Below are 144,179 nucleotides of genomic sequence, written 5' to 3' on the forward strand. Positions count from 1 at the left end.
ACTAGCAAATGTTTGACTTTTTTTTGCTGTAAAGAAGACTGCTAACACCTTATCCATTAACAAAATTGATCGAGAGGGTTTCTACAGTGGTATTTATGATTGTGTGCCATGTCTGGCAAAGTGGGTCCATGGACCAGGGCACAGGGCACCCACATAGGGATGATCCTAAATATGTGTTATTATACGATTTTTTTCAGACAATAAGTACATTTATCTTTTAATACAAACAAATCTCTCTTTTAAGACTGTCAAAACAATTAGAATACAGTTAACAGTTCCGTAGAAACCACAAAAATCCCCTGTGTCGCCGCACGTCTGGTGTTCCTTGCGGGGGGGGGGGGAATCGTGTTGTCACATGAGATGAGGCTGGTGTTGTGTCACGTGAGCTGTCGCTTCTAAAACATGGCTCCAACTCTCTCAGAACAAAACACCATCGGCTGACTGACTGTCGTCTGTTCACTGACACGCATAAGTAAACCCAGGAAATGGAGCAGGTACATTTAAACTTACCGAATGTCCTCGATTTATAAAGTTAATATTGTACAAACTCATCCTGCGTGAAACCGGTTTTGCGTCGTTAGCTCACCGCTAGCTAGCCAGCTGTCAACTGCTACAAGTGGTGAGAGGCTAGCTAAAAAGCGTTGCTGTAAGTGGCGATTGGTCCGTAATCACATACGAAATATAGTTAAATTGAATGGATTTATCACCAATTTGTATAGTTTAAGTTAATATCTTATAGAGCTGCTGTGCCAGCTTTCGCGAAGTATCCTAACATTAGCCATTTTAGCTAACTCTTAAGGTTAAATCTCATCGCTGTTTGATTTGCTGGAAAAGACAAAACAACAAAAAGCAAACCTGCTCTCGGCTCATATGGGATCATTATGGTTATTAAGTTTACTATATTTAGTCTGTCTACTGTTACATTTTTAGGTTTGAAATAGGGGTAGTTTAGCTGTAGGCTAGACTTTCCTGTTTCTTACACCAAGCTAGCGTACAACTGCTATCCCTTGTTTCTGCAGCATAGTGGGTTGGTAAAGGAACACTTTATCACAATTAGTAAACTTTTCCAATATAAATTTAACATTCTTTCTGTCAATACTTTTGGTGTATGATTGGTGCAAAGGCTGGCTGCATTGATATTTATGCAATATTCTAATGCTGTGAACGGTGAAAGTGATTTAAACTTGATGGGACAGAGGCAGTTTTGATCATGTGAGCTCAACATTCAAGGTCCTGGAAAGGAGCAAGTAGTCATGTGCTGACTAACGTCCTGTCACAGTTTCAAGGCTGGCAGGATGTTTTTTTTCCCCAAAAGGAAATGATCACCCTCTCATAGTTTAGTCATTGTTAAAGTGTAACAAGAGACTTTTGCTTATATAGTTGATTTTAACTGTTTTTCTCTTATTTTTTTCAAGGTTACATGTGGGAAAATCTGCCCTTGTGGTTTAGCATTTGCTCACTCATGACTGTGTGAAAGTTCACCTCAGTGGAGACTAAGGTGGATGCAGCTGGACAGTGAGCATCTCTGAACACACATTGGGGGACTCATCATGGATTGGCTTATGCGTGCTGTAGAGAGAGACCTAGGGGTTGACCGTCGACAGCAAGGCTCAGGACCACGCCCCCAGGAGATTGTAGCCCTCGTTCCTACACGCTGGGTGATGGGGCTCAGGGAGAGAAGGATCATTCGCTGTGCCCGTTTTGACAGCGTCAGTGAGGCAGAAATTCGCACATACCTTCAATGTTCCCAGGCAAAGTTACCCCCTGGCTGGACACGAGTGTGCATACAAGGTCTGAGGAAAAGCAAACTGAGCTACAGACTGGCCAGAGACCCGTGTCATCTACAAATGGATTCATCCTTAAAGGATTCATTTATCAAAACCATGCAGAGTGTGTCACAGCATAACGTCAGGTATTGTACTGCTAGTTATCAAGTGTTTGCTCAACAGCATTTTAAAAGTCCTTGTTATATCCTAACACCATGCAAAGTGATGTAACAGAGAAGTAAAGCAATTGTGTCTACACTGCTCTCAACTGCTGTGTGTGCTGATTTGGTTTGTGGCTAAAATTACAGTGATTTATTATACCATTTCTATATTGACATTTACTGCATGTTTTCAAAAAAATAAAATACTGGGACATATCCTGATATGTTTTTCACTTGCTTCTAAAACCAGGATGTTTTATTTTTTTTTAGTCAGAGTCAGCATTATTGGATTGCATCACTTCCTATAGAGTGGTTACTTGTCACTATCAGTGGGGACCTACTCAACAGTAGGTCTGCCTTGTTAGAAACTTTACATTTACTGCCAAAAAAATGGTTTAGTAAAAGTTTTATTTATGTTAAATTAACATGTAATGACATACTTGGATAAAGAGAATATCTATGGTTGTATTGTAAAGCTTGCACCAGATTTTGCTACATTGTCTTTTTGTTTTGTTCTTTCAGGAATCTGTGGCGTGAAGCTCATTCCAAACTTGTGCAGCCATACGCAGGAGCCAGTGAGCAGATGCATGTTGCCGCTGTGGATGCGGTACGTCTTGCGCTACAGAAGCTCTTCAATTCCACGTTCATCTCAGCTGACAGAGTGTCACCATCCCTCTCTCCAGCCAGAGAGAAGGAGAGAGAAAGCTTCTTGCCATCCAGTTCATCCAGCTTTTCCAAGTCCCAGTCAGATCATTTGTGTCCTAATGTTCTCTCTTCCGAGTGTCTTCTGGAGACAGCAGAGATGCTCTATCTGGTTCTACCTTATAGTCAGTATTCACTCTATGATATTGTCTCCTTCAGCCCAGCCAAGCTTGCTAACAGCCATGCCAAAGTGTTGTTCATTCTTTACCAGTTGCTAAAAGCGCTGCAGGCATGTCATACGGCAGGTCTGTCTTGTGGGGAGCTCTCTCTGCTGGATATTGCAGTAGATGAGCAGCTCTGCAGTCGTCTCAAGCTCAACCTTGCCCATTATGAGGAACTTGGGACGGAAGGGAATGCAAACAGTGACTTTACTGGATGTCAGGTGCCCAAATGTGCCCTGCCAAGGGTCAATGCATGTGTTAGCCAAGAGAACAAAATACTTTGCCAGGACTGCTTTGATGAGCTCAAGAGGTTGGTTCTAGACTGGGTTCATGGACGAATCAGTAACTTTCGCTACTTGATGGAACTGAACAAGTTGGCAGGACGGCGAGAAGGAGACCCTAATTATCACCCAGTGCTTCCGTGGGTGGTTGATTTCACTGTGCCATTTGGAAAATTCCGGGACCTCAGGAGGTCAAAGTTCAGACTGAACAAGGGGGATAAGCAGTTAGACTTCACATATGAGATGACCAAAGAAGCTTTGGCAGCGGCAGTGAGTAATGGGTTGGGGGTAGGGGGTGTAGGGGGAGACCTAAGTGGCTCTGTAGGTGCTGGCGGTGCTGGACAGTCGGACCATCTTCATGTACCTCATCACATATCTGATGTGCTCTCAGACATTACATACTATGTCTACAAAGCCCGACAAACACCCAAGTCAGTGCTGTGCAGTCATGTGAGATCCCAGTGGGAGCCTAATGAATACCCAGCCAGTATGGAACGCATGCAGAGCTGGACTCCCGATGAGTGCATTCCAGAGTTCTACACAGATCCCTCTATTTTCCGCTCAATACATCCTGACATGCCAGATCTGGATGTGCCTTCCTGGTGCAAGTCATGTGAAGAGTTTGTAGAAGTTCACCGACGCCTTCTAGAGAGTAGAGAGGTGTCCCAGCATTTGCATCATTGGATAGATCTCACATTTGGCTATAAGCTGTCAGGCAAAGAAGCTGTGAAAGCTAAGAATGTGTGCCTGCATTTAGTGGACAACCACACCAATCTGACTACTTACGGTGTGGTCCAGCTGTTTGACCAGCCACATCCACCCCGCTTATCTCCTTCCCAATATGCCCCAGCAGAACCCCCTGTCCTTGGCCTTGCTGCTCTTAATGTGCCTTCTCTACATATCCCACAAATCGACACAATGGCTGATGCTGTAGATGGAATGGTGCCAGAGTCCACAGGGTGTGAGTCCAGTGGCTGGACCATGGTAGACAGAGACGAAGAGCTTGAACAAGGTACAGAAGCTCTGGACTCATTAGCCTCCACTGGCTCATCCAGTTCTGCAGCTTCTTCTGTGCCACTGCCAAGCATCAGTGCGGCGGGGGGGAAGATCGGAGGAGACCATACAACTCTTATTATCTCCCAGTCTCCAAGTTCATTCCCTGGTGACTTCACAAGCAATGTAGGCCCTGGTCTACGTGGTTCCATGTTACAAAGAGGCGGGTCAATGAACAAAAAGCATGCGGAGGGAAGTGTTACCACTGCCAATGCAGAAGACATAAAGATCATTCTCCCTGAGGGCTTCAACCCATTACAGCCTTTGGAGGAGCTGGAGAAGTTGAACAACTTTCTGGTGAAGAGTCTCCACGCAGAAGTATGCGATCCCCCGGGATCCAGTGAATGCACAAGAGAGCATGTGATAATAGAGTCTCTGCCCTCTCTAGCAAATCTCTACCAAAGAGACATGCAAGCTCTTGGTGTTCTTATTGCTGAGATATTCTACTCCTCTAAAGTGAGGGGGTTGAAACCAGGTGCCCCCCTCAGACAGCGCTTCCAAGCTGTCATGAAGCTTTGCTCTGCCAGTCTCCGAGATGTTCCACTGTCTTTGCATCGTGCTCTAGAGAAACTGCTGCTAATCGAGAGGCACTCTGGTACAGCACATAGAGAAGTACCAAGATGCCCACTCCCACTTCTTTTTATGTATGACCCCATATATGATGGCCTCCCTCCTCCAAACCCCTGCCAATTATTGAACTCCGTCATTACCCCCTTCCCTTTCCCCACCTATTTTGCGGCACTTCATCAGTTCATCTTTTCATACCACGCTAAGATGGAGGTGTGTAGCCTTCAGGGGAGAGATGTGGTCTTTCACCTTTGGCAGCAGTTGGAGACACTTCTGCGTGGTAACATCACAGCTGAGGGACTTGAGATTCTCTTGCCCTTCATTCTCGCTCTCATGCTGGAGGAATCCACTGCTGTCTATGCTGCTTGGTACCTATTCGAGCCCATTTCCAGAGTACTGGGTCCCAGAAATGCCAGCAAGTACCTTTTGAAGCCACTGATCAATGTGTATGAAAACCCTCATTGCCTGCGTGGACGTTTCTATCTCTACACTGACTGTTTCATTCTGCAGCTGATTGTGAGGCTCGGCCTGCAGGCCTTTCTCTCCAGCCTACTCCCCCATGTGCTGCAGGTCCTCACTGGTTTTGAAAGCTGCAACTCAGGCTCTGGGGGGGAGGCTTGTAAAGGGCTGGGGAGTGGAACATGTAATCTTGGAGAAGAAGAGGAAGAAGGTTTTCAGTGTGGTGAGGTGGGATCATCATCTGGATCTGTTAGTGGGACAATGGGAGGTGGCAGTGGAGCAAGTGGAGGTGTGGTGGGAGACACTGGGCTGGTTGACTACTCTTCTGGTATCAGTCTCAGTGATCAGGTGTTTCTGTCCGAGGCAGAGGACTTCCAGAATGGATTCTATGTCAACAGCGGAACAGGAGTTGAGGCTGGGAAACAGCAGAGGCAGAACTCTACAGCCAAGGATCCAGACCAGGAGTCTCTGAGTGTGGGTAAGCTAAGTGACAAAAGCAGCACAAGTGAACTCTCACTAGGTGACGGGGACTCGATGCGGGATCGAATCAGTCTCAAATCAGCTGACAGCAGCCAAGATTTGAAACAAGCCAGCGAGGGAGAGGAGGGAGGAGAATTGGAGGAAGAAGAGGTGACTGAAACAAAAGGGGGAACAGATGACCCTTCGGTTCACAACCTGGAGCTCTCTTTGTCTGGTTGCACAGAAGCTTCAGCAGCCACTGTTGCCACTCTGGAGAATGAGTTTGTGAATGGAATGGCTCTGGAAGAGACTGAGAAAGGTATAGGTGGGGAGCAGGAGGAAGATGATGACCATGACCCATTAGAAGACTCTGAGGAGAAAGAACACAAGATCCTCCTAGGTAAGTGAGCAGATGAGAGCATTTTTTTTTTACAATGTTCATTTGTCTTACCTGATAGTCTTAGTTGTTTTTAACCTCATCTCTGTACAACAGATACAGTCTGCAAAACAGTTCGATGGCTGTCAGCAAAGCTCGGACCTACAGTGACGTCCCGATTTGTGGCCAGGAATTTGCTGCGAATGCTTACAAACTGCTACATTGGTGTGTTATCTATCATAGAAATTTTAGTATTCCCATCATACATTAACATAGCATTCCAACACCTTAGATATACAATACTGTTTATGTAATCACTCTCTTACATCTCTTCCCTCCTCTTTCTCAACCTGAAGGACCTGAGAACCACCAGTTTTTGGCCCCACCATCTGAAGAGAGCAGTCTAGAGAGTGTGGGAATGGGAAGTGTGTATGAGAAGAGGCCAGTGGTGGGTGACCAGACAGCTGGACCAGTACTGGACTGTCTAATCTACATTGCTCAACTATATGGCGAACCTGTTCTCACCTACCAGTACCTGCCTTATATAGGATATCTGGTAAGCTAAATCCATCTAATTTCTGCCCAGTGTACCAAATTACTCAGTTATTCATCACTGTTAAGAGTTGTTTTTTATGTTGTGTGTTTCCAGGTCTCTCCACCTTCTTCACAGCGTCTGAACACACGCAAGGAGGCCAGTCTGCTGGGAGCCGTTGCACTTACACAGAAGATCATCGTCTTTCTCTCTGACACCACTCTAATGGACATGCTGATGAAAATTAACCAGGATGTACTTGTGCCACTGCTGGATCTGCTCACCAATCCCCATATGGGGTAAGTGATACCTCGCATTTTAACACACACCTCGCATATAAACACACATGGACGTTTATGTTGACTCATGACAGTGAGTGAGGGTTTTATAAAAGTAAAACAGCCAGTTCTGCTGCATTTGTCTTGTTCAAGAACAATCTATCCATCCATCCATCCATCCGTCCATCCTGGGGAGGCGGGGTTCACCCTGAACTGGTTGCCAGTCCATCACAGGGCTATCACACATAGACAACCATTCGCTCGCACAGTCCAACGACGGTCAAGATAGAGTGTCTAATAAGCCTAGTCCCCTCTTGCATGCCTTTGAACTGTGGGAGGAATCCGGAGAGAACCCACACAAGCACAGGGAGAACATGCAGACTCCACACAGAAAGATTCGAGAATGCCTCGGGCTCGAACCTGGAAGGTGACAGTGCAAACCACTGTGCCACCCATAGCTTATTTTATTCTCCAAAAGTGCAAACCAAACAAAAGAGAAGAATCCCTGAATAAACACATAAATGTACTTTTGCAGATAAGATGACACATACAAGTGTATCCATGAGATTGTGTGTGTTTGTGTGTGCACAAAGAACCAGGGGATGTGAGTCAATTTTAAGTTTTTATGAAAAAACAATTTTTTCAAACAATTAGAAAAATTCCATGAAGCTCTCTGCAGGCCCCCTCATGGTCTCCATCCACATCTGGACATTTTGTCTTTGTACATCCGGATGCTTCTGGCCATCAACAGGGGGATTTCTGAAAAAGAGCACAAGGACCGATGGTTTTCATGATGTGAAAAGGAAAATTCAAACATTATTTTAGAATCTTATACTCAGTGAATACGTGCTTACTCTTCTTCTTTGACCTCCTGATGATGATGACCCCTGAGGGTGGGGAGTGAGCCTCTGAGGTCTGGGGACGATTTCCCCGTTCCTGGCTTCTGGCTGGCTCTTTGGGGACATCAGTGAGACAATATTGTAAACATGAAAGGAAACCTCATCAAGGTGTTGTTACTGTCTTTCTCTCAGTGACCACACACTTACTCTTCTGCTGTAGCTGGTAATGGCCGATGTGCCCTGCACTTGAGCAGTGACCCTCAGTGGCTGGGTTCTGTTTTGTATCCAGCCAGTTCCCAGTCAGCATTCATGGGAATTTAATGTGGTCCAGTTTTTGTTCTGTCAGGAGGAGCCAATATTGTAAACATAAAAGGAAACTGACAAATCTTGATTTTTCTATTTTGAACTCATTGACCACACACTTACTTTTCTGTGGAGGTTGGTCCGTGCTGCAGGACATGAAGTGCCGGCGTACTGCTGGAGTCTGGGTGGTGCCAGTCAGCTCCATCTCTCTCTCTGTCAAGAGAAAGACAATGTTGTTAACCTCATTCACTTTTACACAAATCATCTACTGTCAGTAATCAGCTTCAGTGTTGTCTTCATCATCAGTTCCTCTCCTCTATCAACACTAACGCACCACAATGAAAACATTTCTGACAAAAAAAAGGTCAAATCTTGCTCAGTGTCTGCTTGTACTCACCATGAAGGTTCTCCCGTTTACGCTTCTGCCCAGTCGCCACTCTGCTCTCCTGAAGGGACCTGAACTCCCCCACGAGTTTGTGGAGGTCAGGCCGCACCTCAAGCATCTTCTTGGCCATTGTTGACTGTCTTTTTAACTCGGCTCAAAGATGAATGAGAAGATGAACTAAGAATCACTCTCAGAGCTGCTTATGTAGGGTCATAGAATTCCAGATCAGAAGGATGTCAAGCTCAGTTCAAAGGATAACAAAGTTCCATCCTGACACCTGGTAAACTCTGACTGCATTCAGTTCAAAACTTCATGAAACTTTCAGTTGGTTACAAAACCTTTGACTATTAATTAGGGTCACCTTTTATATTGATACTACAGGTTTTATAAAATCAACAAAATTAGTTGTGAAGAGTTTCAGTGTTTGTGAAGGATGTGTGTTGCATTGGGTTAGAGTGGCGACATCATAGCCACTGGAGAACACGGCCCTGAAAATTTACACTGAAACATTTCAAATAACCTTGTCTTTCCCTCAGTTCTCAATTTTCATGGGCAAATTACATGTCACAGCATAGAGAAACATGTTTTCTGTCCTCTTGTGTTGTTGTCATCTCAACGGGTTTTATTGTTTTTAGTTATGTTGCTTCCAAGTGCAAAGCGCTCACCAAAACCTCAGGCTTGAGCCCAGAACCCTGTGAGGCGACAGCGCTAACCACTGCACCACTGGTCGGCCCATTTAAAACAATGTGTTTTTGTTTTCCATTTTGAGTTGGAATAGGCTCAAATCAGAAACCATGGTACAACTGATCATTCATCCTTTGCATTGTACCCTGCTTCTGCTGTACTCAGGTTCCCCAGTGGGGTGCAAACTCGCACTGCCGTCTGTCTCAAGACACTCAGCTTGATGGCTCTCATCTGTCTTCGCATTGGAAGAGAAATGGTGCAGCAGCATATGGCTGACACTCTTCGTCGGTTCTTTGCTGTTTTCTCTTTGCTTCATTGTCTTCAGCCCCAGGTATGCACATACAACACATAAAGACCAACAAGTGTAATGTCAAGTTTATTTCTAGAATGCTTTCAACAAGCAGACCTGTCACCGGGAGCTTTATGAAAATGGATGATACAGAGGTAGATGGAAATAAATCCAAGAAACAGAAGTTTGATATGTGAACTATCTGACTACGAGAGGAAAGGAGTGCCTGAATGTGTGTGTGTCACAGAATGGTTATTCCATTGGTTGGTTGTAAAAGACTGTTCCTATGTGTAGCTGTATTTCTATCTTGTGAGAGTGGAGTTAGAAAAGCACAGAGGTCGTGACAGACTGTTTTTATATTGTAGATGGACAGTGCCCCCCGTAGAGTTGTAGGGGAGGTCACAGTGGTGGACATCTGCACACCTGAAGATTCAAATATGACTTGTGAATTGGCGGTATTGGAAGAGCTGCAGACTGTGTTCAACCCCGAAATGGCCTATGCTTCCTACATCCCCTTTTACTGCCTCGTAGGTAAGAAACACCTCATCGGTCTCTTTACCTCATGTTAAAACATGTTTCCATTCCTGCCAATCCAGTTTTCAAAGTCAGCTGCCTCATTTAGTTTCACATGAACATTTTCACCATGTGTTACCAGCAGAGGCCACTGCTGCTCTGCAGAACTACTCGGTGCTGCTTGATAGAATTTAATAATAGGCAAAAACTAAAAGTTGCTCCTTGAAGTCACTTGTCCTTCCTACAGTGAAGCTCATTTGCCAGATATAATGCACCACTCTGTAACACCATTGTCCATCTTCTGTGTGGTATCGTGTCTTTCAGTAACTCCAACAGAGTCGTACATCCTCCATCTGGAGGAGGTTGTCAAATGGATTTCAAGAGTCAGTCTCTCCTGCTGTCATTGCTCTCATATCAATGATTGAAGATGATTGTAGGCCTTGGCAGGAAAACAACAGCAATATGTGGCAACAGGCACTTTAACTGAAGCAATCAGAAAAGTGGTACATAGAATATAAATTTTATTTCAATAATTAAGTGGAAACTGTTTTATAGCACACAAGCAATATGCCACGTTTGGTTGTAACACAAATCCAAACCATGAGCCCTCCTGACTCACAAGCCGCCCGTCATATCCTTTGAGTGTCGTCGGAGAGACAAACAAACAGCTAATCATTTAAAAGTGGGGCTGTACGATTGCAACGTTGACCTATGACACAACAAAAGCGAGAAAATAAATGCAGATGGTGATGATTATTGATTGGTTATCAGACAGGTCAGCTCACCAGTACAGCAGTCCAACTGATAAATGAAGTCGCTCCCTGACGCAGCTACTGATCAGGAAATTTCTACACTTTTTCTTATGCCTGTTGTTGTTTTGGTGCATTTTAGCATGCTCTGTTGTTTATTGCCTTTTCTGTAGGAGACGGGGCAATACGGAAACTGGTTCCCAACCATGAACTGGTATGGCAGTTGGCCTTGTCCTACCAACAGAGTGTGAGCCAAGGCTTCCCAGAGGTCAACGTCTTGCCAGCATCAAAAGTTGAACTGCCTTCATCGTCGCTGGGTCTCTCCTCTGGTTTTGGCAGGCGAGTAGGTTGCAGTCCCTTCCCTGCACCTTCAACTACCTCCACCTCACAGGGTGACCCCCTCCCTGAGTCAGGCACATTTGGGAGCCACTTGGTAGGAAACCGTATCCAAGTGTCCCGGGACACTGATTATGGCGGAAGCCCCAACCTGGGCTTGACCAACTCTTGGGGTCGCTCCAGTCATACGGTCCCCATCATCACCACTGCTTCGACCTTCTCCACACCATCTGTTGGCACAGCTTCCTTCACCTCTGCCTGGGTGACAGGACCCACCCTAGAGGACAGCGCTCTTAAGCAGGAGCTTCCTCGTAGCGGCCGCTCCTTGCAGGGTAACTGGTTGGCTTACTGGCAGTACGAGATTGGCCTAAACCAGCAGGATCATCATTTCCACTTCCACCAAATTCGTCTGCAGAGCTTCTTGGGTCATTCGGGCACGACAAAGTGTTTGGCACCACTCGCAGGGGAAGATTACTTCCTTTCTGGGGGTAAAGACAAGACTGTGAAGCTTTGGCCCCTATACAACCATGGTGATGGAACACAGGAAGTGGAGCCCCGGCTGACATATAATGAGCATCGAAAGTCAGTGTTTTATGTGGGACAGCTAGAGGCTTCTCAGGAGATTGTCAGCTGTGATGGCACTGTGCACCTTTGGGACCAGTATACAGGTGAGTCAGAACTGTCGCTCAGAACTGTATGTTGAGTTTATAATGGGGCCTTCTCGTTTTTAGTTCTGTAAGATTATGAAAGACTTGTGTGAACAGACATAAAAACACATCAACAAATCTGTGTAAATAATTATATGCTATAATCTCTGTTGTCACAGGGAAGCAGATCCGCTCATACGAAGCGGTTGACGGAAAGAATCCAATTACAGCTGTCACCACCATGCCAGCGCCACACTCCAGCGTTGTGTTTGGAAGTGCAGACTCTGTTCTCCGCTTCATTGATCCTCGCAAACCAGGATTGCAGGTAGTAATTTCTCCTCACAGCTTCTGCTAATTATTACCTTTAACACCTGTGCAATACAGTTATTTTTTTTCTGTCTTCTTCGCTGCATCAAAAGGCAAATAAGCATGGCCCTTTACTCATAACTTCAGATAGCACGAACAGACAAATACTTGAAGTAAAAGCATGCCCCTCTGCACTGTGAAGGACTGCACCTGCTCCTAGATGGAGGTGTCAGGAGTTGGTGTTTAAGTGAGTTGTTCTGGACTCCACGTTGACAAATATTCCGTGTCTCCAGCATGAATTTCGTCTGGCATACAACAACGTGAGTGCTGGGCTCATCCGTTACCTGGCTGTGAGCCCTACTGGACGCACAGTTGCGGCAGGATTCTCGTCTGGCTTCATTGTTCTGCTAGAGGCACGTACGGGACTTGTTCTGAAAGGCTGGCCAGCTCACGAAGGAGATATCCTCCAAATGAAGGTATACTTGATGAGTGAATTCATGCTTGTGTGTACGCCTTTGTTTGGGTTTTTTTTGTTTTGTTTTGTTTCTTTGTGTGTTTTTACCTTCTGTCTCTTTGACTGAATAGGACTGCCACTTGTAAAATTCTATTCAGTCATCACATTAATGCAGGAATAACAGTTCCAAAACACTCATTTTTTTAAAAAAAACCTCCCACCGCAAAAAAAAACAACATTTTAAAACCACAAAGTGGGTGAATATTGAATACTTTATTATAGGTGTTGTTGTGTGAACAGATCTGGACCATTTACAGGAAACTGCACAAATAATCATTTCATTTTTGTCCCCAGAAGAAAAGAAAACTCAACTTTTGGGCTGACACTCACTTGAACCCTCATTACACCAAGCACAAACTGTTTGTTTATTCAACACTGGGTTGATGTGTATGACTCATTTATACTGAACACCAGTCAAGCTGTTGACAAAAGATGTGGGCTCGGGGAACTTGGGTCACACAGTGTGTCACATATAAAAAGATAGCCAGCGTCTACTATGGGCAAACTTGATCTGCTGCCAGATAAATATTCAGCTGGATGCAGTATAAAATGTCACCAAAGTTTGGTTTTAAGTTTGGGTGTAATTCTAAAGTAAGTTTGCCTGGGTTGGGCCTTTTCTGAATCAGGTTGCAAGCCTGATATCAGAATGGCACAGAACCCACGTTGTCCGCTCTAATTAAAAAAGAAAAGTTATGTCATTAAATGCAATCATTTCTATCAAATATTTTTTTTCCACTGTCACAAAGACAATTGTTGGCTTTTTGTTTTTTTTTTAATTCAGTCATTGTTGTATGACCTCAGTGTTGTACAAGCCTGTGAGAGAATTCCTGGTTAACATCATGTCCTCGAACCAGACGGTGTAGCTGTAGTTTCCAGGAGTCATGTGACAGTTGCTGAAGAAGATGATCAGGCAAGCTGCTTTTATTTTGCCTCTTCAGAAAGGTGGCGGTTCAGATGCTTAGAGGATGGTGAAAGTTGTACCCAGCACGTGTGTTGTCAACAAACCACAAGGATTAGCAAACTTTATTTAACCCCAAATTAGGTCAAGGATTGTATCTCTAGTTTTAAAGGCACAGGTTTAGGCAAATATGAACACAGGTTACTCATTAGAAAGACCTCAGCAGTTCTCATTGACACACTCAGACTCCCATTACAATAAGCAGCTGTTCCATATTGAGTTATAATTGAAAATCAATCAGGGAATTTTCATTGTGATGCAAATAAAGAAGATGAAAATCATTTGTCTTACTTCCAACCACATTCTTTTAATCTCGAATTGAGTTGAAATTGTGGGCCATTTTGTTTGAATTTGATACTGCCTGATTGATTTGTTCCACATTTCTAAATTTATTGAAACGAATGATTTTGGGTTGTTTTTCTGTTTTGTTTCGTTTTTCTGATGTGAGATAATTCTCACTTTATCGTAGCCAAACAAAACAGGTTTTCACTCATTTGTGTTGACAATGGTTATCTGTCTTTAGACGCTTTAAACTTTAAATCAAAGCCTGTTCTTACAGTATCTCTTGTTACTGAATTCCTGTTCCAGGTAACTTGAAGGAATTGGAAAGTCTTAAATACTTCACCAAAATATGTATTTTTTTTTAGAACTCCCAATTAAGTGTCTTGAGCTCAGGGAGGTATTATTTTTTCCTTTCCAGAATGCAGAAAGAGCCAGTCACGTATGCATTTAGCTTGAAGCTAACGGCGCCCCATGGCAACCAGCATCAAACAACAAAACTTTTAAAAAAACTTTTGGTAGTAGTTTGCAGTAGGTTCTATAGGTTTATAGAGCTAAATGGAGGAGAATGAATTTTCTCTTTCTTCCTGTTTCTTGAATGGCATTTAATCATGTATTTTTTTAATTAACTTTTTATTTATACAGGTAATAACTTCTTCTTCTTCTTCATTCTCTGGTGTTCCGGACCCCCTTCTTCCTGTCCTGAAAAGAATTTTAACTTTGACTGACAGGATACCAACACTTCCTTTCTTTTTTCTATTTTTCAGGCTGCAGAAGGGAACTTAGTCATCAGTTCCTCCACTGATTACACACTCGCTGTTTGGAAAGACCTGGAACACAAGCCTCTTCGCCAGTACAAGTCACAGTCCGACCCCATTCATGCCTTCGACCTCTATGGCTCAGAGATTGTAACTGGAACCGTGGCTAACAAGATTGGGGTGTACTCAATGGCAGATATCTCCCTGAGTCCCATCAGCAGCACAAAGCTGAGCTCTGAGAACTTCCGTGGCACTCTGACCAGCCTGGCGGTCCTGCCCACCAAGAGGCTGCTGCTGCTGGGCTCTGAGAACGGCGCCATCCGGTTATTAGCTTGATTCAAAGGTTCCCAGTTACACTTACATTCATACCACTGATCGTATAAGTGTCTTATTTGTGAAGATACCAGGGGCCAGATGCATGAACCTGTGTGGATTCATGACTAAAACTGTGTATGCACAAAGACAGAAAATATGCAAACGCAGGCTTTCGTCAGTTATATAAAGTCGGGCACACGCATGATTCTATTTTTAGGTTCGTCAATCTTTGTGAACCTGTTCACACTGAAGAAAACAGCCATAAATGACATTCATCTGACATGAGAGTAAATGACAGCAAAGAGAAAACAAGCTGCATGTCAAAGAGGGAATTGAAACAAAAGTTGAAGTTCCTGAGAGCTGTGACTATTTACAGCACTCACAGTCATTGCTAGTTGATCTCACAGTTCAGATAGACGCTGTAAATAGATAAGCTTCCACGTAAGGGGGCACCTTTATGATTTAATTGAAAATCAAGGACACATTTTTAGCATAAAGATGTAATAATAATGGTAAATTCCCATTTTCATGTTTTTCCTGTCAAGTCTCACACAGTGTCACTGCACATTTTATACGAGTATTGATTGCGTTGAATATGGCGTTTGCCTGTTTTTGTGGGTACACAGTGTTGATGCGTCTTACCTCGGGTGTCTGAGCTCTCTCACTTGCGATTGAAGTCAAATATAAAAGTGGAACAGTCCTTCTAAAATTGCTTTGGAATGAGGCAGCACAAGTAAAAGCATTTTATAAGCTTCAGGTCAGCTGAATCGTGCCCGTCTGGCTATTGGCCCCGGTCAAATCTGACAAGAAATGTGTGCCACATTGTCAACATTTATCATGTACAGTAAAATCCCTGTTTCTTTTTAAAGCTTTTTTTTTTTTTTTGTTATAGATGTATAGATAGGCTAATAATAATAATGTCTTGACTATATTTTTTGACCTGGTCAGTTATTCTGTTCAAAAGATTGAATCAGAAGATGTGCTCAGGAAGGTGGAACCAGACCCGGTTCATATGTAGTGTTTACTCTTTCCAAATAGACGCATACCAACACCAAAAATACATCGACCTTTCATTTCCCTCGACATTAGAGTACATGCTTGTCCAATGCACTGATTAAACTATGCAGTATTTGTAGATGAACCAATTGTTTTTGTGGGCGTTACTTTTTTCATACCAGTTCTTTTACAGTATATTGTTTATGCGTCATAAACAATAAAAGTACTCTCGACAGTCTTGGCACATCTTCGAAGAGAGGAGATGTGACAATCGGCGTAACGCATATGGAAGTCAATAATTGATGCACAACCTTTAGCCTCCTGCACAAGAAAGGCCTGAATTGTAACATTTAGATTCAGACTCCGATTTTAAAGACTGAATGTTTTTATCCACTAATAAACTACTTGAAGTTTCCTTCCTAAACTATCGTGATCGCTGTAGCAGTTGGAACCTGTAGCAACCTTTGACTGGGAGTGCATCCAAGCAGATGACACTTTGCAGCTGAAGCAGCAGAATTACCGCTTCCTCATTTGTGGCTACAATAGCTAACACAGTCAATGCCAAGATAAACCGTTTTGTATTTTAATATTTGAATGAAACGGCATACGAATATGTTGAGAAAATAATATCAAATACCTGTTATAACTTTCATCTTACTGTGTCACACAAAAAGAAGACTTATGCACCGCCCAGTTTTTCATTCGAATGCATAAATCCCACAAGCACACAACATGAAACCTTTGTATGCTTTTATCTGTCATCTTATAAAACACAGTTTGCCTACTTTTTCTAATTATTTTCTCAAAAATGCTCTTACAAGTACACTTTTTGATATTTTGTGTTCGTTGTAAACCTCGAGTGAACGCTCAATAATCCGAAAATGACCAACTATGTTTTAAAACAACATTTGTAGTTGCATATTGGTAACGATTGTCCATGAAAATGCTTATTTATTAATTGGATTAATAAAAATTGCTTCCATGTTCTTTGTGTGTCCCGGTTGTTATTCACCCAGATCTGCCCTCCCTCCTTGGCTGAATCACTAGTGATCACATTGGACAAAGTCCCCTCTAGTGTTTGCAGATGAGTTTGTCAGCTCTTGTCATGTGATCCAGAAGATACTACTTTTACTTAGAGGTGAGATGTGACCAAATCATTCAAAAGCGTTATACTGCATTTCTTTTATTCGCTTTAGTAATTATAAGTAACTAAGTATGATAGTGGCGCTGAGTGTGGAATATCAACTGTGACTGTGAGCATTACTTTTACATAACATAGCCAGAGGTTTCTGGGAAATGTATTTGATTGTTCCAACATCAAATATTTGTTTACCCACACAGTTGGATTCTCCTCACATTTGCAATTAAGCTGTCATGTTCCCTATCAAAGATTTTTGATGTGTCATGATCTTGTCAACGCTCTGTTGACGCGCAAAATAGCTTTGCGGCTTGACAGGCTTAAATATTTAACCCCGGATAAGTCTCAGTCGCTACATTTACAAACAAATAGTGGCTTAAATGAGGCCCCAATCAATGTAAGTTGATCTTTAACTGTTTGCTGAGCAAGTGCCAATCCTTCACCGTCAGGAATTCTGACATCCTCAGTCACTTTGTCGCTCCTTTTTTGGACAAAGCAGCAGGATTTTTTTTTTCTAATTTAAATTCAAGGTAAGATCAAACCTATTTTCACTAACTTCTCTGGACACGCGTACATTTGATTAACTCGAGTGCGCAATCAAATACACTTGAAACGGTTCAATTTATGGATTTTTCTTCTGGAAAGGGAGATGTGATCTCACACCTGTGAATATTTTACATGAAAATCATAAATTTCTCAGATGTTTTTAATATTTATGTGGATTTTAATTTGTAGAGGCTACATTGTCAAGGTAGCAGAAATTAATGTTTTATTTTGCAGTCAGTCCTGAATATTGGGATGTGGCTGAGGACCGCCAGGGTGACTGCTGAAGTTGTTCAATTTAATTTCATGCTCTTAGAAACCTAACAGTGCATTTGTTTGTTATGTGCATATCTTTTTTGAGCCGAGGTGTTGTCAAAGCCTGCTTGGGTCTCTTGCCTCTCTTTGGCACTCACTCATATGATTGCATCTGTTCTCTGTATGTCTCTGAAACATGAAAATCAACTAAAAGTTTAGCAAACGCTTCATTTGACGCAGGTGTTTCAGGCATACTTCCAGATGATCAGGGTTTCCACTTAAGAGACAGTGACTAAGTCAGAAGTGTATGAAACCTGCAGACTAAACAGTAAAACTACTTATAAAGGTGAGAATGTCATGTTGAATGGTTTTGTACTATGTTGTACTTTAACATTTATACCGCACAGTCAATTGAAAGTAATTCCACTCTTGCAGCTGCATCGTTAGGATATGGACCTTCGTTTGACACTCCTGTTGATCTGCCTCCACAGCCAAGGAAGGACTGTAAAGCACTGATATTTGCTTAAAAAAAAAAACCTCTCACAATTATGTGATAATTATTTGTGCTGGTTATATGATGCACTCAAACTTAAATATATACTCTATGTGTGACAGAATGCTGATGTGGCAGATGATGAGTCAGTCCCATTGGTGCCTCTTATTCCTTTGATGCCAAGCTATCCCATACAGGTTAGACAGACAAATAGAACACTTTTTATGTCTTCTATCCTTGTGCTTTTCTTGTCACAGCAGTGTGCTGGACACATAAATTCACTTTAAGTGAAATAAGGATATGTTGTGAAATTGTCTCCCATCCCTGCCTTTAGAGTGCAGAAAATGAAAGCACGTCACTGCCAGAAATAAATGGCACCACAGATGCACCTGTGCTTGCAACAACCATAGCTAGTCAGCTCAACGGGAGCTCATCAGAGGAAGAGAAAGATGAAGGTTGTGTGCCTGTCGCCCGGAGTCCACAGTCCAGGGAAGCTATCGCAACGGCCATCCAGAGACTGGGCATACAACTGCTGCAGAACCTGGAGACGACAGAAGAGCAGCCAAATATCATCATATCACCTTTCAGCATATCATTAGCTCTCTCTCAGCTTGCTCTAGGTATGCACGTCATGTTAGAGCTTTTATACTGACACATTCTCCTAGTTTAAGGAGACTGGAGTCTGACATTGCTTATATCTTCCTTACAGGTGCAGTGAATGAGACAGAGGAGCTGCTGATGCATCATCTGCACGAAAACACTCAGGCCTGCTACCACCAGTCTCTGCACAATGTCTTAGAGCAGCTCCGAACGAACGACCTGTTAATTGCCACTCGCATCTTCCTGCGCCAAGGTTACTGCTCAGCAGAATGAAGCTTTAAGACTTGGGAAACTCTGATTCAACTGTGAAGAGCAAATTAAAAAAGGAATTTTATGTTGCAGGGTTTGAGCTGAAGCAAGAGTTCATCAATGAATCCCAGCGGTTATATGACTCAGAGCCAGTGGTCTTGGAGAGCCTGGAACAAATCAACGACTGGGTGGAAAAGGCAACAAATGGAAAGATGACCAACTTTCTAACTGCTATACCACCAGATTTGCTCCTAATGCTTATTAATGCTGTTCATTTCAAAGGTGAATGAGACGATAATTCATATTCATTTAATTCAACAGTTTTTTTCCCCCGAACAGAAACTCTGTAAAATTTAATAATATTCCAAGTTTCTAATAGAAACAGTTACATAAATGACCCATTTTAATGTTTTTCTTTGAATAAACGGACTGATTCTTAATATAACTGTGAAAACATGGCTGTTTGCCACAGGGGAATGGAAAGCTCGATTTGACCCGCGCTTCACCACCAGAGGTGTGTTCTACCTTGACGACAAACACATGGTTGATGTTGAAGTGATGGAAGACGCCAAACATCCTTTAAGTATATTTATTCATAATGAACTGGAGGCTCAGGTATGGTTCTTTTCATCATGTTGTCCTCAGAATATTTGTAAAACAAAAACAGTTTATTATAACTCATTGTTTCTTTTTCCTGTGCAGGTAGCAAGCTTCCCATTCGAGAATTCCAAAAGCTTGTTAGTGGTCATGCCGATGTCCGGCCAGGTGAACGTGTCCTCACTTGCTTCAAAGCTGAATATCACCAACCTTTATAATCGTCTGCCCAGAGAGCGGGCCGTTCAAGTTAAAGTCCCCAAATTCAAACTAGAGTATTCTCAAGAGCTACAGGATGTTTTCACAAAATTGGGTAAGTCTGACAGAATGGGGATAAAGAAAAAGAATGCAAACAAATCTTCCATGTGAATAGAATTTCTATCCATCTTTTCTCTGACTTTCTGCTCTGTTCTCTGCGTTAGGCCTCGGGGAGATGTTCACTAATCCCAATTTGGCCGACATGGCCGATGGGCCCCTGCTGGTGTCTAGTGTGCTGCATAAATCCAGCATGGAGGTCAATGAAGAGGGTGCAGAAGCTGCTGCAGCCACCTCTGTCGTCATCTCACGAGCATCCAACCCTGTTTTTCATCTCACGCAACCCTTCCTCTTTGCCCTTATGGATGATGTGACTCAAGTACCAATCTTTATGGGTGTCATCAATAACCCCAATCCTGGAGCTCCAATTTTGCAGAGAGGAGATACTGGAAGCAAAGATAAAGTGGGATTCCCTATTGACAAAAATCACATGGGCACATTTGGAGGTCCACCAAAGTAGGGACTATTACATGCACAACAGTTGTTGGCAGAATCCAAACCTTCATGATTGTGCAGATTAAGTGTACCATATCACATCAACTCGTTTAAATTGTGCATGAAAGCAGATGACTCATTTGTTTCCCTGTTTCATAAAATATGCGCAGACGTTTTGCTGGTGTTAATATCACATTTTGGTCAACAAACTACTTTGAAAACCTTCTCAAAATATGTGAAAATAATTATTTGTCGATGCCCCCTATGAAATTTCAATCTTTTATCATGTTAAATGATTGAGCAAATCTAATATACCACAACATTTCTGCATAATTGTGTATTTAATGTGATTTCAAATGATCTGACAAATAAATCTGATTAATTTAAACAACGGTTACGGTTACGAGTCTGTCTTACTGAAATATATGCTCGATTAGAATTAACTGTGTCACTGTTTTCTGGGTACTGTGGAAATTGATTAATGGTTCTGTGGAACTCACAGGTGGGGGATATTTGCATATGACTTGGAGAGTCATTAATTTTGTGCTTTTTAAAATCTGTTTTTTTCCCCAAGCATGACTGCTCAGATTCTTTAGATTCATCACAACATACATAGTTTTCTTAATATAATAAATAATGCTTCTTTGAAGTAAGTATTTGGACTGATTACTAAAACTTCGGTTGAATCAGTCGTGAAAGTATTCCTCAACAGCAAGACGTTACAAGGTTTTATCACCACGAGTGGCAGTGAAGTGTCAGTTTTCTTTTATTTTTTTCGTTTCGGTGAATGCGTCGCAGTTACGTCAGGCGCGTACGGTGACGCATTCAGGCGCGCGTTGGCAGCTGGTCCCCGGTCAGTTAAATCGTTCCCCGGGAGCGAGTTTTACTGATAATACTGAGGCCGGATCGGTGAAAGGAAGCGGAAACTAGGGCAGGAACTGCGTAGCTTGGCGGGTTTGTCCAAGCTGTTGGCGCCACAAGTTAATTCCGTGTGCGGTCCTCGGTCGGAGTCGAACGTCTCTTGTGCTTCCAGTATTTCTATTAACTGTTGTTTTTCGGGGCTCAAGCAACGCTTCCTGAACACCATGAAACTGACAGAGGGAGCGATAGCGGTAAGGCTACCTACTCGTCAAAAATAGTGAAAAACAATTTTTGTTTTATTTATTTCAGTGGACGAGTTTGTCAGTCATTGTTCAGCGAGGTTAGCTTGTTACGTGGGGCGAGAGAAACAACCGGTTTAAGTCTAATGTGTGTGTTTATATGTGTGTATATATGTATATATGTGTGTGTATATATATATATATATATATATATATATATAATATATAAGTGTGAGTATGTATAATGTGTGTGTGTATGTGTGTATATATGTATAAAGTGTGAGTATGTATAATGTGTGTGTATACGTGTATATATGTATTTGTATATGTATGTATAATGTGTGTATATATGTGAGTATGTATAATGTATGTTTTTGTGTATGTATGCATATATGTATATATGTGTGTATGTATGTGTATTATTTATTTATATATATATATATATATATAAAGAGGACGAGTGCTGTTTTCTGCCTCTGGTGATGAACTGTATCAGGTGTTCATAGGGACATTCAGTCCCCCCAACACCAAAGTACAGCTACCTGAAAGGGGACTTGTTGTCAGATTTCCAACTCAAAGCTCTACTTCTGTATTTGCAGGCTCTGTCAAATGGCAACGGTGGGAATGACCCGGTGCTTCAGTTGGTGGTGAGCATGACAGCATCTGACTAATTAGCTGCTACGTGTAATTAACAATACAGTTAGTAATGAAGCATTGCTGTGAAATTTGCAGCTGTGTTAGTTCCACGACGTGCTGAAATGCTACTCGACTGCTGGACTGTTTTTGGCCCAAAGCATCAAAGATCATGACCCATAATTAGGAAACACTTCCTGGTGTTGAGGATGAGATGTAGTATTTTTTAAAGTCCCGGTGATTGTATTCAGACGCAGTGAGTAGATTTAACTTGTTATTCCTTGTGTTAGTGTTTGAGGTTGATTTGGGGTTTGTTTTTCTCTCCTTGATCACCCTTCAGAACATTCGTAAGATTGAGGGGGGGAATGGTCCTGCCCGCTTTCGGGTGATGATGAGCGATGGACAACACACCCTGTCCTGTAAGTTTGTCTTTTAACTTAGGTTTTTGTTGTATTTGGCAATAATTAAGGGTCCTTACATTTCAGGCGCACAAAGAAACATAAACGAGGCATCTTAAACAACAAATCTGACTATTTAACCACAGAACAATCTAAAGGTTGTTTTTTTTTGTAGCGTTCATTTGGCAAACCAGAATGAACGGTTGTCCTGAGCGAGTAAATTGTTGGTTTCACAGGAGCCACTGTGGTTGTCTTTGACAGTGAGTGTGACGTTGACCTCAGGTAGATGATTATAGCACTACTCTGAAGAATAAACCCGCGACTCCTCTGCTCCACTCTCTCCTTGCTTGCAGCCTTCATGCTCTCTACTCAGCTCAACTACCTGGCTGAGGAGAGCAAACTGGCCCCCAACTGCATCTGCATTCTCAAGAAACACGTGACCAATATTCTGAAGGATGGACGGTACGTATCGAACCCTCTGTAGACAGACCGGGACAATCACTTGGCCGTAATCCAGATGTGTTCCTAAATATCTCAGTAGCTGTGGCAGTAACTATATTCCACATCTTGAAAATACTTTATTCACAAAGAAAAAAAAAAGCACAATATTTATGTATTGTGGAACTACGGATAAAAAATGTGCATTGTGTGGAAATAATCTTGTGTCATTCCTAAAGATGCGCACAAGGCAATTCTCTGCAACTTCTGTTTTATTTTTTTTCCTTTCCTTCATGTTGTAGACGTGTGGTAATCATTCTGGAAGTCGATGTTATCAAGTCAGCTCAAGATGTTCAAGGGAGAATCGGCGACCCGACACCTTACAGTGACGGTAGGGAATCCCAACCATGTCATTAAATTCTAGGAGTGTTCGATCATGTTTAATTTACATCTCTGCATTGTGAGATTGATATTGTGGAATTTTCTGTGCAGGTCAGAATAAAGTTCAGCAGTCAGCCCCAGTTCCTGCAAGCCGTCCTCCGCTGCAGCCACAAAATGGAAATGAAGGTGAACCAAAAAAAAAAAAAAACATGGAAAAAGAAATAATTATGTCAAAAACGCAGCTTGCCTGTTGTTCATGTGAACCACCAGATGGCAGCGTTTCTCTGGTCTTCATGAATTTTGCTGAGCCACAGCTGTTCAGGGTGAGGACTTTTGATATCAATTTAGAAAAAAAAAAAATCAGTGTCAGCAGCCATTTCTTTAGAGTTGTGCTGAGTATTTTAATGACCCTTAAAAATTATTCCAAGCTTCTCTTCCTGAATTGGTGCTCAGTCGAGTTGTTAAAGTCAGTGTGTGTTGAAAAGTCTCCTTCTCTCCCTCTGTGTCAAATCAATCGTTTCATTTAAAAGCAGAGGAACCATTAAGAGCATATTTATTATAGCGTGAACGCATGTGGAAAAACAGGTGGTTGTTGATGTCAGAGAGGAGCATCGGATGGTAGCGCAGAACTAGACCAGTGTTGATGTGCAGTGCAGCCATCAGAGTGGATCATAGCAGGTATTCATCCCTCAAATCTGCCGTATGGGACTTGAGGTTGTGGTGAGCATCCTCCTCATCAGCACAGTCATTGTTCATTTCTCTGCGTGCGCTGCTTGATCTGGGGGCTTAATTACCAGAAGTGCAGCGGTTGGCGAAGTGGGAGGACTTAAGTGGACACTTTGAACTCTAATCCTTCGCGTGAGATGCACACAAATCAAATGTGCAGCGCTTTTTAAAACGGGAAATCTCAAAGTCAGCCAGCACCGCTCTCTCAGGGAAGAGCTGCTACAGTTTGTTACCGCATTTCACACTCCGCTCCAATTCTGTGAAATGTGAATCATCCCGTCCGCCAGAATGCTGGATCTCACACACTCTCCAGCATCTTGGTTTGACAAGATTTTTGTTTCCTGTTCAGTTTTTCCCTTTTTGCTAGACTTGGGAGTCAACGGCAGTGAATTTACTTAAGTCATTAAAGGTTTTCTTTGATGAAACTTCCCTCATGAAGTGAGATAATTATAGTAATCAAGCAGTTGCAATCCAAAGAAATTGGATTTTTGTAATTTGTCTCTGATGAATAATGTATGTGCCTCTCTCTTGACTCCCCTCCATCGCCACTCTTCATGGATCATTTATTTCTCTCATCATTCCTCCAGCAGTGAACAGAGGCTTCAATAGAGATGTTGGGAAGAAGGCACCGCCATTGGCCATGCCCAGCACTCCTGGGGGCGGCTCCAAAGTAGTGCCCATTGCCAGCCTCAACCCCTACCAGTCCAAGTGAGTGCTATAAAGTCAGCATCGAGGTGCCTGAAAGTAACAATAAACAACAGCTAATGGCTAAATTGGCTGTTGACAAAGCTAAATGCAGCTTGGTCACCCTTCACCGCACGAATCGGAGTTAAAGAGATAATTATGGAGCAGAAGAAGAGCTCTGAAAGACCGAGGAGACTCGCACGGGTAGCCAGGTGTGCTGGTTAGAAAAGCAAATCAAAACCCCCATTTGCAGGATGATTCAGCACACTGGAGAATGATGGTGTACAGTGAAGCTGCGGTAGGAGAGGGCTGGACCTGCAGTCACAGCAGAAGAACGCTGAAGAAAATCCTAACATGATAAGCAACAGGAACAAGTGCTGTGGGCCGATGAGGTTTTAATGTTCCTCTGGAGGACAAAGATGAGAAGAAGACTTTGCTGTTTACCATGGGGGTGGATCTCGTGTTGCTTCTCTTGCCTGATGCTTGGAAAGCACTGCAGGGGTGGAGGGACGAATGCATCACCAAGAACCAGCAAACACTCCGCCTTCTTTCACACTGTTGAAAAAGGGATGGCTTCTGTCTCAGGGTTGTGGTCTTAATCAACCCAGGAAGTCCTACATGAACTACGTCAAGAAATGCAAACGGAATATTTCGGAAAAAGCACAGCAGTTTTTCAACAAGTGTGCCACACTGACATATCAGTGACCAGTCAAATGGTGCTGGCAAATAAGTATAAGAATTTGCAAACCTGAACACGCACACACACACAGATATTTGATGGCATTTAAAAACCAAAACAGGCGCATCAAATTATGGATCACTGCAGCCATGATACCAGGAGACGTTTGGACCAGATCTCAGCTGCACACCTGCATTGTGACGAGACTTGACAAATGTGAGCCAAAGGTGTGAAGGAACTACGTTTTGTACGGTGTTGAAAGAATGATTCCACTGGCTTAAATGCCTGCCTGCGTACTGAAAACAGACTTTAGCAATTGGATTTGACAATCAATGCTTTGTTTCCAAGTGTGAGATGGCCTCCTGCAATTTTCAAATCACAGAAAGGTGCAATACTGAAGTCTTGAGTTTGTGACAGAATAATGAGGTTCAGTTAATCCAAGTATGATTATAAAGAATATCTGTGTATGTCCTTAGCTACACCTGCGGTTCAGTCGTCATAATGTCTCTGAGGAGGAGAGAAGAAGGCAGGCACCCATGACAAAAACCTTCTTTATAAAGTACCTTTTTAAAAACCGATGTTTACAAAGTGCTTTGACAGGCATAGTGATGGATATCGGTGTGTCTTGGTCTTTGCTGTGTGTCCCAAAGGGCACGGCGGGGCAGTTGTGCAGAATATAAACACACAACAGTTTGTGAACGAGTCATAAACTCAGACTTATCTCTGTGTGACAGGTGGACGATTCGTGCTCGTGTAACCAACAAGAGCAGCATCCGCACATGGAGCAACTCCCGCGGTGACGGCAAACTTTTCTCCATGGAACTCGTGGATGAGAGTGTGAGCTTCATTTTGAATCCATTATTTTTCACATATATTAGCTTTACTAAGCCAACTATCTTTTAGTATGAAAATGCTTTTTGTGCCTGCTGTAACCAAACTTCCAATTTTGCTCCAGGGAGAGATAAGAGTGACTGGCTTTAACCAAGAGGTGGACAAGTTCTTCAGCCTCATTGAAGTTGGGAAGGTGAGACTTTCCAAATGTTTCTTTATGCCCAAATTCTCTGGCAAAACGGTCTTTTTCTGTGCTGTAAAAGGCAGATTTGGCTGCAGTCTGTTCTGTCAACAGCTGCCAGTACTTAGCGAGTTAAAACCACAGAGACTGAATGAGTCATCTGGCTGCACTGTACCCATACAATAGGCAGCTTACGATCATCTGCCAGCCTTTGTTGATCCCTGACTGTCTGAAGTCATGTTTGAACCGTTCCGTCAGGTGAAATGCTCCCCAGATCTCTGATTAACACGTGCTTCGTCCGTCTGCACCGGCCAGGTCTACTATGTCACCAAAGGCTCGCTGAAGATTGCCAACAAGCAGTACACATCAGTGAAGAATGATTACGAGATGACGCTCAATGGCGAGACCAGCATCATCCCTTGTGAGGACAGCTGTGATGTTCCCATGGTGCAGTGCGACTTTGTCTCTATCGGTGACCTGGAGAACAGAGATAAAGATGCCATTGTGGGTAAGGAATTATAATTTGGATGGAATATCGAAATACGTAATCAAGTTCCCAGACACCTGCTATCTATTTGTCTGCTTCTCATGGACCCAGAAACAAAAATACTTAAAGCCTGCAGCCCAAACTTCAGGTACAAATACACTCCTGGTGTGAAATCTTACGAGAGTTGCAACGGTTATTTTGTATAGATTCAAGTCTTTTCTGAAATTTTCAATTTTTAGAAACGTACTGCTTTAGTTCCTTACAGCAACATCTTCAGATGTCTCGTTTTTGTTCAGATCAATGGCTCTAACATCCAAAGTTAATTCTCATGCGTGACGCACAGAAGTTTAAAATTCCGCACTTTGAGAGGCTGCAACAAGGATGGGCTGAGTGGATCTGCAGACATAGTTTGTTCTGCACATTCATTGGCTGCTGTAAGAGTGAAACACCTTTCAGTTATTACAGCCGTGCTTGCAGATATTTACAGCGGAAGCCAAATAAGTTGAAACGTTAACTTCAAGCTGTCAGGCATAACAGATGAGTCCTTGTGCTTTCTCGAACATGTTGGCATCATTTGTATCACTTGAGACTGAAATGGAGAAACCTGTAAAGCCCAACGTCAGACTTGTAGAACTCAGAAACTGGGCCATGTGAAGCATTTCCAACAAGGCTTCAGGCTCCGTTTGTTCCTCCGCTGCATTGCTGTCTCGGGGCAGTGTTTCTGCCATAAACTGTTTGCTCTGTTCAAAAGGTGGCCACGTTTGCCAGTCCATTTACTGAGACAATAGTGCTTATGGTGTTTTATTCTGTACTCTGAACAATTGCACAGATGGCAAAGATGTGCAACACAATATGGCACCGGTCATTTTTTCACTGGCTCTCAACGACTGCACAGTGCACCAGGCTACAGATCATTTCTTCTCTACCAATATATCATGCTTCCCTCATGGAGGATTTGAGCTCTGTAAGGCCTGAATGCGTCCTGATTCTTCGATGCTCTACCTATCACAAAAAGAGGAAACCAACCATCTTGATTCTCAGTCGAACTCTTCCTGAGATGATCCCGAGCACAGAGCCGTAATCCTGTTTAAGCAGAGGATTGGGTTTGTAGCAGAGAGTAGAGATGGATATGCTGGGAGGCTCAGGTAATTAAAGTACATCAGCAGATAGAGAAAAGAGCTGTGGTACTAATAATACTTCAACTAATGCTAAGTTTCATGGTTTGATCTCTTTCACTAACCGTTTTAGTGGAGTGTTTAGTAATGGTGATATTGGAGGTGACATTCTTGCATTCCATCATGTGTGAGTAAATGTTTTAAAAATGCTGCCTCACTGACAATGTGGAGCAGACATCTTTAGTTTGTTTGGAGCAGCTTTTTAGGAACACATTAATGCTAATGCATGACGCCGCCATGCTGTGTAAATAAACATGTCGCTTCTGTGCCAGTGCTGCCAGTAAAGTCTTGTCTGTTTTAAAAGAATCCAACTGATAGAATCCTAAAAAAAAAGTGATATTAACATGTAAATTCAGTTTTCTGTAAGGTTTAGCATATAAGAGGCAGCGTCAGAGATGCATGGTTGCTTCAGTGTAAACATTTATTTGTGCAGGAAATAGAAATTTGGTTTGTTCAAAATGTTACTCGAATTTGACCCATTTTGAATACACACACACACACACACACACACACACACAAACTATGATTCATGTTTTTCATTGCAGATGTGATCGGTGTGTGTAAGACTGTGGACGAGGTGACCCGCCTCACTACCAAGTCTAACCGCGAAGTGTCAAAGAGGACGCTGGGTCTGATGGACATGTCTGGGAAGGTGGTGTCTGTCACACTGTGGGGAGAGGAAGTGAGTAGAGATGATGAAATACTGAAGGAGGAAGGAGGTGTTGGTGAAAATCTGTCAAGCTTAATCCATAGGAGGGGGCATCCCTGTATCCAACCTGCCCAAAATCATTTGTATGATTTTTATCAGCGGGGGCTCGGCACTTCAGCATATTTACGGTAAAGAGCTGGTCTGAGAACGATTAGGACAGTTTAAAACAGTGGATAAAACCATTTGTTAATCGTAACTGTGATAAAACTTTGAAATTTTATCTGTGATTGCCCAGGTCCACTCTGAAGCCAGTGGAATGCTTCATGGGCGAGGTGGAAGGGTTACACTTGACTCACAAAGTTGATTAAGCTGAAAACTAACCAGCAGTGGTGCCTGAGTCGGTGCAGCTTTCTGTAGTCAGGCAGACATCAGCTCAGCTACATGGCCCCGCCCCCAACCCACATCAATTTACACCTACTGACCAGCATCACATCCTGGGTGATTTGAAGTTGCTGCAAAGCTTCGTGTGAGATTAAGAGAGGAGGCAGACTCTGAGTGAATGGCTGGATCTCGGTACATTCTGAATCACAGGTGTGCTTTCCTCTAACAGCTCTTGCCTCTTGCAGATGGAACAAAAATGATGACGATGGGAATTTGTAAAATCAAGGATTTCAGCTTAACGTTATGAGGCTGTTACAATGAGAGTGGGAAGCCGAGCTGAAGCTGATGACTTGAGAACTCTCAGCATCTGTTGTGGAATAAAAGAGATACTCCTGCAGAGAACTTGTGTTGATTAGAGAGAGTTGACAAACTGCTGCAATTTCACCTTCAAATGCGCCTTGAACAGAAATACCTGTTATCAGTTAGTCAAGTGTTGAATGGAAGCAGATGAGGTCAATCGTGACTAAACATCCTGGCTGGCAGTGATGAAGTATCTGCGCGCCTCAGATCAGTTGGACTGCGCTTAATTTGCCACCGCTTCTTTTGCCGTACGAACACGCAAAGCTTAGATGGTGACCGTCATAAATCCTCAGCCACAATCCTTCAGGGGAAAATGCGTTGGCATGTTGAATTGGACATTGTTGTTGAAATAATGATGATAAGAAAAGACAACTTTACCAACCAAAGCAATCATGTGAGGAACTTGAACAACGTGATATAGGGTCATCCCTCCTGTCTCTTCATCTCTGTTTTGTGTAGGCAGAGAAGTTCGATGGCTCTGGACAACCCATCATAGCCATTAAGGCGGCGAAGCTCTCCGACTTTGGAGGCCGGTCCCTCTCTGCATCCTTCAGCAGCACCCTGATGATAAACCCAGACATTCCTGAAGCGTATAAGCTCCGAGGCTGGTAAGCGAGCCTGATGCTCATAGATAATGCACTTAAGAAAATTGACAGCGTGCCCTCACAACGTGTATGAGACATGCTATACATTTCACACCTGTTTTTTCTTTTTTCTTTTTTCTCCTGATTTATCTCACCCTCTGGATGCTCACATTCCTCATATAACTACTACGGCTGAAATGGAAAGATTCCAAGATTCCATTTCCCATGCTGGGATAGAGCATGCTCTGATTCCCATTATCATGTTTAGCTTCCCTCCATTTGCCACTGTGGTGGTGGGGGGTGGGATTGCTCCAGTGAAATGTTGAATGTAAATGGAAATCATACTTAATCTGTGGAAATGCTCCTTCTACTTCCCTAATCGTCTTTCTAGATGACAAGAAATCCTGACTAATTCCTTTGTGATTACGTTGATTGTAATTGTTGATTGTAATACTGGTGTGTGGAGTGTTTATGTTTTGTTTGTTTTGGGAAATCAGTTGCACACTATAGAGGAGTGTTGTAGAATATTAATGTTAGATACTATAACAGTGACAGTCAAATACAGCGTCGTTCAGTCGTGTGACACGACTTGAAATATTTCTTGCAAAGGAACCTGGGCTGAGGTTTCTTCAAGGTCACGTGACCTGGTGTATGTCAAAGGTAAAGCCTGGACTAAGCGTATGTCCCTGCTACCGAAGTGAATCGTTTGTCGTTCGTGTCGTTGATTTGAAAACAAAGCCGTCGCCCGCGTGTGACGTCGAGGCCGCAGGGACTCTTTGTTTGATGGCGCTATGAAGTGCTACAGATTGTCAGGTTGTTGATAGATGAAGGGCGGCTGATACTTAACCTCACTGCAGCACCGGGGCGCACTCATCGATCTGTCCACCTTTACAGTCCCTACTTAAATAAGCCTGACCTGCCCCTCCCTCCTGACGTGAAAGCAAATGTCTTTATTTGTAAGTGAATCGATCCAGCCCAAGAAATGTTTCCTTATTTACCCTCCAATAGCTGGGCCCACTGCACAAAAAAACAGCGGAAAACCGTCAATTAAATGTATTTTGTGATTAGCCCAGTGTAGCATTTTATTTTGCCTTGACAAACTGTGTGCATTTACACTTGTTAAGACCTTATCTGCATGATCAGCCCGGTAAAATGACTCGACTTTGAAGGTGAGAGAGAAGCAAATCCAAATAAACCCAATATGCTCCAGCATGCCTCAGTAATGGGGAGATAGAAGATATCTGGGCTCATGGCAATTGCTCGCTGATGGTTTGAGTTTCTTTGTTTGAATCGAAAGTTCCGTGAGCGCTGCTGATTTTCTTGTAATCGAATCGTTCTACATTTTCCACAGTGATGCAACTTGCTTTATTGTCAGGTAAGCATCCACTAAAGGTCACAGCCGGAAAGAGGCCAAGCTCGATCCATCCAAGTCAACTCAAGTGCGAGCCACCATGGTGGAGACAAGACCATTAAGCTGCAGGTGTGACCACCAAAGTACCGCATGCCTCGTGGCGTCAAAGGGAAAGAGAGAGAGCAGCCCTCTTAGTTAGTTGTAAGGTTGAATTACTGAGAGCTAGAGATGAGAAGGTACGTCTGTGCCCAGTAACGAAGCTTCTGTTAGCTTGGCAAGATCTAAAAGATGGACAGTAGAAAAAAGGAAGCAAATCAATTAAACCCAGAACAAGTCTGAGTTATTTTATAATCTTTCATGGAGAACCCAAAGCTTTCTTTGTCAGCACAACAAAGGATGCTGAACTTTTACCGGTGCAGAGGCATCTTAATTTGATTGTGGGTTCTTTTTTTCTGTTTTTTTTTTTTTTTTTGGTGCAGACCTGAGGGACGTCCTCAAATGAATCATCTATCCTTGGTGAGCTGTTGAATCTAACTCATGCAAAGTATCAGTGGTGCCGCTCAGCACTTTACACATTATACAGAAAGCTGAGTTGTATTCTCTGATGTGACTAATCAGTCTTGCAGCAATTAAAAATGGCTTTAAATTCCTTAAAATAAAAGTGCTGACCTCTGCTGCACTGATTCTGTTGATCTCGGTGCATAGTTGGTGTGCGGTCTCTCACTCTCACTTTATTATGTCTTTAAATTACAAATTAGCAAGCTGTGTAATCCAGTTTGGGATTTACAGGGATAGTTATCAGTGTAAAAAACATCCCTACTGCAGTTAATGTTCATCCAACTGTGCAGATGAGTTTGTCCATTAGGTGGCAACAGCACATTTAGAAATGGTGGCTCTGTCTTGTCTCCTCCTGTCAGGCAGGCCAGCCACTACTCCAACGACATTCTGCATGTTTACTTGCAGCTCCTGATGCTGTCAACCTCAGACATTCACCGTCGACTCATGTAGTCACTCAGGGCCAAGCTGACATTTGTCCGTCTGTCTGATCATGACGACAGCTTTTTTCGCTTACAATTGGGTTGCAGTAATTATGACAGCCCACGAGCAAACAAGGTCTAACGCTCCCAGTGAACATGATGCCTCATTACTCGCTTGACTTTTATTTTACCCTGATATTTCGCTGTGCTGTAATGATCCGATTGGGTAGCAGCACTTGCTGAAGAGGTGATGAGGTTTTTAGAACAGACTTGGTGAATATTTTGCACCAAATTTAGGAGAAGAAGTCCTTCAAGCGCTGCTATCAATCTACCCCTCAGCTGAGCCACTCGACCTTGAACTGCTTCTCTGGATCAGCTGAGTAGCACAAAAAAAAAAGCTGCTTTTTATGTTGAATTTACCAGTGTGTGCATCACATTGGTGGGGCGGAGCTACTCTAGTTACATGCAGTGTGTGTTTCTCATATTGCCTGGTCACAAACGGAGAGCTAAAAATCAGGAGCACACACAGTCGGGTTACGTTGAGATCCGTTCACTCGGACCACATTCAGAGGTGGTCTGGGCCACGTTCAAGGAGGGCCTAATCAACAGATTTTGACGTTCTTTCCAAGTATGTACTCAGTCATATGCCATTTGCTGCATACTATTAGTTACATAATGCCTTAAAAGTCAAAGCCCAGCAGACATGACGAGTGTGTCAAACATTTTGGGCAATTCACTTTGCTTGGAACATGCCAAGGAATAAAACATCCCCCCCCCCATACACACACACACCTCACCCCCTGCCTCTTCTGTTATGTTTCATCAGACTGGAGAAGCATCGCTGCACGCTGCTGGTCAAGAATTGACAAGTGTGGCACTCTGCCTCTTGTTAAATAAATCTAGCTCGGCCAAGTGTTACGCCACATATGTAGAGCTGATGGACTTAAGCTGTTCTAATTTACATGTGTGCTCGTATGTGAGGGTTTGCCTGGCATGTCATCATCAGAGGGTGTACAAGGAGGGTCTGTGAAACACATCCACATCCTAGGCAGTCTTTTTTTTTTTTTTTTTTTGACAGCACGGACTTGGAAGTCTGCTGGAAAACACATTTATTAGTGAATGAATAGGAAAGAAATCTTAGGCTGGATATAATTAAAGAGGAGGAATAACGTGTGTGTGTGTGTGTGTGTGTGTGTGTGACTCTTCCGAGTCATGATCTAAGTTGGGATTCCTGGTCAGGTGAGATCGCAGCAGGTCAGTCATCGCTATCCACTGACTTGAGAGTACAGAAGAAAGCCCCATACTGCCCTTGACTGGTGTGATACAGACATCACATTTATTCAAATCAACAGTGTGTTCTGTTTTTCCATGGAGCTCCTTTTTATAGGGCAAACTCATAAAAATTCAACTATTTGACACACTGGCGAGAGTCTACTGATGCATGCAGTACTGTCTCAGTCGTCGGAGTGGCGTGTACATGTTCCCCTCGCTTCCATTTTACAGTGTTAATCACTGTACACAGCGCACCTGGTACAGGTGGTTGAATAATTCTTTGACATTTGAAATCAAACATTTTGCCATAAATCTTCTAAAATTAAGATATATATTAAAGTTATCTTTCTAAGTAATTAGCCACAACCGTGGCTGCTCCTTTTTTATTCATTCAGTGTTTGACTTGTGGCGATCAGTGTCACACAACATGGAGTAATCACTCTTGTGGTGTGTTTGCCCATCTCAGCTGAGGCAGCAGTCTCGTGACAGAGCTGAGAACATAGTTTACTGAGAGATTCCCTTCCTGCCGCTCCCACTGACACGTGTATGCCCTTGTCCCAGTTCATTGACACGCTGTCGTTTGACATGTCTATGCCGTGCACATGCATGCCTGCCAACCTGCAGTGGCGGCCATCTGTTTTTGTGTTCCTGCAGTCAGCAGCACGTCTTCAGAGAGACAAACTCAGTCTGGATGCTTCTTTCAGTTGACTGTTGCACATTTTCTGCCCCGTCTAATTTGTTCTTTCTGTCTCCTTCATCAAGATCACTGTTGTGTGACTGTGTCGTGCCATTTCTGTTGCTTGTGCTTCTTGCTGTCTGTATGATTAAAACCAAATGCAGTTTTTAGAGTGGAGGCTGTCATGGTGCTATCTTGAGTGCTTTGCGGCCCTTTTGCTTATCTGCCAATTCAGATGTCCAGAGCAGCCACGTAACACTGCAAAGCCCTTCGAGTCCTGCAGTCCTGCCTTCGTTTCAAGTGCGATACATTTTTAATCCTTTCAGCTGTGTTGTTAGCAGATTTTTCTCCCTTGTAGAACACCAATCCCAGATATGAATCCATGACAGAGAACACATTTGATTTGATTTGTCAGGATATCTTTGTTCAAGTCTCTGACTCAGTACAGGCACAATTAAAGGAAAACCCATGCAGTGACGCTGGAGAGGAAATTGGTGCCACCATAAAGAATTGCTCACATTTGTCAGTAGGAGGGGAAATTGGCAGTCGGCGTCACCGCTCAGGCAACAGTCTGAACCGTTAATGGGGATATTTTCAATTAGTCCTGCCTCCAAGAGCAAGGCCTGCTCTCCCTGTATTTACAGCCTGACCTCCCCATTGTGCGTCTCCCTCTGCCTTGTGGCCAACAGATTACCAAGCTCCATTGATCTCTCTGATGGCTTTTAACTTCTTTTTTGGGGGGGGGGGGGCGGCACGTTGCTGCCACCCATCCTTTGTTCTTACACCTTTCCTTCACTCCTCCTTCTTCTACCCATTGTCTTCCATGAATTACCAGTGACACTGGATGAAAATGGGTTTCTGATATCAGCCCTGACCCTGGCCAGCTCATCTTCCCTCCTCTGTTGATTCATTTCTCAAGTCTCTCAGCCTGCCTCGCTCTCAGCTGAGCCATCCCTGCTTTGACGAACACAAATGAATGCTCCGCCTGAAACAGGATTTTTTTTTTTTTTTTTTTTTAGATCTAACTGTTAAATGGACAGCCTGCAGCGTGCTGACATCCATGTGGGCAGCACTACATCATGCCTCCTGCTTTGGTTTGGATGCACTGAAATGAATAAAGTGTGGTCCAGAATATTGCAGTACGAAAGTAGGCCTCAGCACACCGGCATGAGGAACCTGAGTGTTCATGCATTGTGAACTTGGGTGATTGTGATGATGTAGGGTAGAAGTCCTGAAACCACTAAAAGGTGTACTGATGAAGGTTAAATTGTTGGTGATTTTTCTCCCACACAGGTACGACAAGGAGGGCCACGCCATGGACGGAATGTCTCTGACGGAGCTGAAAGGTGGCAGCGGGGGAGGAAACACCAACTGGAAGGCTCTAGCTGATGTGAAGAATGAACATCTGGGACATGGAGACAAGGTACTGAAGCCTGATGCGCTCAAACATTCAAAATATGGTAGCTTAAGACATGTTATTATTCCAGAATCATTCTTTGAAGGTATTCAAGGACAAACTCAAAGAGCAGTGTGAATCCCAAACAAAAAACACTATGCTGCTCACAGTTAAGCTGCATATTTTTATTCTGTTTATTGAAACCCCTGTTGCACTCTGCAGGTATGTATAGTCCCAGTGTAACCTTGCCATGTTTGTAACGCTGCATTGCAAAGATTCTCTTCAGCTGACATGTCAGTATGATGAATTTCCATAATCACTGACTCATAAAATGACTGCAACACCACTTACGTGTGCTAAAAATCAGATTCCACTGAGGTTCCTGATCTCCTCCCACAGCTCATTAATCCAGTGTATTGTGGGTGTCCTCGTTCAGTCTGGGTGTATGTTCTCAGTGAAAGTCACATTCATCTCCTGTACTGTTTATAAAGATTACACAGGCTCCATTCTTTGCCCTCTGTAATGAAATTACCACTCTCAGGTAAGTCAAGTCATATATGTTCTAGAATTTCAGACTCTTTTTGTATACACTGCTGAGGGAGAAGGTGCTCACACAAGCGAGCAAATCGACAGGAGCAGAAATAGGTGACCTGTGCAGAGATATTAGTTTATGCAATTTAACAAAGGTAATTTGGCTTGCTCTTTACTTAAGTAATCATCCTATGATGAAAGAAACCCATGAAGAAAAGAACCATTTCGGTATGGTGTGAGATGATGATGATGGTGTTGATGATAGGACACCAAGACACAGCAAAGAAACTATTCAGCAGGGACAATCAGTTTTAGGGAACTTCCATTCCTCAGAAAGAAGGAAATGCAAACATTGAGGATCTAAATGGAAGCAGCAGATTCCTCTGAAGAAAATGCGTTGTGGTAAATGAGTACGTTAAATATTTTGATGTGTGTGCTGGGCCCTCCGGTTCTTAAGTTGCTGTGGCCCTTAATACTTACGGGTGGGTATATTTTAAAAATCGGGGTTTCTGCGCAGCCTCTTGCCCCCCCCCCCCACACACACACCCTCAGTAAGCCAGATCAAGTGATAACTTGACGCTCCTCACCGTGATACAGAGTTGCCCCCTAATAGTCAACTAAATGTTAGTCAATGAGGAAAGTCTAAGTCTGCCAAGTATTGACTGGCGGTTAGTCGCAGGGAGAAAAAAAATCAAAGTCCAAAGGCAGCACTCAGTCACACACCGAGGAGCCCTGACTGGTCACCAGCCCCGTGCTGCCTCCCGAGGAGGATTTTCTGCTAATGAATGCTGTTCTTCACTGGTATCACCTGCAGGAATGATTCCAGCCTAATCAGACTAATGGCCATTTTACAGTTGCTAATTAAATTCATCATCTATCTGCTCAACCTGAACTGAGTTCATTCAATGTATGACTTAAGTTTGAGTACTTTATGATAATGAAGTCTCATCCATCCACATGATTTGACACTTAATGCTGACAAAAGTGATAAATACAGAATTAGAAGGCATTAAAATGAAAGCCATAATATTGGGGAAAAGATGTCAGAGGGTTGGATGCTGGTCTGCTGCCTGGGGCTGAGAGTAACCCTGGCCTACTTTTAGAGGCTTCATAACGCTCTCGTATGTGACCAGGATGGCAGGATTCCCAGTCATAGATGGTTAACGGCTTATTAGTTCACCTTGTGCTTCTTTCGGTGTTGCCACTTCAGGTCCTCTATCATCCTGACGCCTACAATGCAGCTTAAGTCCCATCTATTTCTTTTTCTCTTCACTTCCATACCCCAAATCCTGCCTGTAACTATTAGCCAGCTGTCAGGTTTTAAGGGCTTCTCTTGGCATTAGCTTCCTGCTGCTGTGGAGGAAATGTGTGACCCCGGGCTATGGAGGCTCTTGCTCCTCCTCAGCGTGGTGTGTGATGAGTCCCAGTACTGACAAAGGAGCAGAGCTGAGGCTGTCCTCAACCCCTCTGAGACATCCCATACACGAGGGCATGGGGGTCAGGCCTCTCCAGACCCCTACACTCAAGTCTGTTACAATTAATTGTCCCTGTCACAAAGTCTTTGTGCCACAATCTCAAGTTGCCACGTTGCTCCTTTGCCCTTTCTGTGACAGTAAGTGGCCACAGTCCTTGTTGGCTTGACACTACTTTGTAACGGCCTGTGACAGAGATGAGAAACAAATTCTCCTGTTCCTCGCCGCACCGAGGCAACTGTGGTCAGCCGCTCGCTAATTGAAGTGGTATTTACTTGATTAATTGAACCTCTTTTGGAAAGTAGAGGAGGTTGTCTGGATTGTTTTCGGAAAATCAAAACAGTCATTAAAGAAGCTTAGCTGGCGGATGGATGTGTTGAAACAGGAGGATTTTCCATTATTTTGACGCTGTCATTTTCCGCTCTCCAGGGCTTTTTATTTATCCAAAGTGACAGTGACTATCAATAGCCTGCGCTGGAAGTTAATTGCCAGTGTATATGCTTTGCATACTAAACCAATAGTGAGAAAATGAAGAAGTGAGAGACTGACTGAACAGATTTTAATTGAACTTAAGGTGTTGTTGGGATAGTTTTCCTGTTATTTTCTCAGAAAATATTGAAACAATTAAGAGTTTGAAGTTGTGAGATCCAGGAACTCGGGCTGCGTGTCTTGACCAGGCATCCTGACGCTTATCAATTCTCTCACCGTCACCAGTCGGTGCAGTTGAGAAACTACTTCCACATATACCCCAGTGCGAGTGACGCTTCTGTGTTACCTTGATCATTGGTTAATATTGTTGGTTATTATGGCTTCAAGGTGGCAGGCGTGTTGATCTGCACCCTGAGCTTCTGCCTCCAGCTGACCATGCGTGGGACCTCTCTGTTCTGAAGGTTGATGATGAGAGAATGCCCAAACCCATCGGCTGTTCGGGAGATTCTTTTACTCTGCGTTACGGCCACTGCTGCAAGAGGCTTACTGGAGGTGGAGCGGCGATGTGACTCACCTGCAACCTTGTTAAAAGTTCTCATTCCTTCATCACAGCGCATCCAAAAGCCTCCTTTTATATATTCATCTTATTTATGAATGTGAAATTCCTTTCGCTTGCCTGGGTATTTTCCATGCAGAATAGGGATGTTTCCTAAAAGCTATTCATGTGCAGCCGGGGTCTAAGTCTTGCCTCGACATCACGGAGGAGGCAGCAGCTACCTCACTCATTTGCATTTATGTCAGAGCCATTAGGATTCTGGTTTGGGCGTGCAACTGCAGCACAAATGTTGCTCCCTGGCTGCTTGTGTACTCCACTACACACCCAGAAAATACCATCTTAATGTTTGTTTGTGTGTTGTTGTGTTTTTTTGGGGGGTTTTAATTTATGCCGCCTGCCTGGAATGTGCTTGTCAACATATTCAGCATTCAAAAATAAAAAGGTCACGAAGGAGCTAAAACTGCAGTCTGAAGCAAGAACCAAATTTATTTTTATTTTTTGAATAATACTTGAATGTGGGGTTCAATGGTATGACTTTTGATTAATTATCTATATATTTTCAAGCTCGTTGTAATATGGGATGATGCAGTTTACAGGGATGAAGTTTGATTTAAAACAGAAATAAAACGCTACTTCACCAGGATTAGGCTGTAGTATTATTTTTGAAGCCGTTTGCCAACTTCTAAATGTGTTGGTTTTTATGTCGTTTGTCCTTCTCCTTTCTAGGCGGACTACTTCACCTGCATCGCTACCATAGTGTACCTGCGCAAGGAGAACTGCCTTTACCAGGCCTGCCCGAGCCAAGACTGTAACAAAAAAGTGGTAGACCAGCAGAACGGCATGTTCCGTTGTGAGAAGTGTGACAAAGAGTTTCCAAACTTCAAATACCGCCTCATTCTTTCTGTGAGTGACTCAGCAGCACCAGCTCTCCTAAGGCTACATCCACACCATTGGGTTTTTGTTTTGTAGCTTTTTTTTTGCCTTGTGTACATGTGTTTACAAAAAAAACAAAACTGAGACTTTTGGAAAAGCTGCTGACATTTCTCCAGTCTCTGGCTTAATCCGAAGTGACAGTGAATATCAATTGTCCAATGCTTGAAGTTAATTGGGGCTGAATGTCCTTTGCATACTAACTCAGTGGGCAAAAGGGAGAAGTGAGACTGAGGAGCTTTTTGTTTACCAAATGTGTGTGCTTTCGTGTGTACAGGGACAACCAGACTTTGGGAAATATTGACGTGAAGGTGCACATCTAGAGGAGTGCGTTGGGGGTGGGCTTCAGTGAGTCCCATGGGACCCAACAGAAATCACAGTCAGTCGCAGTCGGTTTTGTTGAGGGGAAGATAAAAGCAGGTTTTAAGAAACTAAAGCGCGACAACGCAGGTCAGAATATTTACTATTAGAGCTGAACTGCAACACTTAATATTTTGCGTGACCATTGACGGACATGAACCAGTTTGTCTGAGTGTATAGCCGGACAGAGAAGACGTGGATTGTACCAGACAATACGCTTGATTTTATAAATGGATGCTGAGACACTTTGCTGACTTCTGGAGTCCAGCAGAAGTAATGCAGAAAGCAAGAACATTTTTTGTGAGGTCAAGACAGATATTTGAAAGGAAAAATACACTTTTTTTGTCTGGCAAATACAAGGAAGGATCATGTTTGGTTTTTTTTCCCCAAAAGGAGAAGAGACAAAAGCTTTGGAAGTCATTATCGGGAGGGTATGAATGATAACATTTGCAGGTGAGACTGGACACGCATCGTGGTAATGCGCTGGAGTGAAACATCTTGGGAGCGATAATGGTCGGTACGGACTGCTACGCTTTGGGTTTCTTTCAGTAAAACTTTCACTTAAACCCGGTCCAGTAATGGAGCTCTTACTTTACGCCATTGCTTTTGTTCGTTTGTTCTCAGTATTTTAGTCCTCCTCAACTAAGCAACCAATTGTCAACTTGCTGATCGTCATAATAACACCAGAAAATATGCATCACAATTTTTTTGATAAGTCATAAACGCACTTTAGGGAAAAGAAATTTCATACCTTTTTTTAAAATGTAAATACGAAGCCTTCGATGTAGGGTTTCTGTTCGTGGAAGCGTGTGCGGCGTGTACTCATCTCAGTAGGCTGTTCTTCCTGATGTGTCATCATTCCAGGCAGTCGTGCATCTCATTACTCTGACGTTCACTTCCTCTGAACTGTTGTCCTTTACCTTCTCTCTGTCTCCAGGGACTCGAGCCTCTCTCACCCCTTCAGACCAGCTCCCTGTAGTTCCCCCAATCTGCTCTTTCTACTTACATGTGGAGACATTTAAAACCATTTCTGGTGACAGACCAACAAGGACTATTTTTAGATCGTTCTCTACCCTTGGGATTAACCTAGCCTTCCTTAATTGCTACAGCTTTGCATGCAGTTCCTTTAGTCATTTGACAGAATGTGCAGGGGTAAACCCAGATGCCCTTTTCTCTGCTCATTTGCAATCAAATTTCTTTCAGAAAAAAACAATACAAAACATTGAACTCAAAAGCATACAGAGTGACGTGAGCTGCTTTTGTTTTCCAACACTCCCCAGTTGACATATTTTTTTCTGCAAAAGCTCAAACACAAGCTGTGAATTCGCTCCCAATGTATGTATCACAAGTGCATTGTGAATTTGTTTTTTCTTTTTTCTTTTTTAACGGCGAGGCTTGGCAGCAGGATGTGGTCTAATTAAAGATGTGTTAACTATGCACTATTTTCAGCATCCACAAAGAACCATCAAAACACTTTATGATGCTCCCTCACAACATGTAAACAAGAAAACATTCAGTCCCTCTATGTGCAGCTGACTCCTTGTCTCTTTGTTTTTTCGTAATTTTTCAGGCCAACATCGCAGATTATGGGGACAACCAGTGGGTGACTTGCTTCCAGGAGAGTGCAGAGGCCATTTTGGGCCAGAATGCAGCTTACCTGGGGCAGCTCAAGGACTCGGTAAGACAGCACTTCTTTCATGTAGTGCTGGCCTCGGGAAATGGCCAGTGTAAGGGCTAGAGCTCAGGCTTTGATACTGCCAAACATTCACACTCACACACTCCTCCTGCATCTGCAGAAGTGTGTTGATTATCTGCCAGGTTTCTTGTTGAATATTTTAAACATCGCAGTTCGGTGTCAAATGGTGAAACCATGAAACCAACAAAGAACATGTTGATTTCTGGAATTGAAATGAATCAAATCATTTTCTCTGGCAATTTCAGAACGAAGTTGCCTTCGACGAGGTTTTCCAGCAGGCCAACTTCAACACATTTGTCTTCCGCAACAGAGTGAAACTGGAAACGTATAACGTAAGTAAACCAGGATTGGTAATTATTCAGATAAAATGGCTCAGAGTTGACTGTTAATCACGGCCGACTCTCGAGACAAACCGTACTGCTGTCACGAAAATGGAAAATATGACTGTTAAAGACAATGAGGAAAATTGCAGCCTACCCACCCACCTTCATTTGAATGAAATGCACGGCATGTTCACGGGTTCTTTAAATCCTCCTGTTTGTAGTTTTTCTCCATTAATGAAAATACCCGTCCTTCATTTTGAATGGCTGTGGAGTCGAGAAAACAACAATAAATGTTTGCCGTCGAGTGCTGCTCATTTTCAGTGGCTTTGTGACGGGTGCGCACACAGATTAGTCGCGGTCACTATTTCCTGTCGGCCACACAGATAGAGGTTTGTTTTGAGGGAAGCACATAAAAGAATTGATTGGGCTGGGACTCTGAGCAGGAAGTCTGGAGCCCAGCCAGGGGCTGCATCCGCCTTCGACGCACAGAGGAGGCCACTGTGTCTGTCACATTCAGCTCAGCGTCCTCACTGCCAATGGCACTGCTACAAGCATGTATTGGCTGCTGCCTCCGAACCCCGCACTCCTTCAACAGAGACACCTGCATCCCATTTTTGGGATTTATTCTCTTCCCTCAATACTGCAAGCCACCTATTGTGTGTTGGCTCTCACATGTTGTCATGTTCAATGTGGTGTGGGCTTGATGTGGGACAGAGCAGGTCCTCCAGCGTTAACCACACCATTCTGGGCTCTCTCAGAAGGGTTAGCACATCAGCTGAGGAAAACTAAAAGCCTTGATTTATTTAACAGCCCAAGAAGGACTATGATATCATGATTATGACTGTGATATTCCAAGACATGAAGCTGACTTTGAGATTCTATATTTAGTAACTGATTCAAGTGGCTGAAAAGAACGACAAGGATTGATTGATTGTGTTTATTTCGAACGTGTAAACAGTGAAAACAAAGACAAGATCAGGTTAACAAGGAAATGAATAACTAAATTATTAGACAGATAAACGGACAACAAAATGTAAACAAAAGACATGAAGGAAAAGGGGTAGGAGGAGGTGTAAACTTGTCAAGTCCTACCCCCTAGCTCAGGAAAAGGTTAAGTTATCAGTATTAGAAATAGATCAACATAAAAAACAAGCTATATGCTAGGCCTGGGCGATATGGACTTAAAATAATATCTCAGATTTTTTTCACAATAAATTCAATTAACGATTTTTTCCTTTTTTTTTTTTTTAAGAAAATTAGAAGTACAAAGAACAGAGAGAACTCAAAACAATGATCAAAAACTTAACTAACCACTGTATATATGGGTACCATATCTTTAGCGATGTGCAATGCACACTGCAACCGCTGCAGTGATTGCTGCATGCGCAGGAAACAAGGGGGAGGGGTGAAGGGGAACGCTATGGAAGCTCCCGGGGGACAACAGGTGCGCCGTAGCAAGAAGAGTAAAAACTGGACTTTTTAATCTTTTAAATTGTCCGCAACAAAAAACTTGAATTCATTGACAAAATCCATATATCCCCAGACCTACCACATGCTGCACATGTATTTACAGGTAATGAGGCTCTTCCAGGTTGCTGTGTCTTGGCTTTATTTTTAAACTGTTGGATATGTTGACTTTTCTCTGCCTCCACTCTTAGTCCATTCGCAGTTCAACTCCACAGGTGCCCTCTGTTGAGGTGTGCAGGTGCTGGCTGCAATCACCTGAGCACCACGTGCGTCGATCGCATGTTAATTCTAAGGTGGTTTAATACAAAATGGCTCTTCACCTAAAAAGTGTAATTTAGCTTTCAAGTATGATGCAAAAACGGTGCATTTGCACACCGGCAAATGAAGACGGGTGCATGTGAGGAGACAAAGGGTCAACTTATCGGGGACAAAAAAAACCCACAAACCCTCCCACTCACTCACACTTGCAGTAAAAGAGGATTTTAATTATGATGTCCCAGTCTTGTGACCTTCATCAGACTGCTTTTGAGGTGGAACAGTCCCACGACGGTCACGAGACCCAAACATCATTATGGAAATCCTTTTACTGCGAGTGTGACATTGTGCGGGAAGTTTTTCTTTACCTTTTTGAAATGCTCAAATTTAGGTTTTGCAACAGCACGTGTTTCAAACGCCACAGCCGTCATTCCAAGTTGTCCTGATGCAGCCCCGTGCTCGCTACAATCCACGTGACACGCGCGTGGGCCTGCGAGCATGTTTGGCTGTACTCGTTCGTATACATTAATATATCAATGAGCTTCTCGCTCCCTCCTGGTGTTTGCCCAGGATATTCTTAGGAGTTGCACTGCTGAGATCCAGGCGCACTAACACCTAAAATAGGCTCGAAATGCTCCGAAATGGCTGCGTTCCGGAGCCCTGAATAATGATGAATACTTTATTATTAATGCTGCCACACACTGAGAATTGTTGCGCTCTTTCTGAATGGTGAGGATTCTGTTCATCGTACCACCAGTTCACATTCAGACCCGATAGGAAACTCCACAGGGTGCCTTTTACTCTGTTATGAAGACGATTCAAAACTTTCCCTTTTTGTTTGGCAAGTGTGTTTTAACCCGTTTTCCATTTTGATGCTTTTGCTTAATCCACTCTTAATATAATGACCAGAAGTTAAATATATTCTGAGTGATGCATCACCAGATGAAAGTTTGTGCATGTTAATTCTGTTATATTTCGCATTATCTTGAAAATATTACTCAGTTGGACATATATATATTTATTTTCTTCATCCCCATTTATCTTGCATCATATGAAACGAGTAAAGACATTTATAATGGGTCTATTCTTGAGTGTGGGCACCAAAGCAAAAGAAATATGATTAGAATTTCCTCCACTTTAGCAGCAAGAGGATTAATGGAGACAAAGTGAGTGTAACCTCGGTTTAAAGTCAGAGAATAATAGCCGTGGTGGAAATGACCTTTCCCTGTCTAGACAGCTGTGGAGGTGGTTATGGCTGTGAAAGCATTCAGGAGAACGCCAGCATGTCTCAGACATCTCGTCCAAATGTATCACATTAACCTACTGTGTCATGCAGGGAGGGAAGATTCCTACGTTCATGTGTCTGTACCTCATTTGGTACAGCAGCACAACTAAAGCTAAAAGGATTTGATATCCCATGTGAATGTGGCTGCTTATGGATACACAACGAACCAGGGAATCCAGCATCTGTGCGTCTTGTGACTGGGCTGTGCTATTGTTTGTGTGATAGGATGAATCCAGGATCAAGGCTACAGTGCTGGACGTGAAGCCTGTTGACCACAAGGACTACAGCAAGAGGTTGATCATGAGCATCAGGAAAATGGCGGCACAGTAGGGAGCCGTGATCTCGCCCCGTGTGTTGCTTGGGGTTTTGTAATTTTTATTTTTTTTTTCTATGCGCCCAACAAGCAGCTCTGAACAACTTAGGCTTTGTCTACTGATACATTTGTGATGAAGTTGTTGTTGTTGTTTTTTTGGTGTCTTTTTTTTTTTCTACTTTTCCTGTGAATGAGAACGCCTCAAAGTAATACTGAACTACCGGGGAAGGAACAGCTGACCTGCTCTCTGTGTTCCGGACCGGGAACTGTCTGTATTGTTGTTGAACTTCTTTTGCAATGCGGGGATGTGAGCAGAGACCGGGTCAGTAAGCCACAAAAGAAATGGGCAGTGTGTCTGTCTTAAGTCAGCCAGTTGTGTGTCTACACACCGTAGTCATGTGGGGCCGGTGGTTGGTTGAAGCAGGAGACCAGCAAAGTAACCAGCAGACTTTTCACCCTCTGACGCACACGTAGAATGCCTGGGCCGGACCTGCACACCCCTGATAAGACTGTTTATTCTCTTTTGTTTTTGCTGCCTTTGTCACGTAGTTGCGAACACCTTAACACATGCACAGTGCAAAGAAGTTACTGCCTCCTCCAAGTAATACATTTTCATTTCCCGTGACTTCTTTGTGAATTTCCTTTGTCATTTTTGTATGTGTGAGAGAATAAAGATACACGTGATCAAGTCGTTGTTCCGCAGTGGATAATTTATTCTCGTCAGAGTATGAACACTCTAGTACTGTTAGTTCACTTTTATCATTTTTGTCCCACATTCTGATTTGTCCTTAATAAAAAAAAAACAAAAAAACTTTTTTTTTGTTTTTTTTTCTGCCTCCACTAAGGGATTCCTCACAGGCACGCCGTCTCTCCTCATGTCTCAGATGTGCAACAGATTTTCCTTTTAAACCTTGATGTTGTAAACCAGAACCTCAGTACTGCTGCATCCCTCTGTTTTTCTCCTCAGTTACTCATCTCTGTCTTGTACGTCTGTTGCCTGTAAGTTGTTGAGATGGATTAAAAGAACCTGTCCCAAAATCACAAGACATTGCACTTTTTTTTTCATCTTTTAATTCACCAGTGCAGCAACTCTTAGCACCGTTTACTTTTATTTCGCGGATGCCAATGAGGAGAAACGATGTAGCTTCACACTTGGCGAGAAGTCAAGCTCGGGAGAATTTGCTCGGCTGCGTGTAAACGGGGTTAATAGTGGAATATTCCTCCCTTTTAGCTGTGTAAACTTAGCTGAAGTATTGTCATTTTCAGAAGGGCAAAAACCAGAATAATAGTGGAATACTGAGCGTGTGTAAATATAGCTCATGATTCGGTCTGATGTGAGACTTGTCATTGTCTTCTCTGTAGATGTCTTAATCTTCAGTTTTGGCAGCAGCTTTTTAAAGATTCGATGCTGCAGGCTGAAATGTTTTTCGTTGAGACTGTCGACACTCAGTCCTTCATATACATTTGGCTTTGCAGCAGAAGAGCTTCAGGTCAGTGTGTTAACATTTCAGTAACTATGTAACCATATCTTAATGCATACATGATTGCATTTTGCTTAACTGTTGCTTTTATATGAATGTGGGACAGTCAACATATCTTGAAGAATGAGTGTATTGTCCCTTTGTTTCCTGGAGAGTGCCTTCCTGAAGCGCTCATCGTGAGGAGTGACTGCGGTGCTGGACAGTCAGCGGTGCTGGACAGTCAGCGGTGCTGGACAGTCAGCGGTGCTGGACAGTCAGCGGTGCTGGACAGTCAGCGGTGCTGGTTGTTAACTTCCATTGTCGGTGCTTTGTCCCAGCAGGCACCTCCTCCGCGCTGTGCGCTGGACAGCAGGTCCAGCTGACACCATGGAGATGAATGACCCAGCCGAGGACTCCTGGGGTCCGCCTGTAATGAATGGGGGGAGGTGAGCAGTGTTTGTATTTCATAAGATTCATGTGTCTCGCTCCTTTCCTGAGCCAGGGGTATTTGCTTATGTGTATTAGAAGGAACAGGTGCAAGACCATGTGTGTTTTTGAGTAGCCCGGGCCAGTCGAGGGACCTGTTGACCAAACACTGATCATTTAGATGCAGCATTGTTTTTTTTTATTCTCTTACTGGCCCTGCCAAGAGCTGGGCCGGTGAGAGCGAGAGAGCATTTGTGGTTGGTGCTTTGGCCTCAAATGGTTGTGGGAAATAGCTCCGGCAGTCTGATGTCTGGCTGGTGGAAAGCCGATCGTTACCATAATTGTTGCAATCAAATGAAGTAATAATCTGCTGCTGTTGTTGCCCCCGAAAAGCAGCACAGACCAAACCTGGAGGTACAAATGTGTCTCGAGGTGCTACCACATTCCGACTTTAAAAGGATTTGTGTGTAAAATTTTGTTTGTTGTTATGTTTTTATACGGTTGTGTATGAGTTTGTTTGGTAATTTTCTCTGCAGTGTCCCGCTGTTGTCAGGTCTCCAGGTCCCGAATAACAAACTAAACCTGGATTCACTTCCAATACATTTCCTTTTGGTTTTAGTTTTGTTTCATGCAAGTATTCTGGCTGCAGATGAAGCTGCTTTTGTACTGCTCTTTTGCTGGATATGGTAACAATATGTAGGGCCAGAGATGACATACGACTGACTAATGTGAAAAAAAAACCCCACATGGTTTGAGTGTCAGTAGTGTGGCACATTGGATCATCACACTGCACCGATGGAGTGTTTTATAGTTGGACTGAACTTTTTCTTACCGTCCAACTCCATCTACACGGTTTATGTTTGATAGCTCCCTTGTTTTTGTTGTTTCCCTCTAATTTTGCATTCCGTAACCTTTTACCTCAAGGTTGTGCGTGATTACGAGTGCGACTTTCAGTCTGGTTTACTTCAAATAAGGCAACGTAGAAGAATGGAGTCACGTGTACCTACCATTTCAGTCTCAACACTCGTTGAAAGGTCTTCTTGTCAGAGAGAATACAGCCAAATCTGGACCCAAAAGAAAGTTTGTTTTGTTCTTTTATTCCAACGAGAGCAGACAGTTTGACTGAGTCACCTTTTGTTTTTGCATCTTCACAGGAAACATCAGAGACCTGCATGTTACAAATGCCTTAGACAAAGAGAATTACAGTACATCACAAGTTTGCAGGAGTTTGTCCTAAAACGAAGTCACTGAACGTTCGGTTCCCTCTGCTCAAAGCCAGTGGCTGTTTGGTTGAATTCCTGGAAAAATCAAGGTCAACACAAGCTAAAGATATTTTGACGTTTGTAATAACAGTAAATTTCGAAGCTGTTCTTTAAGCGGGTCTTTAAAAAAAATGGTGATTGCTGACAAGTTGCTGAATGTGTGTGAGCCAAGGGACTTTTTTTTTTTCCTGCGGTTATCTAAAATGCTATGTAAGAAACCGTGATGCGAGCTGCAGGTTACTACGTCATCCCTGCAGCGCTCTGCTGCAGATCAATATTCAAGATTTGGATTGCAACCCTGGCGATCCACTTCCCACTGCCATCTCTATGTGAACATGAAGATTTAGTGATCTGAAATCTTCCTCGAGTCATCCTTTTTTGGGGGGGGGCCTGATTTCCATATGTGTTAGAAGAGATGATGGAGGGAACCGTGTTTTTTTTTTCAAGATGGCCAGAATCAGCATCACATGGGCATTTTAAATCACGCTGGTAGAATATTTTCAGATACTCATTACATTGAAGAAGGAAAAAATAAATAAAAGGAGACACATCAAAGGTTCAGCATGTCACTGAAATTACCATTCCTAGTATGGTTTCCAATATCAAAATAACTTTGAAGTTTCGTGTTCCTCCTTTGTAAATCCTCACAAAGGGACTGATGAGATCCACTGGTCTTCATTCTGTATGTACAGGTGGGGATGACCTTGTCTTGGTTCTCTTTAATTGGATGACCCGCTGCTTTAAGTAAGGGCTGCTCATCAGCGAGTCCTGAGGAGTGGTATCATCTCTTGAGTTCATAGAAGTGTCAAAATAACAAGCGATTAATCCATGCAAGGAGACACGGCGAAAGACTGAAGGTCCATCGCTGCGACGATGAGATCAAAACTGGCAGGAACACCAAGCTGACAATGTTTCAGGAGCACCTTGATACAAAGGTTCAGCTTTTATTGAATTTATTGGGTGTTCATTGTAAAGAGAAGTGCTCCTTATATCCTCTGTTATATCCTCTGTTTGTTAGCATGTACTCAGTTGTAGGTCAGCCTCGAAACCACAGAGACCAACAACCATCTGCAGCTTTTGTTTCAAAAAGGGGGTGAAAACGATTATGGACTTAGTCAAAATCTTTAGGGCGATACTTCCTGCAGCAGCCGTGCACCTGTAAACGCTGTCCTACTAGAAACATGTAGTAGAATTACTTATTCATTCATTTAGAGGTCTGCTGCCAAACATATCCATCCTTTAAAAGCAAACACGTCTCCGGAGTATAATTGGAGGTCGAGGATCAGTTCCAGTAACGCACGTCCTTGGCAAAATGTAAAGGGCGACGTGGGGTTTTCAGAAATCACCAGACTCTGGAAGATCGCCCGTATATGCTCAAGATGAATTTCATTTTTATAATCACAGTTTGCCTCAGGGGTCTTGAATGGCAACATCTGTCCTTACCCTTTCGATTCAAGTGAGGAAAAACCTTTTAACGGAGAAAAATTGAACAAAACTCAAGGAGAGCCAGGGAGGACGGATCCCTCTCCCAGGATAGATGGACATACGATAGAAGAGCGGATCGACACATTCACAAAGTATATTAGTGTGTGATGGATCCAGGCGCAGGGGAGGTGTAGATGCTCCCAAATGAGCGCTGAGACGTGAAACCTCTCCTCTCAGGAGAGGAGTGGCAGGCAGGGTGGGGCCACTGAATAGAAGCGCTAACAAATAAAACATGACTAAAAGCCCATAGATCCATGTGAAAGCAATAAGACGAGAGATTCATTGCATTAGCGGCACGTAGATGTACCTAATTAATTGGTAATTGAGTCTGGAAACACTTCAGCCCTCTCGAACGAACTGAGGGATCATTACCACTTGTTTACTGTGATGCTGATGCTGGGCGCAGTCCTGAGGTTTTTGTACAACACTCCATGTAGCGCCCCCCCCCCCCCCCCCACCTCCCGTCCTGCCCCTCCACTTCCCATTTTACACCACTCTGCTTTGCTCTCCTTTCCAGCTTCTATTCAGAGACATTTTTAATAGCCCCTGCGGTGTGGGATTTGGACGGGCGTTTTAGTTGCGTAACCAGACTTTGCTTATGCTGCCTCTGTCCCCGTCTTTGTCGTTTCGCTGTCTTCTTCTATTTTTCCTTTCTTTTTTGTCATGCGCCGGGGCTTTAATTGTTTGGAGATGCTGCTTCAGGCTTGAGTGTGCGACCTGTTTGTGTACTTGCTCACGTGCCCGCAGGACGCTGAAGCACTAGACAGGTGGTTCTACATTTGTTCCGACTCGCCCACTTTCATCCTCTCTCTCTCTCTCTGTACACTCTGTACATTTCTAAATTTATAGTATTCCTCTGTGGAGATTCGTTTTTAGCTTTTCTCTTTTACATTGTTATCTGATGTACCTCAGTGGTACCTCAATATCCATCCTCACTGAGAGACTGTGCATTATCTCCTCGGTGCGGTGGGACTGCTAGTGGAACTGTTCTGCTTACTCTGTTTGAATTTATGCCAAGGTCTTGTTGGGAAAACAAAATTTGCGTGCTCCCCTGTTTCTCCCAGGGATACAGATCATATCTCCATGTCAAGTAGACCAGGCCTGGGAAAGAATCTTCCCCCTGCGGGGAGGCCATCGCCTCAGGCCCTGCTACAATATTTCAGGAGCCCCACTGATGCTCTGGTTGATGCACCGTGGTGACAGAGTAATTTTCCGCTGCATTGGCACTGTACCACATTTACACAAATCCTTATGAGTGTCCCCTTCAAGAAAAAAACAAAAAAGCTATTGGCTTCTTTACTTACTGTCAAAAAGCTGGATGCCAGAGAGAATGACGGCACCATCGCAGGAGCTGACAGAATCCTACGCAGGCAGATTTCCACACATGGATGATATTTGGACATCATTTTACAAACCCCAGAAGAAAAGGAATCTGGAGGAAGCCTTATCTTTCTTATTATCTTAGTCATTCTTATCAATGCAATAGAGAAGGAGAAGCAAAGCTGCCCCCCCCCCCCCCCCGTGTCTCCAAGTGATGTTGGTTGTTGCGTGTGTAAGAAAGACCAGCTGGAAGCTTCCACCACCACTTCTCAGGAACAAGAGAAGGATGAAGCGTTTCAGGACTGATACACACAAAACCACAGCCGCCCAGACGGACAGAAGGAAGAGCTGAGGAAAACATCAGGTGACCGAGAGTGATTCATTCATCCAGTCGAGGCGGAGACATGAGACCAAATCAGCTGAGAAAAGTTGGTTGCTGAGTTGGTATTTTATTTTATTATTATTTTTTTTTTTTATCAAATGAGTAGCAGCAGTAAGGAACCTTAAAAGGAATAGTTCAGATTTTCTGCTTAGCAATGAGGTTGATTCTTTCTCTGCTGATCCTCCAAACTGCTCTGGAAATTTGCAAATGTTTTTGTATCTTCTTCAACATCTCGGCCTCCTCTGAAAGGAACACATTTAACTTGAGAGTATTAAATTCCACTGTTACCCCTTTTGGTCCTCCCTTCATCTCATGACTGTCTCGCTGACAGTATTTCCAGAGCAATGGGCTGTTCTTAGCTTATGACTAAATCATAAACCCAGACTTTAATAATTAGAGCTGCACAGAGGGAAAGTTGAAAACCAGACTGGAAACACCATTAAAAACTGTCAGCTGGAACTATCACTCAATCAGGAGGAAGAACTATGCTGCCACACTTTTCATGTAGCGCGTCGGTTTGTGACACCATCTGACAACAGGCAGAACCAGTGGCAAGAGCGTTTTGGGGAACCTTTTCTTTCCTTCCTCCAAGTCTCTGAGATTATCATCCAGGAAACGGAGAAGATGGCGCGTGGTACTCTCCAGCTGTCAAGGTGCCTTGGCGTCGGCCCTGCCAACGCGATGGCTTTTGTTCTGGCTTCATTCCCTGCGGCTATCATTTCACATCATTACGTACAAGCCATTGTACCTCGAGTTTGACTAATAAAATCAACAAACTGGAAATAGGGATGGAGGGGGAAGCCGAGGGATGCTTTATGACAATCATTAATGAGGTAAAATTAAGGTAATGTGCGGCATTACTCTGAAAAGATATAATTAAACAAGAATGTAAAAATGCCAACTCTGTGGCTTATGAGGAGCTCCAGGCAGTGCATGCGTGTCTGTACTGGGAGAGATAAAGCTGCTGTGTGGGTGGGAATGTCTCATCGAGCCAGGAGTCGCCTGAACTAGCACCCATTGTTTGTGCCTAATAGAAGTCTTGATTTGGCCAAACGGTGACCTTTGTATTTCCTGGCCGGCGTTTGAAGTTTTGGTAGCGAGGACGCTGCAGGGGGGAATTTAATGGTCTGTATGTTTGGAAAGCTTTTGGACTGTTTATCCCATCAGCAGCAGCACCATTGAACCACATGGGAAATATAACAAGAGTAGATGAGCACAGAGAAAAATATGTCACTCTTGACCCCCAGGATATGTCTTTTCCTGGGTGCCGCGGCTGGAAGCAGAAAGCAAGGTGCTGGGACAGTGTGATGCCAGGACTTCTACTCGCAGGCTTTAAAGCCATTTGGAAAGATGTTTGGCTTAACATCTAAATCCTGTCTTTCATGCCTGTCAGCTCTGGAATCAACAACTTCCCCTCAAGTCTGGTTTTTACACTGAATTTGAAGACAGAAGGTCTGGTGTTGTCCGCTGCTATGTTGTGTACCTTGATAAAGAAATAAGCCCTTGACCCGGTGCCACCGAGACTCACAGGATGTGTTTTGTGTGTGTGTGTGTGTGTGCGCGCTGTGAATAAACAGTGTACTCAAAGGTTTATTTAGGCAAAAGTATATTCATAATTGGGTGGGTGGATGCATTGTTTTTGTTTTTTTTTATAAAATTGTATTCAATGGGTGCCTCGTTCTCAGTCTGTACTCCATCTTGACATACTCACACCAAAAGAAGATTTTAATGTTACGATCGCTGGTGGCAGTCATTTCATAGTCATATTGTCCGCGTCATTGCCACCGCTGCCCGAGACCAAACAATCAACCCAAAGTACTTGAAATCTTTGAAAAATAAAAGAATGCACAGACAAATGAATGTATATATTATTTTTTTTTTCAAAAATGCACCCGGGGAGTCTTCATCCATTTTTATCCCAGCCATAAAAATATGCCAACGAGTATTTTTATGGAGCGTGTAGACCATATTTCACTTACATATTTTATTTTTAAATGTTTTTAAATGATTTCAATTACTTGACATGAGAAAAGAAGATGCATTTTGAAGAGAATCTGTATGGAGTTCAACGTGTCAAGCACTGTAGCTACAAATTCAACTTTTAACATAATGTGTGCTTTTTTTCTCGTTAAATTGTTAAATAGACTTGCTTTTCTGGAAAAATCTGAGCGGTTCAATATTTAGACATTCACTGTTTGTGGCTGTCTGCAGACTTCGCTTTAAGACATGATTTTTTAAGGAGTAAACAGTTCACTATGAGTTTTTTGGGTTATCTTTTGCATCCGATATTCTTGGAAATACGCGTTTCAGCTCTTTGAGCAGCACAAACAGAATCTGCAGTTTGAGCAGTGGGCACAGAAGGGGATGAGTAAAAATACCACAAATAAAAATACATACCTAGAAAACCATGGAGGTATTCCATTATTTGTATGTAAATTAGGTTGAAAAAAACCCCCAACAAAGTTCCACCCGCCTATAATATAAAGCAGTCCAACAACACCACAGCCTCAGATGAGCTCTTACATGGAGTTACAAGACACTGAATCAGATCTGACAAATATATAGTTGCATCATTCAGTGGTGAACATCTGTCATCGCTTCTCTCAGGATAAATGCGACCCTCTTACGCCGTTGAGCACAGCCTTACAAATATTGACACATCTGTCGAGCCTGTCTACACGTTAACGATGGCTTTTTTAGTCATTTCTCCAAGTAACCGTATTTCAGGGAGGATGCGGCTAAAGAAAGCCCGGGGGGGGTTTTGACAATATTGCGTGTGTCTAAATTTTATTTGCAGGTCCAGTAAAGCAGTGGAAGTGATATCAGTGGGTAACAAATTGCACCCAGCCACACTGATGCTTCCCATTACACAGGTCTGCTGCTATGTCAAGTCATTTAGCAACAACAGAGCGAGAAAATATTGCCTGCATTGAGTCTTATGTATTTATTTTACTTTGAAAACCAGGCTCCCTGCCAAACTGGATGCATTTTACTATATTTATTGCAACCGCAAACACATTATCACACTTCTTATTTTGAAGATTTTTTTTTTGGGCTAAACAATATAGTATTTTATGTTTGGGGAAGTAGCATTTGTATCCGAAGAAACACCAGAGGCGGTGCGCGCTCTGTTAAACGAGTGTGAGATTGGCTCAGCTCCCCCCAGAAGCTTTATGCATATGCAAGCAAAAGCAATTATTTCTGTGAAACACTCACAGCCTCCATTAACTCGTATTGTATATCATACTGGCCAAAACCCACATTATCTGTCACTGAAATAGTGCTGCGGTAAATACGATAAACAAACACCCTTCCTGCAGAAATCAAAAGTGTTTAATGACAGTTTCAATTACCCTCATCTGTTTTCCCCACCTGCCAGCCGGGCTATCAGAAACAAATGAAGTGAGAGGCTAAACCTTCAGCTTTAAGGCCAAACTGCTCAGCGACAATGAAAAGCAAATTTATTTTGTGTTCGCCATGTTAATGTGAGTTGTAGCAACAAATGTCAACATGTGCCAATGTGATTAAATCATGCTAAATCGCTTTCTTCTCGTGCAAGGAATGTTGATTTAGGTAAGAGTATATTATGTGCAGCGAAGCTGCGAAGGCAGAGTTAATAAAGCACAAGCGGCATTGGAGGTGGTACGTAATTAAAATCAGCATGCTTAGAGGGAAGTTTGCTTAGAAAGAGTGATATGGCAGAGCGCCCCGCTGATATAATTGTGCATGTTGTTCACGGATGTGTCTGCACTTGTTGACTAGATAACATCAAGCAGCAGACAATGGAGCTGAGCCAGATAACCGAGCAGAGACAAACAGTGCAAACTGTCTGACAGCTCACTGAGAGAACCTTCCCCATATTCTCTCCCCTACAAGTACTTATTGATTTAGCTAAAATTGATTATGACTTGAAATGGCTTTTCAGTGGACTCGGGGCTAAGTAGAAATTGAGTGATTGGGTTAAGATGTATCATGGGTCATTGGGTTTGAATGCAGAGACGTCAGCAGGTGAGCAGAGGACATTCCGACTGCTCAAAGTGATGGTTGAATGACGAGAGCTGGAGAAACTGTGGGAACACAGATCGGCACAGTTCAGTGGGTGGGGTGGGGGGCATTTTTTCCCCAGCCGGACTCAAAACCTAATATATGCTTTCCATTAATGGCCCACTCCCACACACACACACACACACACATGCATGTTTGTAGCCACAGAGAAACACACATGACATCTGTATTATTGGCCTAAAACTCAGCACCCCTTTAATACAGTGTAATCGTTCTGCACCAGCAGGGAGGCTTTTGTAATCCCCTCGACTCTGCTGTCTCTTTGATTACTGAAAAGCCAATGTGTACGGTAACCTCTCGTTACGATGGAATACACACACACACACACACACACAGCTCTGAACAGCCCTTCTGATCAATAGGGACCTGGGTGTGTGGCAGCCAAAGGGCGCCTAGATTGAATTGGCTGCAGCTGTATTGTCACACTTAGTACTCTCTCATTTAACAGAATTATTTATGCAAAAAATAAGAAAAGCTCTGCCAAAGCTGCCCCTTAATTATTGTGCCCATTGATCTTTTGATTACTTTGCAGCATTCTTTGGCTGCTGATGCGCTTGGCTTTTGGAAGCTGATGCAACATTCTGCCTGTAGTATACATGTGTGTTCGTCGGTTTGATTTTCTGTTTGTGTTACTCTGATGTCTCATCCTTGAGGTCAACTTCTCTAAAACTGACACAGAGCAGAAACCCATTGGGTCTGTAAAGTGATCGACTACTCCGTATCAGTACGATAAAGCTTCACGATGACCTGCTGCATCACTCAAACTTGAAATTACTTAAAGCCGCTCTAATCAGGAGCTAAAAAAAAAAATCACACATTATATGACCCACAGAGGGCAGCGCAGTGGTGCAGTGGCTGGTACTGTCGCCTCACAACGAGATGGATCTGGGGTGATGGCTGGCTGGGGGCCTTTCAGGTTTCTGGGTGGTGTTTGCATGCCCTCATGCCCCATGCGTTTGCTTTGGTGGAATAGAATGGTGCAGGATGACACTGTTGGTTTTTGTGAAGCGGGAGTTTAACAATATTAATTTACTTCTGGGTTTCAGGACTCATTCCTGTTTCAATCCATGAGGCGATAATTCAAACATGTGCTCTTGGAATTAAATCAGTCACATCGAAAACAGACAACCATAAAGTTTCCCCCTCAACAGTAAATACTGACAAATAAATCAGCTGAAAAGGTGAGTGGAAGGCTTCTGATGCTTACCTTTGCAAACAGAGCAGAGAATGTTGTGTTCTTGTTTCTTTTTCATTTCAATTCTCCCTTTGAGGAGAAAGTTAATCCTTGTATTATTTTTTTGATGTCAAGAGTCCATGAAATAGGTAAAAGATGAGTGGGCTTGTTAGAAGTCAGCGCGAACTGTCATTAGTCTGAGAGTGTTCTTCTGAAAGGCTCGCCAGGAGAACTGAGGACTCTTACGTATGTTGGGAATATAAAGACGCCCTTCATTCACTGTTTACATACTGACGCTGCTCTCAGGGAGAGAAAAGACAACTCTTGACTGGAAGCACGATTCAAATTGGTGCCTTGCCTCATAATTTCAAGTGGCGAGCGTCTAATTAAAATGAGCGTGGTTAAATTTGGCCCGTTGACCCTGCGCAACTTAAAGAAGGTACTTTAGGAATGATGAGTGGCAGATGGGACACCTTTCACCTCCGGGTCGGAGGCCTCTGTCATGTTGAATGTATGTATTTGTGACACATGCTGGCAAATGCTTAGTGTTGTGAGAGGATGCCAAAAGACGTTTGACCTGATCCGAGTCAGTCGAGGGCGGATTAAGGCTGTAAAGTCATTTGTCCCCCACGTGTGTCATTGTGTCCTGTGCGGGAGGCCGGGAAGAAACCTGGGAGGGCAAAAGACAACCAAAACCATTAGTACAAACTTGGCAACAGCAGGCGAAACTTTAGCACTATTCTAATATGTTTGTCCCGCTGGTGCACATCAGGTTTTTGCTCCTAACTCTCAGAATATTTGCCGCTCCTTGTCTGATCCTTAAAGGTGTCAGCTGTGAGAGCGTGCGGCCTTGCATTTCTCTTTTCTTCTTTAGAAAAAGAATGAAAAAGAAAGCGAAGGTCCATGTGTCAGTCTCATTCTCTGTTAAGGTGATATCTCTGGAATGCCTACAAGGAGTTACTTACATTAAATGTGTCTCAAATGACTGCCAGGACTCAAAGTTGAACTGGAAAGATTTTTCATGGTCAAAGGTCAAAGGACGAGGTCAGCACACAATGCTCATGATATCTGGAACGCTTTGGGAACATTTCTTCAAATAGAGCAGAAACATAAACCGGGACTCATGGATAACCTGAGAAGAATGTGATTGTCCGAGGTCAAGGTTATTATGACAGGCACAATTCACGGAGCCGCACAATCGTTGTGTGGTATTTCCAGTTCTAATATTACATATGAATAATTTTGATTTTGTATTCCAGCATCTAAGAAAGTGAGTGAGTTTTCAGAACTGAAAAGCAAACACATGAATTCACTCGTCAGTAGGCGTCCTGAATTTGTCGAGAGGATGCTGGACGTTTCTCTCGCGTTCCCCTGCGAGACAGCTGTGTGAAAGATGCAGAGAGGATTCTTATTAATCACTGAGGGAGACTCAGCCAGCTCTATCAGAGGATGAGAGCTCAGAGGACTTGGACGAGGAGGACCAAGCTAGATGAAGTGTGCTTCCATCCTCTTTAAGGTTTTTAATCAGACCATAAATTGACAATTCACAAAGACGAGTTCTGGAGAATTTACTCTAAATTTGTACCTTTCAACATAACAAAGAAATTGGTGGGCAAATGACCAAAAGAAACAATCTTTTTAATATAGTGATACCATACAAATTGTCCTCCGTGACTGAATGTGTTTTGTCTTTATCTTAAAGTTCATTCGTGTGGTGGAGGAATGTGCACCAGATGATGCTGCTGTAGAGACTCCAGCACTTCAAGCAGCACATTGATGAGCAACTAATTCAGGATCTGTCTTCACTAACCAGCACATGGAACACACACACACACACACACACACACACACACACACACACACACACACACACACACAAAGGAACAACTGACGCTTCTTTCACACAAAAATTAATTATCAGGGTACCAGCTGGTGCATTTTCATATCTGAATAATATGCCCAATGAGGAATATTGCAAGAATTACCATAGTAACTGAGGTAGCACAAACTGCAAAACCAGACATATCCCAGCTGTTAATGCTTCTCTAGAGATGAGCCTGATTGACACACAGTCAGTGCTGATGATGCCAAAAAGCATGTGACCTCCCTGTCCGCGTCCTCACAGTGGTCCACTTAGGTTACCCCTGCAGTGCTTCTCCTCAGCCAGTACAACTTGCATCCGTGGCAACGGTCGGGATTCAGGCTGTAGCCTGAAAACCACAAGAGACTACAGCCTCTGTAGATATTTCGGTGTAAGTGGCAGACCTTGAATAAAAAAAAAAAAAAAAAGTAGTTTATCTGACTGCTGCTGAGACAAGAGTCCTGACCTGATGGTTTTGACAAGAATGCTGGAAGTGGTCAGCAATGTCGATGTGCCAGATGATGAAAAGGAGAGAGAGCTCCGAGGTTGCCTCAACCCACCCAGGACAGCAAAGGTCTGCACTGATGAACAAATGGTTCTTTTCAGTTGGTCAATATGTTCCAGGCAAACCAAATCCAACAGGATTAAAGGTATTTGTTGCTAAGTGGTCTTGTGTTGGATTTACGAGAGAAAGAAAGCCTTCAATCAAGCCTAGCAAATGGAAATGCAGTCAAAGAGACGGTTTCCAGAAGAACACTGGTATCCTTTAATATTCTACAACCAGCCAGCCAGCTGGATGCATGAGTTACTCACACGCAGGAGTGTGATCGCATACTTAGCTGCTACATAGAAGTGTGTCTGGTCCGTGCTCCTCTTCTTCTTCACTGATTTGGTCTTCGCCGTGTATTCAGTGGTAGGACAGCCAACACGTTCTCTGCCTGTGGCTTAGAACAACACTGCAGCTTCTCACTGTCTCAGACCCTCGTGTCTCTGCATGAGAAGCACGAGGTTTCCCTTTGTGTTGGTGAGGAAGGTAGCAGGTTTTCAACCACAGCGTCTGCAACAAAAAACCCATGAATATTAGATTTTGGTGTCAATATGTAGAAAGAAACTTGTTGACTCTGCATTGGAAGAAATGTTTGATTCACGTCGGCAACTGTCTTGTCTGACTTGGAGACACAAGCAACAACAACAGTCAAAAACAATGGAGGTGAACACACAATTTGAGGGTCCAAATGCATGACTCGAGCTGATTGAGCTCATAAAAGTCAGTCAGAATAGAAAAGCGTCTAAAAACCGCAAAGAACAAAAACAAAACATTATTGATCAACTGAAGCAACAGTCAAAAACAAACCATGAGAACTCACAAGGCTGGAATGATTCCTGCATCGAGGGAGAACTGGTGCGGGCGGGGGTGGGGGGGGGTGGGGAGCGCTCACACGAGATACATGAGGGAGGAAGAGGGGAAGGTCAGGGCACAGGGAAAGGGCAGGAGGTGAGTAGTCTCCCAAAACCATGAGCAGAAACCCAGATGAGAGCACAAGGAGATACGATTCGAAAAACTTAGTCCAATGCTCGACATTCCAAATGTTAACAGATGCAAAATCTCTGGAAGCAACTTGTTCCTACGTGTCACAAAAAAAATCAGAATGCTTCAAAAAAATTATCATCTCGAGTCTGATGAAGAAATAAGAGAAGGTTCAGGTGAAACGGGAAAAAAAAAACCTCTACATTTGCTCTTTGTCCTGTATTTTGCTGGGTGGAATTTTCAGAACTTGGGTTTTACTCGCTGCTGACAGCTCATAATTTAATTACAGATGTATTTTTTTTCTTGAATACAGAAGGCCATTTGATTTGATGATTTAATAAAGCTAAAGGAAAAGCTGTGACAACGTTTCTGCCCTTGTTTGATTTTAAGTCAGAGTTTGATGTAACAGAATCATCAGATATAGCAAACGTGGCTTTTCTTTGTGCAGACACATTTGCAGCCGCCATGTTTTTATTCATCTTCACATTGCAGGGATCTCATCAACAGATGAGTCATGAAAAACTCTCGAGAATTTGTAAAGTATTCTTTTTACAGTCGTAGTTTGTGTGAAACAAGTGTGTGGTGTCTATCATCGTGAGCTTCTCTTGACCTTCCCACAGGAAGTGTTTCTGTGTCTCCTGGGTTCCTCTTTGTGAACGTACAAGGCCTAACGAGAACGTGAGATAAAAGATTCAAGTCTTCAATCTCTGGCTTATTCTCCTTTAATAAGATGCACCTGTACATCTTTTCTTCAATTAACAATTTAATTGATAGAAAACAACAAACATTAATGCTAATAATGGATAATGGAAAGGTTATTTAAAAGTCTAAATACAAGTCAAAGTCTTTTGAATATAAGTAGATTATATAAAAACTCATATCACTGATGTTGTATGCAAATAAGTTCATATATGTTCAACTTATGACAGCTATAATTATTACAGACTGATGGATTGTGTGAATTAGACTGTATGTTTCATGATCTTATACATTTGTCCTTCAGCATAGTATCATTGTTATCTTCATTCTTTGTTTGGACTCATTATTTGCCTTTGAGCTTTTTGTTAACATTGCAGCAGAATCAGAATATGACAACAGTTAGTTTCTAAGCTGGCTCTGCAAACATCATACGGCTTATTTTCCATTCATTTTCTACCACTTACCCATCAAAGCTCACAGGAGGGCTGGAGCCTATCCCAGCTGACTTTGGGGAGAGGCGGGGTTCATGGGTCCATGGCAGGGCCAACACATAGAGACAGACAACCATTCACACTCACAGACACACCTACGGTCAATTTAGAGTTTGGACTGTGGGAGGAAGCTGGAGTACCTGGAGAGAACCCACACAGGAACAGGGAGAACACGCAGACTCCACACAGAAAGACCCGTGCTGGAGCCGGGGCTCAAAACCCTCTTGCTGTGAGTTGACAGTGTGACTCACTGCACCACCTTGTCACCCGTTGTTCATTTTATTCCCCAAAAATGTAAAAACAAAGAAGAGAAAAATCCTAAAATGAACACATAAACAGATTAACTTTGCAGATAACATGACACATGCAGGTGTCTGCAAGTTACTGTGTGTTTGCATGTGCAAAAAGAACCAGGGGTTTTGAATAAATTTTAAGTTGTTTTTTTTTTAAATTATTATTAAAAACACAATTATTTAAACAAGACCAAATTCCATGAAGCTCTCTGCAGGCCCCCTCATGGTCTCCATCCACATCTGGACATTTTGTCTTTGTACATCCGGATGCTTCTGGCCATCAACAGGGGGATTTCTGAGAAAGAGCACAAGGACCGATGGTTTTCATGATGCGAAAAGGAAAATTCAAACATTATTTTAGAATCTTATACTCAGTGAACACGTGCTTACTCTTCTTCTTTGACCTCCTGACGATGATGACCCCTGGGGGTGGGGAGAGAGCCTCTGAGGTCTGGGGACGATTTCCCCGTTCCTGGCTTCTGGCTGGCTCTTTGGGGACATCAGTGAGACAATATTGTAAACATGAAAGGAAACCTCATCAAGGTGTTGTTACTGTCTTTCTCTCAGTGACCACACACTTACTCTTCTGCTGTGGCTGGTAATGGCCGATGTGCCCTGCACTTGAGCACTGACCCTCAGTGGCTGGGTTCTGTTTTGTATCCAGCCAGTTCCCAGTCAGCATTCGTGGGAAAGGGATATGGTCCAGTTTTTGTTCTGTGACAAGGAAGACAATATTGTAAACATAAAAGGAAACTGATCTTGATTTTTCTATCTTGAACTCATTGACCACACACTTACTTTTCTGTGGAGGTTGGTCCGTGCTGCAGGACATGAAGTGCCGGCGTACTGCTGGAGTCTGGGTGGTGCCAGTCAGCTCCATCTCTCTCTCTGTCAAGAGAAAGACAATGTTGTTAACTTCATTCACTTTTACACAAATCATCTACTGTCAGTAATCAGCTTCAGTGTTGTCTTCATCATCAGTTCCTCTCCTCTATCAACACTAACGCACCACAATGAAATCATTTCTGACAAAAAAAAAAGGTCAAATCTTGCTCAGTGTCTGCTTGTACTCACCATGAAGGTTCTCCCGTTTGCGCTTCTGCCCAGTCGCCACTCTGCTCTCCCGAAGGGACCTTAACTCCCTCATGAGTTTGTGGAGGTCAGGCCGCACCTCAAGCATCTTCTGGGCCATTGTTGACTGTCTTTTTAACTCGGCTCAAAGATGAATGAGAAGATGAACTAAGAATCACTCTCAGAGCTGCTTATGTAGGGTCATAGAATTCCAGATCAGAATGATGTCAAGCTCAGTTCAAAGGATGGCAGACATCACAGAACAAAAGTTCCATCCTGACACCTGGTAAACTCTGACTGCATTCAGTTCAAAACTTCATGAAACTTTCAGTTGGTTTCAAAACTTTTGACTATTAATGAGGGTCACCTTTTATATTGATACTACAGGTTTTATGAAATCAACGAAAAAAATTGTGAAGAGTTTCAGTGTTTGTGAAGGATGTGTGTTGCATTGCATGACAGTTGCGACCTCAAAACCACTGGAGAACACGGCCCTGAAAATTTACACTGAAACATTTCAAATAACCTTGTCTTTCCCTCAGTTTTCAACTTTTGTTGACAAATTACAGGTCACAGCATAGAGAAACATGTTTTCTCTGTCACTTTGTGTTGTTGTTGATTTTATAATTTTTAAATATGTTGCTTCCGAGCGCAGAGCACTCGCCAAAATCCCCATAACGTCATATTAATTGTGAAATATTTTCACTATATTTTATTGATCCCGACTCCACCAGGGCTTCCCTATTTCACCAACTCTGTGTTGAGGGGATCTTGTTTGTGTGACTGCAGGATTGAGTCTCTGCTTTTTGCGGACGACGTGGTCCTGCTGGCTTCATCAGGCCATGACCTTCAGCTCTCGCTGGATCAGTTTGAATGTGAACAGCCTGGATGAGAGCCACCCCCTTCAAGTCCAAGTCCATCGTCCTTGCCCAGAAAAGGGTGGAGTCCCATCCCCAGGTCGGGGATGAGACCCTGCCCCAGGTGGTGGATTCTAAGTACCTTGGGGTCTTGTTCATGGGTGAGGGAAATATGGATCGTGAGATTGACAGGCGGATTGGTACAGTGTTTCCAGTGATGTGGACTATGCTTCGGTCCATTGTGGTGAAGAGAGGGCTGAGCCAAGGCAAAGCTCTCAATGAACCTGTTGTTCTACCTTCCTACCCTCATCTTCGGTAATGAATTTTGGGTAGTGACCGAAAAGACAGGATCGCAGGTACAAGTGGTGGAAAGGATTTTCCTTCTCAGGGTGGCTGGACTCTCCTTTTGAGACAGGGTGAGAAGCTCCGCCATCCGGGAGGAGCTTGGAGTAGAGCCACTGTTCCTCCACATGGAGAGGAGTGAAATGAGGTTGCTCGGGCATCTGGTCAGGATGCTTCCCAGACGCCTCCCTGGGGAGGTGTTCAGGGAACATTCAAACAGTCGAGAGCCTCGGTGAAGACCCAGGATATGTGGGGTGACTATGTCCCTCAGCTGGTCTGGGACCAGTAACTGGGGAGAGGGAAGTCTGGGTGTCTCTGTTTTGGCTTCTGTCCCTGCAACCCAACCCAGAGGAAGATGGATGGATGGATGGATAAATTGACAGACAATTCACAAAGACAGTTTTTGGAAAATTTACCCTACATTTTTTTAATCTTTCAACATAACAAAGAAATTGGTGGAGAAATGATCTGAAGATCGTGTGGTGGTGCAGTGGTTAGCACTGTTGCCTCACAGCTAGAAGGTTCTGGGTTCGAGCCCTGGCTCGAGCACAGGACCCATCCAGGGCGAACCCTGCCTCATCCCTGAAAGCTGCAGGGATAGGCTCCACAACCCCAACCCTTAACAGGCGAAGCAGAAAAAAATGGATGACCAAAAGACACAATCTTTTTAATGTTTTGATCATGTAAAAATTGTCCTCAGTTACTGAATGTATTTTGTCTCTCTCTGATAGTTCATTTGTGTTGGAGGAATGTTTATGGGATGATGCTGCAATAGAGACTCCAGCACTTAGAGAAGCGCACTGATGAGCGACTAATTCAGGATGTATCTTCACAAACCAGCACACTGAAAACACAGACACAAAGGAACAACTGATACTTCTTTCAAACAAAAAATAATTACCAGGGTATCAGGGTAACAGCTGTTGCATTTTTATTTCTGAACAATATGTCCAATGAGGAATATTTGTAAGAATTACCATAGTAACTGAGGTAGCACAAACTGCAAAACCAGATATATTCCAGCTGTTCATGCTTCTCTAGAGATGAGCCTGGTTGATAAACAGTCAGCACTCATGATGCTGTAACCCAGGTGAAATCCAGGTTCCCTAAATAAAATAGTAATGTGGTATAATGGGTATAATTCATGCATTTATTGACATTAAGAGAAATGCAACGAGTGACACATAAATTGAGAAGTTCATGTATGGTGTATGGTGACTTACAGAAAATTGGAATCTAACTGAAAACATTTAGTTTATTTCTTAATTGTATTACAATGGGTCATATATATATATATATGAGTCATATATATATAATACATATTGTTTGTTGTTGTCTTTAGTTGAGTTGGTGAGCCAAACCAGTGTTAAGGCTCACTCCTCCTCACCTTCACATACACCCCTCCCCCTCACTGACGACTTCATGGCTCAGCTCAGCACACCTGTCCTCCCTCACCAATTTCCACACATGGCTTCCATTCTACAATCAACTGCTGCCACTACAAAAGCCCAGTCTGCGCTTCACTCTGTGCCAGAGCTTCACCTGCCAACATGTATGCTTCTGGCTCTCCAAGCTCAGCTGAGCCAACCTGTGGAGCCACCAACACTCACCAACCTGATCTCCTTTTCTAAAGGACTTTAAATAAATAGACGCACGGGCTTCACCTGAACTTACATCTCCTTGTTGCTGTGTATTTGGGTCACACTCACCAGTCATGACAACCAGCTTGATACCAGGACCAATGCTGACACTCCTGCTGAAAGATTATGCTGGTGGTTGGATCCATACTGAGTCAAACTCGTACTCAAGTAGAAGTGCACTTCAACGAGCTTTTAGATTTCCCATGACTTTTACTCACAAATCAAATTCACATTTGATCTTCTCTGACTTTGACCACTTGACAAAACACTTGAGCAGTGAGAAAAACTCATATAAAGAAATTTTATTTTATTGTATTTCAAGAGCCTGTTTGTTTATTTCCTTTCAAATGCCTTTTATGTTTCATATCTGAATTGCACATTAAAGTGCTGTAAATTTTGATAAGTGTTGTGGTGGTGATTGTACTCTACCTTGCCACTTAGGGACCTAGAAACTAGTGAAACCAATACATTCCAGTTTTGGGTTACATGGTTACAATCCCAAAAGCATGTGACCTCTCTGTCTTTGCTTTCTCACAGTGGTAAAGTTAGGTTACCCCTGCTGTGCTTCTCCTGAACCAGTACAATCTGCATCTAGGGCCGCCGTCGTCGTCATCTGCTTATCCAGTTGGTCCGGGTTGCGGAGGAATCAGCCTCAGCAAGGAAGCCCATACTGTCCTCTCCCCAGCCACATCCACCAGCTCTTCCGGGGTAATCCTGAGGCGTTCCCAGGCCAGCCGAGAGATATAATCCCTCCAGCGTGTTCTGGGTCAGCCTCGAGGTCTCCTCCTGGTTGGGCATGCCTGGAACATCTCCCGAGGGAGGCCTCCAGGTGGCATCCTTACCAGATGCCCGAACCACCTCAACTGACTCCTCTCGAACATGGAGAAGCAGCCGCTATTCTCTAGCTTCTCACCCTATCTTTAAGGGAGAGCCCAGCCAACCTGCGGAGGAAACTAATTTCGGCTGCTCGTATTCGTGATCTCGTTCTTTCGGTCATTACCCAAAGTTCATGACCATAGGTGAGGGCTGGAACATAGATTGACAAACTTGACCCCCACCACCACACGGCTGCACCCAAAAATTCTGTCCATAAAGGTTATGAACAGATGACATAGGGCAGCATTGACGGAGTCCAACCACCGGGAACAAGTCCAACTTACTGCCGGCAACGTGGACCAGGCTCTCACTCCTCCAGTTGAAAGACCGAACAGCCCCTTTTTGTAAGAGGCTATCCACCCCATACTCCCGGAGTGCCCCCTCCAGCACCCAAGCTAGGGTGAAGAGCTGATCCACGGTTCCACAGCCGGGACGAAAACTACACTGTTCCTCCCCAAATCTGTGGTTCGACTATTGCCCTGACCCTCCTCTCCAGTACCATTAGGTAGACCTTTCCAGGGAGGCTGAGAAGTGTGATCCCATGACAGTTCCTCCCTCCGTCTCTCATCCAGAACAACTTCAGCGAAGGAGAGTCCAACCCCCTCTTAAGGACTTGGGTTCCGGACCTTGAGCTACATGTCGAGGTGAGGCCGACTATGTCTAGCCGGTAACGCTCAACCTCTTCCACCAGCTACGGCTCCTTCCTCACCAGAGAGGTAACATACCATGTCCCAAAAGCCAGCTTCCATGCATGGGGATCAGACAGCCGAGGCCCCTGCCTTTGACTGCTGCCCAAACCATATCTAACGGGACCATTTCGGTTCCTCCTATTTGTGGTGGGTCCACAGGAGGACGTGTACATGTATTCCTTTCGGGCTAGGCTTGCTCGGTCAGACTCCATGAACTATGGCCCAGCCACCAGGCGCTCGCTATCGAGCCCCAACCCCGGGCCTGGCTCCAAGGCGGGGCCCCAGTGCCCCTCAGGGCTTTGTACACAAACTCCTTGGTCTAACTTCTACGAGGGGTCTGTTGAACCATGTGTCTATGGCACTGTTCTGAATTGTTTTAATAAACATTTTATTTCCTCAGGTTCATTATTTGAGTCTTTATGCCAAAAACAGTCAGAAAATCAAAGGGTTTACACATCACCACCAACAAATTTTATGGGTCAAACATTCAACCTGACTCCTCTTGATGAGGTCCACATCGCCTTCAAGAGGTTGGACCCTCACAAATCTGCAGGTCCTGACAAGCTTTAGGCCATATATCTTGAAGTCATCAACTGATTTTATTGCTGAACCCCTGACTCGCAATTTTAATCTCAATATTTCAAACAATGAGATTTTTAGTGTATGGAAATCTGCCCATGTCCTCCCTTTGCTGAAAGTCCCCAATCCCTCAGCCATTAACAACTACAGGCCAATTTCTAAATTATCTGTTCTAGCTGAAGTTCTTTAGAAATTTATTAGTGAACAACTGAAAGAATATTTAGACAAAGCTTTCTCTCATCGCATCAGTCAGGTTTCAGAAGAGGGCATAGCACAATAACAGCCGCTTAAACTATTTATATTTCCCCAATGTTGGTTGAACAAAGTATTCTTAATCTTATTCTTAATGTGGCGAATGATGCCATCAAGACACTGGAGTGCAAAAATGATCGTTTGCTCTTTTTCTTGACATGTCTAAAGCCTTGAACACAGTTGTCCCTGTCATCGTGTCTGAATGTCTCACAAAATTGGTATATCTTGGCAGGCAGTGAATTGGTTCTCAAACTACCCTTCAGCCAGGACGCAATGCGTTCAGTCTGCTGGGTCTTTCTCTATCCTCCTCCCTGTATTAAAGAGTGTGCCTCAGGGCTCTGTTCGAGTACCACTGTTGTTCTCCGTTTATGTCAACAATCCTTGTGATAATCTATGGAATGCAATATACTATTTTTATGCAGATGAAACATTTATTGTTCATCCCCCTGTATTATTCAAACCCTGGTATTCCTACAGTGGGCCTTTGATGGTGTTCAGTCCCATCTGACCCAGTTTAAGCTTGTTTTAAATGCTGATAAGTCTGCATATGTACTCTTTTCAAATGGCTTCCATCTAACTTTCCTATATTATCAACTTCTCAGGGGATCAAAATCAAAAGGGTTGCTTCATATAAGTATTTTGGTATTATTTATAAGAATTTGACCATCATAAATTGTAAAACATCACCAAAGTGAAATTTTAAATTGTGTTTTTTTTGTTTTACAAATCTTTTCTTTTTTTAAATGCAGATTAGGGCGCATCAAATCTCAACAACATTTTTACCTGTATTAGGTCATGGCAATTTTCTGTATCTGATCTAGAGTCTGATGAAGAAATCAAAGAAGGTTCAGGTGAAACGGGAAAAAAAAAACCTCTACATTTGCTCTTTGTCCTGTATTTTGCTGGGTGGAATTTTCAGAACTTGGGTTTTACTCGCTGCTGACAGCTCATAATTTAATTACAGATGTATTTTTTTTCTTGAATACAGAAGGCCATTTGATTTGATGATTTAATAAAGCTAAAGGAAAAGCTGTGACAACGTTTCTGCCCTTGTTTGATTTTAAGTCAGAGTTTGATGTAACAGAATCATCAGATATAGCAAACGTGGCTTTTCTTTGTGCAGACACATTTGCAGCCGCCATGTTTTTATTCATCTTCACATTGCAGGGATCTCATCAACAGATGAGTCATGAAAAACTCTCGAGAATTTGTAAAGTATTCTTTTTACAGTCGTAGTTTGTGTGAAACAAGTGTGTGGTGTCTATCATCGTGAGCTTCTCTTGACCTTCCCACAGGAAGTGTTTCTGTGTCTCCTGGGTTCCTCTTTGTGAACGTACAAGGCCTAACGAGAACGTGAGATAAAAGATTCAAGTCTTCAATCTCTGGCTTATTCTCCTTTAATAAGATGCACCTGTACATCTTTTCTTCAATTAACAATTTAATTGATAGAAAACAACAAACATTAATGCTAATAATGGATAATGGAAAGGTTATTTAAAAGTCTAAATACAAGTCAAAGTCTTTTGAATATAAGTAGATTATATAAAAACTCATATCACTGATGTTGTATGCAAATAAGTTCATATATGTTCAACTTATGACAGCTATAATTATTACAGACTGATGGATTGTGTGAATTAGACTGTATGTTTCATGATCTTATACATTTGTCCTTCAGCATAGTATCATTGTTATCTTCATTCTTTGTTTGGACTCATTATTTGCCTTTGAGCTTTTTGTTGACATTGCAGCAGAATCAGAATATGACAACAGTTAGTTTCTAAGCTGGCTCTGCAAACATCATACAGCTTATTTTCCATTCATTTTTTTCAGGAAAACAAACAAAAACCAGTAACAAAAATAACAACAGAGAGAAGAAAAAGGAAAAACACTGGTTGCAGAATTTCCAGTGCAGTTTTACCATTTGGTTTAATATTATTTTAAAATAAATAAATAAATGTCTGAGTGTGTGATCATGGATCAGTTGTGCACCGCTTGTGTGTTTGCGCGTGTGTATGTGTGTGCTACGGTTTGTCTTGGATGCTGTGGGTGGCTGATAGTAGCTGATGTGGGGGACCAGAACATCACGCCCCCAGTCCAGGATAGCAGGCAGGTCAGGACCAGAAACCCCCAGAACACAGGGAGTCCCGGGCCACCCACCCCTCCAGGAAAGAGCCACAGGCCCAACCCATGCCAGGACCCGAAGGAAAGCATAGGAGCAGCAGCCCCCGCCCAGAGGCAGCCCACAGAGAGACTGGGGAGACAGAGGACCCCGGGCCCACCGGACACTCCCCCCGCAGCATGAGCTGAGCCCAGGGGCATAGAGCCCCTTCAGCCCAAGATCCGGCCAGAGCCCCCTAAGGGGCCTGCCAGTGGTGAGGCCGACAACCACCCACACCCCACGCCCAGGTGGGGCAACCACAGCCTACTACAACGACCAGGCCCACCGTCCCCGTACAGAGCTACCCCCCAACCCTCCACCCATCCCCTGTTCTCCCCATCCCCCAGAGCAGACCAAGCTTCAGGCCATAAGGCACCACCAGCCAGCACCCCCCCCCCCCCCCCCAACAAAAAGGGAAAAGGACCCCCCACTCACCCAGAGGCTCATGCCCGCCTGCCGGGGTGAGCCAAAGGCACCTGTGTCCGGGACCGCCACCCCCAGACAAAAAAAACAATCGTATCCTCATCTTCCTCCATACAGCGGCTGAGCACTCCATGGATGTGGATGCAGTCCAGGGCACCTCAGACCTAGTAAAACTGCCAGCAAGGGATCCACCGCACAACGGCAAGGCCCGCAACCAACCCCAGCCCAACCACCATACTGGGAGGCAGACCACCCCTCCCAAGAGCACCAATAAGGTCCCTTGCCCTTGTTTCCGTTCATTTTCTACCACTTTTCCATCAAGGGTCATGGGAGGGCTGGAGCCTATCCCAGCTGACTTCGGTGAGAGGAGGGGTTTACCCCGGACGGGTTGCCGGTCCATGGCAGGGTCAACACATAGACAACCATTCACACTCACAGCCACACCTTTGGTCAATTTAGGGACGCTGATTAACCTAACTTGAATGTATTTGGACTGTGGGATGCAGCTGGAGTACCGGGAAAGAAGCCATGCAAATCCAAACCGAAAGAGAGAGATATCATAAAATAAACACAAATAGCTTAATCTGCACATAACAATACACATACAGTACAAGTGTATCTATGTGATTGTGTGTGTGCTTGTGTGTAAACAAAGAACCAGGGGATAAAGTAGTAGAAGTAAATTTCATTTAATTTCTTTTGATTGAAAACACAATTATTCAAACAATAAGACAAATTAGAGGAAGCTTTCTGCAGGCCCCCTCATGGTCTCCATCCACATCTGGACATTTTTTCCTTTTACATCCGGATGCTTCTGGCCATCAACAGGGGGATTTCTGAAAAAGAGCGCCAGGACCGATGGTTTTCATGATGTGAAAAGGAAAATTCAAACATTATTTTAGAATCTTATACTCAGTGAACACGTGCTTACTCTTCTTCTTTGACCTCCTGACGATGATGACCCCTGGGGGTGGGGAGAGAGCCTCTGAGGTCTGGGGACGATTTCCCCGTTCCTGGCTTCTGGCTGGCTCTTTGGGGACATCAGTGAGACAATATTGTAAACATGAAAGGAAACCTCATCAAGGTGTTGTTACTGTCTTTCTCTCAGTGACCACACACTTACTCTTCTGCTGTGGCTGGTAATGGCCGATGTGCCCTGCACTTGAGCAGTGACCCTCAGTGGCTGGGTTTCGTTCCATGTCCAGCCAGTTCCCACTCAACATTCATGGGAATTTAATGTGGTTCAGTTTTTGTTCTGTCAGGAGGAGCCAAGATTGTAAACATAAATGGAAACCACCATATTGTGATTTTTCTTCCTTAAACTCATTGACCACACACTTACTCTTCTTTGGCGGCTGGTCTGTGCTGCAGGACCTGTGCTGCTGGTGTCCTGCTGGCATCTGGGAGGTGTTAATCACCTCCATCTTTCTCTCTGTGAAAGGAAAGACAATGTTGTAAACATAAAAGGAAACTGACAAATTTTGATTTTTCTTCCTTAAACTCATTGATGCTTACCTTTCTGTGGTGGTTGTTCCGTGCCGCAGGACTTAAAAGCGCCGGTTTCTTTCTGGCATCCAGTTGGTGCCAGTCAGCTCCATCTCTCTCTGTCAAGAGAAAGACAATGTTGTTAACTTCATTCACTCTTACACAAATCATCTACTGTCAGTAATCAGCTTCAGTGTTGTCTTCATCATCAGTTCCTCTCCTCTATCAACACTAACGCACCACAATGAAAACATTTCTGAAAAATGAAAAGTCAAATCTTGCTCAGTGTCTGCTTGTACTCACCATGAAGGTTCTCCCGTTTACGCTTCTGCCCAGTCGCCACTCTGCTCTCCTGAAGGGACCTGAACTCCCTCATGAGTTTGTGGAGGTCAGGCCGCACCTCAAGCATCTTCTGGGCCATTGTTGACTGTCTTTTTAACTCGGCTCAAAGATGAATGAGAAGATGAACTAAGAATCACTCTCAGAGCTGCTTATGTAGGGTCATAGAATTCCAGATCAGAAGGATGTCAAGCTCAGTTCAAAGGATAACAAAGTTCCATCCTGACACCTGGTAAACTCTGACTGCATTCAGTTCAAAACTTCATGAAACTTTCAGTTGGTTTCAAAACTGTTAACGTTGTGTTCACCTATTTGATTGATACTACAGGTTTTTATAAAATCCCAATTTATGTTGTCAAGATTTGTGGAGAGTTTCGGTCTGTGTGAAGGATGTGTGTTGCACAAAGTGGTGACATCATAGCCACTGGAGAACACAACCCTGACCATTTAAAGCGAAACATTTCAAATAACCTTGTCTTTCCCTCGGTTCTCTATTTTCATGGGCAAATTACATGTCACAGCATGGAGAAACATGTTTTCTGTCCTCTTGTGTTGTCGTTGGTTTTACAGGTTTTTTTTTTTTTTTAGATATGTTGTTTCCGCGAGCAGGGCACTCACCAAAATCCCCATTAACCGCCATGTTAAAATACCATCCATTTTCACTACATTACTGATCCCGACTCCACCAGGGCTCCCCCATTTCACCAACTCTGTGTTGAGGGGATCTGCTTTGGTGGCTGCAGGATTGAGTCTCCGCTTTTTGTGTACAATGTGGTCCTGCTGGCTTCATCAGGCCATAACCTGGATGGATTGGTTCGCAGCCCAGTGTGATATGGCGGGGATGAGAGACAGCACCTTGAAGTCCGAGTCCATGGTCCTCGCCCTGGAAAAGGGAGGAGTGCCATCTCGGGATTGGGGATGAGACCCTGCCCCAAGTGGATGATTCAAAGTACCTTGGGGTCTTATTCATGAGTGAGGGCAAGACGGATGGTTATCGACAGACGTGTTGGTGCAGTGTTTACGGTGATGCAGACCCTGCATCAGGGCTGAGCTGAAAAGGTCCTAACCTCAGCTATGGTCACGATCTCTGAGTAATGACCGAAAGGACAAGATCACGGGTACAAGCTGTAGAAATAATTTTGAAAATGGATGGATGGAAGAATGGATGGATTTATTGAGCCTGATATTTATTTTACGAGTCAAGTATAGATTAAAAAAATAATAAAAAGATATAGATATGAAGACATAGATTACTGCATGTCAGATGAATGGTCTGAGAACCTTTTGTTGTTGGCATTTCTTCAATCTTAATTCAGGTGACTTACCACAAAGTGCACATTTAACTCACACATGCACTTGCAGATAGACACTGGTGGGATAAAAATCAGACTGTGTGTGTGTGTGTGTGTTTATACACGTGCCTTCCCGGACATCAGGTTCCTGCACCTGTGGGTAGGCGTACAGTGTGTGTGTGTAAGTGCGTGTATTGCACAATAAATGCTGACCTGTGTCTAAAGCATACAAAACCTGATCAAAGGCTTCCATTGAGCACACTGTTAATTTCCATGTCTGGACAGCAGGCATGTAAGCCACACAAGCGACGCCTGTCCACAAATGTCAGCTTTTTTCTCATCGTGAATTAAAGGCACGGCCCCTCTTTCTTGTGCCCTTGTGGGGGGTTGTTATGCGTGTTTGAGAGAGAGATCGAGAGAGAGAGAGGGAGGGAGAGAGGGAGCCTGTTTGATCTGACTAGCTTGAAATTAATTGACTGTGATGGACACAGAGGACACATGAGAGGAAGGACAGACAAGAGGCAGAGGTGCTTTCCATCTCTGCTCAGAGAGGAGTGCAAAGACTAGGATACAGCACGTGTTACTTTGAACCAAACAACTTGTAGAATACATGAAATGATCAAGAAAATCACCACAGGAACACCACCAGTGGAAAGGACCCTTTAGTGGTGGTCACAAGGAATAACTGAAGCTCTGAGGGGGAGCGTTCATGTTTTTTTTTTTGTGTATTTTATTTTTGTCATTTTCACTTACAACATTTTGAAATCACACGAATTGTTAGAAAGTATCATTTTATGGTTCGGTTCATGCGTGACAAAGCACTTGGTTAAGGGACTCCGTGGGACAAACTCTTGCTCCAAAGTTCCCATGATGCGAACTCTCTGGTGTTTCATTCATGTAATCACGGCCTGCGACTTGGGGACCTCATGAAAAGGTTCCCCTTTGTTTTTCATTGTGTCTTTGGTACTGCTATGTCTTTTTAGCATGATACATGCAGAGACTTGTGTTTGTTTCACATATTTACTGTTCGATTGCCCCGACAGCAAACGTCTGCGGAATCTTGGTCTCTAAAAGTTTGGTTGAGAGGTGGAAAAAAGCTATTCTCTGTAACCAGAGAGCTCCAAGGTAGGTCTGAGATTGTTTTCGTGTTAAAGAGAGCTGCAGCTGTTTCGACCGCCATCTGCCTTCACAGGGATCTCGGTGTTCTTCCTGGTTACAAATTCATGGCATCACAGCTGTTCTGAACTATCTTGAATTCTGCGATGTGAAACCTACCTTCAAGAACAGATTTTGAAAAGATATAGCTCCTACAAACCATGCTGAGCTCTGACTGATGTGAAGCTCCTGCAGAGGTAATCACCTCACTGTGTTGCACAGCCTTTTTTTTTTTTAGATTCTCATAGTTCCCTCCCTTTGTAGCGAAGAAAAGAGTTGCACCACAGCTGATGGGATAGATGGAATCTCTTTGGCACTCCCTGTTGAGACAACTTTGCAGACAAAGAGAGATGGGAGGCAGGCTTTTGAAGGCTTTAACATATTATTTTTAGTGCTTAGGAGAGAACAGCCTGACTGACATGAGTAGTGTTGCCACCGGTCCCCTGTGATGAAGCAGCACTCACAGGGCAGCCTCGTCGTTGGCTGTCAGTGCTGTATGGCGGTGTGACGAGGGGAGCTGAACCCCCAGAGACACGCTATAGGACACTGTTGGGTACATTTTTACAGCACGCCTCTTAATGTTACTACAAAAGATGGGAGGCCATTAAATGAGAAAGGAAATCCTTGCCCGTGATTCATTTTCATTGTGTTCTGTTTATCTATTCATCTCTCTTCCCATTTATCACACCTGTCACCAGGACTCTCCTCACATTTCTACATGGTTTGTTTCTATCCAGTTAACGACCATCTTCATTAAAAATTCACATCCTGGCGATGATTTCCATATTCCAATCAATAGACACGTGAAAGAAACTTTTTTCTTCCAGTCTTTGCCACCTTGTCTCAGTATTGCCCAAAAAGAAAAAAAAAAATCTCGTAAGATTTCACTATCACGCATCATCGTTAAATGAAATGGAAAAAAAAAAATGCTATTTGAGGGTAATTTTAATGGAAACAACAACAAAAACACAAGTTGTTTCTTTATTAAATTAACACAAATTCCTCAAAATGGAGTGTAAAACACGACAGGAACATCCTGGTGTGGTCCGAGTCAACTCTGGCGTCAGCTACGAAATTCAAACAGCAACACCAGGCTTGGTAATGATGAGATTTACATCAGTGCATTGTTGCACTGAGCGCTCCTCATCTATCCAGACAACAGGAGATTGATGTTGGTGCAAGAGCCTCTCCAGCAGGCCAGGTGTGCTGGTCATCCATTAGGATTCATTTCCTCTTTTAAGGCATTAGATACTGGATATTAGGGAGCAAAGAGGCTCTCTCACCTGTTTGATGCACATCTGTGTGGAACAGCTGTGCTCTCCCAAAGCCAAGAGAAACATGGTGGGCAAGGTCAGCGGGGGTCGGACTGCTCACGGAGAGGCTTCAGGCCAAATCGACACACCTGAGGAGACGCAAATGTACCTGTGGAGTTTTTGATCACTTTGGCTACAGCCAGGCAACATTAAGCAAATCAGGTCTCACACTTTGATTACACGCAGGGGACAACTTACACGTTCATACTGACTGTTGCGTGTTATGAATTATATTTGGTGGCAGGAAAGATGAATGAAAGAAAAAGTGGCTGAAAAAAACGTAAAAGTAGTAAATTCAGGTTTCAAGATATGAAGAAAAATCAGCTCTGTGTTTGCTGTACTGTATGTAATCAACTTTTTATAATGGGTCACATGACTTATTTATGAAAAAGGGCATGAACAAATCCCTCAGCTAGACACAGATGTATAGCCTCATATAGCCTACATTTTTTTAGGGGAAAAGAAAAGGCTGAACATGTTTTTATGTTTACGTGCGTGTGTGTGTGTGTGTGTGTGGGGGGGTCTTTGCAGAGCTTTTTCAAGTGTTTTCTTGAGCAGTCTTGGTTGTTATCTGGTTGGACAGAACTTCAACATGAGCTTGAATGAACATTGTCTCATAAGGTCACAAGAACCGAGTGCACATACCTCTGCTACGGAGGCCAGAGGGATACCAAAAATAAAGTGAAATTTGTTCATGCATTTTCTTTCAAACGGCTGCAATTGTTCTGGATTCTACAAATGTCTTCTATGATTTTTTTTCCGCCGTTCTTCTAAATTTCCTAAGAATCCGTGCGTTTCGTTGTGAGAAACCAATCGGCAGAACAGAGGGAGACGCCCCGGTGATCACGTCACCGAACTGGTGAAGGTTGGACAGAACCAAGCTGGTCATAGCATCGGCAGGGAAGAGGGCGGTCGGTTCAGATCAGTGAGGGTATCCTCATGTGGCCATCTTTGAAGACTGATGGAACTGCCATCAATAACCAGTTATGATGATGTGTCAGACGTTTCAGTTTTAAGCGTGACAGCAATTGAACACCTTCATGCCCTATGAGCTCTAAGTGGATAATGAGTTGAAACTCCTGTCTCCAGTGGACTGCAATGCTGATCTATATCCTCCTTTTACTGGCGGGGTGAAATATTCATTTATAATTTGCTTGTTTTCTACGTATTCGACCTGTTTTGTGTCTAAACCTCCAGGGAATGATCAATCCTGCCATCTCATTTGGCTCTCTGTCACCTGCAGCCACCTATAACACAAACAAGGAGGTTTTTCCTCCCTCTGCACGTCAATACTTGACCAAAACACTTGCCTCTCAGGGCCATATTGGCATCACAACATTTGACACACCTAAGACACATCTCAAAGCGAGTGGCCCGCCATTGACCTGGAGCGACTTTTTTTTTTTTTTTTTTTTTTCTGTCTTATAACGCCGTCAACTTTTGCAGCACTGTGGAGTATCGAGCAGGTCCAGCCCCAGCAGCACGTCTGGAGCTGTCATGGCCTTTTGCCTTCCGCGAAGAGGACTGCAAATGCACATATCCAATTAAAGCGGAGCCTGATTCACTTGTCACAAAATCAATGCAGATCCGTCCCCTAATGCGAGAGGCAGCGGTGCCTGAGCTAGTGTGAACAAAGTAAGGTCTTTCCTGCCTTTGCCATCATTTTCCTCTCGTCTGCTCACTTGAGTGTGATACTTCAACAGTTTTGAAGTACTGTCAGGGAGCAGAAAAAGAACTGTTATTGTAACTGCAGCGGATCACAGACTAATATTTTGTTTTTCATTTTCCATTGAGATTGTGTATTTTGTTTTTGTTTTTTTTTTCAAAAAATCCTTCGATATTCTGATGCTGTCTGCCATCTCCGTTCTTGCACAAGTCTGGAACTTCTCAAGGCTAATGAAGGAAACTGACAAGCATCTCAAAGGAATTTTTCACTTTGATATAATATTTTCTTTCAACTGCATGCTTACTCAACTTTTGACATTAGTTGTCCTATAAGCTTATTCAGTTTATTCTGTTTTCTCAGTAAATCCCTTTACTGATAATAAACCAAATATCGCATCAGTCCTTAAGCAAAGTTATTTGACACAGAAAAGTAATACTTTTCCCGTTTGATACATCATAATGTCCTCATGTCCCATTTCTACCAACAATTAAACGTGTCTTTTCATTTCAACCCTGATTGTTTTATACCCAACCTCAACCGAAGGTGTTTCACCCTGACGAAGGCGCTGGAGTCGGATGTATATAGGTATTATTTTTATCGTACAACAGTGTAGCTAGGATTTTTGGTGCCATACTGACATACTTAACTCTTAAGTGTTTCTTATGCTATCTAAATAAGTTTTGGGTTTTTTTTTTTTGGGGGGGGGGGGGGAGCTATTTGCACCAGTTCTGTTGAATGGCCCACACAGCAGCGTTAGTTTACACAGAAATCTGGCTTTTAGCCACAGTCTGAGTTCATCTGCAGGGTTGGAGTTCTTCAAACACAACTGGGTGCTGGTTCTTGCGTGGGTGGTGCACAAACCTACTTGGAATTCATTCAGGAGCCCCGGCTCTGCCAGTGTATGTTGCCATATGTGTGGTTCAGAGAGAGAAGACTACTTGGAAGCAACACATGTGCACTGTGTACTTTTAACTGCATGTCTGTGTGAATGTTATTGTTAACGTGGAGTGCTTCATGTCAGCGTGGGTGTGTGTTTATCTGATGCCGATGCTGCAGGGCAGGAGCAAACATTGAAGTAGTGAGAGGAGGTTGAACTCAACCTCTGGTGCCCTGCAGCTTTCCACTGAGTGGGAGCATGTGAATGTGAGGAGCCACACTTCTAGCGTCTTCTTTTGTTGCAGCGGAAAAACTTAGCGACAGCGTGAGCTTGACACGCAGAGGTTATCACACCCTGCAAGTCCTATGTTGATTTTTCTGTCCATCCATTTTCTTCCATTTATCCTGTTAAGGATTGCGGGTGGGGTGGGGTGGGGGGTCTGGAACCTTTCCCAGCAGCTTTCAGGCATGAGGCGGGGTTCACTCTGGACAGGTCACCAGTCCATGGCAGGGCCAACACCTATAGACAGACAACCGTTCACACTCACAGACACTCCTACGGTCAGTTTCGAGTATCAATCAGCCTCGTCCCCTCTTGATGTCTTTGGACTGAGAAAGGAAGCCGGAGTACCAGAGAGAACCCACGCAGGCACAGGGAGAACATGGAGACTCACACAGAAAGACCTGAGCCGTGCGCCCTGGCTGTGAGGCCACAGTGCGGACCACTGCACCACTGTGCTGCCCTTTGTGTTGATTTTTCATCAAATCAAATTATACTGATGCTTTTTTTTTTAACAATTTGAATTGTTCTGCATCATCTCACTCTCCATGTACTGGCTTTAGGAGCGTTGCCAGTGTTGTGTTGACTTGTGACATGATAATTACATGCTGTCGGACAAGTGATCGGGCCCATCAACTGCAACTGACACCCCTCACTGCATTTCAAGCAGTGCTGCTGTGTTGCAGCACAGAGGAGAATTTGAGCCAGTGTGCTAAGTCTGTTAAATTTCCGTACTTAGAGAGGCAGAGAGGATTAAGTGGGTTTGCGATGGTCTATCACTGGCTGCCCTCAAGGTGAGTGACAAAATCACTACAACATCAGCATATCTCATTCTCTTTGTACCCAGAGGTGAGAGAGCGCCACTGAGCCACTTTGTCAGTAGATCAGAGCAGAATTTCATTCAAATTAAAAGCTGGGAGATATCTGGGTAGAGACCCCCAAACATAATGGGAAAAAAGAACCAAGTTTATCTCCTGGCTGAGTGAAATGACCCCAGAATTCCCCGGGATGATCGAGAACAGTCTCACCTCTTCGTGTTGCATTTTCTTGCCCATTATATCCTTTATGAATATTTTAGTTCAAAATTAAGTATTCTAAAATTATTCGTAAAGTTCAATTTTTCTATTCAATAGCTTCCGTGTCATGTGACCTGGGAGTTCCAAATCAGTACCAGACATTAGTCCTGAATGGGAAGTGAATATTTAAGAGGGAAAAATTAATTGTTCTCTGTTCAGTGAATTCCATATCTGGTGATTTAAAGATTCAATATCAGTATCAGATAATAGTAGTAGACAGGAAATATATCAGATAGATGATACCTCATGCACATCCAGTGCTGAGTTGAAAGTCAAGGAGAGGAAATAACAGGAAAAAAAAATGCTAGGAGTGTCAGCTGTACGCTCTCGTTGTCTCTGTGGCCATCCCTGCGACTCTTTGGTATTGTTATTTGTTGAGTTGCTTGTAAAGCATCCTTGGGCTTCATGAAAGGCCGCGACAGCTGCGATACTAGCAGTAATCATGAATAGGTTGTAAAGGTTGCGAGCTCAGTTCTTTGGCTGTAGAAAAGCCTGCTCTTTGTTCACCAGATACTTTTATTTCAGCAAGACATAATCCAGCTGTTGTCTGCACTTTATGTAAAATGATTTTGGGAAAGAAAAGATCGCACGCACTGCTTCTAACTTTTCAGTCTCTCTGGACCTTCTTCGCGAGTATTCAGGAAGTACGCCTGAAGACGGTCTGAAGAGACTGAAACGTTCCATTAAAATGAATTGTGATGCTCAGCAACGTTTGTGTGCAGGATCTTTCCTACACGTGTGCTCCTGAGACAGCTGGATGTGCGAATCCTCGATACATACAGGTACTCCGGGAATTGAGGTTCACATTAAAACGATGATTTAACAGCCACGTTGTGAATTAGTTTGCCATATCCTGTCATTGCTACTGTGTTACAGGTTCAAGGGATCATGCATCATGTAGGACTGGTAATAATGGCAGCAGGTGTCTCATAAAGTGGCCACTTCAGCTTGAGACCTTCTATTGGCTGGAAGAATAATGTGCAGATTATACGTTAATCTAAAGCAGACCTTTCCTTCTGCCACTTTCTGTCAATGTGTGAAAAGCATTCATTCTCTTCAGATGAATATTTCAAATGTTTCTTCGTGTAGAACGGTTTGCCTTCTCATCAGAGGACTGCGAGCAAATGCCCCTGAGGTGTGATTCAGTGGCGGACGAGGTGGGGAGTGGTGTGTGTTTCGTTAGCTTCTTGACTGGAGCGTGGACCCCCGCAGGAATGACAGGCTTCAACAGTTGCTTTACACTCAAAGAAAGATGCCTCTGTTTCTCAGGGTGCCACTATTGATTGTGAGTATTAATTACCAGCATTGATCAGTGTGAAAGCAGACTTAGGAGGCTTTTCAAAAGACGACGTGGAGTTCTGCTGGTTCAAAGGCAGGAATAAAAGGGAATTCATGCAACCCTAAGTCTTATTTGAATGCCGAGGGAATTATTTCTTCACTTCCTGGTTTTCTTCCAATCGCTACCCTTCTCATGAGTTTCATAAAGAGAAAAACAATCTGCTGCTTCTCAACCTCACAGTAACGGTGCATATCGCGGTATAAATTTCAGTGTAAAACATAATAAAAAGCAAAGATGTAATTTTGAGAGCATTTATTATGCAGAAAGCAGAACTCAAAACTCAAAATTAAAACCCAGCTCTTTATGGTGCAAAATAATGCAAACGAATTCAAATAAGTTACAAGAGAAGTACAAAAGAATGTTTCCTATATTGCAAAACACATGGTAAATTAAATTGCTCCTATTACCTCTGTTTGCCATCACTGTCATTTGGCACATCTTGCAAAGTGTGTTTCCCGTTTAACATCTGATTTTTAAAATCCAAACCAGGTTCAAAACACGGACGTAGCACAGTTTATAAGTTCACGGTTTATTTCGTTTCACCAGCTCCTCCTGCTCCGCTGTCTCTGCTTGCAGCCATTTTCAGGCAGGTGTGATGATGTCATCAACGATAGGACAAAAGAGCGCAAATCTCTACCGCAGGCCAAACTTCTATCATTTCTACCGTCTACTGCGCAGCCCTAACACAAGCTATTTTCTTCATGTCCGTCTTCTATGAACAATGAAACTGCAGTGAAATGTGTTACTGGTGGGACTAGAATTGACCGTATACACTGCTGGGAGGCTTCTCACAATAACCAGTGTTGAATTTCCACATTGTACTTGCGTCCTTGTACTTGTACAGAATATTTTGGACCTTTGAAAACATTTGTGATGTGACAAATCACGCTCGTAGGACTGCCCCCCCCCCCCCACCCACCCATCCAATTTCCACTGAACACGGAAGAAATGAAAAAGCAAAGACCCTTAACAAAGTCTGCACATTCTACATGGTGAAGCTCGAACATTCAGCTGGGAACAAGAAGAAAAGCCCATTTTAGGCTGAAGGGGGATTTTAATTTAACAACAAAATAAATGATTGATGATTAAAAAAAAGAAGTTCAATAAGTGTGGTAAATCATCTCAAGCCACAGGCTGCATGGTACGCTATGCTCTAACCACCCCTCCTTTCCTCCACTTAACAAAACAATAATAATTAATACAAAAAAAAAAATCATTTAGACTAGACTTATTGTTGTGGAGAACCATGGCGCACAGACTTACAGTAATTTTTCAGCATATTCCGTTTTACTTGAGGTCAAAGACGAGAGGATTAGGCCTCTAATCCAAACAAGTGTTGGTGTGGCCTTGGGCATCGCAAGTCAGTTTTGTATGCAGACTGTGGGGTTTGGAGAATTGGAGCACACCACTGCTCTAGGGGTTTTCATTCTAAATAAATAGACAAAATAAAATAGCTGGAATAAGAAAAGATTTTGTGGAGAAAGAGGTGCTATTAACTTTGTGATTGAGTTGGGAGAGTGGGACTCAGAGAAAGAGAAGGATGCCGAGTTACAGAAGGTGCAAGTGTTGTGGCATTTCGTTGTGTTTCTGCTCTTAATTATCACGTCCCCCTGTGTGCCGTCTCCCTTGACTTTCTTCATCTCTTTTTCAATTTTCTAATTGCTTGGTTTTAATTAAAGCCACACCGCAGTGACAGTGAGTCAATTAAAAGCCAAATGGGCACAGATAGTGATTGGGCGTGTTTTTTGGGAGCACAGGCATTGTTGCCATACTGTATGTTTTATGATGAATTGAGAAGCAGAGGCCTCGGCTCCTGCATACATAAATGATGATAGATCTCACATGTGGATTCCAGGCATGTTGCTTGTTGTGGTGGTGTGTTTTAAGGGCCCTGTGGGGCTTATGTTCTCCACACAGACCGTATTAATGAGTGGTTGCAGCCCTTGGGTCTGAATAGTTAAGTTGATGGAGACGTTCCAAAACCAGCGTTCTTTCTAGTGGCCAGCAGGGGGCGACTCCACTGGTTGCTGAAAGAGGCAGAAGATGAGAAAAAGATTGTACTTCACAATTAACAGTTAACAATCTTATTAATGAGTTGGAGGACTCAGTTGCTAGTTTCAAATCTTCTTCTTCATTTTGTTTTGGTTTTTCATTATTTTGTTTTTCTCATTTGAAATTTGGTCTTCATTTGCTTTAATTGTTCAGCAGATTACTGCACCGTCTTTTCCTGTGTGACTTTGGAATTGTTTTGCCCACAAATGGGCTTGAAGGTGAATTTTATAATGGCTTAATTGTCTTCTTTAGGTGAACTATCCCTTTAAGAGGTTGTGGTCACGTCGTGCTTCTCATTCACTCCTCACTGATCTACACATTTCTAGAAAGATTATTTCTATTGCATCTAACTTCTTATCGTTTTTTTCCCCCAATCTTTACTGGGATTCCTCATCTCCGAAGCGCTTTCATTTGTGTGTCTTTTCCTCCACCACCAATCCTGGAATATTCCCTGTCCTCCAACTACTCATGTACTGTAGCCTCACTCTCTCCATCCATCTCCTTCCCCTTCGTCACATTTAGGCTTTTCACATTTTAGAGGCCGGTTTCTCCTTATCCTATCTTTTAATTATGCAGCAGTATTTTGGCTCTGCCTTCTAACAATGCAGTGAGTGTCCCACCTGTTTTACACAGAGGATCTTCCAGCTGAACTGAGTGTACACTGATCGCTCCAAGATTCCTTCTGCCACGAGACAATTACAATTACGTCCCTGCCTTTGATGTGATTTCCAAAGAATTGGGTCAAGTCAGATGAGAGTATCTGTGAGTCAGACACTCATTTTCCTCAAAGTTGAGGGAAATCAAAGAATTCTGTGTAACACTTTTCACCGACAAGATTAGGCTGACTGGAAATGATCGTCATAATGCTTGAGAGCTTGAGTTTTAAGAATAATTTATTCCAAAGTTATTATCCGCGGTTCCTTAATGGTCGTTAATACTGCAATAAATTGTAATTTGAATGCTAAGATCATTGCAGGTGTGCATTATGGAAAAGCTGTTTGAACTTGATGTTTAATGTCAGTGTTCCTAATGAGTTTGACGAGTATTTCATTGAATAATGACGGCTCGTAGTGGTCTGTCAGTTTTTGACATATGGAGAGTCGAGAATACGCTCAATGGTGTGAGACATAAACCAGTAAAACACTTATCTCAATGAAACTTAAATTGACAAAGGTTAAAGAGCGGGACGATCTCACAGATAATGCATGAAGTGACAGCGACCTCTTTTCTCGGCAGTGCGTTTTTGGTGGACCGTTTCAGGGCTAGTGACATCTAGTGGTTCAGTTGGGGAGCGCGGTCTTTCGCCACACTCCTCCCCCCGGAAGACCTACAGTTGCTTTAAACAATAATTCACCTCTAAAATCAGACTAAATAATAAGAAAAAAATATTGATTGAGCGATATTAAAAGTACTTAATTAGTCTCCAAATGCCCAAACACAGTTAGTAACAAATTGTCAGAAGAGTCAGGTGCTGGAAAGCTGCAACGATGGAAATCCCATTACGTGTGGTAACTGGTAAGCAATAAACCTGAGAACAATCACTATTCTTGTCAGGAAAATAGGAGAGGAGCAGAGGCTCCGTGTAGATACACCGTTTCTTTCCTTCTTCAATTATTGCTGCTAATGTATGTGTGGAAGTCCAAGATAAAACTGTCAGACATGTGCTGACTGTCACAGCCAGCTCCCGTTGACTGCTGCTTTCAACTTCACTGCAATGAATTGGTCAAAAGTAGTGCTGAAATAAATACATAAGGTTGTAGATTTGTTATAAGACTTCATGCTTTGTCACATTTGTCCAAGAGAGCAAACAGGCTAACAACCTTTAAAATGCTAGTTTTATTCATGGAGTTTGGCACAGGGACATGACTCACATCTTCTCTGTTAGTCTCTGTTGTCACGGTCCAGCTTTCCTCCTGCGTCACTCTTGTTCCTCACCTGCGTTCTGCGTGCATTAATTCCGCTGGCGTTTCCAATGCTCTTGTCTCCATATTGGCTGGAGAACGTCACTGATTAGCTGCTGGAAAACCATGAGAGAGTGCAAACACATTCGGCTTCAAAAACAGTAAATGCCAGAACAAAGTGTGATGAACATACAAGCAATGAGGTGGGAGAGGGAGAGGGAGGGGGAATGAAAATATGTTTGAATATCATATTTATATTCAGACGAAAGGTCACTTTGATATGCAACTTGATTAGGCTTTTGAAAACGTTCAGCTTTGAAAGTAGATTCCCGACATGTGTTCACTCTCCGAACAGAGCCTGTTTGGTTTAACACGGTATGTAATGAACCCACTTCCAAGCACAGAAAAGCGCATCAACTTTAGCAGACAAAATGATAAAAGCGATATTTGATAAAAAGATAAACAAGAATGGGGCTTTGGTTTGGAAGACAGGATGGACAATGTTGACAGTCATATGATTTTGCTTCCACAAAATACATTCTGCCTTGTTGAGTAGGCAGCGTTCAGCACATAACGTTTGCACTGTACAGTCCTGTAGTAGGCAGAATGTTAGTAGGCGATGCAGAACACAGGTCTTCTTCAAACAGAATTTGATGGAAATATTCTTATTTTTTCTAATACAGCTTCCCTCTCACTTAACTACCATTTAAAAATATGATCAGTGCGAAGCACAAACATTATGGAAGACATTTCATCGATCGCTGCTGCAAGCATGTTTGGTATGTTTATTGTCGACGTAAATTCTCCACACCAATTCTATCAGTGCATGTTTCCTCTCCCTCCCCACCTTAATTAGTGTGACTGATGTTTGTGTGCATGTGAACAAGCTTATTAGAGAATCCACAGCCTGTCAACTCCTGCAAATGGTTACAAATGATGCCTCATGTTTTCCCAGTTTATAGCTTGACGTCTCATTCAACTCACTCATACATGAACACGCTCACACGTGGCAAATTTGGAGTTGATCATTACGGCTTATTATGACTCCAGGAAAGTGCCAGTAAAGTTCTACTTGGTGACACTCATATTCCATAAATTAGAGAGGAGCAGCGAGGAAGAAACAAACCAATGATGGGATTCAAAAGTTGACCAGTTTGCTAAAAGGAACTGGGAGAGGGTGTAACCTCCTCCGTGAATATACCATACACTACTTTTATCCTCGTTTATCATTTAAAAGACTTTGAAAAACTGAAATTAAATTGAATAGCTGAATCAATTTCTATCATGGCGCAGGGGAATTTAAAGAAGAGGAAACGGAATGTATCTTCTAAAGGTCTATTAATAATAATAATTGCCTGGGATATCTACAGATTCCATGTGACACTTTCATTAATATCGGTATTGCTTTTTAATGATTTATTGAACTGCAGTATATCATACGAGTCTCATATTCCTTTATACTGGGAAAGGTTACTGGAGGAGTCAGGAGTTTATTTCATGTTCAACCACTATATTTTATCAATGAAACTGACTTTGTTTAGTTGAATAAATGGCATTAATTTTTATCCTGCATTGTGTGCAGTGTAGAAATCCCAGATGTGAGCAAGAAGAGTAGATCTGTTTGTAGGATGCAGCAGTTTAGCCGGCGGGGTTGATCAAGGGAGGCAGATAGCAAACTCCAGGAAAGATAGAAGGAACAGGGTGAGAAAAAAAGCTAAACTTGCTGACGGAATCGATCTCTGGTTTTAATGAATTAAAAACAAAGAAAGGCGAGAAAAAGGAGCCAAAGCTTGCCTTTAATTTTCTGCAAACAAAACAAGACTCAGACCGCAACGGTAGACATAAGAAGATATAGATTTTAATATCTTTATAAACATTTCTGTACTGTTGTTCTTCGATGATAACTTACAGAATTATGGCAGCGAAAGAAAGAAGATGGTACAATCAAACGAGGGGGGAGGTGACAACGTGTGCATTAACAAATGAAGATTCGAAAAATATAACATGAAAAATATGTAAATTAACAAATTACCAGAAAATAAAAAAAAGCCTTCTCCTGACAGAAGGAGCAAAAAACCCTGTTATCATCATTGATGTCACTGATATTGTTTTTCTCATAGTAATACAGTAAATGATTAATATCAGCACAAGTCTTCTCGTCTTTGTTTGTGGTAAAGTTCACACCATCGATACAAACACCATCTTATCAGAAGATTGGAGGGAGGCACAAAAGCTCTGAAACCACAGCGAGATGTCCCGTAATTGTCCGTCTGTATTGTACCGCATCCGCTTGTTAGTTCTGGAGCAATTGGTCTTGGATCCCTACATCCATGGACAATCACGTCCGTTCGTAAAGAGGCGCGATTCCTCTGCATGGTCCCACTGGCGCCATGCTCCGCTGAAAATGTTTCATCTTTTATTGATCACACAAGTCGTTGAAAGATTTTAGCTTTTTTTTGTTTGTTTGTTTGTTTGTTTCTTGATCTTGTATTCCACTGATGTCACGTGATTATGAAAAATGTTCCTCACATTCTCAGTGAGGGAGGAATCAGTTCAGCACAACCTCACTGGGAAACTGAGAAAGCCCTGTTTGACCCTTGACCTCTAAGGCTCCTGTCGTCCCTGCAGCAGGGATCCACCTGTAGGTCCATTTTTGTGTCTTCGGAAAAAAAAAAAAATTAAAAAATTGAAAAAAAAATTCAAGTGAACAACATCTGACACAAGATATAGACAGACTCATCAATATTCACAGCTTGATCTCCCAAAGACACTTATTGTGTTCCAGGCAAATGAAAATAGCACGACAGTCGGCATCATCCTTAAACAATCGATGTTCTGTTGCACAAAAGGAGATAAATGAGGATGGATGCAGAGATGTGTGTATAAATACCAATGAGAATACTGTTAAATAGGCAAGAGATCAGTGCAGTACCTGAAAGAAGCCGGCATTATATAGTTAGAAAGTTGTTACAATTTGTTACAGCTTCATACAGTGTACGAGCTGACCGATTGCTCTATTTATGGCCTTGAAACACCTGTGGCTGTAGCTTTCCATTCTGTGGACTGAATGGTACATTCCTGCGTCTGATACTGAATGACAATGGATGCGATGCTCACGTGTTTATCCACTCTCTTACCTGTCGCCTGGAAAGGATGCAGCAACTTGCAGAAAGAATGGGAGCAAAATGACAACAGAGGCTCTACAGTGGACTGACAGTTAAAGCTGGATGGAACACATAACTAGAAAATTGGAGTTTATATATGAGGAAATCATATTGGCATAAGTGGCAGTGCACGCTTGGTTTGCATGAACCTTTTATCTAACTCTAACTCTCAGTCCTTCCAATTGTTGTGCTGCAAGTCTCTCTATTATAGATGCCTGAATAGTAAAGCTCCCTACACAACACTTACACGTATAATCACACTCACACACACACACATACATAAAAGACACACAGGCCTTGTAGTGCAGGAGCGAGAGGAGAGGGTTTGGAGGGCTATGGTCTTTGTGATTAGCAAACCCTCTGAAGGTCAACGGAGAATGAAGTCAATATTTGTTGTTATCAAGGCCACTGCGAGGGCGTAGACATGTAATAAGGACTGGGATTTGGTTGCCCTATTGTTGGCTTGCTGAACCCCACTAGGGGGGCGAACAGTGGTCCGGGTTGTACACTTGTGCTTCCTCCGTGTGACGGTGCCGTCTGGGGAAGTGTGGTCATGTTTCCCCCCATCTGTGAAATCCGGGGAGGAATCCTCCTTGTCTGCCATGACCTCCTTTGAGTGGTGAACCTCATTGTCAGCCTTCCCCTTGCTCACCCTATTACGAGGCTTTGTGCAGTTCCGAGGACGACCAGGCCTCGAGGGGTGCACTATGTGGGTCTGCCCTCCAGAGCCACCCACCACGCCACGATTCATAGAAGGAGGGTTCACCGTGCCTGATAAATTGTTAGTTTGAGCTCTGGACTCAGAGTTCGGAACAGCTGGTGAGCAGTTGAGGAAGTCCTCCTTGCGAAGCTCCTTGAGGTCTTTACCAACCATATCAGCAGGCGCCTGGCAACCCACGGAGGATGTCGAACCTCTGAAACGCTTCAACCACTCCCACAGCGTAAGAGCCTTGCAGTCACATGACCAGGGATTGTCATTGAGCCGCAGGTATTCCAGGGCAGGCAGAGTGTCTAGGCACTGGCCAGACAGCTCTATCAGGGAGTTGTTGAATAGGTAGAGAGTGGTGAGGCGTTTTAGGTCGTGGAAAGCCAGCCGATGAACCCACTCAATCTGATTTTGGTGCAGAAGCAGACGATCCAGGGCCCGAAGGCCTCTGAAGGTGTTCTGGTTGAGTCTCCACAGGTGATTTCCATGCAGAAACAAGTGGCTCAGATTGTGAAGGTCCATAAACGTGTCGTCCTGCAGGAACTTGAGATGATTATCCTGAGAAGACAGAGAGGACATAATCACATGCAGCAGTTGTGAGCTTAACCATGTTGTCTGTCTCCAGTCACTAGTCTGTTCTTGTTTACTTGTGTCTTTGCATGTGCAAACTGAAGACGACTGGCGAGCTGCATGAATGAATTCTAATGATAAAAAATGTAAACATCTAAGATCCAACTGCATTAATAACCAAAATCCTGGATATAATCAGCCTCACTGTTACGGTTGTGTTTGAATAAATTCTCTGTAAAATGAATCAGAAGCTTATTGTACCTGCAAGTAGAGATACTGCAGGTTTCTCAGTCCTTGGAAGATGTTATTGGGAAGTGAACTGAGTCCACAACGGTACAGGTGCAGAGCATTGAGCCGACTCAACCCGTGAAAGGTGTCTTCTGCCAAGGAGCGCAGGTGGCGGTTGTCTCCCAGATCCAGTTCCTCGAGCAGCGTAAAGCCGTGAAAGGTTGAGGGCTCAATGTATGTGATGTTGTTGGAGTATATCCAGAGAGTGACTGTGTTGGCGCTGAAGTGTCCCCGAAGTAAACGGTGGATCTTATTGTTCTGTAGAAAAATACGCTCACTGTCAGGGGGAATGCCTTCAGGGATGGACAGGAAGTTGTGGGCCTGGCAGGAGACGGTGCTGGGTGTCGTGTAGCAGATACAGTGATGGGGGCAAGACCAGGAAAACTCCAGCCCACAGAGAACCAGCAGGAACTCCAGCCCACAGCCTGCAGTGAACACACACACACACGAATGAAACCGAAAAGAGGAGAGAGAGATTACAGACATAAATCTCCCACATACATAAACACAAAGAGAGAGAGAAAAAAGGATAATCACATTATTTCTAACTAAATTTGGAAACATTGCTTTTTTTTTTTGTTTTTGAAATGAAAAATTAACAATGACCTCAGAAAATTAAGGTTTCAAGATGGAATGCGTCCGAAGTCGCTAACGAACTTGCGTTCTCATTTTGCGCCCAGTGACAGGATGATTACTTTTATCCCCGATCCTTCTATTTTGTGTTGTGTTGTTGTGATTTTCACATTGTCTGCTTGATTGGTTCAACTTGTGCTACAGAAGGAGAATCACATAAGGATTTTGTCTGTCACAGTTTACAGCCTGAAGCCACTGAATGTGTTTCAGGCCCACGATGAAGAGAGAGCAAACAACAACACCTGCTCCACTGAGTCATGAGACGTTCGAGTGAAACTAACTGGATCCCGGTGCAGCACTCTCGTCTGATTCGACACATATGTGGCTATTTCTGAAATTAGCCTTTCTAATATTCTATGTGAGAATTGGCCAATGGTTCAGTTCCCTCCCTGAGTCCGTTGGCACTACTTTACAGTGAGTGGGGTGGCAGTCATCGGACCATTTGTGTTGTTAAATTGGGCGTGGAGAGCTTATTTAAACTTGTAGTAAGCCTGTCTGAGGTGCTTCCTGATCGGTGACATGATTTCCCAGATCCCGGGGACAGGAGATGTGACTTATCCACAGTCTTATCTTAAATGAGCACAACACAGAGTCTGTTATGAAAGCTCCTCTGACAACCCCTGGCTGTCTTCTACCCGCTTTATTATTCACAGCACAGAGGAGGCCTGATTCACTGCCTCTAATCGATACGCCTCTGTTGCCTTTTAACTCATCCTGTAATCCTGGGTCTTTTATGCTGGAATTCAAGAGCTGTAGAATTACTCCCCACCGAAAGACAGGCATATTTATCTGAATGTGTTTTGTAGCCAAACTACGGCTAAGCTGTGACATTCAGAGTCCGACTCTCCTGACCTTTAACAGTAATTCTCTGTGTCTAGTTGAAGTGTTCAAGCACACGGCGGTGTGTCACCTGAACAAGAGTGCGCTCTCATGGGCGCCGCTCTAATCCTGGTTGTTAAACCCTGCCACTGGGCAACAAAGGAATCGCATGCACCTTCCTGAAGCAGGAACATGCCTGCTAAATAAGGTGATTTTTTTCATGGTTGAGCACAGGTTGAGTGCGAGCTTCACGTGTGTTAGCATGCAGGAGAAATGGTGCGTTAGATATTGACATGCCATGAGAGGGAAATAGTCCTCGGTTAGACTAAAATGTTCCAGTCTAGATCCAGTATTTCACAGACTACATCTGCCTTTGTCACCACCAGGTCCCCTTTGTCTCTCTGCTGTTTATATTTCAGTCTCCTTGTCTAGTCGCTCTCTCCTTGCCATTTCTACAAAAGACGTATCAAGCATGGCTCCGACTGACTAAGTAAACAGATTTGCATTGCTCTTGGGAAATAAAGGCTTGCGTTATTTATCAGATAAATAAGGAAGCCAAGATGCAGTGAAATTTCCAAATGTTGTTTGAGGAAGATTTGCATTATGCAGCAGCCAGCAGGTACTTGAGATGGAGCATTTGTTCACATTCCAGTTGACTGTTGAACCTCCTTTAAACATAGAGAACACACAATACAATCAATTTAATCTGCTGATTGTTTTGAGATGGAAGTTGTTTCCTTTCCAATCTGCTTAAGCAACATTTCAGCCATAAAAACCAAACTTCCTCTGATTCCAGTAATTACATAAAAAAAAAAAAAAAACTATTTCCATTAATACTTTACTTGACACATGTCTTCGGTCGAATTAGATATGAGATATCTGACTGGAAAATGATCTGAGCAGGCAAGTGACAGACAACGATAAGCGCAGTACAAAAGCGAGGGGCTGAGAATGTAGATGCCGCCTAGATAGTGAGACCATTTGAGTCAGTGATCCGCTAATCATGTTGGACACCTAAGGATGCGCTTGGTCTTGCTCTCCTTAGCTTGTCAGGAAAACGTAATGGATTTTTTTTTTTCCACCCTGTTTAAACTGTTTCCCTAAAATAGCTGCTTTTACTGCTTTGCCAAATGGCTCTATTTGGAGAGAAAACATGGCAGATATGGAGCAGCATGCCTCTCTCCTTCTCTTGCTTGTGTGAACGGATTTATTTTAACCCCCCCACCTTCCCTCCATTGAAGCTTTCGATGATGTGGATGGAGATGAAGTTCAGGGTTTTTTTTCCCCCTGATTTTTCAGCCATGCTGTGGCCATGCATGCTCTCTTACGGTGTGAACCAGATTGCCACTGGTTGCCTCGGCATTACTTATATTCCCTTAAAACTGCACACGTTGATGCTGATGCTGCTGATCAGGGTTGTACATTTCCAAGCATAAACATAAGCAGTTTGGGAATAAGTCAGGCAGATTCTGTCTGTGTGACAAGCACAAAAAGCCGAATGACTTAAATGAATAGGGAGTGTTTCTCAGTGCAGACGGGAAAATAAGTATTATGTGGGAATGCTGTCTTTAAATAAAAATGTAAGAAATTAATTTGTGTCATTGCTGCATTGTGCGGCTCACACAATGAGCCTATTCAGCTCAAACTGTATTATGAAAACAGCTTTGGACTTGAGTGAGAGCACACAGGCTATTGGAGCTCGGCACAATGACGACAGACTCTGAAAGAGAAATTATGTGTTTTTGGAAAGGAAAAGGTGAGGTTATTTCTGGGCTGTGTATTAGCACTCCCGTCACAAGTCTTTCAACTCAAGTCCGTCCCAGTGCTACTTCCCTCTTACTCAACCTCACAATCACTCTGCTAACTGATGACAGATGCTATTGATAACTCTTCACGTTTGACTCCTTGACCTCATCACTATCAAGCTCCCCTTTCTTTTTGGAGAGTTTAGAAATGGAAATAGATAAATAAATGAATAAAACAGACTGGCCCTGGTCCCTTGACAGACAATGAGAAGTGACTGTGTGGAATATCAATGAAACATAGTTCACACTAGATTTGCCCTCATGAATAACACATCTCTGCTAATGGGAGGGAAATGGTGTGTCTGTACAGCTGCGTGACTCTACCCATCATTAGACTGGACAAACTCAATTTCCTGTGTCTCTCCCAAGACCCTGATAAGCACCCCTGTGTTTTTTTTTTGTGTTTTGTTTTTTTAGGGGCCACTGAATGGTTTCTAAATAAAATCTTCACTCCACACAAAAGATGTTTAGAATCGTATTCATACACACGCTGGTTAGTAATTGTAAAGCAATATCTTAGATTATTGATCAAATAGGCTCCACAGAGCATGCTTCAAAATCTGGAGGATGAATTACTGCTAAATGAGGTTTCACGACACCATAGTGTATATACACCAGTGGGTACTCAATATTATACTCGTATATAGTAATATGAATGTGAAATGTATGGATCTAGATACATATATATCTGATTATGTCTCAATGTCTGAGGCAAGCCCGGTAAACCCACCTGCGTACATGCACAAGGGGATATACGTTGATGAATAATGCATCATAATGCAGCAGTACTGTTTGCATGCTCTTTATGAGTTGACACCAATGATTGCTTTGACTTTGCCGGTAAATGAGAAGGAAAACTCTCATTCATTTCTTAGCATTAGCATCTCTTGGTCAAACTGTGAGCGGTAATTGCACAGATGATCAGCTCCATCAGAAACAAAAAGGAAGCTTGAGCTCAGCTTGATCTGTATCCTTGCACGGTTTCAGATGGTTTGACTGATGTTTTTCTTCTGTTTTTTAGTCAATTTAAGCCGTTATCTGGGTTTCAACTTGAACGCCCTCCTGCCGTTTTATGCGCTCGTGCAACTGCTGCCAGTGCTGCTCAGCCCCTGACTCAATGCTCAGGCAGCTTCCACGTCCCCGGTCCAGAGTCATAACAGCCAAGTCACCATTATAATCAGATATATCTGTGTTAGGTTGTTTCACACTGCTGTAGGGGGCAGTAGGAGGTCGAGTGGCCGTCTGGTAACCAGAGTTACTCGTCTCATCGAGTGTGTTTGTGAATGAGAAACATTGTAAAGCACTTAAAGATGACTTCTAAAATAGAAAAGTATGTCATGCTGACAAATGTAATACTGTGACTTAAATGTGCACCTACTATCAGCTAATTCAATATTTGTGAGATGTCTAAAGACGAGAATTTTATCCCCCAAAAGAGATGATGGAGTTATTTTTGTATCTTTGCTGTGCAATCAAACACTCACAAACAAAAGGATAATTCATTGCAAATCCAATACTTTTTTGTGATATGATCCAAAACATTGTGAATCCAAAAGATTTGTTCATAATCAAGAAGTTTTGCTGTCAGGATTTAGGATAGAAGATGTTAGACATGCCTTTATTGACTTGTCTTGACGTCAGTGACAGCTTGGCTTGAAGTCCCACCCCCAAACCTCCCCTCAACAGGAAACAAAACTTCAATTTAAAAGACAAGACATTTTTTTATGATGAGACTCAACAATCTTGGAATTAAAGTCTTTTTGATAGCCATGTCTCTCATATCAACTGTTTGATTACCAATGATTCCGTTTGATCAAACAGTGGATACAAACAATCAACTCCACACACACAATCCTGGCATTAATTAAATTTGTATTTGCTCCTCCCACCGACATTAGAATAATACACTGGGGAAAATAAAGCTACTCTCTAATTTGGATTTAACAGCCATTGTTGAATTGGCAAATGGTGAAAAAGCTCCAGCTGTGTGTCTGCTTAAGAGCTTTTGCATAATGTTGCGCACGTGATATTTTAATCCCGCCCTGAATTACAACAACGAGCCTGCAATAAATATGAATATGATCAGATGATGATGATACCGCCTGATGTGTTTGGGATTAGATTTCTGACTGACTGCCATTATCAAAGTATAACATGATCCGTGCCTCCAGAGAGAGGATGTTTCTACCAGACAGCTGTTCCACATAGTGCGCTCCTATATATCAACATGCGCGTTAATAACATACACAAATTAAAGTTCTGTTCTCACTGGCATGTGCAGGAGAAGGAGGAAGCAGTAATCACTATCGCTCTAGCTCCTTTAAGTACAGTTGAGTTGGCTTTTAATCACCGTGAAATAAACACTTTTGCCAGAATAAACATTTTGTATTCCACCACTCTCAGTACACTTGATTACATAACCAAAAAAAGAAAAAAGAAAAAGAAAAAAGCAAGTAGGGCTCAGATATCTTAAGAGGAAAATGAATGTGATTTTTCTTCCCTTCTTTGTCAGTGTCTCTTGACTGTCAGGTACAAATTCAAATTGGCAGCCGACCCAAAGCCTCAAGATAAAATTAGAATCAAGATAAAAATAACTCTGACGTATGAAACAACAAATCTCATCAGCGATAAAAGACTGCCTCCTTTTTCTTCAGATGTCTGCAGCATCATGAAGGTCTGGACCTCAAAAAGATCTGATTGGTGGTTTCATCCCCTGCTCCTCTTGCCTGTGAACCCAACACCTCACCGCACATAAACTCGGGTAAACCTGCTTAAAATAATCAGATTGATCCCGTTTACAGTTGTTTTGTTGTTGTTGTTGTTTTTTTGGGTGCGTTAAATGTGATGTAACAGATGAAGTCACCACAACAGAAAGAAGTGAAAGCTGCTGTCAAAAAAGCGTCAGAGTATCCTGGGTTAATCTTTAGTATTACGAAGGACAGTTGTAGTTTTCGGTTCAGGCTGTTTTTCAAACGCAACGCAGCGCCGCTGCTCAAGCACAGACAAGTTGAATTTATCACTTCGGTGACAAAAGACACAGAAGTTAGGGAGACGGAGATGTACAGGACTACAGGTCCAGCTGATAGTGGACTTGTGACCGCTGGTCATATACCTGTGTCTGAGATGGGTAAGAGCTGTTTACCATGTTGGTTGTGTGTTCCATCAAGGTTGATCAGAGCCAATAAATACTCGCATATGCGTGTACTGGAGGGTCAGCGAGTCAATAACCATTGTTCCCATTGGAGAAACAACCAGAGGGTCACTGGTGTGATCCTCACTTCCCCCGGTGACCACGTCCAAGTATCCCTGAACAGGATAATGAGCTCCTAATTGCTCCTGATGACCCTGCAACGGACTGTCGACCTGTCAAGGGTTAACCCCGCCTCTCGCCCAGTGTCAGCTGGGATAGGCTCCACCCCCTTCCCCCCAGCTCTTAACAGATAAGCGGTATAGAAAATGGATGGATGGATGGAAACAACCAGATGCTAGCAGGTTTTTGGGCCAGTGGGGAAGGAGGTCAAGAGCTCTTGAGCAAGAGGCTGAAACCTGGGATGCTCCAGATGGACGCGCTTCACCTGGTACAACAGCAACGTCACAGAATGTGGGCATGAAAAGGTTAAAGCAGGTGAAGCATCTTGAAGATAGCAAGATGCTTGACGACTGTAAACAGTTCACCATGGAAGTTATAAAAGAGCCAGCTGGAAGACTTTACTGGTAACTCAGCCTTTACCTGCTCTTCTAGAATATTCAGTACAATGCGATATTTCGAGCCAACAGATATGTGGCTGTTCACAGTGACAAGTGAAGAGCATAGATGAAGCGTCAGGTCTCAAAAGTAGCCATATAGCACAAGTCTTTCTTCCTAAACTGGAGGTCGTCTGTGTAATTCGAGGAGGTGTCGATCTAAGTGTCTGTGGAAAAACGAGACGAGGAAGCTGTTGAAAAAAATTCTGAACAGCTCTCAGCTCATTTTTTTGTCTACTGCAGGTCCTGAAAGGTACCAGGCTTCAATATTTGCTCATCAGGTAAAAATAACTCCATTACTTGCAATATTACTGCAAACATCAGCACTATGCGAACACTCTTACATACTTACATTGTTTTGTTGTCGAAGAACTACACGTGATATGATATTGTTTAATCTCAGGCATCTTATAGGGAAAAAAAAACATAACAATATTGATCAATTCAAAGAGATGCAACATTTAGAAGTTTTACATTCCAACATTTTCTATTTTCATTAGTTTACATAAGCTTTGATTTCACAGCAGGGAGAACAATCTGCTGAATAAAACATCAGCTTCTAACATTTCCAGCATGAGTCAATGATTGCATATTTATTTTAATTAGGAAGCTTCGAACAAAAGCGGAATTTGTTCTGAAGGATTAAAAAAAACGGAATCATCACTTCTCAGTGACATTTTCGAATGCCTCTGTTGACATGTTAAAAGCACTGATTACCGTCACTCACAAATACATGAACTCAACTGCCAAAAACTGGCCAGCAACATGTCTGCCAGTGTTTTTTGGTTTTAAATAGCCTTCTGCAGAAGGGTATAGATTTTTTCTCGTTTGTCATTCTCTGGCTCCACTGCAGGCAATATTGCCGCATACAGTCTCTGACTATTCTTCTAGTGAATGAAAGGAAAATAGCAGAGCACAATGACAATGCTGAGAAGTGCTGGAGAAAAAGAACATTTTAGAGGCACCACAGTTTATTTTGTCGGCTTTGGATGTTTTTTTTTTTTTTTTGTGCTGTGGTTATACAATATTTTAACAGTTCCATCTCTCTCTTTTCATGCTTGCTCATTACAAATTGGGTCACATTGAGCTAATTGCTATAGACCCTGCAGTTACGAAATATTAGCAACATTTGATAACAAGTCAAAGGCCCCTTGGAAAATCTTGTTTTATGTTGCCAAAAAATGGCTCAAACCCATCTGTCTCCATCTGGTCTCTGGTGAATGATAAAGATTTCATGGGAGAGATCAACCATCTTTTCGCTTAGATCACCTCATCAGTGACAACGTTTTAAATATTCACGGCAATCATTGAATTTCCAGAATGCTTTTAAAATATTCAAAGCCTGCAATTTGAATGCTCGCGTTCCTGCACAGACAGCAGTGGATTTACATATCTGTTCCATGTTTGATTCATTTGAACCTGTTTAGCTACGTATGGTGACGTGAAAGTGTAAAAATGGGTGCAGCAGCTCCTGCACGTTGTTATCCATATCACTTGATCATTCTTCTGTCAGGTCAAGGTTCCATCAAACTGCTTCATGTTTCTGATTGCATCCCTTCCAGAGATAGAAGAGTGGTTAAAGTTAAAAGAGCAGGTAAGATGACGAGCCCGCTAACATAGCAGGTTACACCAGGGATAAAAAGACCAGCGCGCTTTCCACATTATTCATGTTTATCTCGGCAAAGAGCGATTTTATGGCTGTTTGATATTATGAGCAAGCAGTGGCTGGTCAATGAGGCGTCACTGTCTGTGAATCTCTTCAGGTTTACAATTTGGGATGGCCAGGCTCCAAAGAGGAAAGTGCAAAGAAAACAGTGCAGATAAAACTGCGGGTAGACACTGAATGATACGTCTGTGTTGAAAATTATGACAGATCTTTCACACCTGAACAGTGAGAGGAGATGAATATTTAGTTTGTATAAGCGCTTAGCAACACACAAACACACATAAAAGCGAGCACGTAAACCGGTGGGACGTTGAACATGAAAAAGGCAGAAGTGATGTGAGTGACAGCAGAATTTCTCAGCCAGAGGAATCAGACATCCCTAAAAATAACTCTTTCAAACTAGCAGCATCATTTACAGCATATTCAGAATAATGGAGAGGATTTGAGCGTGCACTTAAACAAAGCTCATTTATCTCTAAGATCAGATTTAAAGATGCTGAGAAGCCAAGCAGAGAAGTGGGCAGCTGGTGACTGAGCTACCCACAGATGTTTGATATGGACATTTTAATCACGCACTAAATGGATGACTAGTAGGTGCTAATTTCATGTTTGTAGATATACCTGCTGCTTTTATTCTTCACACACTCACAGCGTCCTCCTGGTTGTTGTTGATGCATAAACATACAGCAGGTACAAAGAGTCTCACAAATCACCGCAACCAGTTGGACCAATAACAGGTGCTGTCAAACCAGCATTTCCAGCGGTGAGCTTGTCTACTGGAATGTGTGCACCATGTATCAGGCCAGCTTAAGTTGTGAAGGAGGTGGACACATAGAGATTGGACATCATCACGCAAGTGAATCAAGCTGGACAGAAAGAGGCTTGACGGCTGAGAGGACAAGGAAAGACTCATCATGACCAATTTAACCTCAAAGTACACCAAACTTCCTGTCATCACAACCATGGAGGAGGTCGATCGCATCGGCCGATTCTGGCTGTCTGCATCAGTTTTATGGATTATGATGTAGGAAGGATGCGTTGTTGCTGCAGTTAGTTTGTCCACCACAGCATACTTTGCCTGCATGACTACAATCATCTCATCGGTGCTTCCAGGCTACTTATCACAGCTGAGCAGTGAGCAGCAGCGTGTCTTCAGGGTAAGATGATTTCTTGTTTGTGAAAAACAAATAGATGGTGCATTGGTGGATTGAGTCTGGTGAGTCTTGACTTCATGTTGCGTTGTCAGTCGCTGGTGGAACTCAATGCTGTGAATAAACATTTCTGTCTTTTACTCTCCTGTGACTTCCTCTCGCTAAGTCACTTGTCCTGAACCTTAGAGTTAATCAACAAACAATGGGACTCGTATTGTCTCTAAACCAAACACCTGCAGTCAATGGGTTCACCAGAATTCACCAGACATGAAGAAAAAAAAAAGTGGGCGACAGCCTCCATCCCTGGCCCACCAGGGAAAAGAGCAAGAGGAAGACTGACAGATCTGGCAAAGAGGAAAAGGAGATCGTTCTAAGGAAGAAAACGAAAGTCGGGCAGCTGCGGCGGTTTGCGGTCATGACCTGATGTGCCTCAGGGCAGAAGGAGGATTGAAGTGAACTTGAACTCAACTATGTGAAAGTATGAACCACATAGATACTGTGGGTTAATTATCGTCTATGTATTAACACGATAGTTATGACAATTTTTTTATTTTAATCACAAGGTTATTGTAAGTAACGTTATGTTGTACAATTCTGCACAAGTAGTGAGAGTTAATTAACTAGTTTTTCCGTCCTTCAGGTTTGGCTTGAGTCAAGCAAAACTGGTACAGTTATGAATAAATACCAACCAATTAGGATGCTTGTTTGATCCCCCTCCAGAATTATGATGACTTAATAAAACTTTTTTTTTTCCTGGGGTTTTCAGACTGTATAAATAAGGTCACTAATATGCATAAGATTTGCAGAAAGAAATCTAAAAACCGACTCTAATGATCTGCCTCAGACTCAATGGTACATTCTGTTATTATTCTGTCAGGGAGCTTTGTGGAGTAGCTCTCTGTTGATCTGACTGGTCCAGTTGCTGTGCCCTGGTCAGTCATGACAGACGCCATCGCTGGTATCATTGCGGGTCTGTGTCAGAGTGACAGCTGATTTGTGGCGACGCCGTGATAACTGGCAGACAGCAAGCAGAGGGGATAGCGGTGCAACTTCCTGTTGACATGCAGGTTTACACCGTTGGAAACTAACACCTGCGCTGACTCCACATGTCTCCATTAAGATTTAATGGGAAAAAGAGGAGTGGATCAGTACATTGTGCACTCAGGGAAACATGCCTTTAGCTCTGCTTGTGTGGTTAGTCCATGAGAACATGAACCTACACTCACCAGGAGACAAGTTCATGCCAGTTAGCGTCTGCCTTATAAAAATAATCACCAAAAACCAAAGGGTGTGACTCTGAAAACTGACGCTGCATAAAGAGACTAAATGTACATGCAATAATAAATGAACACAGTTCTATAAATGCAGGGTGAATTGAAGAGCCTTCATATTTTTGAAATTCACGCTGCAAAACAAAACACATCAGGTAACATCACAACTAGCGTACGAGCGTGCCGACGCACCGCTCAGTCCGTCTCAGTCTGCTGTTATGTCAGCGTCCTTCACACACGTAACCCGTCACATACCTGTCAGCTCCAGCACTTTGACCCTGCTGAGGACGGCCTGGCAACAATTCACTGCATGACTCGACCAAGTCCACATGCTTATTTACCCGGCAAATATTACATTTGTTTTGGATCCAGAGTTGTTATGGCGTTGCTGCTTGGATATCAAAAGAAAAGTGGAGAAAACTGTGTGAGATATTTTCCCCTTTGTCAACAAATTCCTTGTTTCATACATTGTGGCAATTTAACTCGCCAATTTCCCAGAGTAAAACATGATCTTTTTTTCCCCTGTAAACAACAGATACGTGTAATTGCAAAAAAGCCTGTGTCAATGTAATTTGATGACAACACAGCTTGCTGAAACAAAAGTGAAACCGACTCTTTAACTCTCACTCTTTGGTGTCCAAGCGCATGAAACACATGGATACGGTAAAACTTTTGCCTGCTTTGAAAATGACAAATGATGATCTAGATCTGGAAAATGGAACCTGGTAGAACTCAAACAGCAATCACCACTACAATGTCTGGCGTTTGTAGGTCCAATCCACCGCTCCTACGTCCTAACGTGGAATTTCTTGCTTTGAATGTCACCACACTGACGTCTTCGCTGTGGTTGAACATGTTAAACTTGAGTGGGAAAAAACAAAAAAACAAAATGCAATACGCACCTGTAGTTTGCAGAAACGTGCTGACATTCTACCCCGGCAACTGGGCTGTACAATTTATAAATGCATTTGTAGTTTAATGAATTGGTCATTAAGAGTATCTGGCCGACGTGTGTGCAGTAGATTTGACATCAGAAAGCCTCAGAAACACACACACACAAAAACAGTACACACCACTAAAAGCTTTTTTGAGCTTAATATTTAGCACTTGCATGGCTGTGTTTCAGAGCCATCAGGTCTGTATAAAGCTATACCTGCAGTGAAAGGTGGTATTTTCCAGTTGACTGGCCTCTTCCTCCTCCATCCCCCTTACATGTTTCTCTTAAGACAAACTGTACGGAACCTTCCTGCTGCAGCAGATGCCTCCTTGCATACAAACCTCATGCGCCCTAGATTCAAATGGATCAATTATTCATATCAGGTGAGAGTTGGGTGCTCTGTGTATTTTAAAGCCCCACACACACACACACACACACACATACACATACACACATGCGTGGAGAGTTTCAACATTCTCAACTAATGGCTTCAAAGAGGCAAGGAGAAATGCGAAATCAAGCAGAAAAGTGCATGTGTGAGGGAACAACGATGCAATGTGACTCATTAGTTCAAGGGACTGAAGGTTGACCAAGAGACAAAGAAATCTCGCTGGAAGTCAGAGCATGCAGACAAGCTTTAGGGGTGACAGAGAATGCAACCCAGGTATGTACACTGAAAGAAGCGTACAAAGCATGGGTGCACACATCAAACCACAATTCAGCGGAAGTCTGCTTTATATAAGAAAGCCGATCAAGCAGCAAAGAGGGCAGGCTGTCCTCATTCAGTTCTATATTTTCAGAAAGCAATGTACTATAAATATACATAACCCACGTAATGATGAGCCAAGAGTGAGAGGACATGAGCATCCAAGTGTTTTTTATGAGACCGGACAATTATATTTATTTGTATTTTAACATAAACTGTTATTTGCCCAAAATCTGTGGGGTTTTTTGGGGGCCTAAAGCCACCAAGAGCTTGACCGCAGTGCTGTTCCAACTCTCTTCTTGCATTTGCAGCCCATGCACATCAAGCTGGAGGGGTTCCATTGACTGATCGATTGATTGTGTTGCTGGATATTCATGGCATCATGCAGGAAAATGCATAACTTCATATGTGAATTTTCACGTGAGGAGCATCACACTCTTATAGATAAATAGAGAATGTTACCAATTCGCAGAAATTTTTCAAAGACTATATATATATATATGTGTGTGTGTGTGTGTGTGTGTGTGTGTGTGTGTGTGTGTGTGTGTGTGTAATGGAAGCCAGATCCTGGGTACTAATACTTATGTTTTAAACTGTGAAGCGAGACAAGGAGGGTGACACGTTTCTCCTTCTTGATCAGATATCTCACCAGCTCAGACCCTGAATGTTTGCCTTCAAGTCTCACGACAAGAGAACAAATCTCAGTGTCAGCGTTCTGACTACAAAGTGTTTAAACAAGGTCTGACACTTCCACCCATCTTTCCAGAGTCAGAGGTGGAGATTGGCTGCATCTGCTGGCGTGCTGACGTTACACAGTGTCTGGTCAGACGTTTTGACTCTTTTCCTCGAGCAATGCTTCGGTGCTGTTTGTATGCAGCGCCAGCATCTTGAATTACTTAAGGGAGATGTTACCCAAAAGTGTGTCACTATCCTCATTTGGATGATTATTGTGTCTCGTCCTCTTTGTTAAGCAGGTGTTGCATTTGTCAAGCGGTGGCCAAAATTAGAATGTTTGAATGTGTGTTTTTCTCTTCAGAAGTGGAAGGGGAGTGGAAATAAAATACAACCACAAACAAAAGATCAGAAGAGAAAGAGCAGAGGAAAGAGGTGAAATAGAAGGCCCTGATCTTAAGAGAGTAATCCCTTTTCATTCGGAGTAGTTTTTAAGACTATGAGAGCTTCAGCATTGATCCTGGTTTAATGTCACTTCATTAATAATTGGCCTCTATAGGGCTCATAACCTTGAAGACACCAACAAACACTCAGCATTTACTTTTTCTATCAATTTAATGACAAAAAGACTACTCTATGTTCGTTTCACATCAAATTTAGATCTGATTTGCTCCCGATTGGATCTCATCGTGGTCTTTCTACTCTTCAGCTCCACTGTTCTGTCTTCATTCAGCCCAGGTCCAGCAGAGGATGATAACTTATCTTCATTTCATTCGTTCAGTTCTCTGTACTTTGTTAGGAGTTGCCCTTGAGCCGCTGTTGTGTCTCCTTTTGGTAAATGCACACATGCGCCTGCTGACTGACTCTTTTGAAGAATGAGCCTAAAAATCAGATCAGCAAAAATTCAGGAATGTTTGCTCTTGTATAATTACTTCCTGATAGTTTGTAGGATATCTCAGGAACTCACTGATGACCTTGATGAAATTAAAGTGAGGAACCCTGGATCCTGAAGACACTTCTAGGACATGGTAGAACTCTAACCCAGCAGCTGGTGGTACTACTGGACATTAACACACGAACATTCTGGATCCAAAAGACCTATTGTCAACAAAATGATCTCATAAAATTAAAGCAGCATATGTTAATTGAATGTATGTATGTAAAATAGTAGGCTGATGTATTTTTTGTCAGTTTGCAACCTCAAATCCAGTTTTTTAACCCCCCCCCCCCAAAAAAAACAAAAAAAACCCCCAAACTTTAGCTATGGGCTCATTGGGTAAAATCATTTCATGTTGTGGAGAGCGGGACCTGTAACGTGTCCAGCTCACGAGCAGAGGACGGCGTCAGAAACTACACGGAGCACCGCTATCCTCTCAGTGTACACAACCGAATTCCTCCCAACGTTATTTCCTGCGCTCCCGTCCTGTCCGTCACCATTATGCCATTTCAGACGGACTTTAAAGTCTCTATGCAGATTTAAATTACTGTTCCTTTTCACAACCTGTCTCTCCCATTATGTACTCCTTCCCCATGCCTTGTCCCCCTTGCTGTTTAATTGATTCTGTTGTTGTTTCCCAAAACTACAAAGCGGGAGGCTTCGCTGGATAAAACACAGTCACTGTCTAGTTGTGATTAAAGAAAACCCAGTCTGGCTGTTAGAGATACTATAGCAGCTTATGGGATTTAGTGAGTCCCTGGAAAGCGCGACACCAAACCAAAGATTCACTTCAAAGTGTTCAATCACCAAACCTTCAAACATCCAAGCCAATAATTAATTAATTTTTTCCCCCCGTCTTTGCCCAGTTAGCTGTGTTTTGTTATGGTGAATCTGAGGATCATGACAAATAACTCGATCTTTTCACGAAACGTTCTTATCGTGTCGTGAGGGCTGCTGTGTTTGCCGCAGCTCTGCCATTTGAAGTTTCTATTTTGCTTTCCTCCTCTCAATTGTAAACCTGAATCCTCTGGAGGAGAACCACACAAACTATTGAGCTTTGCGAGAGCATCCCCCCTCCCTCTTAGATGCTTGTTTGCATGCAACTACCACTCACTAGTGAGTGCTCCCAATCCCCTCTCTCCTTATAAATCCAAGTGCCTTGCCGCAGACATTCCACGGATAAGTGGTTTATTTTTTTCCCCCCTCCACTGTCATGGCCTGAGACAAATTTTTTTTGTATGCAATGACTCGCTCCCTTGAACTTCTGAACTTCTTGACCAAAAAGATAGCTTTCCACTGAAGATTGTGCCAAGTCATAAATGATATTCAGACAAGCAGCTGCGAAAGAAGATGTCAGGCTCCATCTTAGCTCATGCACTGGATGATGAAACATGATTCCCTCCAGCCACTTTCCTCCCTTCTCCCCTTGAAGACAGATAACGAGATGTAAAGTCAAGGACAGAGGGAGAGAGAGAGCCTGTGAGGGGTTTGTTTACACAAGAAATTGTGAGAGTGGTATTTCAAATATAGGGGAAGATGCAGCAAATGAGGAGGGCAGAGACACAATCGAGAGATGGAGAGTAAAGGAGGGATAATGAAAGAGAGCAAAGAGAGACAATGGATAAAACCGCCCTCAATCAAAAACGCTCTGACACTAATTGCAATTTGTCAAAAGAAACGTGCGATGTGATAAATTTTTCTGTACACGAAGAAAAGTGACACAATTAATAATTTCGCAAAAAAAACAATTGGTCCTATCTGCTTCCTTTCAGATGTAAATGATGAGTTCCCAGCTGAGAGCTGAAAGTTCACTGTTATAGGAAGAATAAACTTTCAAAGAGAAATCAAATCTACCAAGATTGCTGTGCAATGAGGACAGTGCTTTACTGGACTGCTTTTATATAAAGAATGAAGACTTTATTAATAAATGTATGTTGGCGTACCGACATGACTTCAGGATTCTGCGAAAGGACCGACGAATCTGAAATCTGCAGCGCTGCACTTTCAACCTTCCTCCACTATCCAACCATTAAAATGTCACAACAGGACATGGAACAGACTGGTGCTGACATCCCTGAGCTCAGTACTGAATTAAAACCGGGACATGGAAACCACTTAGTGACATCTCTGGGTCAAACACTGTAAACCAGATACTTCACCTGCAATAAAAGAAAGCATTTCAAAACACTTTTCATGATAGAGTTGTTGCTCTTTCTCTCTCTCGCTCACACACAAACACACGCCTCCTCTGTGTCCACCAAATGTTCCCTCCTGTGATAACACTCATGTTCAGAGGAACCCTTAGAGCAAAGACTTGTTCTTCACTCTCAGTACATGTATGTTACACCCATATTGTTAATTTATAAGCAGTATAACTACCTTAGTATATACTCCCTTACTGCAGTAACACAAAACAACATCATTAAATAAATACCAGCCACTGACAGCAGTGAGTAAATGTTACATTTTTGTGAACTGGGCTGTCACACAGGAAGCAGAGGCTTCTTGTCTTAAACAAATGCACTTGCATAGTAGTATTTTTGGAGGTTAACACTTTGTCCTTCCCCAAATCTTCTTCTTCCTTCTGCATGAATTATAAAAGTCATTGGCTGCCTTCCCCCAGTGGACTGGTCCACAGCAACATAACATTCTCTTCCTTTTTCTTCTCACCTGAAATACATTTGATTAACTACTTGGTTCTAATTCAGCAGCCACTGAAGAAGTCCGTCATCTACATTTTGTGTTTTAGGGAGGCCGCATTTTTAGATAAATTTGATTAGGTTGTTACATCCCGGAGAAATCGCTCTCACCCAGACAGTGTACAAATGTTATTAGACATCAAACGATGGATCCAGAGCCAGCAGAGACCAAACTTTGCTGCCTAACTTGCCTGCCATGAAGAAACAAGAAGACTCCTTCGCTTGAAGCGAGTCGAAGTCTGCTGAGATAGCCGGCTGTCTGTTGCCTAGCAACTAACCGCACACCAGGGAGCAAAGTAGGCAAATGTTACCTTTCATGACTTTGATATGTCACAGGAAATGTAGTAAGAAGTTTACAATTCCGTAATTCGGCGTCCTGTCACTCATAGATGACTCAGATTTATTATATTGTGGATCCATTCAACTGATTCACAACATCGGGTTTTTATATGTGTAATTTATTTCATTATTCAATATGTTTCACTTCCTTTTATCACCCCCTCCCCCCCTATAAAGTTTGGTGTTCATACTTTATTTGTGAGTTGTAAAGTTCATTACGATAATCAATACTGTGATCGGAGCATCTGTGGATTCTCACAGAGAAAATATACAGAAGCGGTTATGAGACAAATCCATCCATCCATCCATCCATTTCCTTCTGCTTATCCTGTTAAGGGTCGCGGGGGGGCTGGAGCCTATCCCAGCGGCTTCCGGGCGGGGTTCACCCTGGACGGGTCACCAGTCCATCGCAGGGCCAACACATAGAGACAGACAACCATTCACACTCACAGCCACACCTACGGTCAATCTAGAGTCTGGATTAACCTGGTCCCCTCTTGATGTCTTTGGACTGTGGAGGAAGCTGGAGTACCAGAGAGAACCCACACAGGAACAGGGAGAACATGGAGACTCACCCAGAAAGACCCCGTGCTCCAGCCGGGACTGGAACCTGGAACCTTCTTGCAGTGATGAGACAGTGCTGACCACTGCACCACCGTGCGGCCGAGACAAATTCATGTGCTTTTCAATTTTTTCTATATTTGAGCAATACCCTTTTTAAAAAAAATTGTATAAAAGTGAGTTATGTAAATTTCTTTTTTCTGTACATGAATATGAGCAATAACATTACAGACGATAATGAGTAACCAGCTTCAGTGTACTGTTACACAAGTATTCAAAGCTTGTCATTTTGTTTCAGACACCATATCAGAGTGCCTCAGCTCCTCCAACAGCATCCCTGCTGCTCTGTCGCTATCTGCACCAGCAAAACTGTACCACATAAACTACTGGACATGTACTACTAAACCTCAAGATAAAATTTAACGTCCGTCACTGAGCAGACAATGACAAGCAGCAGACAATCTGGCCCGTGCACAACTATAAACTGAGACACTGACAAAACTCTGAGTGACAGTAGTTCAGACGCTGTGGTCGTCACAAAGCTGACAACTTAAAAAGCAAAACCCTGCAGCACTGCAGCCTGCACAAAAACATTCACGCAGTCTTCCACCAGAATAACGCCACAATAAAACAGCATGTTTGACACAATACTTGAGGAAAAGGAACATCCCACTATCATGGAAGCTGACTACCTGCCGCAAAACATATCAAGCTATAAATGCTCCTTTAAAATGTGTTTCCGGTTTGGAAATGTATCATTTATCCTTTTCTTCTTCTTTAAAACTGTCTATCTGTATCTTGAATATACTTTTTTTTTTGTGATGTTCTATTAATTTTGTGCAGATGTCGCCCCCAAAAGCATTCAAATTAGCCACTTCATCAGGTACATGTGAACATGCTGATTTGATTCCACCAACAATTTGCCGTAACCACGGAGAAGTATCAATTCAAGCATATGTTTATTATTGAAAGGGGCAGAATATTTGAAGCGCAACATAATGCACCAAGAGGGTAACATTTTAGAGTTCTTATCTTCCCTCTGCATGTCATATTGTTCTTACCAAATCATTTTCTGCCTTCTATTTCTTATTTTCTTTATTATTCTGCCAACATTGCAAGCCTCATGGTAACATAATTATAGTCATGCGAGTAAAGCAAAAATTAAATTCTAGAGGACGAATGTATGAGAGGGAGAGAGAGAAAGAGTTGATGTAAATCTACTCAAAACAGAAAGAGGTAAAGATTACTCGCTCACTTTCTGTATGTGGTGCAGGACTCCTTCACAGCAGACTGACCAAGCCTCATAAAGCACCCCTGCCTTGCATATCTTCCCATTGGGGCTATTATCTTCACACCTCTCTGCCCTTACCAACACCAATGTTACCCCCCCCCCCCAACACACACACACACACACACACACACACACACACACACACACACACACACACACACTCCCACTCTGCTCTATAGCCTCCAGCAGGATTGTTGGCGAGGTCGACTCAGAGGTTAAACTGGGCCCCAGTCAACCATGGGAAGCTGTAATGGCGAAAGCCCAAACTCAAACACACCAAGTTTGCAAAACTGATTCTTTCTGTTGAACTGAAACTGTTGACCAACTTTAGACGTCTATTTTTTTTTTTATAGAGGATAAAATAAACTTTGCTTTGAGCAAACAATAGACGAGTACCAAATCATTAATATAAACAGTTTAAAGTCTTAGTATTGTTTTAAAAAAAATCTTTTTTTGTGGGAATTTAAGTGTTATGATGATAAATATCTATACATATATATGTATAAATTTAACATTTTCCAAATTTACAGCACAAAAAACAATAATAATGGGTAACATTCATGTATACACACAGTACACATTTACACATATTTTGAAATTAGTTGTGACTGAGGACATTTACCAAGTTTCTTATGGCTCACAGTGGTTGGAGCAGTTAGAGACAATAACAAACAAACAAACAAACACACAAAAATCTGCCATGCAAAACCAATTCAAACACTCATTTGTGGCATGTGCAGTAAAACGAATTGTAAAGTTCCAGTCTACTTCATCGCTCAGGACTTCTGACTTTGAACGTTCCCTGTGTCACAAAGACATTTCATATTTCTGTTTTTCTTGAGTTGTTTTTGTTTTCACTGCAGAGGTCAGTCCGGGGTCAGCATCAGCTCCAGAAAGGCGTGCTGACGGCAAACCGTAAGGGCCGCCATTCACGTATTGTTAGCGTCTTTTCTGACCATTATTTTAGAGGCTGAATTTGTATAAAAGTAAGCACATAATCAAACATCTGCCCACAGGCTATTGTATGAGAGTTTGTGTGAGCGTGTGTGTGCGTGTGTTTTTTAAACATTGTGAACAGGAAAGAACAAGCGAGACCGTCAGACATAAAGGAGATGGAGCTCAGTTGTTACAACCTCTCAGGGCCGTAAAATGGCATAATACAAAGTTATGTAGCAAATCAGCCAATACGTGATGTTCTTTGAGCTGATTCTAGATGTTCTGCTTTCTGTCTCCCTGGTGCAAATGCCCACAGTTCTTTATAGAGAATTTTCTTGAGTGGAAAAAAAAAACAACAACATTTGGCTGAATTGAAAATGAGCTGTGTGGGTGGGTGAGGAGGCAGGATAGCAGTGAGAGGTGGGGGTCTGTACAGTCGTTTTGCCTGGTGATGGCCTGGCATATCAATAAGCAGAAAACACAACTGGTACAATGTTAACGGTCCGAGGTAAAGGAATATTTCACGGGGAAAAAAAGGATCAAACTGGAATATCACACACGGAGCGGATTTGCCTTGTGTTGAATATGATCAGAAACCCCCATCAGATAAATGCTTAAAATCAACTTTTAATGCTACTTGAATCTACTTTTTGTAGATTTCAGCCGCCCACACAACAGCAAGAAAATTACCATGTCATGTTTGTGACTGTGGAAAGAAATACAGAGTAAATGAACAGTGTATGCAAATGCTTCTGTGCTTTCTACTAAATCTTTTTTTTATTTCTCTGGTGGACACCATTATAATCCTTCAAGTGGAAATTACACTAAAACTTTATATACATTATATCCTGGGCTATCGATTCCAACATTTCATAGTTTATAGTCATTCTAATTTCTGAAATACCTGGAATCTATCATACTGCACTAATATCCTGACTGTTATGATTAATATAATTAATCTTTTGTTCACAGAGTGCTAATTTTATTTTATTTCTCTGCTTTATCTGCTGAATTCAGTTTAAATATATTGGTGTTCTGTTCCTAACCCGCAAGTTCCAGTCCAATGCTGAGATGCAGCTGTCTGTTTACATGTGTGCAGAGAAATCTGACCTCTTTCAATTATGTTTGCCTCTCAGAAACTGGAAATGAATATGTTTAGTTTAATCAGAACTGATTGATCAGACAACACAGGTGTAAGTCGCACTCCGATTCTGATTCCAAGGTTGTTAATTAAATCCTGTCACACATTTTGGTGACGGATAATTTGACAGATGATTTTGCGTTCAGGCTTTTTCAGACACCAAGCGAACGGGGGAAGGAACAAACCTGGTTGTTCGTACCCTTTGGGAGCCAGTGGCATTCAAGATTTGATGAAAGTCGATTGAGTCGACTGAAGAAGCTCACCATCTCACCAGTGTTCAGCTGATCTATTACAGTGCTGACAGAAAGTTTTGCACAATTAATGACAGCAGTCGCATGGCCAGCAAATGCCTCCATCCCACCAGGGCTGCAGTGATGATAAAAGTGGGTAAACTATGAGGGTCAGTCGCCTATACAGACCACATTTATGAGACCAGGACAACTGAGACACAATCATACATCCTTACAGTCAAGAAAACAAATGAAAACCAGATTCAGGGATCATTTAATTGGCTCGCGTACGGGTGAAGCTACCGGAAGGCCCTCGTTCCCTACATGTCACATGAGGACATTCTCACTGTGAAACCGGGTTGGGGGCACAGAAGCCATGCATTTTGATGGGAATGCTCCCAGCAGTTCAAAATAAGGTTTCTGAATCCGTTTCCCTGTTGGCCTATTACCGGTGTACAGCACAACATGCTTGTCCTAGCTGCCTCCTCGCAGTCCAAAGTACATGCGCATTTCAGAAAACAAGTGAAAGTTAGTTTTCTGCCACTGACTTCAGCTGATCTGGCAGCCTCTCATATTTGCCCAAATCACAGTTGGCCAGAAGATTCGACCATATTCAGTCCAGCTTGGCATGCACTTTGAAACACCTGACTCCCTCAATCCCCTCTTGCCTGCTTGATTTAGAAAAGCAAAGCAGATGATAAACTCCGGGGGAATGTAATCGTTTAAAATAAGGTAGCATAGCTTGTACATTGCTCTCATCTCCCTTTGCAACTGCCTTCAAGGCATCTGAATATAACACATTTTCCATTTCATTTTCAAGTACTGAAGTTCAAATTTGTATCATCGTCACTCCAACATCTTCATATTTTTCAGAGCCAGGCTGTGTGTCTTCAAGTGTGTACGTGCAACTGTTTGCTCATGTGTAAAGCCTTTTCAGACTTTTTAAAGGAGTTAACACTTTCCCCAGAGAAACACAGTTTGCAGTCACTGCATGTCTAATGTGCACCAGGAATGTTTAAAGCAAACATACCGTAGTTTTCATTCATTTCAATCACTTTTCAGGCCCCTTGGAGACCATAAAAATGAGTTTGGATGTATAATTTTGTATAGTCACTCCAAATGTATTGATTTCCACCGTTGCATTTCACTGGTGTGAACTGGTGGCCTTCACAGAATAAAATATAACCTGTTCTATGTAGGGGGCACAAGAGAAATCAAGCAAACACCCATTTTGTCCCCATTGCTGTCCTCAACGTATGATTTTCTAAAAAAAAGTATTTGTGAATATCATTACTTTTAGCAACCTACTCTCAAATATCAAATGCCAGCACTTCCTTGAACTTGCCAACACATTTTCAAAGCTGCTTACAACCGCATTACAATGAGATGGTAATGTGGCATCAACAGAAGAAATTGTTTGCCTTTGAAAATGGTCGTAAGTAAAGGACGCACAATTTGTTGCAAGCAGGCTATGACATGGAAACAGAGGGGTACAATGAAAGAAACATCACTAGAAACATTTCTTCCCCTTAATGTTGAAATTCACGACAGCAAAGGTCGGCTCCTTATTTTATAAAAAGAGAAATCATACTGTCATTGTGCTGCTATTGCCTGGCAAAAACAAAAACAAAAAAACAAAAAATAGAGAATAAAATGAAAATACAACCAAATGGTATGATTCCTCTTTTTTGCAAGAATCACGAGTATGTACTGCAAAAAATAATTCTGAAATAGTAGACGCTTCACAATCAGTTAGCCAGTTACGACGTGAGAAAAGCTGTACGGTTAATACTTCTCAGTAAGGACTAATTATTTGCTGTGTGTATTTGTTGTTGAGTGTACATAAAGAGTGTTGATTTTATTCTTATCCGTCACGACTGTCGTTCTCTAGAATCCGCTCCCAGTCAGCTAATATAGTTCCACAGGGATCTGTTGTCGGCGTCTCTCTATTTATCGTGTATATGTTGCCACTGTTTCCCACTTATAAAAAACTAAACAAAACAAGAAACATGTCACTCATGTCATCCGCTCATTTCTATGCTGATGATGTGCAATAATATCTCTCCTTCAACACTTCTCCCAATCACAGCAGTGTCTAGTTGGAAACTGACAAACAGTCTCTTGACACAAGAATTTCCGGAAGGTCCTCGGCTTCATTACAGGCTCTCGTCTGGTAATGTTGGCTCCTTGAAGTGATTGAGAAGATGGGGTGAATGAGATATCATTCTGAGGATCAGATTTCCGCAGCTCTCTTGCGAGAGAGAGTTTGTTGACAACTGGATTAACTCTTCAGCCATGAATGGCCCCGTTCCTTGTACGACTGCAGATTAACCGCTACATGTGCTGATTGAAGATGCTGTTGGGGCTGGATCTTGAGGTGATTTACATAGATCTGTTCACAAGAACTGCAGTTTTTCATATAATGTGCAGCATGAGTGGCTACATAAAAAAAATGGAAGATTTTGGTGCATGTGTCATGACATTCAGCTGTCAAGCTGTTTGGTCTCTCACGTAAATGTCGCATGATATGACAAAGTCTTTCAGCACATGTTAAGCAAAGTCTGTAAAGCAAGTGTCACTCTGGGCCTGATAGGAAACTTCACCCAGTCCAACAGAGTCCAGTTCCTATTGTTTGGTCAAGTACAGCCATTAGATACACGCCCACAGATGGGGGGGGGGCAAACAGGTCTGTTGTCCCAGGAACAGGTTAAGAGTGGGCTCAGATCTGGGCCCTCATTAAGTTATGAATTTTTAAAAATAAATCCAAAAAAAAATGCCTATATGTGGAAAAAGTAAGTCATATTTGAGTTGCATAAAAGCCTTTTGTTTTCTTCGTAATTGTCCTTGAAATAGGGGTCAAGAATCCTCCCATCCCCAACACAAAAATGGTTTGGCCCAGGCCACTGATCAAAACTTGATGGTGTTATTTGATTTTAAGTTCCGTACCCTCAAAATGACCGGTCAGCATAAAACCAGAGCTCAGAAAAGAGTAGAAGGTAAGAAGAAAATCGAGGTTTGAGAGACTTTCTGAACAAATTAAAAAAAAAAAAAAAGGTGGTGACGGTGAAGCTGTGACTATGTTGAACAAGGTAAGAACGGTGCCAACATTTACCAGCCTTGTCACGTGACCTCGCTGTCATGTTAGCTTCCATTAGCTTGGCTAAAAGCCTGACAGAAGACATTATCTTTGGCAGAAACAGTTGAGTTTGGTAGTTCTGTCAGAGAGGAGGAGACAGAGAGGAGAGAGATCCAGCTGCATTCAGGTGACAGAGAGAGTGATGCAGGAGGGGCCCGCTGCCCTGCCCCGCAACGGAGGGACAGGGTCAGGCTGCCCCCGTGAGAGAGGAGAGGAGAGAGGAGAGGAACAGGAGATGAGGAGCAGAGGAGACTAGAGGAACAGGAGAGGTCCTGGTTGGGGGGGGGGGGGGGGGGGGGTGATCTAAGATAACTAGTCCAGGGCCCCAGAAAACCTGTCAGCTGGCCTAGACACATCGTCAAGATTTTCAAAGAAATGCAAAATGTATCACCACATAAGGTCAACAAAACAAAGACCTTATTCTGGTGCCTCTAACCACTGGGCAATAAAAGCAAAGGTCCTTCTGTCCTAACAACCCTAATTCTGTTTCCTCTCTTGAAACACACAGATTAGCTCGGATTTCTGACATTCGAGAAACCATTAGAGCAAAGGGTTTTACTGTAGTGTGATGGAGGAGTACTTGGTTGAATAAAACAACACAAAACAGAAGCTTTGTCTCTGAATACACCAAATACTTCTTTGATTCAGCGCAATAAGCCAAAAGAGTAAGACTAACAGTTCTTAAAGTATAACTTGTTAAAACTGGGATGTGAGCTTCTCACTTCCACAAACTACTTGAAACTAACCTACCCCTCTCCTCCGACTTCTAACTCCTCTTATACAGCTGAGATGGTCTGTTTTATCCGATCAATAAGATGCACGATGTGCACTTCGAATTCAAAGCATTTCATTGGATATATGGAACATGCATTCAAATGTATACGTAGGTGGAGAGCTCTTTTTAGAAGTGCACGCAGTGCATGTGCGTTACATAAGCGCTCTGTTTGCTGAAAATCTAAAGAGATCCACATCAAAGTCAACACTGAGGATGGTTGGAAAGTATTTCTCTTATCAAAAGCTGCTATATATTTTCATATTTAGAGATGAATGATATGCAAAACAAATAAATTCTACAATGTTTGCTTTGACAGGTCTGTATTTGACAGATATGACTCAAGATTTTAATGTGATATCAAGGTTTGCATTTCTTATTTTCGCAGACTATAAAAACGATCATGTGTTTTTTTGCTCGTGTCCCCTCACATCTGGGCATCTCTGTAAGATACACAGTGTTTCATTTAAAATGGTGCACAGAACAAATTTTAACAACGTTACAAAAATGGCAAGGTATTTTACTTGGTTATATTAAAGATTTGATTATGTCTTTGATCCACTGTTCAATCCTAATCGCACTCGTGCAGAAGGGGCCGTTTATACATTTCACTGAACAGGAGCCGTCCAAAACTGTCAAAATATTCTATACACTCAGCACCTGACTCAACCTTTTACTTGTTGCTTTGGCTGACAGGTCAGAAAACATCTATGAAAGGAATGGTTTTCGGTAGAAATTACTTTGACTTCAATTAAATATATTATCTCAAGGCAGGCCTTTGTCATTTGTAAAAAAAAAATTATGTTCGGTAAGAAAATCATCCTTTCTAAACTCACCATTTGCATCAATGCTCAACTCTCTCAGTCTAAGATGCCAATTTACTCCCAGCGAGAGGCTGACAATACCAAAACACAACACAGCCACAAAACCAAACAACACAGTCTTTGGAGTTACAGGTGCGAAGCTCACTTCCTGTCTCATAATGCCGTTGCTAGTGATGTTGGTCCAAATAATTGGGCTGAATATGTCTTTTTTTTTCCCTGTCTGACAGTTTTTGAAAGACATTTTGGAGATCAGTAATTGAGGGAAGAACCAGAGCAGGCTGAGAGAAAGTTTGTAAACCAAAAGTAGAGTGGTAAATTTGAGCACATTGAACATCCAAGGTTTTTTTTTGTTTTTTTTTTAGGTTTTTTTTTTTATTACTTTTAGGGCAAAGCGAACATTTCAGTTTTCAAATGTTGTTCGTGGTACGAGCTGAACAGACTAAATACGTTCAGCCAATTATTCCCGATAAGTCAACGTGGCAGCAGTTAGAACGCAATAGGAGACCTACTGACCAGTTGAAAACAGGCTGCATGACATTGGGGTAATGAATTTAGAACTTTCATTAAACGCACCATCTGATGCAATGTCCTGCATGAATTATTGCATGTGCTTTGGATGGATATTACCAGGATTTCTCTCCACTACGGAGTGGTCCATCATCTGGGGAGGTTACAAAGACTTGCATTGTGGTGTTGAGTTACACTAGCCAGCAATCAGAGAACTGAGGGAGGGACTGTCGACTCGTGTGTGATTGAGCATCTGTTATTGAGTGACATTCAGTGCTGCTAGCCATTTCAGAATAAAAACAATTTGCATAATTGCTGTCCTAAAAATGTGACAGGCTATCATTATCACTGGACAGCAGCTCTCTTTGAGCCGGGCTCATTCTCTTTTAGTATAAAAAAAAACCCCAGAGTGGACACAAAATCCCACATTCTGTTTCAACCCCGACGCCTCTCACAAACCCACAACACTTAAAAGCTGCTCTTTTCCAGTAATTAGAGTCTCATAGCTCTGATCATTTGCCAGAAGATGGATGATTAATCATATCATAAGCAATCAACACACGGGAACGGCTTCCATATGTCTGATGAAAGAAAGTATGCAATGTCCCTTGATGTTTGTCTTCTGCAAACTATTGTATTTGTATTTCCTTCTGTCTGACTTGAGAGTGCCAGTAGCTTTGCAATACTTCGTTACACTTAAGCGTCACAGGCATTGGCGTTGTCACCTCATGTTTGAAATAACAATTACAAATCTTGTACTCGCAAACCTTTTGGTACTTCCATTTATGTTGACTGTTGAAAAGAAATCACTGACATGCTTTCAGAAAACTTTGGAAATGTAAGAAAAGGAGTTTTTTTTCTTCCCAATTTTATACTTTAGGTGTCCTTTTTGGGCGATGCTATAAAGTTCAAAAAGCTCCTTGAGGCAAATCTACATTATTGGATGTGAATACAAATGTTTTTAACTAAACTGGATTCACTCACAGTTTTGTTTGGCTCCGTTAAGTCACTTGACGTATGTCACAAATCTGCCGATGATTATTTCCTGATGTTTTAATGTAAATGATGAGGCTTGGTCACTAATGTTTTCCCGGCTATCCTGAGGATGTAAACTCCCCTCCTGTTCAGGAAAGGAGGCGCGAATCATGGGAGCCGGCAGCGCAATCGCCACATGACACGCAACTCCACCGATAGACATGAATGGATCAGCTCCTTGGTGAGACTTTGACAGCATCTTTATGGGACTTTGGGGAAATTTTGTCTCATTTTGTCGTTTCAAAAAAGCACCCCCCCTGTGTTCTTTATGGACAGATTTGTCATCTTGCAAATGAATATTTAATAATGATCCAGGGGGTTTCAAATCAAAATCCCTAACAGCATGCGCGCACACACACACACACACACACACACACACACACACACACACACACACACACACACACACACACACACACCAACTTTCTTGGAATAGCTATAGTGAGAAAATCTTATTAAGCCTCAGCTTGTGCGATCTGCCTTTTCCTCATCTACTAGATGTTGACTGACTTTGCTGTCGCAGAATCCTACCCAGAAATTAGAAGTAATTACATGTTTCTCCTACTATCCCAGTGTTTACATGTGTTGTGTTTAATTTTAGATTGCACCATTAAATGATTCCCAACTCACTTATCCGTGAGAGCAGCAATAATTATGGGGACTGTCAGGGTTGGGTAAAAGCAGAGAGGAAGCTTTCAGTAATTGTATGAGGGACTGGATTTGTCTGTCTGTCTGGTTATTGAGGAGAGGGTCTATTTCTTCCAAGTGTGGACAAACACCTGTCTCCCCAGCCTGTGGACTGTTATTTTTAACAAACTCCAATTATTCTCCCTTAATGAGCTCCCGTAGTGGTAGATGTGCTCCCCATCATCATTACTGTAGGGAATGCCGTTGCAACGGAGGGCCTGACTGGCAGCGTACACAGACCTGTTCTCTCTGACTGACTGCTGGCTGCGCTCCCTGACAGCTGGAAATCGGCGTCCTGCTGCACCACGAACACACACACAAGTGCAGAGATGCTAGCGCTTGTGTTTCCATGCGTGTAGAGGATGTAGGGGATACTGGGATGTTGCATAAATATCATAATCACTTTAGCAAAAAAATGAATATTATTCCATGCAGTTCAACAACAAACAACAACAAAATGGGACAGAGAAAACAGTTTGCTTTAGTCCGACCCATCGCAGAAGCAATCACACGCCTCAGCATGGTTCAGTGTTGCATCAATGGCTGCAGTTCGCTTACTGTTGCTCCTCCAATCCCACTGATAGCTGACATCACACACAGCGGGAGGAAGTGTTTAACTCTTCAAAAAATTCCTTGCAACTCATTCACATGGTTGCTGTTTTTTTTTTATTCTTCACACATATTTAGTACCAAAATAGGCAGATTGTTTCCTTTCCCTCTGCAGCATTCTATACAAAAAAGACAAATTTTTCTGCATCAACTATTGAAACTATTGAGCTTTTGTTTGTTTGTTTTTTTAAATATTTTTGACACCTCAAATAATTTATATCACTGCATTCAGCAAAGTCTCATCTCTGGTGACATAAAATCAAGTTGACTGCAGTTACAGTCTTTGAGTAATCGACCAGAATTTGAGTTGAACCAAAACCTGCAAGCTCCAGGTCAGCTGATGTGACGGTTCTCTGATGAACAAACGCTTCGAGGACATTTCTCCAACTTCATGTTGTTCTTTAGGCACTGTTTCATCGCATTATTTGGAGTTATGAGCTGGAGTCAACGGACCAAAGCATCATGCGTATGAACATGTTGCTGGTGCTCTTATTTTTAAACAAAGTGTATGGAAACATAGACAATCAACCAAAAAGTAGGTGGAGCGGTTGGTGCTGTCTTTGTGCACCTCTCTTTTAAACTGTCCCTGTCCATTTTTATGTCACAAATTGCTCTCTGAAGGTGATGTGAATAATGACTTTTGGCTGCACAAAACTTTTATCTTGCAAAAATTTGTGAAAATACCAAACATTTATCAAATGAAATGTCAAGTAAAACCATTCAAATTCTTTTTTTTTTTTTTTTCCACGCAGAACACAAATTTCACTCACTTTTGATTGCATTATAGTAGAGAAGTCAAGAGATCAGCAGCGATATAAAAAGCAGCCGCCACTGCAGGCCCGTGCAAGACAGCTATTAACCTGGAACTATATTCTTAAGCAGCGACATTAAGTACTGTGGTAAATGTTCCCTCCACTTTTATACGACTTTCTAAGAGACTGTGGTTCACACTCTTCAAAGTGCAATTGCTTCTTTCAGAAATGTGTCATTCTGATGATTAATATAACTTGCATGGCTTCACAATAGCTTTCACATCACATTTCACAGTGCTGACTCTGCCTGCCGGCGTAGCACACAAAAAGGAGGGTCTGAAACAGACTCGCACAAAAAAGAAAAAAAAAAGAGTTTATGCACCACAATATGGGAAACATAGACAACGTGGAACATAGTATAATCATTGACTGTCCTGAGTGTAAACTTACTTCTACAAATCAAAGTGTGCAAAAGTTGTACAAAGAGCTACTCACAGAGGCTTATATGTTATTGCTGTAGTTTTTTGTGAACATATGGACATTCTGGACATTTGGTGGGGATACATTCCTTCCACTGATTACTTCAACTTTCCCTGCTAATAATTTGACTTGAAATGCAACTGCTTCTCAATAAAATGTCATTTCTATCAGCTCTAAAAAGTGTGAACCCCTTCACATTCCCGCCGAATAAGAAATGTGTGTGTTTGCTTTGTTTGAGTGATGTGATTGATGGCTGGCTATTTTGTGTCGCACACATAATTATGTCAGTGTGTTGAAGTGTAATTTTGTGCTAAAATGTATGCACTACGCGACAAAAATATGTTTACAATCCATCTGCCTATTCATGTCATAGGAAGTATCTAGTATTACGTACTACTCTTCAAAAGTTTTATATATTTCCTGCATTTTTTGTGAATTCTTCACTTGGTTCAGTTTCCCCTCTAAATCCCAGCGTTTCTTTCATCCGATGGAAAATCAGTGCTGATCTACAGATTGAGGAATATTTATTTGTCGTTATCAGATGATGGACAGTTTTTTTTTTTTGTCTTAAAGTGGACTGTGAATGTGAAGAAAAATATTTCATTATGCCGGGGCTAGTATGCATCCTCAAAAACACTTAAAAATACAAATACACGAAGCCCATTTAATTATTTTACTCCTTTACTCTCCGTTTCCCTTTGCCTATTTATGAGCGAATAAATATTTTAAAAACCATTCGCCAACCAGCAGGTTAAAAAAAAAGTTTAAATCTCTTAGCTATACTTAATATTGAAAAAAAAAAAAAAAAAGGATTTCTAGATTGCTGGCCACTGGTTGATATTACAGTCATGTTTCAGTATTAATATTCACAACATTGCCCTCTGGTGATTTGAAGGCTCAGTGTATGTTCTGCAAATCCAATATATGCCTTTGTCAATTATCTCTGCATCAAGAGGGAACTGGGGATTACCAACTGTAAGTGTCACTGATGTCATTCGCCACGGGTTCCAGTGCCACCTTTTATTGGTCACGTGACTTTTGCCTCACAGGGCTGTGAGTGATCAGTGGGTCTGTGCGCTGCCTGCAGCTTTACACTGAATGAGCCAAACGCAGTGACCTTGATCGCTCGGCTCAGAGTGGGAAAAGAATGAAGATTGACAGAAATGTAATGAAGTGTTTGAGAATATTAAGTACCATTCTCTCTGACATCGGATTGCAGATTAGAGAGGATATTACGACAAAATTGCCCACTGCAACTGTAAAATGTCTATCCAGGATTCAAAGTCACCTCCTAAATGACATAAAGGCTAAAAGGAGGAAAACAAATGGTTTGAGGTGATATTGAAAATTGTGATGAAAAGCGGCCATTGCCATGTTTTGCTTTGATTTAATAGTGGCGCTGCTGTTGCCAGCCATCAAATGAGACTTAAATCAGATCAGAGGCAAAGGTGAAGCAGTTGTATAGCAGTATAATTGCCCAGGAGGTAGAAAAAAACAAAAGCATTTAACTCTACACATTGTATACAGGCCAGCGATTCCTGTGTTTGTCTGCTTCCCCAGACAACAATTTGCCATCCAGCCGTTTTTCTGTGGCCTACATCCCCACTCCATCCAACACAAGATTGATTCTCAGTAATACTGTTATCACTCCTCAATCTCAACTACCCACAATTGCAAACGGATGGAAAATGGGGAAAAAAGGAATATAGTGTGAATGTGCCAAGATGCATTCTCTTGAGAAGAAAAGTTTTACTGTGTTGTCCGTTTGAACAAAGATGTAAAAATTTCAGGGATAAGAGGAAGATTTTCCTTCAGTGTTACAGGCAGACATCCTCATGACAGAAAACTACACTTGTCACTGGAAACTGACACTTGATTCAATTTGATCACGTAACTGGAATTATTTAAAAGTAATAAGACGCGTATTTTGAATTTAAAAACTGAAGATCCAAATTTGAAATTCAAGTTGTTTTTTCTGGCGTTTCAAATGCAGTTCTTGAAATTCAACCTGAGCCCACTGAGACGCACTTCCAGCGACTGAGGAAGAGCAATCGAGTGCAGTTTCACAGAACTCAGAATGCTCATTTTGAGCTTGAACGGTGAGAACTGAATGGATTTGGAATCCAGTTCCAAGCTAACCTTGCGATTCAGACCTAGTTTTTCGGTGCAATTATTCAAGGATAAAGAATGTGATTTAAATTCTTTTATTTTGTCTTATAATCCATCTGCCTGTAAGGCAGGAGCCTATATCTAAAAGTAATCTGTGCTCAGGTTTCAGACTGCTCTGAACCCTTGTTTTTGATTTTTTTCCCCCCATTATTTTACTTTTTCATGGAGCTGTCATCCCCACGCAGATGTGTTGATATGATCATTTGCTCAGAGCACATCAATAAAGTACAGGGAAGAATGTGGGCTTTAATGTAGGTGGTGGGGCTCCAAAGAGACAAAATGGCTTGTTCCAGAGAGAAGCTGAAATAAGGAGCTACACGAAGGGCCGATACATGATAAATTCAGACTGTGAATAATGCAAATCTACTCTAGTGAATTCCCGAGGAATAAATAAAAGCTGGAAGATGCCCAACAGTTCCCCCTTGACAACTTTAAAACAAGTGAAACAAAGGAATCCAGTAAAATACTTGTTTGAACTTGTTGCATCTAAGCATTTAACGCCATAGTAGAATTAAAAAATATACTAAACGGCCAGTATTTTACCTGTTTTCATTGTGGTGCGGTCATTATTCAGTATGTTGCATTTCAGAGATGTCCTGCAAAGATGCGCGTATTAGTTTTAAGCCAGTCTTTCCTTTTTTTGCTCATTTTTTTTAGTGCTGACATAAGCTGAAGTTGGCACTGTCGACATCGACGGCTGAAGGGACGCTTACGCAGACTTATCGTCACATTTGTGATTGTCTGGAGCTTTAATTGATGGATTGCACTGCAGGAAGATGTACAAGGAGACATTATGTTCTTGGCAACACGTTCAGCAAGTGTTTATGACTGAACTAATTATAGTCCTCTCCCTAGAATTTCAGCAAAATCAGCAGTGTGTTATGTTGTTAGAACAAAAGTGACAGTTTAAGTCACTAATGAGATTAGCTGTCAACACTTATCAAGAACCTTGTGGTCTTTGTACAAGTACTGCAGTAATATCCATCAGTCATGACAGTTAAAGTTGCAAGTGTAAACAAAGTAGTATCCCACCTACAGGAACGTGCGCTATCCTCCTCGCTCACTTAAAAAAATGCATTGTTTTGTTCGTTCTCCAGGTTGCCGTCTGGCTGTGAAAGCTCTTGTTTAAGTTGATGTTGAAACCACTTGTGGACTCCAATACTGTTGTGTTTTCTGTCTCAAAGATTTGTGCGGTGGCTAGGTACACTTCTCCAAATTGATTTGTTGGGATTTAAATCGGATATATCACTGAGCCTCTCATGGTGTGTGGGACAAGAATAAGATTCAGGCTCCTCGGGAAAAATAGTTGCCAGCAAGCAGGGCATTTTGTCCCATAATGAGATTGTGACTGATTTAAGTAGAAGATAATTATAGATTAAATGTGTAATCCTAATGCTCCAAAGGCAAAGAGAGATATTTTGCAAGATTAGCGTTTCAGTCAAATGAGGATTTGGGACTTTCCAGGTGATATTAAGGTTGTGAGACAGAGACCTGCTCTGCTCTGCTTTGCCTTCAAGATAGGATTGGATTTAGAGGAACCCCCAGAGCATGTGTGTCCCCACAGTGACACATCATGTGTTGCGTAACTTGAAATGATTCTCTTCAGTGGCGTTCGGAAGCAGTTACCTCTTTTATCCCTGTCTAACTCAGCTTAATCACATTTACTGTACCTTCCATGACATGGCCCACTTCAACAGCAACACACACACACACACACACACACACACACACACACACACACACACACACACACACACACACACACGAGTTTCTTTTATTCAGTCTTCAAAGATGTATTCCATTCAAGCCAAATCCTAATTATGCCACCTCATAACATTGTCCTGCACTCATTTTTTCCACTCAACTGGACACACTGCAGTGTAACTGACAAGAGCTGAGGGAGCGAGAACACCTTCACCTCCGTTTATCCATTCCTAACAGAGTTCCCCTTAATGCTGATATTTGTAAATGGAAGTGTTGTTTGCTGACATGGAGCCACAGACAAGGTTGAGATCACTTATCGAATGGATGGACAGAGCTAGCTGGTCCATTTATACTAGAGCTGTACTCAGGAAGATTGAGCGGTAGGAATGAAGGACTTCATGTCACCTTGAAAAACTCCGTAGAACAGCATGGAAGCCGCATCCATGACAGTTACATCTATTACAAAGAAAACAAGACAAAAACAAAAATCACCGCCACGATGCACAACTCTGTCTGTACCACAAATGAACTTTGAACAACCCTTAAAGTTGCGTTTGAATAGTAAATACAAAAACTGTCTTGTGTTTCCACGTCACAGACATAGAATGATGTGTATTTCAGTGTGTGTGTCGTGTTGGAGAACGGGCTTGAGGAAAAAAATAAAACATAGTCCGATTGTAATATTATTGAACAAAGATGGGCAGTATTACTGCAAGGTAGAGGTGTGAGGAGAGAGAATGTGCCGCTCGCTGATGGCAAAAATCTGTTGTGCTTTGTTGATTATATCCCAGGACTGAAACTGACACTATGATTCTACAAAGGGTTCCTGTTTGTTTTTTCCAAATTCTATTTTTATATTTAACGTTCATTTAAAATTAAAATGATAATTATAACATTGGTTTAAAATCGTTAACAGGAATACAAAGGCATTTGCTTCCTCCTAGACAATTTCGGACTTCTTCGTATGTCTCTTTTCTTGGAAATCTTAAGTTAAAGTGTAATGTTTGTCGTTTTATATCGCTTGAAGTAAAGTAAAATGAAAATTCCCATATCACACAATTTAGGATAATAGCCTTTTATTCTTAAATCAGTTATACTTAGATATTTGGGTATTTATGAGTACTGATAGCAACATTAAACTAAGTCGCAATTTTTTTAAAAAAAAATTCGTTGTTTGAAACAGTGTAACTAGATTTGTAGGCAGCGTCAACAATATTTGTCTCAATGAGTATGCGAATGGGAGAACGTGGCTAATTGTTGATATCACATGTTTTTTTTCAGCGAGTTAAAAGAAAAAAAAAAAAACGTCAGTCTGACAGTTGATTTCCTCTGATGATTCTCCTGTCTTGTGTTGTGGTTCTTCTCTTCATCTGTGGTCCTTTATATTCGCGCCAGAGTCTGCTTTTGTAATCAACATTCTTTTATTAGAAATTGGCTGTGCAATGCATAGTCTATTTTTTTTTTTCAATATTAGTACTGAGGGAGCAGGTGGTTTGTCATTTTGCCTGGTCGATATTTTGGATCTTTTTTTTCCCTCTCTTTTTGCTTGTCGCATGGTGGCACAATAAAAGCAAAGGGACGCAAAATAACAGGGTGGCTCCTCGGGGGCACCGGGTTGCCCCTAAGGCAGACAGAAAAGTCCTTTAAATGTCTTCCCAGGAGGCACAATAATCGAGCCATTGTTGATGGCACATGTGGGGGGGCTGCAGAATGGATGAGGACGAGAGGAGAATAAAATAAGGGAGGAATTCACAGAGCAAGGAAGTGAAGCTTAAATCTTCAGAAAAACTCACAAAATGTGTTAAGTTGCCTGTAAGCCTGGCTCCTTTTTTTCTTCTGGTCTATCTTTAATGATTCTGCTTCAGATTTTTCTCTGGGTCTCTCCTCCTTCTTATGCATGTGTTTGGTATTTGGTGAATCCCTGGAGGATCAAGCCCTTTAGAAATCTGACTGCAGTACTTCATCAGAACTTTGTCAGAACTGCAGTACATCAGCCTTGAACTACATTAACAGGGAGAGCTGAACCTTTTGACACTGGCTAGCATAAAGCCAACGTGGTCTTATTTTTAAACACCGGGGGTAAGTTATTTGCAGGCTCTCTCTTCTCTCGCTCTCTTGAAAATGAATAGAACCAGCAGCGGTGTCGAGAGTTCGCCTCACAACAACAAAGCCAAACATATACATAACAATTTTGCTGTCTGCAAGATCAGAAAAGTAATTTAGGAATAAATCATGTCTTCTGCCTTATTCTTCTGGGCCATTAAGTGGTGTTTATGCTGGGAGATTGTTGCTCGATGTAAATATTTATTTGCAGTCATGTTTCCCTTGATTGATTTTCTGGCAACTTCTTTCTCTGGAAAAACAGCAGAGGCTTGTGCATTGTTAAGCACAGTCCCCCCTGAATGGCCTCTAACTACAACTTGATCCCATACAAATCCATGATGACACAGGGGTCCATCTATTTGATTTTTTTCTTTTTCTTACAAGGTGCCTCCATTGTCCACAAAATACAGGAAAAAGCCACCATGAAATTGCAAATGCATTACTCTGGCTGAATTACAGCTCGTGGGCTCAACTGAAGATTCCTAAAATAGATGAGAGACGAGGGGTCAGTTGCTTATGTCATCCAGCGATAGGAGCAGCTCGTTCAAAGTCTGTTCCACCTACTTATGTCTCCAGAGAAGAACTACTGTTTGCGTGTTGCGTGTGTGTGTGTGTGTGTGTGTGTGTGTGTGTGTGTGTTCGTTGTGGACACGAGAGCTGTCGCTTTGATTAATGGGACAATAACATTTACAGATATCCTCAATATGTCCCCCCACTGCAGTCCTGTTTTCCCTACATACAGTTCTGTTTTTTTTTCAGTGCTACAGGAAGCTGACAGAAGAAAAGCAGGAAATTCATTCGGGTCTTTGTGTTTTTTTTTTGTTTTTTTTTAACAAGTATGTTGTTGTAGGAAGGATGACCTCAAATTATACTCAGCTTTTGCACTGAAAATAATCTAGAGTTTGAAATTTGCATCAATAATATGCATACACGTACAGTCTGTGCCTCATATATACTGTATATATATATATATACAGTATATATGAGTGAGTGTATGTGTGTATGTGTGCTGTCCAGCTGAAAGCAGGGCGGTGACAGGTCCTGACTGTGAGATTGACAGGCCTACTGGGAATTGGACCAGAGATGAATTTGGCTCCACTAATTGATCTGTAAGAGCAGCGAAGCTTTCACTGGAGCTAGACTGAGGCACTCTCTTCACTTGAGTTATGTTAAGGCTCCTGTGCGAGTGCATGTGTGTTTGCACATTTGTATCCTTATTAATGAGTCTGTATTCTGTCAGCGATGATGACAAAGCATCGGTGTAGTTTGCTTGTGCCATAAAGAAACGAACGCCTTGATTGAGACTTTCTATTGTTGCTGTGAATTGTTTCTGACAGGCTGTGCCGAGCCCCATGCCTCTGCATTGACAGCTCCAGTTTAACTGGGTGTTATGTTGCATTTGCTATTCATCAGCAGCCTCAAAAGCTGACTTTATTGTGGCTAATATGTCAATCTAAAATATCAGAGAGGATCCCATTTTTACAAAAGCGCCATTGTGCTATGTGAGTCATAGTCTCTGTAATGTTTACCACCAAAGGACACTCTTTCAGGTCAATATATAAAGTAGCACTCACACTCGTCGTGCACACACAGTCCTCTGACAGCTTGATGCATCTTTTATATGTTTATCCATTTTAACTCCATTGCTGGTGTATTATTTAAGTGCTGGTGTGCAGCTTACATTAACCCTCTCAGACAGGGCAGAGACAGGCTGGGACAGAGCAGGCACTCCTGTCTCTTGTCTCCCGCTGTTTATCATCCATCATCATCTGTTCATCTGCTGCTGTCTGTTTACCAGCTTCGTCTCTATCCATCTCCATCCTGCCTCTCATCCTCTGTCGCAGCTGTCTTCTCGCTCCTCCGCAACGTCCTTCTCTCAGTCACCCCACCTTCGATCTTCAGTGTTTGTACATAGATCCATGCTGTCAGAGTCCCCATGCTCTCTCTCTCTTTTCTCTCAAGAGCTATCTATCAACCTGAAGTGTCTTTTTCTCTCTTTTTTTTGTGTGTGCCGAGTCCTTCACATGGACATTCTTGTGAGTCTCACTGTGCTTTGGCCATGACTCTGACAGAAACTTTGGAAAGCCTGTCTGGGACCAAACAGTGAAGAGAATCTGAGGGAGCACTGACGAATCCAAGTTCTCTGTTGTCAGGTTCCCAATCCAAGTCTGAAAAAGGATGCACTGGTGAAAGAACACCAGCAAGGGGAGAACCGAGTGAGTTAGGACGGAAGTTTAGGAATTAAGTGTTCATAAGCCTGTATACATGTTTGCAGTAAGTTAAGTGAGGAAAACCAGCAAAGATGTGACTGGAGCTGAAGCATTGCAGAAAGCAGGGCAGATTATGCCTGGAAATCCCTGCATACATGTGTCAGCATTATGGGTGTGTGGTCTGTGGGAGAGAGAGAGAGAGAGAGAGAGAGAGAGAGAGAGAGAGAGAGAGAGAGAGAGAGACGGGCCATATCGGGCCATGCTGTTTCAGTAAGCTGTGACTCAGTAGGGCCTTGGCTTCTGTCGTAACTCCTTCCCAACCTGCTTATTGTAATCCACCCTGCCTGGCACTGGGTACAGCTCTGCCCGTCCCACTTGGGCCCTGGGAGCGACACAGTACTCCCTCCACAGGCAGGGCCTATTGATTGCTGTGTCAGAGGCTATATTATACGGTCCCCTCGTAGGGCTGGCAGGTTTTATTCAGTCTGTGTCAGGCTGGTGTGTTGAGCCAGCTGATGACATTTAAACTCTACAGTGGGTGCAGGCCTGCTGGACTCTGACTGACCAGGGTCTTATTAATGCCTACTTTTCACCCTCAGCTTATTAGCACAATTGAAGGCCAGTTACATTGTTCTGGAGTCACACGGTCTCAAACTGAAGGGTGTACATATTTCTCATGACAGGGACTTTCCCAAGCCCTCACCAACAGCATGTCCTTTTCATTCTAACCGGATACAGCAGCAGAATAGAGAAACATGCCAGGATGTATAGACAAGCACAACTCACATGATTTACAGTGTTGGTTAGACACCTTTTACTGTGAACATAAAGGTCACAATGGTGTTCAGTAATTCCTGCAGGGCCCCGGAGGACCAGGAGCTACAATTCTTATTAGCCCCAAACCTTCTCTTCCCTTCTCAGCAGATCAGCCAAGCGCAGCAGTTCATTTAGATCTCATTTAGAGAGGAATCAGTCATTATTGTCAAGGTATTAAGCACACTGATGCGCACCGCAGCTCCAAGACACGTCAAAATTGGTTTTACATACATTTGGGTCCCTCTGTGTATAGCTACTGGGGGCAATTGGTGGTCCGCTCACGTCTACAGGTAGATGATGACTACATGCAGGAGGAAAGAATTTTCTTTGATTACAATAAAAAAACACGATTATTTGATCGGAACAGGGTAGGTTCAACCATGGACAAATGCTAATGGTCGCAGGAAAGAGCTGCTGAAATGGTGTTTGACTTTTTGCTGTTCATTGAACTCTAGGTTGTGCGACTAAACAACAACAACAAAAAAAAAATCACTTCATTGCAATTGGGGATCAACAAAAACCCCAGGTGAGGTTTTCGGCAATCTCTGTAGTGACATGTCTCTAAATGATGCACTGATGAATTAAAAGCATAATTGAGGGAATGAAATAAATACATGATGAGCGATTTGAATAATGTAAAATGGTTTGTGAAAAATGAAAAGCTTTTAATTCTACTAATTATTTGTTCTGCCTCAAATCAGTCCACAACATGAATAAGTAATGCAGTTGACTTTTTTTTCTCAAATTTAACAATTACCGTCTGCTTTTTTTGTGTTCTCCACTTAACTTTCATGGCTCTGCATTTTAAAACTATTTTCTTAGTCTTGATTTTTGGGGCAGCTTAAACTCAAGTACTGTATTTAGGTAATCAAAGGGTTTGTTTTTTTTTCAACTCCTTACGTCCCGTTTTTATACTTGTCTTAAAAAAAGCTTGGCTTTTCTGACCCTTCGCATCACTCTGTTGGAGTTTTAAAATGTTCAGTTGACATTTTTAGGGAAAGTGGAAGTTGAGTTTTGAAGAATTTTCATTTTTTTCTTTTTTAACCACAAGGAGATGTCGAGAAAATGGAGAATTATGGTCGTATTCACGCTCCTGTGACAAGACCGACGCTCATATTGTTTATCCCGCCAGTCCTCCATGGACCTGCATGGTGGCAGTGACATGAGTAAACTGGTCTCAAAGGAGCACAAGTTTATTGCATATCACTCTCTTTTCCAATTGCTGGAAAGAAGCTGGATAAGTTATATTAGCTGCAATATGGGCTGAGAGCACAATAAGCTTAAATGGGCTCATTTAGCCCCATATTTTCAAACTCATAGTGTTGAAGCCAAAATGCCTCATCCTACAGTCTGAGATATGAACAACCAGCTTTCTCTGTCTTCCATGTAAGGGCTGCATTAAATACATGATCAAAATTGGGATAAGCGCAGTTAAATGCACTCAATTTAACATTTTGGCAGCAAGCTAAATGCTAGCTATGACCTTTAGGTACGATGCCAGTTGTAAACAACAAAGCGCTTCAGAAAATTCTGTTCTCTACTCCAATGTCCTGCAGCGGTGTTCAAGCATTCATAACCCCCCCCCCCTCCCTTTTTTTCCACAAATTTTCTTCCACTTTATTCAAAAAACGAACATGGTCCTTTGTGTGTTTCAGCTTCCAAGGTTGAGCATTAAAAATGTGTAAAAATCATAGATTAATGTCTAATTTTTAGTCAGCTAAACTGGATGAATAGAAATGGGCTGCTTTATTCCTGTTGTTTGATTTCGCTCCTTTATTTATGTATGTGAAAAATGATGTCTGAGATTCCACGGAGACTCAGAGCTCATTTCACACCTTCTGTGTTTCACCTCTTGGAAGACGTATTTTCTGAGGCGACATCTCTGCATCTCTGCAAAACAACCTGCATGTGACATTTTCATTCAGATAATCAAGAAGGTATAGACAGGGACCCAGTAAACAAATGCACTTTAATGTCAGCGATAATAAGGTGATAAATAGGTTTGGTCATTGTCCTGTCACAGTGGAGAGAGGAGAGTTTGTCTGTGGGGATGTTCGGGGTTGGGGGGTGAGAACTGGATAAGACTGATCTGGGGAGGAGAAAAACATGGGGAGTGACAAAAGACAAAGGTGGAGGGGAGGTGAGGAAAGAAGTGGAAGGAAACATCAAATGGCAGAGAGAGAGAGAGAGAGAGAGAGAGAGAGAGGGAGAGAGAGAAGTGGGATGTTCTCATTACCCCTGAGAGGACAGGTGCGGACCACAATTAAGACTGCGTTTCGCTGGCAGCCATCTGGAAACAGCCCTCCTATGGCTCGCAAGGGACGGGACATTTCCCAGCATCCACAGGCGTGAGCACACGAGGCCACGCAGATGCACACATGCAAAAGCAACATCTTCATCACTAGGAAACAAACTCTGCAGCTCAGACAAGGAGGATGCCTGTGATGAATTACAAATACAACAATATATCCCTCCATTTTGGATCTTCCTGCTCAGCCTCAAACACAGACTCCACCTCCACTCCCACCCCAATCCCTGCCATAGGTCTGCTTCTGTCCGTCCTTACTATTGTTATGGCTCAAGCCAAATCATTACCGTTCTATTCTCAGCTGCAGGGTAATAAGGGAACAGAAGAAATGAAGGCGAGAAAGAGGTAAAGTCTAAATGAAAAACCAGCCCCGGTTTAACATCTCCTCTTTCTGGGGCACTGCTAAGCTTTATTGGATCCCCCCCCCCTTCCTTCTCTTGCCAAATCAGACAGAATTTTCTCATAACCTTTAGCATATGTGCAAAGTCGAATTTAATCACCTTCCTTGTTGAAATACTCTATACATTAAATTAAAATACAATGACAGGGACAAAGTGTCTGACAAGTATTGCGCATTATTAAGCTCGCCCCCTCCTCCTCCTCCCACCCACCCCACCATCTTCACACAGGTGGAGTGATGACAGGGTGTCTGTGCAACATCTTTGCTCCGCTTTAATCAGAGGAAGGCGCCTCATGAAATCGCAGGCTCATTGTTGTTATGCAGAGCAATAATCCTCAAACAGCTTTTATGATGATGCCGTCTAATATGAGGGTCAAGAGACTCTCCAAGCGTAATAACGTGCCACGGGTCAAGGGAAAGCGCCACTACACAGAACGCATCACAGCATTTCTGATGTGAGTAAAAAAGAAGCGCAAGAAAATCTTTAGCTGTCAGCTTTAGCGGCAGCCAGAATTCCCTGATATTTCTTTGTCTCATGGACAAAGAAATTTAAGTTTCACCTCCAGTAATTGATGGTCCAACAATTCATCCACCCAACTATTAATAATGCAGTAATATAATGCACTGCTGTCTTAATTGACCCTAATCCCTTGCAGATTATCACATATTCCAAAGTGAAGTTTCCTCTCTCGCAGATCCCAGTCTGGTTTAGGAGGAGGCTCTACACGGGAGTTCTCCAGTCAGAGCGACAGCAGCCTTCTATGGCCTATTTACTCACTCGTTGCTAAATCTGAATAAATTGCCACACAAATGCAACAGCGTTCGAAAACACAACAGCTAAAGCTAATTTTAAGGTTCAGTTGATTCAGTTCTGTCAGTGATTGTAATGTTGAGTGTGCAGCGTATAATCTTAACCCAGATTGCAATGCAGGCTTTTCAAACAGATGCTTAAAACCCCCAACTCGACTCAAGTCAAATGGCTCTCAGTACATAATTAATGACAAGAACAACACTGATAAAATACATTGAAGAGGCCGGCATATTAATTGCAAAGCTGAGTGAGAATCAGATTCATATGAAGTCTCATTTCTTGCTTGCTGACCTGCCGTTCATCGACAGCTCATCGCCATCATCAGCTCAGAATCTTCCCTGACCCAAATGCTGCTTGCTCAAATCACTTGAGTGAAATTCATTAAAAAGTAAAGTGCTCTGACCTGAATGGGCTGTTTTTCATCAGGTAAAGGAAATCTTGAGAAGGGTTTCGTAAAGTGTAGGAGTCAAACCAAGGACAGGTTTCATGCAAAAAAAATAAAAAATTCAGCTTAATATTAAAGCAAAACTTTTTTTTTTTTTTTTTTTTTTTTGCTTAGCAGGAGCAACTGCAGCTTCTTCTTCCACAGGTGGTCATCACATAACACTTTTGTAAACCTTTTATATAAGTGAGCAAGACAGTGAATTCATAAGACTGGTGACCATGATCACGCAAATCCACTATTTAAGAAAACCCCATGTTGCGAAATTTAATGATTTGGTATATTATTATGCAAATTATGTTCAAAGCTCATGCAAAAACCAGACATGTAGAAAGGCTTTTTTTTTTTTCAATGTGGGAGAAAAGAAATGATTTGAGAGATGTTTGAAAAGGAGGCGTATTTCTAAAGTTTGGGTTAAATTATGGAATATTGCAAATATAAATTCAGAAAGTGTGTAACTCACTTTTGGTTTGTTCGAGAATGATTTATGAATCTATCTCTGAGGGTTATAAGTGCAACCAGTTCTTTTTTTGATGGAATGTAGGATAGGCATATATGAGCATTATGATCCATAATATTGTATATACTGATTGGCGGCACGGTGGTACAGTGGTCAGCACGGTTGCCTCACAGCAAGGAGGTTCTGGGTTTGAGTCCTGGCTCGGGCACAGGATCTTTCTGTGTGGAGTCTGCATGTTCTCCCTGTGTGGGTTCTCTCTGGTACTCCAGCTTCCTCCCACAGTCCAAAAACATCTAGAGAGGACGAGGCTGATTGATACTCTAAATTGACTGTAGGTGTGACTGTGAGTGTGAATGGTTGTCTGTCTCTGTGTTGGCCCTGGACTGGTGACCTGTCCAGGGTGAACCCCGCCACAACCCTTAACAGGAATAAGTAGAAGAAAATGGGTGGATGGATATACTGATGTATAGACTGGATGTATTAGTTGTAATGTTGCTTTTGTCTTGTATGAGCTGACCATCTTGACCTGTAATCATCTTTCTTCTTGTAGTAATTCTCTAACTATTCAAGTAGTCGCACTAGTTCTCCAGCTCCAGCTAGCAAACTAGATGTTTGCCTCTCTCGCCGTCTGCCACACTGTTGGGCAGCATAGCTCTAGTAGCAATGCTAGTAATAGTAAAATAGTTCTAAGTACTGCCATATAGTACTGCCAGTTACCACCGTAACATGAAAAACATCAAGTTCTGGTTCGGGTTTTGGTACAAAACCACTTGCATGCTTGTGAATGATCATAGGACAGAAAACCAGCAGCAGGCTGGCTAGTGTGCATCTCTGGAAACAGCTGACCCATAATTGAACAGCAGGGTGCTGCTCAGTCAGAGGCTCATCACTTCCTTTACAATCATGGCACCATTGGCGGGCATGAGTGAGAGAGAGAGAGATAGAGATAGATAGATAGAGAGATTTGTTCATCTCATTCCATCCCAACAGTTTAACTTCATTTGTAACTGTATCCTCTGTGTCTCATGTTGACCCACAAGCATTGTTTACCAGCAAATAAAATCTGCTTTGGCTCTGAGAATTCATTTCTAATACATATTTGTTCAAGTCTTTGTTAACCATGGCAGCGTCTACAGTCACCCCGTACATGCATGCAGACGGGGAGCGAGAGAGAGAATGTGCGGATGCTTCCAAGCCTCTAATCCTATTTGAAGTAAGGCCTGCTGTTTGTTTCCCTGTGTTGGCCCTATCAGTCACACTTAGATGAGGCCTGAGGGGAAGTAATATGGGTAGATTGGGCATGAGTGGCTCAAGGAAGTTGCCAGGGCAGATGGGAGACTGTGGAGTAATACTCGGTGAAGCACCGCAGCCAGAGGTTCAGCTCGCTGCGGATGGTGTAATGGTAATGAGAGATGAGATGAAGGTGATACTCAGAGGACGGAAATGTCTCTCTCACACAATACTCTGAAGAATGGCCCCTATGGATGAAGCGCTGAAAAGCTCGCTCGCGATAAACATCGTTCGGCACGGTTATTTCTGCAGTGTCTCCACTTTTAAATGTTTCTAGAGAGAGATAGAGTGAAACTTAGAAGAATAGCATTCACTGATATACAGTATGAAGGGAAAGTGCTGACATAATACACTGTCAGTTCTCGATTCATGGGTGCCTAGAAATAATTTCTGTGATAGGCAACACATCCACACACTCTATCAGTCAGTAATGGACTTCCTTTCGTATGCGCTGAATAAGGACTCTGGGAGATGTAGAGGGAGATTCGGTTGGCATTTTCAAATGTTTAAACCTGATCCAGGCTCTGTCTAGCAAGGTGGGACAACTCTGTCAATGGGGTGATTCAGTGGGACTATTTTTAAGCTTCCACCAGACACTTTTCATGCACGGCTTGCTCGTTTTTTTTTTTTTTTTTTTTAGCTTTTTTTTCCAGAACGTCCTCTGACTTTTAAAATATGCAGTGATGGATGTCACATTAAGTCAGACGGTGCATTTCTTTCTCATTTCAAATAAATAAAACATTGCTGTGAACTTATTTTAGGGCATTTCATCCTGAGCGCCTAAATACAGCTGTGATAAAATCAATAAGTGGACCTTTGACAATGTTTGTTATCTTATTAAAGGCTTTCTCAAACCAGCCCTTCTAAAGCCCAGTGAGGTACATAATGAGAAATGAGAGAAAAATGAGATATTATTTGCAGTCTGTTTTCCCACCTTAGCTCCAATGCTAATGAGCTCCGAGTGTCTAAGAATGTGTGGGAGAAAAATGAAAGGGGGGTTGGTGGTTGCATTTTTATTCAAACTATGCTAAAAGCTATCAATAATACACTTTAGTCGGTTGCAAGGTGCAGATTAATGCTTGCATCGCGACTTCAGACCTTTCCTTGTATAAAACACCACCTAAGAATCAGAAAATATCTCCTTTCTCTTATTTTTCCCTCTAATGAAGATTAATGACCACTGGTGTCAAATCATAGATGATTTATATAACGTAACAAGCAGCCTGCCACCACTGGAAGGGGAGCAGGAAAGACAAGCAGGGAGGGTTATTAGGAGCTCGAGGTTCTCCGGCAGGCATGGCGCTCCATTAATATGCACTTGTGGGTGGCTGCGTGAAATAATTTTGGACAGATGATCATATCTGTCAGATTTATGAAGTAAATCGACTGCAAAAGGCATGTTGATATAATAATGATGAATGCACTAATATCTAGCGCTTATAATAAATAAGTTGCACGCAGTTGCAGTTTTCATTTGCATGATCGCAGCTGCATCTTCTGTTGACGTTTAATCAGTTAATCCATACTGACAATATGCCTCAAAACTGTGTGAAAGGAAACGTTTGCCGATTTGGCTTTGCAGCTGTTTGTTGTTTTCTCTGGTGAAAAAGTCTTTGTATTCAAAAACATGGTTGGAAACAGTACAAATAAATGTCGCCCTCTAGCTGCAGGATGTGTATAAAGGCTGATATTTCAGTTGTGTTTTGCCTCTGCCGCCCCTGAAATCAGATCGGTGAAATCAGCAGAGAAAAAAAGCAAGTGAAAGAGACGTGGGCGTGTGAAGAAATGAATCAGTCACGTTCTGGGTTTTCCTCATGACTTTTGGTGATCTCCATCACACCCATCCCGCACTGAACAACTACTTCCAAAACTGTTTACACCTTTTTTTTCTTTTTTTTTTTATATTACATTGTTTTCTTTTTTTTTTTTAAATGTAAGTGCAAGTCCTCTAATACTTTTCATACATATAACAAAAAAGGAATAAAGGTTGGAGAGCAGCGACTGTCTTATATACTGACCGAGATGAGAAGAGATATTTTGCAGATCATCAAAATCTCATTTCACTTTACCTGTAAAGAACTCAAGGAGCAAGGTGGACATTCCAAAGCCTGAAGCTTTGAAAATCAATCAGGAACATAAGCGGGACTTCCACACAGTTCTCTTGTATTGCCATCTTGCTATGCCCAGGTTAGCTTTAATCATCACTGATCCCTTGCTACTATTCAGAGGCTCAGAGCTCCTTCCTCTGCCCTGAAAGCCTTTGATATGGAGAGGTGCGAAACCAGCTCTCATCGCTGATCCTTACCACCATCAGGGCTCCCAGAAATTCAGTTTGCCGTCTCCGGTTTGTGAATTGATTACTTTGCTTTGGCTCTTCAAATTGGTGTCTTGAGAGTTCTCTCTCTTTCTCCCCCCCCCCCTCTCTCTCACTGACTCTCAAAAAAAGGCTCCCATCAAATCAAATGGAAATCTGATATAGTAGGGTAATGGGAATGGATGGAGGGTGACCTGTAGTTCAGAATGATGTGCGAGGGTGATGACTTGACGTCTGCACAGATAAGTCAATAGCTCGTCCTCCTGTGGGCTGTTCAGGGTCTTAAATCTCATAGCACTAAGCCTGAAAGCCTGGCTTGAGGCTGAGAGTAGTGTGCTACAGGTCCAAGGTCAGATATCTAAAGAACATATCAGCAAAATCTCCGGCTTGTCAGACCACTCCACAGCAGCGGACTGTGGTGCACTCTGTATTTGTATGTTCTGATTACACGCTTCATAGCTTGCTAGCATTTCAGATTGCTCCAGTACAGCGGGAGGTTCTGTTAGAAACAGGAATAGGAGGTGAAAATTTTTGGACGACTATGAATAATTATGTAGATAAAGTGTCAATCTGTCCGTCTGAAGTAGAACGCTTGTAGAGTTTTCATTCGATTTGGAATGCCTCGCCACCATGAACGTCACACTTTTCTGTGTAGCCCTCTTGCACATTCATGGCCTCTCCTCCGTCTTATTTCTCTAATCCTGTCTATCTTTGTATTCCCCACCATTCTGCCATGTCTAGACTGTAGCCATCCACCACCGTCTTCACTGTATCAGTGATCGATGAATCACCCTGGGTAACACATGCCTCACATGCTGGGCAGTGTCATTTTCCTGGGAGCCAAAGATACACACACACACACACACGCACACAAACACACACACACACACATGGATTGACATTACAAAGCCCCTGACTGAGTCTACATACACTGTCATAAATGGATGGCATCCTTGTAGGCGTCACTGCTAATTAATCAATGCACCGCATGCAAAACGTCCCACTGCGATGTTATTAGTGTATGTGTGGAACGGTAGTAGATGGAATTTCAAGGAAAAGGGCAACTGAAGGGCAACATTATCCCAGAAGGTTAGAACACAACATATGAATTACTTATGGTGTTGTTGCAACCCCCCCCCCCCCAACTGCCCCCCTACCCCCACCCCATTCCTCTGCAGGGTATTGTAAAACACGAACCACCCCAGACAAACTCCAGCCTTGCTTGGTAACCCAACAGACCAGTTAAAGTCAGTGCGGAGGGCGTGTAGATATGCAATTAAAAACAAACAGAGATGTTGTTTGAATATTTCATCACCCAAGTGAAAGAAAGGCGGAGGATGCTGTCAGTTTCAGTGCACGGGCACAAATTTTTGAGAGCTAAGGCGTGTATTTGTTGTGTGTGAAGGAGTGAGGGAATGAAGAATGTAGGAGCGAAGGGAGAGATGGATAGTAAATAAAAGCGTGAGTGAACAGAGTGAAAACAGAATGAACAGGTTCATCTGCTTTTGTTTCCTGACTCAGAAATATTGGCCTGAAGGTAGACGGATGTCTCGACTCAGCCAGACATTATAAAAATGATGTAAAAAGGTGGAACGGACGGATATACTGAGTACTGCATAGTGAATATGTGGCGGTTATAATCTTGTCCTCATTGAAAAATTTAAGAAGGATGAAGCAATTTCATCATGGGAGAAAAATAAATCCAAGCTCAAGGACATGCTCAAGGTCATTGCATTTTTTTTCTTTTTCAGAACAGCCTTTTTTTTTTTTTTTTTTTTTTTTAGGGCATCAAGAATTTGTATCATGCACTTATATTCCTGACACGTTTGTAGAGGTTACAGCGGTGGATGGGTTTTTTTTTCTCTTTTTTAGCTAACAGGCTATTTGTGTGCATAAAATGTCCTCGTTGTGTCCTTTTTATTGTATTAGTTATGTTGTTTACTCTACAAAGGTGTAACTGTGACAAGAAAACAATGAAGAAATTATAGAACATGTTTTTTTTAATCACTTGGTGAAAGATGGTGATTCTAAATGCATGTGAATAGTGTGACTGTAATTCTCTCCTAGCTGTTCCATAAGCTACTTTTGATTAATGTCACTGGGCGCATAATTAGATCCTTTCCTTGAAAGTAAGAGCAAAACTGCCAAATTCAGATTAAACTGCCTAAAGTCCTCTTCACTATCACATCTTATCACCATATTTTAGATTTTCTTCCAAAAGAAAAGCCCGTAATTAATAACAGCCTCAACTTTCAGGTTTGAAAAGCCCCTGAGAATTGTGAAGCAACTGTGGTGCAAGCTAGATCCACGCATCTCTTGTTCTGTGCCGCCTAGATTTCCCCCCTTGAGATCAGTGTCTCCCTGGCGACTGTCTGGTCTGATTCAACTCAGTGCCGATGGCCTGTAAAATCTCAGTTCCTGAAGCTCGAACTTCTACAAAAAAAAAAAAAAAAAATCATAATTCCCACAAGCTCAGCCTGTATCGAAGGATTTGACAGGGCTTTTTCAGCTCTTTTGGAAGATTTAGCCCCCCCCAACACCCCAACCTTACTGATCATGTAACGGAGAGCTTTGTAATCCATCCCCATCTAAAAAAAATATAGATAAATAAATAAAATTCAAGAGATACTGGTACTCGCCATGGGCAGAACGTCAAACTGCTCCTCCCTATCTGCAATGATCAGGTTCCAAACCTCACCACATTCCTGTCACCCCTCCAATCACATGAAATGTACTTGGCATTTAGACAAAAATGTTTGCAAGTTGCTGAATAATGAAAGTAATTGATATTCCTCTATGGAATACTTCCTTCTGCATTTATTGTCTATATTTTCAATAATCCTTCAGCAAGTCTGCGGTTTGATTTTTCACCAGTTGAGGAAACTTTACTTTTTTCGTACATTTCACTTCAACAGCACTTCAAGTGCACTAATGATGTCAGCAGGCTTGGATGTCTGAGGACAGCACAGCACATAATGATATCAATGCATTCATGGAGGACAATAATAATAAAAAACAACCTTGAATCTATTCATCTATGATACTAGTTATACATCAAACCCTTAAAATGAGACGTCATGCAAAAATGCAAGCATGATGAGTCTTTTCTTCACAAGTGGGGATTTTGTGCGTGCATGCAGAAGTGTTCGCAGGTCGTGTCTGTTTTTGTCTGGTTAGTTTGTCAAATCCACAAATGCCAGATATGAAAGAGGATGAAGGCACGAGGCACAGGTGAAACCAGAGTAGTGAGAGTTATCGCCTGTTGCTGTAGCAACAGATGAGTCCGGATGAGAGAGAGCCACTGCCTCATAGCAACAGACCAGCAGTGCTCAAAATGCTTTAAGAAACTGGGACTGAATGATGTCTTCCTAGTTCATAGTACTCGACTAGACTCCTACCAGTTTCAGGTGTGGTGGCATGCCTCTTTGCTGCTCTAACAACTGGTAGCGGGACACTCTCCATGTCCCACCTGTCCTTAACCACTGAATTCAGTTTTTTTCAGGAATCCCATGTATTGGAGGTATGTCCAGGTAAGCCCTTCAATGGTGCCCATTTCTTCACACATTCGATAGCAACGACTCCCAAACTGCCACAGCCCAATTTGAAATCTGCTCAAGCCAAGCCTTCAAACACAAACACAAAACTCTAAGAAGTATTTCCATAAAAAAACATATATATATATATATATCCTAGTTCATAAACAGAATAATTTCCTGTGCATGTGGCCTATAGCAATGAACTGCACATTAATAATCCATCCCACCTCATGTCATTGCCCCACTTCTATCAACGACCCGCCTGTGGAGATGGTGGAGCACTTTAAGTACCTCGGCATCACCCTGGACAGTAAACCCAGCTTTGATCACCACATTACAGACATCCATAAACTCTGCCAACAAAGACTCTGCCAACCCAGAGCTCACCTACTGCTCCCTCTGTACTGCAGTATTATTGACCCCCTCCTCCTGTACTGCACCACCTACTAGTTTCACCATGCAGCTGAAACAAGTGTCTCAAAAAAACTCTGTTAAAATGACTGATCTCCTCAACACTCAGACTCTGCCACCACGAGCAGAGCCCCAGCCGTCGTACATGACCCCGACCAATCCCTGTTGACCCACTCTTCACCCTCCCTGACCCAGCTATCAGCACCTTCATCCGTGTTTCTCAACCACTGGCCTGCGGGCTCGTGGATGGGGCAAGAGTACACTCTAGTTGGCCATTAAATGATTTACAATTGAAGTTCACTTACTGTGAGGGATATTCTTTTTTTTAGTGAAGAAGTCTATGTATCTACAGTGGAGCGTGCGAGGTGATCGCAGAGAACAGAGAATGGGAGAAGAACAAATGTGATGAGGAGCGTGACAGAAGGACGAGACATCGAAATAACGAGTCAAACAAGAGGAGGGTGCCAGTATCACCGACAAGGCAGAGAGTTCACAACTCTCAGTTCAAAAGAAGCCTTTGTTGTCACACAGTGGAGGCTTAAGCAGTGTGAGCTGGATTGGTCAATTTTCAAAACCGAAAACACCATCTAGCAACTTCATCAGACTCCTGCTGCAGCAAATGAAAATAATAACAAAGCTGAAAGTGAACTGATTGCATTTGTATTTGTTATGTTTTATTCCACGCCTACACGCCTGACCGGAACTTTCTGCGAGAGAACAGCGTCTGATATCCTATATTTTACTCTGAAATCAAGATTTGTTGGCTGGTATATAGACCCACAGTGTTTTAGCTCCTACAGTATGATGCCTCTGAACTGTGACGTCTGGAGCAAATATTGTTGTTATTAGGATAAATCCAGCTGAGCCTGGTAGCGTACTTGAGTGGTTTCAGCCAGAAATGATAGAGGGATATTTTCTAGCTTTGATTCGAAGGTATAAAAGCCAGAGCACACATTATCTTTCATTGTCAACAGCAGGAGTGAGTTGTAGCTCTACCAGCACAGAACGAAATTAGTTGCTGCTTTAAATCAGCCAACAGACATGAATGTGCAGTTTTTATTTCACAGCCTTTGCTATCCTCCATTCACAGCCACCGGGCCATTTGTTGCTAAATAAAGATCAATACAGAACAAGAGATCCATGCAGATACAAGTACTCGGGAACATTTACTCATTGGCTCTGCACATTTGTGTTCAAAACAGATGTGGCCTTTGCACACATGAGACGATTCAAGCGTTACAGTCGAGCGAGAGATGAAGAGAACTTGGCGAGCAGAGAAGAAAATAAAATCACTTTGACGTTAGATTTGAATAAATGCAGAACTCTGATCTTCAGACTGTTGTTGTCGTCACTTCGATCAGAATAAAAGGAACCCTTCAGTGTCCTTTGTGATATCATGATATGTCTCTCCAGCTGCACCATAGTGAATATGGCCATTGTCATTATGTCTACATTCAAACAGCATCCAGGTTATATATCTCTCTCTATACAACACTTCAAGTGCCCATCTTGCCTCTGACAGTTAAAGTCCAGCGGTTACCTGTGTTGTGTCTCTCTCTGTTTCCACTGATGCCGTAGTGACACATCTGGTACTCTGGGAAAGTCCAGCTAATGGAGTTAATTAGATTTCACGTTGTGTTTGCAATTTCAATTTTTCCATCTATGATCCTGCAGTTACCGTCTTCCCTCGGTCGTCTTAATCAAGCTAAACAAGATCACAAAGCACAAAGCGGTAAACTCTCTCCAGTCATTTGCGCTCTCCTTCTCCCTGTGATTGCGACCTCTGCCACAGATGCCCATGAACAAAGGCATCCTGCTGATGAAGGCGATTGCAACACAAAAGTCTCTAAGCCGGTTTTCTTTATGACAGCCTTTACTCAGTGCCTCCATCAAGCGCAGGCTGGCAACCCGGCCCTGCCTGACTGCCGGCAAATAACATTACTGAAGCAAGGGCACCTCGTGTGCAGTGTTTGCCATGTCCCTCAAAGTCCAGTAGTGGATTTTGTCCAAGCACGAAATGACATGCACTCACAAGGTAAAGACATCTATTTCCCTTCAATGCAATGCAATTTGCAATGTTGTTCCCTGTGAAAATTCTTATGTTAACTGGCCAAAATCCTCCTGTGTATCTTCTAGCTCTGTTTGTGTGTGTGTGTGTGTGTGTGTGTGTGTGTGTGAGAGAGAGAGAGAGAGAGCATCTGTGGGATACAGACTTAAATAGAGGCTTGATTAATCAATCTTTATCAACAACTCCAATCGACTCCTTTGCAGTCGCCTCCCTCGGTCGGGCTGACGCAGCTACTGAGATGCACTGATAACATCGGGCCTCATTTACCAACCACTCCAGAGGATAAACTTCCTCTTAAAACCACTTCTGCACTTCTCATTTCTGCTCCACCGTTATAAATATTATAGGCTTTACACCATATTTTCATACAGGATAGATTGTATATTATGGCCTTTTAAGTAAACGCCAGGCCACACTAACAGTTTGAGTTCAGGTTTGTGTCCAAATGTTCAGGGGAGGGTACACTGAGAGTGCTGGCTCAGCTCACGTAACTCCTGGCAGGCCTTCCCCTCTCCAGGGATCAGCACAACGAGATCAGTTGCTGATTGATGAATGCATATTTTTGCATGTGGGGTGCTGCGGATTGGGTCTTGTAACAGGTCAGGAGATCAAACTATTTTATTACTTCATCTGTTTTGCCCTCTTCTCCAGTTTATCGAGCATTTCTTGCCTTCTTTTTAGTTGTTATTTTATAC

The 144,179-nt window shown here is 42.6% G+C and overlaps 5 protein-coding genes and 1 long non-coding RNA gene across 9 annotated transcripts in view; 3 read left to right on the plus strand and 3 right to left on the minus strand.

Annotated features, from left to right (window-relative positions):
- The first annotated feature begins 366 nt into the window (after positions 1-366).
- Positions 367-16,646, plus strand: wdr81 (WD repeat domain 81). The gene is made up of 12 exons (XM_086216635.1): positions 367-494; positions 1,416-1,912; positions 2,450-6,009; positions 6,103-6,210; positions 6,342-6,541; positions 6,635-6,816; positions 9,172-9,337; positions 9,661-9,826; positions 10,731-11,561; positions 11,720-11,865; positions 12,140-12,322; positions 14,365-16,646. Exons 2-12 carry the CDS (start codon positions 1,551-1,553, stop codon positions 14,689-14,691), a joined length of 6,231 nt encoding a protein of 2,076 aa, XP_086072761.1. The 5' UTR covers positions 367-494; positions 1,416-1,550; the 3' UTR covers positions 14,692-16,646.
- A 335-nt stretch (positions 16,647-16,981) lies between these two features.
- On the plus strand, positions 16,982-20,685 carry serpinf2b (serpin peptidase inhibitor, clade F (alpha-2 antiplasmin, pigment epithelium derived factor), member 2b). Of its 2 annotated transcripts, XM_086216636.1 has the most exons (10): positions 16,984-17,334; positions 17,843-17,948; positions 18,038-18,106; positions 18,218-18,292; positions 18,430-18,715; positions 18,805-18,948; positions 19,038-19,226; positions 19,417-19,559; positions 19,647-19,851; positions 19,961-20,685. In XM_086216636.1, exons 3-10 carry the CDS (start codon positions 18,053-18,055, stop codon positions 20,311-20,313), a joined length of 1,449 nt encoding a protein of 482 aa, XP_086072762.1. In that variant the 5' UTR covers positions 16,984-17,334; positions 17,843-17,948; positions 18,038-18,052; the 3' UTR covers positions 20,314-20,685. The 2 variants fall into 2 exon arrangements, with proteins under 2 accessions (XP_086072763.1, XP_086072762.1); XM_086216637.1 differs by lacking the exon at positions 17,843-17,948 and having other exon boundaries at positions 16,982-17,334.
- A 423-nt stretch (positions 20,686-21,108) lies between these two features.
- Positions 21,109-46,292, plus strand: rpa1 (replication protein A1). 3 transcript variants are annotated; one of them, XM_086215276.1, is made up of 18 exons: positions 21,109-21,400; positions 21,988-22,035; positions 22,121-22,277; positions 22,362-22,440; positions 22,773-22,881; positions 23,160-23,248; positions 23,350-23,424; positions 24,552-24,672; positions 26,062-26,164; positions 26,283-26,351; positions 26,655-26,847; positions 28,547-28,683; positions 29,851-29,999; positions 35,545-35,674; positions 39,362-39,538; positions 41,496-41,603; positions 41,867-41,953; positions 45,177-46,292. In XM_086215276.1, the coding sequence occupies exons 4-18, from the start codon at positions 22,410-22,412 to the stop codon at positions 45,279-45,281; spliced, it is 1,683 nt and encodes a 560-aa protein (XP_086071402.1). In that variant the 5' UTR covers positions 21,109-21,400; positions 21,988-22,035; positions 22,121-22,277; positions 22,362-22,409; the 3' UTR covers positions 45,282-46,292. The 3 variants fall into 3 exon arrangements, with proteins under 3 accessions (XP_086071402.1, XP_086071400.1, XP_086071401.1); XM_086215274.1 differs by lacking the exon at positions 22,121-22,277; XM_086215275.1 differs by lacking the exon at positions 22,121-22,277 and having other exon boundaries at positions 24,555-24,672.
- A 15,555-nt stretch (positions 46,293-61,847) lies between these two features.
- On the minus strand, positions 61,848-63,062 carry LOC147255026 (uncharacterized). Its single transcript, XM_086215277.1, has 5 exons — positions 62,785-63,062; positions 62,509-62,598; positions 62,293-62,424; positions 62,101-62,199; positions 61,848-62,005 (listed from the first exon to the last, which is right to left on the minus strand). Exons 1-5 carry the CDS (start codon positions 62,900-62,902, stop codon positions 61,932-61,934), a joined length of 513 nt encoding a protein of 170 aa, XP_086071403.1. The 5' UTR covers positions 62,903-63,062; the 3' UTR covers positions 61,848-61,931.
- Positions 63,063-71,326: 8,264 nt separating this feature from the next.
- LOC147255027 (uncharacterized) lies at positions 71,327-72,515 on the minus strand. Its single transcript, XR_015118078.1, has 6 exons — positions 72,389-72,515; positions 72,116-72,204; positions 71,943-72,032; positions 71,724-71,855; positions 71,532-71,630; positions 71,327-71,436 (listed from the first exon to the last, which is right to left on the minus strand). It is a non-coding gene; the product is annotated as an uncharacterized LOC147255027 (long non-coding RNA).
- A 14,636-nt stretch (positions 72,516-87,151) lies between these two features.
- Positions 87,152-144,179, minus strand: part of rtn4rl1b (reticulon 4 receptor-like 1b) — a 140,510-nt gene continuing 83,482 nt past the window's right edge. The window contains exons 2-3 of the mRNA XM_086215278.1: positions 90,076-90,527; positions 87,152-89,802 (exon numbers count right to left, since the gene is read on the minus strand). Coding sequence (XP_086071404.1) covers positions 88,906-89,802; positions 90,076-90,527 — 1,349 coding nt within the window. The 3' untranslated portion in view covers positions 87,152-88,905. The remainder of the gene's footprint in view (positions 89,803-90,075; positions 90,528-144,179) is intronic.

Source organism: Aulostomus chinensis, chromosome 10, assembly GCF_037954235.1.
Source record: "Aulostomus chinensis isolate RoL2024-O1b breed Wild chromosome 10, RoL_Achi_v1.0, whole genome shotgun sequence".
Taxonomy (NCBI): Eukaryota; Metazoa; Chordata; class Actinopteri; order Syngnathiformes; family Aulostomidae; genus Aulostomus; species Aulostomus chinensis.

What these genes read in the sequence shown, in the direction of transcription:
- rpa1 (XM_086215274.1), top strand. Translation starts at nt 21,374, where the DNA reads ATGAAACTGACAGAGGGAGCGATAGCG. An exon ending in TGGACAACACACCCTGTCCT is followed by an intron (nt 22,441 to 22,772) that starts GTAAGTTTGTCT and finishes CCTTGCTTGCAG; the next exon opens with CCTTCATGCTCTCTACTCAG. An exon ending in AATACCGCCTCATTCTTTCT is followed by an intron (nt 39,539 to 41,495) that starts GTGAGTGACTCA and finishes GTAATTTTTCAG; the next exon opens with GCCAACATCGCAGATTATGG.
- LOC147255026 (XM_086215277.1), bottom strand. Translation starts at nt 62,902, where the DNA reads ATGGCCCAGAAGATGCTTGAGGTGCGGCCTGACCTCCACAAACTCATG. An exon ending in GGACCAACCTCCACAGAAAA is followed by an intron (nt 62,425 to 62,508) that starts GTAAGTGTGTGG and finishes TCCTTGTCACAG; the next exon opens with AACAAAAACTGGACCATATC. An exon ending in TTACCAGCCACAGCAGAAGA is followed by an intron (nt 62,200 to 62,292) that starts GTAAGTGTGTGG and finishes ATGTCCCCAAAG; the next exon opens with AGCCAGCCAGAAGCCAGGAA.
- wdr81 (XM_086216635.1), top strand. Translation starts at nt 1,551, where the DNA reads ATGGATTGGCTTATGCGTGCTGTAGAGAGAGACCTAGGGGTTGACCGT. An exon ending in AGAACACAAGATCCTCCTAG is followed by an intron (nt 6,010 to 6,102) that starts GTAAGTGAGCAG and finishes TCTGTACAACAG; the next exon opens with ATACAGTCTGCAAAACAGTT. An exon ending in TGCCTTATATAGGATATCTG is followed by an intron (nt 6,542 to 6,634) that starts GTAAGCTAAATC and finishes GTGTGTTTCCAG; the next exon opens with GTCTCTCCACCTTCTTCACA.
- serpinf2b (XM_086216637.1), top strand. Translation starts at nt 18,053, where the DNA reads ATGGACCTTCGTTTGACACTCCTGTTGATCTGCCTCCACAGCCAAGGA. An exon ending in TGCCAAGCTATCCCATACAG is followed by an intron (nt 18,293 to 18,429) that starts GTTAGACAGACA and finishes CCCTGCCTTTAG; the next exon opens with AGTGCAGAAAATGAAAGCAC. An exon ending in ATAATGAACTGGAGGCTCAG is followed by an intron (nt 19,560 to 19,646) that starts GTATGGTTCTTT and finishes TTTCCTGTGCAG; the next exon opens with GTAGCAAGCTTCCCATTCGA.